Source organism: Plecotus auritus, assembly GCF_963455305.1.
Source record: "Plecotus auritus genome assembly, chromosome: 8".
Lineage (NCBI taxonomy): Eukaryota > Metazoa > Chordata > Mammalia > Chiroptera > Vespertilionidae > Plecotus > Plecotus auritus.
In genome coordinates this window covers 64,333,116-64,477,294 of record NC_137782.1, presented here as the reverse complement: position 1 = coordinate 64,477,294, position 144,179 = coordinate 64,333,116, and the positions used below count along the sequence as shown (strand labels likewise).

Genomic DNA, 144,179 nt, shown 5'->3' with positions numbered 1-144,179 from the left:
AGAAGGGAGAGGGATAGAGAGTTAGAAACATCAATGAGAGAGAAACATCGATCAGCTGCCTCCTGCACACCTCCCACTGATGATGTGCCTGCAACCAAGGTACATGCCCTTGACCGGAATCGAACCTGGGACCTTTCAGTCCGCAGGCTGATGCTCTATCCACTGAGCCAAACCGGTTTCGGCCCGGATAGACTTTTGATTCCAATAATTACAGGCTGTTGTTGTTCCTTGTGATTAAGCCCCTATGAATCTCTTAAAGCCCAGCCTCAGAACTAGCACACAGAACCAGCACTACATTCTACTGGCCAAAGCAAGTGTCATGGTGTTCCGTGACCGTTGGTACAAACCACCCCAAAACTACAGGCATAAAACAACCATTACATTATGCCTACCAATTCTATAGGTCAGGAATTCAGGCAGAGCATGATGGGAACTGCTTGCTTCTGCTCTAGAATGTCTGGAGCCTCAGATGGAAATGCTCAAAGACTGTGGCCACAATCTTCTGGAGGTGTTCTAATTCACACATCTGGTGGTTGATGCTGGCTGTCAGCTGGGACCTCATTTGGGGCTGTCAACCAGAACACCTCTTTGTAGCATCCTCAGGTGGTCTTTCTGTGCAGGCTAGTTGGGCTCCCTCAAAGCATGGTGGGTTGGTTCCAAGAGAGCAAGAGGGAAGTGTATTGCATTTTTTATGACATAGCCTTAGAAGACACGGAGCGTCACTTCAGCTAAACTCTGTTGGTCAAGGCACTCACAGAGTTCCACTCAGATGCAAGAGGGAGAGCACAGAGACCTCTCCACTTGATGGGAAAACATCCAGGTCACAATATAAGATGTGAGATGCTTATGACATGGATGTATTTCAGTGATCTTTGGAAAATATAGGCTGCCACCCACAGGCAAGCCCAACATCGATGGGCAAAAAAATGTCCTCCATCCAAGTGTAAATGGAGAGTGTGGGGAGGAAGGCAGAATGATCAGCAAAGAATACAACCTACCACAGAGGTATAGAAATAACCAACACAAAATCAAGTTGGCAGAAACTAAAACTGACCATGTTAAATTGGAAATGGACTAAAATTCAAACAGAATAAAAATTTGACATTTAGATAATCAAATGTGACCTGAAAAAAATTGGACCAATTGAAGATAATGAACAGAGTAGACGACACACAATGGCAGGAAACTGGTGAAATCAGCTGTGAACTAAAAATGACTGAGGAAAAAATGAGATAGTCCTGGTAGCACTTACTCCATGAAACCATGTGATTGTCATGAAAAAAATCATTTGGTAAGATGAAATTTAAAATAGAAAACATTAGAAAGATTTTAACTTTGGCATAAAATAATTGATCAAAGAAATTGTCTTCATGCAGCTTGCTCAAGAAAAATCTGTCTTGATGTATTAGAATAGTGTAATTCTGATAAAAATTACTGGGTTCAAAACCCAGTCAAAATAGTCTTTTGGTAAACACAACTAAGAGGTCAAAACATTTGGGTCAAAATATCTTGAATATTAGAATTTTCTGTAAAAAGAAGAGGAAGAAATTCCAAAGACAAATGAGGAACTCAAAGGTATTTATATGTATGAGAGATAAAGGTTGATTTCCCTAATATGTTTATAAAAAACAACAAACCCCATCTGACAAATCAGTAAGAAAACAAACAAACAAACAAACAGGAATGCAGTCCAGCGGGCATGGCTCAATGGTTGAGCGTTGACCTTTGAACCAGGAGGTCATGGTTTGATTCCTGGTCAGGACTCATGCCCTGGTTGCAGGCTCAATCCCCATTGTGGGGGGTGCAGGAGACAGCCAATCAATTATTCTCTCTCATCATTGATGTTTCTATCTCTCTCCCCCTCTCCCTTCCTCTCTGAAATCAAATTTTAAAAAAACATGCCCAGGAATGAAGTAGAAAATGAGCAAAAGTCATGATCAGGGAAATTACAGAAAAAACACTAACAAACAAACAAACAAAAACCAAATGACCTAGATTTTTTAAATAAAAAGTTCAAATATACAGAAAATAATTGTTTAACAAACCTCTATGTTCCTCCCCAGTGTCCACAATTATCTGCTCATGGCCCACTCATTTTTCTACCCTCACCCCTGAATTATTTAAATAAATCCCAGGTATCAATCATTTCATCTATAAATATTGTCTCTAAATAATAAGGACTATTTAAATACATAAACAAAATATTATAAATATACATAAAAAGTCTTAATCTTTCCTTAATATCAAATATCCAGTCAGTTTTATAAATTTCCCTAATTGCCTCATAAAAGTTTCATTTATTTGAGTTTGCTTGGAATGAGGATCTAAAGATTGCAGTTGGCTCGTCTGAATCTTTGTCTAGTTTTGATATTAGGGTAATTCCCTTTCTTCCTCTTCTATTTTCTGGAAGAGATTAGGTAGAAATAGTGTTAATTGGTCTTTATTTGGTAGAATTCTCCAGTGAAATAATCTGGGGCTGGAGAGTGTTTTGGGTGAGAGTTTTTAAATTACAAATTCAATTTCCTTAATTGTTGTAAAGCTATTTAAATGATCTATTTATTTCACATTGGGTGAATATGGTAGCTTGTGTCTTTCAAGTAATTGATCCATCTATGTTGTATTTACTGCTAAAAATTTCCCTCTGAGCACTGCTTTTACTGAATCCCATAAGTTTTGGTATGCTGTGTTTTCATTTGTCTCTAAGAATTTTCTAATTTCCTTTGTGATTTCTTCATTGACTAATTGATTATTTAACAGTGTGTTGTTCGATTTCTACATATTTGTGCATTTCCCAGTTTTCCTTTTGTCATTGATTTCTAGCTTTATTCCATGGTGATAAAGAAGATACATTACATGATTTCAACCTTCTAAATTTATCGAGACTTGTTTTGTAGTCTACCATACAGTCTATGCTGGAGAAAATTTCATATGCACTAGACAATGTGTATTTTGTTGCTGGTGATGGACAGTCTATATCTGTCTGTCAGTTCTAATTGGTTTATAATATTGCTTAAGTCTGCTATTTCTTCTCACTTCTTTTGTGCATACTTTAAAGATATTTTCTTAATAGTCATCATGGGGATTACAGTTAACACCTGAAATTTATAACAACCTAATTTGAATTTATGCCAATTTAGCTTCAGTAATATACAAAATCTGCTATACAGCTTCATACCTCCCTCTTTGTATTCTCTTTGTCACAAATTATATCTTCATACATTGTGTGGCCATTACCATAGATTTAAACATTTTTTTAAACATCTTTTATTGATTTTAGAGATGAAGGGAGAGGGACAGCCGAAACCGGTTTGGCTCAGTGGATAGAGCGTCGGCCTGCGGACTGAAAGGTCCTGGGTTCGATTCCGGTCAAGGGCATGTACCTTGGTTGTGGGCACATCCCCAGTGGGAGGTGTGCAGGAGGCAGCTGATCGATGTTTCTCTCTCATTGATGTTTCTAGCTCTCTATCCCTCTCCCTTCCTCTCTGTGAAATATCAATAAAATATATTAAAAAAAAAAAAAAAAGAAGGGAGAGGGACAGAGAGATAGAAACATCAATGATGAGAACGAATCATTGATCGGCTGCCTCCTGCACACCCCACACTGGGGATTGAGCCCACAACCTGGTCATATGCCCTGACTTGGAATTGAACTGTGACCTCCTGGTTCATAGGTCAATGCTCGACCATTGAACCATGCCAGCCTGGCAGATTTGTAACATTTTTTATGCATTTGTATTTTAAATCATGTAGGGAATAAAGAGAGTTACAAACTGAAAATACAGTAATACTCCTTTTATAGTTACCTATGCAGTTACCTTAATCAGAGTTCTTTATTACTTCATATGTCTCCAAATTTCACTGATTTCTTTTCTTATCTTTACAACTGTCTTCATTCTGCTTGCTTTGAGCTTACTTTGCTTTGCTCCCCCCCCGCCCCAGCCCCCTCATAGGTCTTTTTTTTTTTTTAAATATATTTTATTGATTTTTTACAGAGAGGAAGGGAGAGGGGTAGAGAGTCAGAAACATCGATGAGAGAGACACATCGATCAGCTGCCTCCTGCACACCCCCTACTGGGGATGTGCCCGCGTCCAGGGTACATGCCCTTGACTGGAATTGAACCCGGGACCCTTCAGTCCGAAGGCTGACGCTCTATCCACTGAGCCAAACCGGTTAGGGGCCCCCCATAGGTCTTGAGATGGAAGCTTATGCTATTTTTTTTTTAAAATATATTTTATTGATTTTTCACAGAGAGGAAGGGAGAGGGATAGAGAGTTAGAAACATCGATGAGAGAGAAACATCGAGCAGCTGCCTCCTGCACACCCCCTACTGGGGACGTGCCTGCAACCAAGGTACATGCCCTTGACCAGAATCGAACCTGGGACCCTTCAGTCCGCAGGCCGACGCTCTATCCACTGAGCCAAACCGGTTTCGGCTATGCTATTGTTTTAAGGCTTTTATTCTTTTGTGATGTACACATTTCTTGCATAAATTTCCCTCTCAGCACTACTTTAATCATGTCCCACAATATTTGATATGTTGTATTCTAATGTTATTCAATTCAATGCATTTTTTAAAATTTCCCTTAGGACTTCCTTTTTGACCCATGAATTATTTAGAAATGTGTTGTTTAGTTTCCTAGTGTTTGGAGATTTTTCGTTATATTTCTGTTATTAATTTCTAGTTTGATTCCATTGTGGTCAGAGGACATACTTTGTATGATTTAAATCCTTTTAAATTTATTGAGTTTTGCCGAAACCGGTTTGGCTCAGTGAATAGAGCGTCGGCCTGCGAACTGAAGGGTCCCGGGTTCGATTCCGGTCAAGGGCATGTACCTTGGTTGCGGGCACATCCCCAGTGGGAGGTGTGCAGGAGGCAGCTGATCAATGTTTCTCTCTCATTGATGTTTCTAGCTCTCTATCCCTCTCCCTTCCTCTCTGTACAAAATCAATAAAATATATTTAAAAAATAAAAATAAATAAATAAATAAATAAATAAATAAATTTATTGAGTTTTCTTTTACAGCCCAGAATATGATCCATCTTGGTATACACTTAGTGGGCATTTGGAAAGAATGTGTTGAATGTTTGATAAATGTTAATTGGATCCTGTTTGTTGATGGTGTTTTGAGTTCTATATTGTTGGTGATTTTTCTGTCTAACTGTCCTATTAAGTGTTGAGAGAGCAGTATTAATTGTAGATTTGCCTGTTTCTCTTTTTAGTTTCATCAGTTTTTGCTGCTTTCCTTTGATTGGTGATTGCATGATATATCTTTTCTTATCCTTTTTCTTTCAATTTGCCTATATATTTAAATTAAGTTTCTTATAGATGGCATATAGTTAGTTTTAAAAAATCATTCTACCAATATTTGTCTTTTAATACACATATTTATACCATTATATTTAATATAATTATTGATAGGTTAAGACATATCTCCCAATTTTTTAAAAAATATATTTTTATTGATTTCAGAGAGGAAGGGAGAGGGAAAGAAAAATAGAAACATCAATGATGAGAGAGAATCATTGATCAGCTGCCTCCTGCACACCCCACACTAGAGACTGAGCCTGCAACCCGGGCATGTGTCCTGACTGGGAATTGAACCTTGACCACCTGGTTCAACCACTGAGCCACACTGGCTGGGCTCCCAATTTTTTTGGTTGGTTTTCTGTGTGTTCTCTCTGTTATTCATTTCACTGTCTTTCTTTTTTTCTGCCTTCCTGAGGATTATTTGATATTTATTTTTTATTTTTATTTTTAATATATTTTATTGATTTTTTATAGAGAGGAAGGGAGAGGGATAGAGAGTTAGAAACATCAATGAGAGAGAAACATTGATCAGCTGCCTCCTGCAGACCCCCTACTGGGGATGTGCCCGCAACCAAGGTACATGCCCTTGATGGGAACCAAACCTGGGACCCCTCAGTCCACAGGCTGATGCTCTATCCACTGAGCCAAACCGGTTAGGGCTTGATATTTATTTTTTAGAATTCAAAATGATCTACAGTGTTATTTTTTTAAATAAAGATTTAAAATGGATTTTTAGAGAGAGAAGAAGGGAGAGGGAGAGAGAGAAACATTAATGTGAAAATGAAACATCGATCGGCTGCTTCTTGCATGCACCCCACCAGGGATCGAGCTGGCAACCCAGTCAAATGCCCTGACTAGGAATGGAACCAACAACCCTTTGATGCATGGGACTATGCCCAAACAACTGAGCCACACTGACCTGGGCAATAGTGGTTTTTTCTAGTGTCTCTGTACAGCTTTTGTAGTGGTTGCTGTAGCTGTTATATTACATATATATATAACTTACCACAGTCTACTGGTGTCATCAGTTTCCTAATTTGAGTGAAACGTAGAAATCTTGTCTTCCTTTATGTTTCTTTATCCACTTTTGTATTGCCAGGTAGGGGTGGAATTCCAGGCTCCCAATGTGGTTTCTACTGACATTGTGGGGAGTGGGTGTGGCAGGGTAGGGCTCATTAATGGCCAGCAGAGATGAAAGCTTTGGCCTTCTCTCACAACACCCTACATTGGTGGGGTAGTTGAATACTTTGACCCAGGAGGCTGGAAATCTAGGCTCCCCACTTGACCGTTGCTGATGTGGATGGGGCCATAGTTTCAGTGGTATTTGGCTGAAGTAGAGCTGTTACTGTCTAAAAAATTTCTGTCTTGCTAGGTTGTTCCTTTCCTAATCCTTTGCCTACAGAGAATGGGCTTTTGTTGGGGCTGTTTTTTCTTTTCTGTGCACATTTGCTTTTTGGACAGCCAGCTCCAGTTTCTTCAGCTCCAAGTCTGGGATCTCTGAGGCAGAAAAAAACCCACTTGTCCAAGGGCACCCAGCTACCCCAGGCAGTCTAGTTGCAGAGTCTTGTTCTAACCCCTACACTCGCCTGTTGCTCCTCTGTCCCCAGCTGCTCTACCAAGAGAAGCTGAGCACCACCAAGGTTGGGCTCTTCCCTCCTGGACATCTCCTGCAGCGGTCAACCGCAGAGCACATGGCCACTCCCCTGGGAAGGCCACACGCGCTCCACAAAGTCCATGCAGCCACTGGAGCAGTTTGTTTTCCAGGGGCCTAGGGGGCTTAGCACAAAGCCTAGGCGTGATTGATGTGCCTAAAAGGGTTGGCCAAGCAGCTGCAGTGGGATGTTCCACCACATACATGGTTTGCCAATAAGGGCCTTGACATTATTTTTATTTATTGTTACTATTTTTACAATGTGATAGGACAGGGCACAGTTTTTTCCTAGGCCACTACATTATATTTATATTCTTTCTTCATTTTATTTTCAGAAGACTTTTTTCTTACTTTATGTCCATTTTCTCAATACCTTAGTGTTTCGTTTTTTATTTTTATTTATTTATTTTTTAAACATTTTTTTTTTTTAATAAAGCCTTCAAGACTCTATTTTTTTTTAAATATATTTTATTGATATTTTACAGAGAGGAAGGGAGAGGGACAGAGTGCCAGAAACATCAATGAGAGAGAAACATCGATCAGCTGCCTCCTGCACACCTCCCACTGGGGATGTGCCCGCAACCAAGGTACATGCCCTTGACCGGAATCGAACCCGGGACCCCTCAGTCCGCAGGCCGACGCTCTATCCACTGAGCCAAACCGGTTTCGGCTATTTTTTAAACATTTTATTGATTTTTTTACAGAGAGGAAGGGAGAGGAAAAGAGAGTTAGAAACATCGGTGAGACAGAAACATCAATCATCTGCCTCCTGCACACCCCCTACTTGGGATGTGCCCGCAACCCTTGACCAGAATCGAACCTGGGACCCTTGAGTCTGCAGGCTGATGCTCTATCCACTGGGCCAAACCGGTTAGGGCTGTTTTTTGTTTTTTATTTTTATTTTTAAAATATATTTTATTGATTTTTTACAGAGAGGAAGGGAGAGGGATAGAGAGTTAGAAACATCGATGAGAGAGAAACATCGATCAGCTGCCTCCTGCACATTCCCCACCGGGGATGTGCCCACAACCAAGGTACATGCCCTTGACCGGAATCGAACCCGGGACCCTTGAGTCCGCAGGCCGACGCTCTATCCACTGAGCCACACCGGTCAGGGCTGTTTTTTGTTTTTAATTAAATCTTTATTATTGAAAGTATTACAAATGTCCCTCTTTTTCCCCCATTGACTCCTTCTAGCCCGACCCTGTCGCCAGGTCTTCACTACCCTATTGTCTGTGTCCATGGGTTATGCATATATGCATACAAGTTCTTTGGTTGATTTCTTCCCTCTCACCCCTTCCTTCAGTACTTTAATGTTTTAATAATTGCTTCCCCAAAATTTAAGATTGACTTTATAGTAAGACCATTTAAATCTCATAAGAATTCATAAGGCTCTTTCTCATGGAATTATTCAAGCTACTTATTCATGTGTGAACCTACTGAAATGGAATGGTTTAAATAATTAAGGAGGGAATTGATACTCTATATGCCCAAAATTCTAACATTAGTGCATGGATAGTTATTAAAAATAAAAGAAGACAAATTTATAGAGATCATATGAGTTAATTTCGCCGAAACTGGTTTGGCTCAGTGGATAGAGCGTTGGCCTGTGGACTGAAGGGTCCCGGGTTCAATTCCGGTCAAGGGCATGTACCTTGGTTGCGGGCACATCCCCAGTGGGAGGTGTGCAGGAGGCAGCTGATCGATGTTTCTCTCTCATTGATGTTTCTAGCTCTCTATCCCTCTCCCTTCCTCTCTGTAAAATATCAATAAAATATATTTAAAAAAATATGAGTTAATTTCTATCTTCTTTATATTAAGAAAAAGTTCTTTTTTATTTTTGCCTCATGACAAAGGCTGTGGTGGTAGAGAGAGAAAAATGCAGAGCAGGACATTATGTAATGAATTTGATCATGATATAAGACCTGATTTTTCTGCATGACTTGTTAATTTTTAAAAATTGCACAGAAATGCATACAATCATTATTTAAAACTTTTATAGGATTTAGAAGCATGCAAAGAAGTCAAAGTTAACTTTCAACCCTTGCCTTGCTAAAAGATATTTTAAAAAACCATTTATAGCCCTAGCTGGTTTGGCTCAGTGGATAGAGCATCGGCCTGTAAACTGAAGAGTCCCTGGTTCAATTCCGGTCAAGGGCATGTACCTCGTGCAGGAGGCGGCCAATCGATTTGTTTCTCTCACATCGATATTTCTCTGTCTTTCCCTCTCCCACTCTCTCTAAAAATCAATGGAAAAATATCCTCGGGTGAGGATTAAAAAAAAAAAAAAGGCACAGTCTGTTACCTTTTGTATTAAAAAAAAAAAAAATCAAACTGTATTGATATCTATGTATTTGCCTGTGTGAGAAAAGAGTTTCTGGAAGGATATCAAGAATCCGGGGAGGGAACTTGAGTGGCTAGGTTAAGGGCCAGGGACACTTCGTATACGTAGAGGTGGGTGGGAAGCTGGAGGCTTTGGTCTTGAACTAAGAATGGTGATTCTGAGCTCCGGGAGAACCTCTGAATTCGGAACCCAAGGGTTGGAAGTGCAGACGTCCTTCTGGTGAGCAGGAAGAACTGACACCAGAGGAAGCTGGCCAGGCAGGAGACAGGCCTGCAGGGAGGCCTCGTCTTGGGGTGGGATCGGCTTTCAGGCCGTATTCCCCGGCCACCAGGGGGCAATCAAGCCCGCTCCTGTAAGCGGTGGGTCGGAGCGCCTGAGGCAGGTCCCGCCTCCAGGCCCGCCCGGCAGATGGAGCGCCCGCCCGCTTTCCCAGACCTCTCCCCGACCCGATCTCGAGTCTCAGCCACGTGGAATTTCATAAGGTGCACCTCCTCCCTCCTCCTGGGCAAGTCCGCCTATTAGCGGGGTCATCGCTGCAGCCCCCTTCAACATCCAGTCCTCTGTTGGGGTTATCTCATTCAATCTTGGCCACCATCGCCTAAGGAGTACTGCCATCATACCCATTTCATAGACCCACAGGCTGAGAACCGCTAGCAGGGTCACCTAAGACCATCGGAAAACAGATATTTACGTTACGATTCATAACAGTAGCAAAATTACAGTTACGAAGTAGCAACGAAAGTAATTTTATGGTTGGGGGTCACCACAACATGAGGAACTGTATTAAAGGGTCGCGGCATTAGAAAGGTTGAGAACCACTGCGCTAGAGCTCTCTCTAAAACAGCTGATCTTGTGATATCTACCTTTAATATGTTACCTCAAGTCTGACCCCTTCTTATCTCCTTCCCCACTAGGTCCGCCTGGCCATGCTTCCTCATGGTCATTTCCACCTCTGCAACAGCTGTCTTTGTATCTGTCTGTCGCCCTGACTAGAAGGAAAGCTCCATAAAGTCAAGGACTTTGTTCACTACAGAATCCCCAGTGTCTAAGACTGTGCCTGTGGCGATCTGTTTCTCCCACTAGAACGTCAGCTCCTGGGGGCAGGAACTGCCCCCATACAACCCCAGTGCCCAGCACACAGCAAGTGCTCAATAAAACCCATCAATATACAGGTGGAGAAACTCAGGTCCAGGGGGAGAAAGCAGCTTGTCCAAGGTCCTCCCCTGAGGGCAGCACAGCCAGCACCAGTACCCAGCTCTCCTCCCGCCTGTCAGGCAAGCAGTCCCTTCTTTCCCAACCCAGAACACACAAGAGCCCAGGCCCTTTTGTTCAATGATCAACACAGTTTATTACTCCACTTTCACCTTCACACAGACTATTTGAAAGAGCTGGAACAAGTGTGGGGTGGGGGTTGGGGGAGGAATAGGTGCCTCTCAGGAGCCAGGACCCCCGGTTGGCTTCCTTGGACCAGGGCAGGGAGGGAGCATCAGGCTGTTCAATCTCTGGGCACCAGCTCTCCACGTGCACACGCACAGCAAGCCAGCAGCTCCTCACACATAAATACAGACACGCTTAACAAAAATAGTATATCATCTGCACAAGGAATAAAAACTAGTCTCGAATATGTACAGCAGAGAGCCCGGGGGGTGTGGGGGTGTGGGGGCAGGGCTGCTAGGCCAGGACCCCCAGGGATGAGACAGACTATGGGTAGAGCAGAGGAGAAAGGGAGGCCTGAAGGGCTCCTGGCCAGGCCATTCTGACCTGGCAGCCCGGCTGCCTAGACTGAATGGGGGTGGAGCACAAATCTGTTTGGCCACGCAGGACTGGCCCCTCCAGGCAGCCCTACATCCACCCTGCACACCAGGCTCTCCTTCCTGCCCTTCCTGCCTGAGGTAGGGAAGACCCTAGGGCTCCCATAGCTACTGCCTGTAGCTCCCCTTCACCTCTGGGCTGAGGCCCCTGAACCCCATGGGCAGCAATCCAAAGCAAAGATGCCACAAGGCTGATCTCCTTGCAGGAAGTGAGGCAGCTGAGGCCATAAACAGCTCTGGGGCACCTGTCTTGGGCGCAGTTGGTCCCTCAGTCACGGTCATGGGAGCCAGGGGAGGGGAAGAGAAGGGAAGCTGGGGTAGTGCTAAACTGCAAGGGACACCCAGGCTTTGGTATGGGGTGCTTCCTGCAGCTACAGCCCCCTCCTCCTGGGTTAGGCTGGCCTTCAGCCAGACACCTCTAGAGGACATTGGGGCTGGGGTGGGAGGGGGAGACTTTGGTCAGGTCAGAGTTGGGAAGGGGGTCCTGGTCCTTGTTTCTTTATCCCAAGCAGCCTGAATCCCTAACTAGTCAGAATTGGCCCCTAAGTAGCCACTGGAAGGTGGGAATGAATGAATGGGGAGCCCAGGTCCTAGAGGGTGGGGTGGGGATAAGAAATGATCAATTCTGAGGCCACAAACATGAAAACGAAGGCAATCTAGTCTTTCTAGGAAAAAGGGTCAGAAAACTTTCTAGCTCCCTGGCAGGAAAGCATTCTAGGGGAGGCTAAGAGATAAGGAGGTTCCACCAATCAGGTAGGGTCCTTCCAGCCGTCAGCCATGAACTCCCACATGCCTGCCAGCTTCCATGGGGCAGATGTTGGGGAAACTTTGTGGGTTTTGAGGCCAGGAGAACTGAGGTGTGGGGGAAGGCAGCTCTCAGAGAAGCATAGTAAATTCTAGAAAACTAATTGTGGGGGACCAGATCTAGGCCCAACCCTGTGATGTGTAGAGTGGCCATGGGCTGTATGTAGTGGTTCTCCTGGTGGCAATGGTGGCTGAAAGGAGGGATGTGGTGGGGGAAGGACGGGTGTGGGAGGGTGAGTGGGTGGTCAGTGTCTGGTCATTTCCGACTGAAGAGTGAGCCCAGCAGAACCACGCCAGCCACAGTCATGCCCGTCAGGAACCAGCGATTGAAGCGTTCCTGGCCCTTCCGGCTCTCGGCTGCTGCATTGTTCCCGTAGAGTTCCACAAAAGTGTCCTGCAGGGAGAGAGAAGAGAAGGAAAGGTGCTATTTGCATTCTTAAACAGTAATGTGGGTGGGTAGGAGAAGGGGGCCATCTTCATGCGATGGCCTTAATTTGAAAAACTGCTGTCATCCTTGCCTGCTCTGGGCCTGATAAAGGGTTAAGAACTGCCCTCCTTCTTGACCTCCAGTTGGAAATGACCAACCCATTTTATTACTGAGAAAGTGGATGTGAAGTAGGAAAAGAGCTTTGTTCCAGGTCAGACAGCTAGGAAATGGTACTCTAGAACCTGAGGTGGGAAAGAGATGGGCAGGGGCAGGGAATGACTGGAGGCCAATAGCTGGAGCAGAGTGCAGAAGGAAGGGATAGGAGAGATGAGGGTGCAGGGTGAGTGAGAGCTGGACCACGTGTGATCTGGAAGCCCCAGAGAAGCTGGAGTAGAGTCTGAGTGAGGGCAGGGTGGAGCCATACGCTTCCCACTGGTGTGATGGAGAGAGGGAGAGAAAAGGGAAGGTGAATTCCCAGGGGGATTCCTGGCAGAGGATGTCTGGGCTTTACCAGAGGCTCCCTCTTCCTCTGCCCAGGGAGGCTGAGCAGGGCAACGCAGAGACAACCACACAGGCCTGGGGTTGTCTATGAGCTCCAGCCCTGTTCCCACCCCTGGGGGGCATGACTCTGCCTCCAGGAGGAGGTGAGCAACAACTCTGGGCTCTGAAGCTAGTCAGGAGGGAAGCACATGATATGGGAGGGAGGGGCTTCGGGTTAAATTACCCAGCCTAGGGTGGAGCCGGCCTGTGGGGCAGGGAAAGGGAATCTTAAGAGTACCCTTTAATGAGAAGCTTCCCACCCCATTTGTCCTTTAATCCTCCCAACAATGCATCTAGCACATAGTTGGTAGCTGATAAATACATGAGTAGAACAAAAAGGCAGGCTGTCTCTCCCCATTTACAGAACAGGAAATTGGCCTCTGAGGGCCGAGGGACTTGATTTGGTCACCCAGCTTTGTCAGTGGTGGAACCAAAACCCAAGCCTAGTGTCTGGCACCTAGAAATCAATGCACTGTGTGGGTCTAGGGAGGGAATGAAATGAATTACTGGCTGGTTCCAGAGCCAGTGTTCTTGCCTCCACCAAGAGCTCACCCCTTGGGCCACATTTCCACCTGGTCCCAACTGAGTGGTGTCTGCTCCTCAGACAGGGCCTACCATCCCAGGTCCCACCCAGCCAGTTTGCTCTGATACTGACTGGCCCCACCGCTGGTCTTGATAACTCCCCTCAGTCCATGTTCCACGCAAATATTTTTAAAAACATAGATCATAGTACGCCTGTGCTTAAAGTCCTCTAACAGCTTCTCTCTGCACTCAGAAAGCCATTGTCTGTCTGTTCCTATCCCTGGTATACTAGCAAGTGCCATGTGCACTGAGCTGCCAACTGGACTCAAAGAAGCCTCAACATTTATTCAGTCAGTCATTAGGAAGGTAGCAATGACACATAAGCCATAGCCCTTACCAGAAAGCTTACCCTTCTGCTGGGAAAAGCCCCATTCAGACCACATCACTACAAGCTCTTAACCTTTCAAGACTTCCAAATTGTACCTGGAATTTAGTCCTTACCACAACCAGCAAGGTTTAGCAGGGCCTCTCCCCACTGCACACTCCACACGTAGCACAGCCTCCTTGCTGTTCCGGAGTAGCAGCTGAGCTCCGGAGCTCGTTGCTCTTGCTGCCTGGAGCACTTGACCCGAGAGCATCACCTGCCTCACTTCCTCATGGCACTCCTGACTCTGCTCAAATGTCACCTCCTCAGAGGCCTTCCCTGGCCACCGTGTCTAACATGGTATCCACCCCCATCTCTCCTATCTATCTCCTTACCTTGCTTTATTTTTCTTCTCAGCACTTTTCATAACCAGATTCTACACTTTGTTTTTGTTTGATTTATCTCCTGCACTAGATGTGGCTTGATGAGGCAGAGATTTTGTCGTTTCTATACACCCAGAACACTATCTAGCACATAGTTGGTAGTCGATAAATACATGAGTAGAACAAAAATACTGCATGTCTGCTAAGTGCCAGGCACTATTATCTCATTGCACCTTCATCATAATTCCCAGACTAGCGATTTGAAACTTATTTCACAGATGAGACAACTGGTTTACAATAGGGAAGGCCTTGCTAAAAGGTGGCAAAGCCAGGATCAGAAGTCAGGACTGCCCAGCTCTAAAGGGAGCGCTGCTACATTCCCGTGCGGGGCACTGGGGGGACCTGTCCTGTCACTAGTGCTGAATGGATTCCATTTAAAAGGATGTGGGGTGGGGTGGGGTGGAGGTGTCTTGGGCCTGGGGAGAAGGTACAGCAGCGCCAGCCTCTTAACTCTTGGCCTTGTTGCTGCCAGGCATGGCAGGTGTGGATATGCTTCCCTGTCTCTGCATCTTCATCCTGGCTAGCCTCCATTTTTGTTGGCAAAAAAAATTTTTATAGGAGTTTTAATTTTTCTGATCCGAAGCAAAGCAGGCCCAGGTGAATTCACAAAAAAGATAGACCTGTGATGGGGGGAGTCCTGGGCTGTGGGGAGGCATGGGAGAAGTGAGGTCCATGGTTATCCCAAGGGGCCAAATGTCCCATAAGAAGCCAGGGACATTGGGGTTGTAGCCAAAGTGGGAGAGGCCTGGCTCCCTCAGTGGGAACTTTCCTGAAGTAGAGGGCTGGCAGCCACAGGACATTTTCGGCTCTGGGGCTGGGTTGGAGTAAACAGGCTCTGTCCCTGCAAAGGCACAAAGCACTCACTGTCCAGGAACAGTCATTCCAGGGTGGAGGGAACATTCTCATTTCGGTGCCGTCAAGAACAAGGCTCTGACCTGCCCAGCCCCCACAAGCACATTCCTGGCCAGAATAACACTTCATCTCCACTTCAAGGAGCGCCTTCTCTTGGGGAGGAGGGAGCAGGATTTCCAAGGCTGTGGATTCTGCGAATTGCTTTTGTAGACAGAGCACCAGCAGAATGGGGCGTGCTGTTCCAGGGCGGGTGCCGGGAGGCAGTGGTGTGGGTATATTTAGCCCATGGTTCACACGACACACTTGGAAACAAACACAGCCATTTTCTCAGTGGGCGGCTGCTCTGGATAAATAAACAGGATTGCAAAGCAGCCCAGTCTGGAAAAGCAGAGATAAGCCCCCACTGCTCCTCAATGGCTCCCACTGGTTTTAGCCAGAGCTGGCATGGTGGGCAGAGAGGTGAAAGGTAAGGGTGAGTTGCAGGGAAGTCTCTGATGTCACAGAGGCTTTAGGAGACCCAGGCCTGAGAGACTCTGCATCCTCAGCGTGGGTTACAGCAAATGGAGGAAGTGTCTCTTTGCAGCTGTGACTGCTACCACAGGAATCCACGTGGGAGTTTTCAGGGCCACTGGGGAGAGGCAGTGGCTAATGACCCCCATGGGAGAATCATGGGCTACTAGCCAGGCAGACCCCACAAGTCAGTAAGGCCAACACACCTGCCTATTCTAGTGTCACACAGCCAGTTTGTGGTAGAACTTGGATAGAAATTGGGGTCTCCCAACTTGGCACTGGGGCCCTTCAGAATGGTGAGGCAAGAACCAGGGTCCACAGAAGTCAAGGCTGGGCCCACTTTCAAGGCCCTGACTCCCACAGTCCTGGCCACACACGAGGACTGGGCCTACCCCACACGCTCCTGAGTGCTTCCTGCCCCTGTGCCTTTGCCAACACTGTGTCCCTCTAACTGGTCACCCTTCTTGCACCTCTCTTCCTCGGTTAGCCAACCCCACATTAAAGTCCTGTCTTTCTAGAATCCTTCCCTACTAGTCCCTTCTCCAACTCTGGGACAAATGTCTCTTTTGTGCTTCCAGGGTTTATGGACTTTCATTCACACCATAAATATTTACCAAACACCTTCCATGCACCAAGCTCAGCTCTGGAGACACAGCAGTGAGCAATACAAACAAAGTTCTTGCTTTCCTGAAGCTTGTGTTGTAGTCTATGCATGCTCAACTGGGGTGATATCAACTCCAATGGAGCAAAATGAAAAATTCCTGGATTTTACAGTGGTTTGTGGCTCTCTGCAGTACCACAGCACATACCTATAGAGACACACAGTACAGCTGTGGTATTCAAATGTAATGGGAGGGCAATTAGGACAAAAATGTCTAAAAAGACTCCTTGGGGGGTGGTAATAAGGGAAAAAAAAGGTTGAGAAACACTGTCATAGTGGGAAGCAGAGAAGATAAGAAACAAGACAATTTCAGAGGTGATTGGGTTTTGAACACAGTAAGTTATGGGGAGGTGACAATGCCTGGGGGACTGATGTAGGTGGTAGAATGCTCGGAGATCTTTCTGGAGAAGTGAGGTTTGAGCTGGGATCTGAATGAGGAGGTGGAGGGGGCCAAGGATCAATAATCTTAGGTAAAAAGAGCATGTTCCAGCAGAAGCAAGTGCAAAGGCCCTGAGGCAGGAAGGAAAGGCAGGGCATCCCTACACCGAGGCCCTCTATCTGTGTGTCCAGTCTCTCCCATCAGTCACGGTGCCTCAGTGTAGCAGGAATCAATCTGATCCATGTCTGAAGCCAGGGGCCTATCCAAACCATCATGACTAACGTCAGCTAGATCTCTGCCCAGAAGCAGCCAACTGAATAATGCAATCCACCTGCAACCCTGCAGAAGCCAGGAAAAAGTCTGGTACAAGGATGTACCTACCCTTTCAGGGCAACAATACAGTTCCTGCTTGAACCTGATCAGCTCTCCAATTCCCATTCTTCTCCTCTCTCACATCCCATGTTTCCACACTTCTTCCTAACAGTATGACTGAGGTTACTTCACCTCTCTGGCTCCTAGTGTCCTCACTTCTCAAATAACAATAAAATAGTAACTGCTTCTATGGTGGCTACCTTTTACTACACATTTAAATGCTTTACCTGTGCCAGTCACTGAGCTAAAGCAATTTACCCTGACTGGGCCATATCCCTGATTACATGTACAATTATGGTCACTTGAGTGATTATTTTTTGTCCTGTTCCCCCCCCAGACAGTGTGTGGTTTTGTCACTACTATCTCCAAAACCTGGTACTGTGCCTAGAACACAGCAGGTGCCATTCTAAATGAATCTGGTGACCTGGCTGGGTTGCCACACCAATAGTCTGGCTCCAGTGTCTTTGCTTCTAACCTTGTACATCTCTCTGTCCACTTACAAAAGGATCATACTTCTTTTTTTTTTTTAATATATTTTATTGATCTTTTACAGAGAGGAAGGGAGAGGGATAGAGAGCTAGAAACATCGATCAGCTGCCTCCTGCACACCCCCCACTGGGGATGTGCCCGCAACCAAGGCACATGCCCTTGACCGGAATCGAACCCGGGACCCTTCAGTCCGCAGGCCGACACTCTATCCACTGAGCCAAACTGGTTTCGGCAGGATCATACTTCTTGAGGTCCCATTGTGGGCCAGGTGCATATACTTCTGTGACTGAAGGAGGTCCTCATTCTAAACCCAGGTAAACTGTGAGGCTCAGAGACACTGAGACCTGCGCTAAGTGAGTGGGAAAGCCAGTTTCAAGCCCAGCACATGCAGCAGCAAACCCCACTTTCTGGGCCAGGGCTATAGTCCTGAGTCCCTCTAGGAAGGGGAAGGTGGCCTGAGGCCACTAGCTGAATGAATGAGCTCTGGCCCCTGCCAGCTGAGGGGGAACTGGGTACCACAGGAAAAGGATGTGACGAAGACCAGGAGGGAAAGTGAAACCCTTCCGTCCTGGCTTCAGTGGGGAACAAGTGCCTGTGCCAGACGAGCCCTTCCTTCCTCTAGGGTGACCCAGGCCCCCTGCTTCCTTCCTGTGTGGTTATTTCAGGAAAGAAGTAGGTAGAGAAGAGGAAGGGGCTCCTAGTAACCCAGAGAAAGTGCCAGGGACACCAGGACTGTATCTTGCCCTGGCCTCGCAAAGCCCTGCATGGGCAGGCTGTGAGTCACTCCCAGTCACTTTCTGCTCCCAGCCACTTTCTGCTCCCAGCCTCAGTGTCCCTGGGAGAGAGGTTGATAAATGCCTGCTGATAGACCAATGAGGCCTTGTTAGGAGGTCCCTAGGAGATGGCAGGAAGGGTGGGTGGGGCAAATGGAGAGGCTTTATCACTCTCTTGGCAGGGTGTTGCAGGCGGAGAGTGGGAAGAAGTGAGGTTTGTGGTTGAAATCCACTTCCCCTGACTTACCCAGGGGACATGGGCCTGGATGTGGGCAACTCAGAGGGGCGGCTTAGTGGGGCAGGGACAAAGAGATGGGTGGCCAAACTCTGCTGGGCCTGACACTTCACTCTAGCCAGCCCAGCTGTGGGTGACATAGCAAGTCTCTCTACTTCTGAGCCTCAGTTTCTCCGGCTTTGACCCCACCCACAGGCGGCAGTGGTAAGATCAGGGGACGAAGGCACTTGGTAAAACAAGGTGACTTTGGTATTACTGGCTGAAGAGGATGTCATACGGGGCCCAAGCCATCTGGGCTTTAGGGGATATTTGAAGGCACCCGCACGGCAAACTTTGTTTTAATCTTTCTCCAACTCTGCCCTGTCAGCTGCCAGCCTCTTCTCTCCCTCCTCCTCCTCCTCCCCATTAGTTCTAAGAAGCTAAGCCTGACAGATGTGCTCATTTCTCAGAAAAGGAAGTGGTTGTGCCGGGAGGAGATAACACCTCAGCTGGGGAATTGAGAAAGCTATCTGGCCCAGCAGTGCGAGCGTGGGCTCTCCACCTCCTTCCTCAGCTCAGAAACAGGGTGCTAGCCTTGGAGGCAGAGATAATTCAGAATAGTATTTACTGGGGGGCACAGATGCTCATTTAGGGGCTCACAACATTCTTTCCTGGGAGTGATTGCTGATATTTACTGAGCACTTACCATGGTACTAAGAGCTTCACTGTGTATACAAATACACTTAATCCTCACAATAACCCCTTGAAGAAAGTGCTACTAATACTCTCCATGTTGCCCTAGCCGGTTTGGCTCAGTGGATAGAACGCCAGCCTGCAGACTGAAGGGTCCCAGGTTCGATTCCGGTCAAGGGCACATGCCTGGGTTGTGGGCTTGATCCCCAGTAGGAAGCATACAGAAGGCAGCTGATCCATGGTTTTCTCTCATCATTGATGTTTCTATCTACCTCTCCCTTCCTCTCTCTGAAATCAATAAAAATATATTTTTTAAAATACTCTCCATGTTACAGAAGAGGAATCAGGCTCAGAGTTCAAGCGATCCTCCCATGGTCATATAGTTCATAAATGGCAGAGTTCGGATTTGAGTCCAGGGAGTCTGGATCCAGAGCCTAAGCACTTAATGGCTCCTGACTGGCCCCTGCATGCTCATATGCAACAATTCCTGGAATTCCAAGGCCTGCCTCATCTCAACTCTCTTTCATCTCACCCTGGTGACTCCCTATTCTTTCATGAGTAGATAGATGATCACAGCCTTTCACTCTTCTCCCAGTATCTAGGGTGAGAAGGACCAAGGCACGCCCTTGACACAGAGACTCAAAAGTGACCTAACAACATACCCATCCACTTTCCATGGAATGCGCAAGCTCACCCCTAACATCTTCACTGCCCAGATGGGGTTCAGAAAGGTGGAGCACCCAGGTCACATGGTGGGGGTCTGCTTCACTCCAGATGGCCCATATCTGTGGGAGTTCACAATCCTCTCTAGGGCATTCTCTGCTTACACACTTGTCATAAGGGGCTCCTTCCCTCCCTATAGAACATTTAATTTTTGGACAGATCTATTGGAAAACTTTTCCCTTTGTTAGCTCTACTGGAAATCCTTGCCTCTTTCCTTCTATTTCTTCCCACTCCCGCCCCCACTGTCTGGGCCTTAGTTCGGCTCCTCTCTCCTCTGTTGCTCTTGTCCAACTCTGTCCCAGGGGCTGCCCAAGAAGGCAACACAAGCTGACAGAGGAAACTTTGGTGGCCTTGCTCTGGGCCCTAGACCAGGTTCTGCTCCTCTCTGAGTATCAGTTTCCTCATTTGTAAAATGGCGGCACTATTGGGTGAAACCAAGGCGGGTGACAAATTAAGTTCTATTTCTCTACCAAGCTGGACTGCCAGAGCAAAGAGTGGGCAGGTACCCAAAATAGACGAAGGTGTTTAGTTGTGGTTCTCATCTGTAAAATGGGGATTAAAAATCCCCATTGTACTTATTTTACAAAAACACTGTGAGGATTCAAAACATGTAAAGCTCTTAGAACTGCACAGCACATGGTAGATTTTGAGTAAATGGTAGCTATGTCACTGAGGCTCAATTTGAGTCTTAGAGCCTTCTCCATGGTCTGCAAGACTCTGCCAGGTTTCCTCAGCTTTGTCTAGGCCAGGCTGCTTCATTGCTCACATGCCATGTTCTGTTCAGCCTCAGGACCTTTGTCCATGCTGGTCCCTCTGCCTAGCTCTCTCCTACTCATCTCTTAGGTCTTAACCTACAGGTCACTTCTTCAAGGAGGCCTCCTGCTCTCTGTCTCCCAGTCTTCTTGAGCTCTCTCACCCGTTTGTTGAGTTGCTCATTTTTAAAAAAATACATTTTTATTGATTTTTTACAGAGAGGGAGGGAGAGGACTAGAGTTAGAAACATCAATCAGCCGCCTCCTGCACACCCCCCACTGGGGATGTGCCCACTACCAAGGTACATGCCCCTGACCAGAATTGAACCTGGGACCCTTCAGTCCGCAGGCCAACGCTCTATCCACTGAGCCAAACCGGTCAGGGCGAGTTGCTCATTTTTTTACCATTAGCTCTGTTCCCCCAGCCAAGCCCAGTCAGTGCTGGGCCCAGAGAAGGTACTAATGAGTGCGGCTGACTGGTAGACAGTGAGGAGGGAAGGGAAGAAAGGCCAGTTTTCTCTTTCTCTCCATCCCCATCATTGTCTGGCAAAAGTAGGAGGAGGACCTGAGACACCAGGTGATTGATTGGGTAGGGTGCCCAGGACTCCCCAGATACCAAGTTCTCCCAGGCTCAGGAAGAAGGACAGAACACTATTGGAAGGTTGTGGAAAAGGCATCTTTTGCATTGTGTTGAGGCAAAAGGCAGGAGGGACTGTGGTAACAACCTACAAAGAACAGACACTTGGGTTTCTGGGGCCAACCCCTTCCCTAAAACTGCTTCATTCTGGGATTTATGCTTCCAAATACTGTATTCCATAGTCTAAAGCAGCCACTCCCTCCTTCCTGCCCAATGTTGCATGCCATAAAGAAAACAGCACCGGGCTGAGAGTCAGCAGATGCAGGGTGCAGGTCCCAGTTCTATCACTTACTTGCTTGGGATGCTCAGAAAGCCCAAGACTTTTGGTATCTGTAAAGTGAAGGGGATCATCTCAAAGGGCTCCTACTAGTGCTCCAGCGTGAGGCGGATGAAAGTAACACACACACACACACACACAGATGAATGAGTGACACCTGGGTTCTCTCTCAGGGGTATCTAGAAGATGAAGTAATTAGTGTGGAAGGTGAGAGGTAACATTTTGGAGTAGAAGGACTTGTTGCCACAAAAGAGTCTGATCCTCCTCCACCTCTGCTGAGCCTTGCCCTGAAACCTGCAGGATTCTAAGGGAAAAGAACAATGGGTACATGTGACCCTGGACAAGTTTCTCAGATGGGCCAGACCTTGCCGGTCTCTGTCCCTGTGGCCTCAACCTCCTCACCCCAGCACCGCCTCCAACTAGTCCAGACAAGTCCATGGTATTTTCAGCCACCTTTATCTGATTGGAAATGTTTGGAATTCCAAACAGAAGGGAGTGGGAGCAAATCCGTGCACCACCCTTCCCTCCCCCTGTACATGTGCGAGCTCACACACATTCGGGGAACCAAAGCTCAGCTGAAGGTTCCTATGGGGCTTCATTTCCTACATTTCTGTCCCTTCTATCCTTTTCCTCAATTCATCTCCACCCCAGTCCACCAGCCCCCTTAAGGTTTAGAACAGCAAGATGCCTGAGATGGTGCCAGGAGAGCTGAAGTACTCTTCTGCAGCGGGAGATGTTGAGCCAGGGGCCACCTGGAGGTTTGTTATTCACAGTCAACACTCAGAGCACCAAGAAACTTCAGATGACCACCACCATCATGACCACTAGGAGACCCAGAAATCATGTGTCATAATCTGTGGTTCACAGAGATGTGAACTGAGATCCAGAAAAGCTGATGGGACTCCCCCAAAAGGCCTCCTGACCCCTGGAGTCTGATAGTGTTGGTTCCAACCTCAGCACTGTGACTGCCTAATTGTGGGACTTGAGGCAAAACTCTACCTCTTTAAGCCCGGTGTCCTGTCTATAAGCAAGAACACTGTACTCCACAGGCTTGGCAGTAAGAATTAAATGGTTCATGGAAAGTACTCAATAAATGTTCGCTGGTGTTTTTTTTAATAGCTAAAAATGAGTTGGCACCATTGGTGTATCTCACTATTTGTAGCTACAAATAAAAAAGTAACACCTAATATTTACTAAGCCCCTGCTTGATTCTCAAAATCTCGTAAGAAAAGTTGTCCCCATTTTACCAATGAGAAAACTAAGATCAGAGAGGTGATAAAACTTTGCCTGAGATCACTGGTTACGGAGTAAGAGTGTGTGACTCCAAAGCACATTAAATTTAGCCAGTGCAATAGGATAGACGCAGGAGGATGTTACTAAACTCCCCTTGGCTTCCCCATTTCACCCACCCACCGCCCACTAATTACTGAGGTTCGGCTACTCTTGAGCCCTGGAAGTCAGAAATTACTTTAAGGACAGGGAAGAGATATGCCCCCTGGATCCCTGAGGGTTGGGAAAGGGAGAGATGTGCTGATGGCTGCTCTATGCTTCTCCCAACCCCCAATCCAGCCCTTGCAAGGCCACCAGTCCTTGCAGAGAGGGTCCCTCTCACTACCTGGTCATTATCTTGGAAATAAAAGTGATGCCAAGTAGCTTTGGTAAAGCTGTTAGCTTTGTTTTCTAAGGCAGACCATAACCCCTTTGTGGGTTGACTGTGGGGTTGCAGGAAGGACCACACAAGCTGCCCTGCTTAAGCTCTGAACTCTCATTCATTCCATAAATCTTTATTATTAAGTGCCCACTAAATGCCAGGCACTATGCTAAGTGCTACGGATAAAGCAGTGACTAAGTCAGATGAAAATTCTTACCTGCATGAGTTTACAATTTAATGGAAAAGACAGGCAATAAATGTGTCAGATGGCAATAAAGGAAAAATAAACGAGAAAAGAGGTTAGAGAGAAATATGGAAGAGGGCAGGATTAGAACCCATGGTCAGGGAAAGTTTCTTGAGGAGGTAACATTTAATCAGAGCCCTGAATGAAGTAAGGAAAAAGGCACTGTAAGGATCTGAGGAAAGGCAGAGGGAATAGCAAGTGCAAAGGTCCTGAGGTAGGTTTATACTTGAGGTGTTCTAGGAACGGAAAAGACACCAGTGTACAGTAGCTGAGGCCGAGTGAATCAAGGGTAATGGGGTGTGGCAATAGTTGAAGGCCAGATTGTTCAGGGCCTGAAGGCCATGGGCTTGTCCTTTGAGTGACAAGGGAACACTGCAGGGTTTTGAGCAGTGGAGGGTCATAATCTGATTTTTTTAAAAAAAATACAACTTTATTGATTTCAAAAAGGCAGGGAGGAAGGAGAGAGAGAGACAGAAACATCAATGATGAGAGACAAGAATCATTGATTGGCTGCCTCCTACATGCCCCCTACCGGTGATCGAGCCCAGCAACTTGGTCATGTGCCCTGACTGGGAATTGAATCATGACCTCCTGGTTCATAGGCCGATGCTCGCTCAACCACTGAGACACATCAGCTGGTCCTGACTTTGATTTTAACAGGATCTCTCTGGCTGCTGGGTGGAGACCTCCAGGGGCAAGGGTGGAAGTAAAAGGTCTGGTGAAGAGCTGATCAGTCATCCAGGAGAAATATGATGGTGGCTTAGCCAGGATAGTGACAGGGAAGCTGGTGAGAAGCAGACAGACCCAGAATTTATTTTTAAAAGTAGAACTGTGCTGCCCTAACCGGTTTGGCTCAGTGGATAGAGCGTTGGCCTGCGGATTCAAGGGTCCCAGGTTCGATTCTGGTCGAGGGCATGTACCTTGGTTGTGAGCACATACCGAGTAGGGAGTGGGCAGGAGGCAGCTGATCGATGTTTCTCTCCCATCAATCTTTCTAACTCTCTATTCCTCTCTGTAAAAAATCAATAAAATATATATTAAAAAAAAAAAAAGTAGAACTGTACTGATAGGATGTGGACTGTGGGAGCTGCTTGTCACTCTGGCCTTGTTTCTCATTTACAAAAAGCTGAGGAAGAGCCTTTGAGCATTTTTTCCCAGCTTGATAACTATGAGAACCCTACGGAATGAAGTAAGACAAAACCATTTCCACTCTCATTGAGGCAAAGCCAATTGCTCCCAGGCCCCAAAGGGTAAATGACAATAGGAAAAGAAGGGAGGGGCTGGATAGAGACAAAGGGAGGGCAGGGTCTGTCTGGGCTATGACTGCCCACTTTTAGCAAACATCACTGGAGTTCCAGGTACCTGCGGGACCATGAAGAAGCCAGGCCTGGGATGAGGGTGGAGGCAGAGATAGCTTGCTCTATATTAGGAATGAGAGGACATCAGAACGTGTTGTCTCCAGGGCCTACTAAGCAGAAGGTGCTCAGTGACTGAGTGAGTGAGTGAATGAGGCAATGCCAGGAGGCCAGGATGTGAGCAAGAACTTCCCAAGTCCTTCCAAATTAACAAGAGGTAAGCCTGGAGCAAGGGATTCCTTTCCTGTCATTCCTTTTCCATCTATTACATTCTAGGCTGAGTCTCAAGTTCCCATTCTGACTACAAGGTCTGAAATAACCAAAGCCGAATTTAAAGCTAGAAGGGAGGACTGACACATCTAGTCCATCCTATCCACAATTTCAGCCATCACTGTGTTGGCCTTATTAATATATCACTATTATTATTAAATTTTTTTCTACCAATTAACCCACTTTTTAAAAATTGACTCGAGGGGGAGGGAGGGGAGAGAGAGAGAAACATTGATGCAAGAAATATTGATTGGTTCCCTGCTCTACGCACCCCGACTGGGGACCGACCCACAATCCAGGCAGCTATCTTGCGGTGCATGGGATGATGCTCAACCAAATGAGCCACAATGACCAGGGCTCAATTGACCCACTTTTAAAAAATGTAAATAAATGTACTGAAAATTCTTAACTCCCCCTCCCCCCAAACTTTTCTTTCTGTATCTTTTTTTTTAAAAATATATTTTATTGATTTTTTACAGAGAGGAAGGAAGAGGGATAGAGAGTTAGAAACATCGATGAGAGAGAAACACACCTCCTACTGGGGATGTGCCTGCAACCAAGTTACGTGCCCTTGACCGGAATCGAACCTGGGACCCTTCAGTCCGCAGGCTAACGCTCTATCCACTGAGCCAAACCGGTTTTGGCTCTTTCTGTATCTTTACCCTTTTTAGCAAATGGTAGTAGTTTCATCATTCTAGGTGCTAAAGCCTGGAACACCTTGAAGTCATCCTTAAAACCGCTCTAGCTTTGAAATGTCAGCAAATTCCATTGGATCTCTATTAAAAACTGATCCAGAATCTACCACTTATCATCATCTTTATCACCATCATTTGGTCCAAGTCAACATCATTTTCTGCCTAAATTGTAATAGCTTCCTTATTGGTCTCCCAGCTTTTTACCTCCTGCTATGGTTCTTCACCAAATAGCAGCCAAAAAGTGTCCTTCTAAAAGCAATCAGATCCTGTCTGGTCAAAACACTCCACTGCCTTCCCATCTCACTCAGAGTATCTCTCCTTGGCTCACACAAATCTTCACCTTCTACCGCTTTCTCCTCTGCTCACTCTGTTCTAGACACACATCTCCTCTGCTCTTCCTCAAACATGCCAAGCACACCTTTCTCACCTTGGGGGTCTCTGTACCTGTTCCGAAGGGTCTGGAATGTTCTTACCACAGAGTGTTACATGGTTTACTCCCTCAGGTTATGCAGATCTCTCCACCCATGACTCCTCCTCAGAGAAGCCTCTCCCTTTTACTCTTTATTAAAAAAACAAATACTTGCCCTGGCCTGGTAGCTCAGTGGGTTAGAGTATCGTCCTGATACACCAAGGTTTCAGGTTTGATCCCAGGACAGGGCACATACAAGAATCAACCAATGGCCCTGGCTGGATGGCTCAGTTAGTTGGAGCATGGTCCTGAACACAAAAAAGGTTGTGGGTTCCATTCCCGATCAGGGCACATACCTAAGTTATGGGGCATGTACAGGAAGCAACCAATCAATGTTTATCTCTCACAATGATGTTTCTCTTTCTCTCTCTCCCTTCCTCTCTTAAAAAAAAAAAAAAATCAATAAAAAACCTATCTATCCTCAAGTGAGGATTATAAATTTTTTAAAAAAAGAGTCAACCAATGAATGCATAAATAAGTAGAACAATAAATCAATGGTTGTTTTTTTTCCTCTCTCTCTCCCTTCCTCCCTTTCTCTCTCTAAAATCAATAAGTAACAAAAAATTTTTAAAAAGAAAAGAAAAAACAAATACCAAGAGCTGCCTAGTCACCCTCCACCCCCACCATCATTCTCAGTCTTTTTATAATGTAATCTCCATGAAGACAGATATCCCTAGTGGCTAGAATAGTGCTAGCCACTATTCTAGGTAGACACTGAGTATTTGTTAAATAAATACATAAAATGAAAAGGAAACTTATATTACTACCATAAGTAGAAAACCAGTATCATTTGCCACAGATGAAAATCAACATAAAATAAAACATTGACTATTAAAATAAAAATATGTCCATTTGCATATCAACTATACATTATCTTGAAGACCAGTGGTTCATAAACCAATCTTGGTCCCATGTTTTTATTGGTCCTTTACAAAGGAGATAAGTGAGCCCTGGGGCAGGAGAAAGCTCAGAACAGAATAGCCAGCCAATTGGAGGTCAGTCTAGAGCAGCCACACAGGCACCCCTCTTGTGCCTTAGAACCATAGCCCTGCCCACTGGGGGGTGCAGACAAAGGGAAGAATGCAGCTAGGTTGAACCAAGAGAGCTTATCTGAAGGGCCAGGAAAGCTCTCACCTGGGCCAGGCACAGAACTGGCAGCTCTGCTGAAGAGAACAAAGGCCAAAGAGGAGAGTGCTAGGCTGGAAGAGCCTCATGGGGCTGCAACGTAGGGGACAGGCACACAGAAACCTGTAGGTGAGGCCCATGGAGACCAGACAGCTGAGAACAGAAATGAAAACAGATTAGGTCCCAAAGGGTCCAAAAGGGTGGTAGCATTAATCCCGTAAACACCAGACAGGCATTGGGGTTCAGGTGCAGGCCTGGGGGCACAGCTGAGCTAAGGGGGAGGATGGGACCTTTCCAATCAGCTCCATCTGTGATGATGACTCTAAGCTGAGCTGAATCAGACATTAAGAGGGAAAGAGACAGAGCAACCCTCTTAGTCCCCACATTGTAGATGACCTCTTCTAGCACACTCCTAAGTCCCAGCTAGCTTTGCCTACATGGACTCTTGAAGATTCGATCCGTTTGGAGGGGAACATCCTTTTCCCATCCCCATGAGGCTCAGCAAACATGGCTGCAGGTGCAGGAGGTAAAGCTAGAGCTGTTGTAACTGCCAGGCCAATAATGTCTAACCTAAATCTCCATGGTTGGTTGCATGCAAAGAAAAATACCAGGGATTTCCGTTGTTGTTCACCAGATACAGCTGCCAAGGGAAAGCTGGGCCTTCTGAAGGCCTATTGTGAGAGGGGAGAACAAGTGCTGAGCTAGCTGGAATAGGCGAGGGGCTGGTCTATACTTTGTCTTTGAGGACCTCCCTAGATTTTAGAGACTATCCAATTTTTATCTTTTTTCTACCAAGACCTTCCACTGAAGCCCTACCCACTTCTAGTATATTATCCTTACTAAGAAATGAGAGAGAGAGAGAGAGAGAGAGAGAGAAGAAGAAGAAGAAGGAGGAGGAGGAGGAGGAGGAGGAGGAAGAAGGGGGAGGGGGAGGGGGAGGGGGAGGGGGAGGGGGAGGGGGAGGGGGAGGGGGAGGAGGAGGGGGAGGAGGAGGGGGAGGAGGAGGAGGAGGAGGAGGAGGAGGAGGAGGAGGAGGAGGAGGAGGAGGAGGAGGAGGAGGAGGAGGAGGAGAAGAGGAGAGAATGAATGAGATTGTATTTGGGGGGAAAATTCCCCCAAACCAGTTGTTCTGTTACTGGCATTTGGAGTGAGGATTTAGATTTGCATAGAAAAAAGGTAATTTGGAAGTTTTGCCTGGTAGTGTAAAAAGACCAGTGGGCTTACACGTGCTCTGTGGTAGCTCCATCTGGTAATGGACATGTAAATTAAGCATCCTGGGCCTCACTTTTCTCATATGTCAAGTATGGAGGATGGACTAGATGATGGATCTCTAAGGCCCTCTCTCTAGCTAGAAAGTGCACTGATCAATCCCTAGGCTTTTACCCCATGCCATCTCAGGGAGCAATGCTGTGTAAGGAAAAACTAGCAAGCTCTCTTAGGAGACCAGAGACCCGAGTTCTAATCCCAGTGTTGCCGGTTATTAACTCACTGTGTGATCTTGGGCAAGTCACTTCATCCCTGGGGGCACTGCACTTTCTTCATACCTAGAATTTTGACGTTATTATGCCTCCCTTATGCTGTCCACTCCTTAGCATATGCTTGCCTCCCAAAAGTCCTGTTCTTTACCTGGAATCACCCAACTTGCACACCTTAAGATCTTAGAGAGATGGAGGAGGTGGGGTTCAAACCCAGGTGTGTCTGATTGCAGAGCCTGTGCTCTCCCACTATAGAAATGTGAAGAGAGCATGGATGAGACTTAAAATCAAAAGACCTCAGTTCCGTCCATGGTAAGGGGATGACCTCCTCTACCTCCTAGCATAGTCGGAGGCTAAATGAAATAATGTATTAACACAAAGAAGCACAGGACAAACCTTAGTTAATAATCATGTGCTATGACTTTGTGGCCTAAGCCTGTTTTTCCCCTCATCTGAAAGGAGAACAGAAGGCACAAGTTGTAATACCTTAGGGATATTATGGCTCCACTTCTTAGACTTTTGTCCTACAACATCTCAGCCTCTCCCTTCTTGACCATATCTGATCTATCCTTCCAGACTCTTTACCTAGAGCTTCCAGGCCACCCAACACAGAGCCCAAAGTGCTCTCCCTTGAGAAGCTGTGGAGGGGGGTTCAGAGTCCTAACTCTGACACTTATCTGCTGTGCAACCCTGGGCTGATCATGTAAACTCTGAGTCTCAGGGTCCACATTTATAAAAAGGGCATAAGACTGACCGACCCTATAGTTCTCCAAAAATGTTTGCTACTATTATGATTGTCATGCTTCCTCTCTTCTCTGAACACTTCTAACCCTTAGTCTTTTCATTTACTTTAGTATTTGCAGTCTCATGATCTAAGTTGTTGTGCTAAGCCTGTACTTTATACTTCTCTCCCACTGGAGTGTAAACACATGACAAGTGTTCAAAGAGAACCTGTTATATGATTGGGAGATTGGGCCTTTCTGAGGCAGTATCAGTGAGGGTCATCACCAATGATCACCCACCAAGCCTCAGGCATCATGTAGCAGCCCACTCTGGCTCCTCTGTGCAAATTAGTGGGGTGGAGGATATGGGGTAAATGGAAGCTACAGGTCCTCTCCTTTAAAGCAGTCAACGTGAGGTAGAGAAGCCAGATTCACACTCTGGAGAAGCCAGACTCACAAAAGAAAAAAAATAGAAGCCTGGCCAGTGTGGCTCAGTGGTTGAGCATTGACCCATGAACCAGCAGGTCATAGTTCGATTCTGGATCAGGGCAATGCCGGGGTTGCAGGCTCGATCCCCAATAGGGGGTGTGCAAGAGGCAGCTGATTGATGATTCTCCCTCATTACTGATGTTTCTCTCTCTCTCTCCCTCTCCCTTCCTCTCTGTGAAATCAATAAAAACATATTTAAAAAAAAAAAAGAAGAAGAGACAGAGAAAGCCCAGGAAAATCCATGGAACCAGAGTGAGTGAAAAAGGGCTTCTGAGTCTAACAGATTTGGATTCTATCCTTATTAGAATTTGACCTTGGAACTATTATTTAACTAGTTATACTCTCAGTTTTCTAATCAGGACAATAATGTTTCCCAAGCAGGATTATTGTGAGCGTTAAAAAATATAGCACATGGTTAAAAAATATAGCACATGTGAGGGTTAAAAAATATAGCACTTTTTACAGCATCTTCCACATGGTAGGACTCAATCAATGGCAGCAACTATATTGTCATTAGTATATTAATCATAGATAGGTTATGTCTATGGGCCCTCTGATGCCAATAGATGAATACCAAGAACCAGTGACATGGCTCTCTATAGCAACTGGAGTTCTGGATGGAGAAAGTTCTCTTGATGGAATCCTACTTAGATTTGGAAACTCTATGGAAGGAAAAGAGGTAACTTTATCTAGATCATAGGCCTCAGATCAAACACATGTAGGTTTCCCCCCCTGGAGACTACACTCCATAGCTTTCTGGATGTGTGTTCTTTTGGCCAGTTATTCTCAGAGAGCCTGATTTCTCATCTGTGCTAGACTCTAAGTCCATATGTTATTTCTCTTGAGAAGCAGTCTCAAGACTGCTCTTTAAGAGCATAGGTGCTAGAGGCTTCAAACCTGGGTTTAAATCCCATCTATGCCACCTAGCCAATTTGGCTCAGTGGATAGGATGTCAGCCTGCAGATCTAAGGGACTCAGATTCGATTCCAGTCAAGGGCACATGCCTGGGTTGTGGACTTGATCCCTAGTGGGGGGCATTAAGGAGGCAGCCAATAAATGTTCTCTCTCATCATTGATGTGTTTGTCTCTCCCTCTATCTTCCTCTCTGAAATCAATAATATACATATGGAATCTTAAAGAGGAAAAAAATACACATAACTATTATACCATTATCCTAAGATTTGAAAAATCCAACAGAAATCTTGGAAGGGTTTTAAATGTGATCATAACACTTTCCCAAAGAGGGCACCTTTGTTCAATATGAAATATTAATGTGGTATATATAATAAGCTCTAGGTACAACTCAACTTATAAATAATTCAGATGTGTAGACATTTAAAACCTACTGAAATAACGTTTATTCCACCAAGAAAAATACTAAGGTAACATGAGAGTCAATTCCAGATCTATTAAAAACTTAAATATGAAAGACAAAACTCTAAAACTTTTAGAATATAAACAAATGTATTTAGGATCACAGGTTAAGAAAGGATTTCTTCAACAAAATATAAAAGGTGTGAATCATAGAAGACAACACTCAACTACATTAAAATTAAGAAATTCTAGTCATCAAAAGACACTACTATATAAAAAGGGAAAAGACAAACTACAAACTGAGAGCCTATATTTGTAACATGTGTAGACAAAAGATTAGTATTTAGAATACATAAAGAATGCCTACAAATCCATAAGAAAAAAAAATCAAAAGAAAACAGAGCAATGACTTGAACAGGTATTTTACAAAAGAGGAAACATGAATGGTCAATAGATGTAAGAAAAGATTCTCAATCCCACTTGTACTCTTGAGAAATGCAAAACCAAAACAACAAGATACCATCTCACATCTACCAGTTCTATAAAAAATTTAAAGTGTGACCATATCAAGTATTAAAGATATAAAGCAATGAAAACTCATGTGCTGCTGGTGGCAGCATATATTCTTAAAAACACATAGAAAAACAATCAAGCATTACCTTCCAGCAAGCAATGTGTGACTCCTGGGTATATACCTTACAGCAATGACTCTCAAAGTGTGGTCACAGGACCTGCAACTCATCACCTGGGAACTCTCTACAAATGCAAACTCTCAGGGCCTCAACCCAGACATACAGAATCTAACACCATGGGGGGTGGAGCCCAGCAAAGTGTGGTTTAACAAGCCCTCTGGGTAATTCTAATGGGTAGCTTAAGTCTTTGAAACCACTGCCCTGGAGAAACTCTTAAATATGTGCATGTGCAGGAGATACCAGCAAAATGTTCAAAACCACATTGTTTGAAGTAGCGAAAACAGGGGAAGGACCCAAATAACCACTGACAGTAGAATGGATACACAACTTGAGACACATCATACAAAGGGATATGAAAATGAATGAACTACAGGTGTACACAAAGCATCAATGGATCTCACAATGTTGAATGAAAAAAGCAAACTGAAATGTATACACGAAGTATAATACTTAATGAAGTTTAAAAGCATGCAGAATGAATATATATGTAGCAAAACTATTTTTTAAAATTTATTTTTTAAATTTATTTCAGAGAGGAAGGGAGAGGGAGAGATAGAAACATCAATGATGAGAGAGAATCATTGATCGGCTGCCTCCTGCACACCCCTACTGGGGATTGAGCCCACAACCCGGGCATGTGTCCTTAACTGTAATCAAACAGAGGACCCTTCAGTCTGAAGGCCGTAGCTCTATCCGCTGAGCCAAACCAGCTAGAGCGCAAAACTATTTTTTGAAAAAGGCAAAGAAATGATAAACACGAATCTCAGGAGAACAGGTAGGGGTGGCTGTGTTTGGAGAGGGACACACAGGGGGCTCTAAGGTATTCATAAATGTTTGATTTTTTAAAACTGGGTATTGAATTTACAGGTGATCCTTTTCCTATTTTTGAAACTTTACATATGCATTAGATATTCCCTATTGTATATATGATAAATTTCTTTTTTTTTTTTTTAAGTGTGCTGGAACAGTGCAATACTCAGAGCTAGAAATGCAACCACAAACTCTGGCTACCTGTATGGTGTCCAAAGGGTTAAGCCTGTTCCTCTGCCTGTGGGTGGGAGGGCAGGCAGCAGCTGGGGCACAGTGGGAGTCCCTGGCTCCAGCTGGCTTTAGCCAGGATCTGCCAGGATCAAGCACCACGCCCAGGAACTGGCACCTGGGGGAGGGGGGGGGGAGGAGGCTATAGACAGGTGGCACCTGAAGCCCTTGGTGACCTGATACATATGATGGCCTGGGCCCAGTCAGATGGATGGTGGCCTCCTCCTGTTGGAACACCTCTATCTGGTTAAGGAAGTGTCCTAGTGGCAGCTTGGAGCTGGTGAGAAGGGGAAGAGAGTCTGGGACTCAGGGTAGGGGTGGGGAAGAACTGGGTGGGCTGGGCTCAGATACCAAGGGAGGCTGCTGGGATTAGCACCTGCTGAGAATGAGATTAGGTTTCCTGGGAAGAGCTCATCTATTTAATGTCCCCCAAAAGCTGTCTCCCTGTGGCTTTTCTCTGCTGGACAGATGGTGTCTGAGCTGCATCGTGGAGGGTGGGATCCTTGAGGGAGTGGTTGAGGTGGGGGTGGGACTTGCTGCCTGCTTGGTCATGGGATTCCCTGCTTTCCACAATAATGATCAGAGCTAACTCTTTTTTACTATATGCTTGGCACTACATCCTAAATTCTTCACACAAATTATCCCCATTTAGTTTTCAGCACCCAACTGCCTATAGTCTAGACCAGGGGTGGGCAAACTTTTTGACTCGAGGGCCACAATGGGTTCTTAAACTGGACCGGAGGGCCGGAACAAAAGCATGGATGGAGTGTTTGTGTGAACTAATATAAATTCAAAGTAAAGGAGCAGAGGGGAGAGCAAGAGAACCGGATAGAACAGCCGGATCCGGCCCGCGGGCCGTAGTTTGCCCACGGCTGGTCTAGACAGATTTACATTTGAGTAAACTGAGGCTTGATAAAGTTAAAATCTTACCCAAAGTCAAACAGACCTGCATGCAGACAGTCGACTTCACAGCCCTCTCAGGAAACCATGACTGGCCATAACATCTTCCCCTTCTCATTAAATGGCAGCAAGCTCCTTCCAGTTGTTCAAGCCAAAAACCTGGACTCCTCTTTTTTTTTCTATCTCATACCCCTTATCAAATCATCAGCAAATCCAGTTGGCCTGACCTTCAAATTATATCGAAGTTCTGATCACTGCTCACTACTTCTACCATACCTCCACCCTCATACAAACCACCATCACCAGCCCAGCTTCTTGTCTCTTGGCTCCGCCCTTGCTTGCATAGTGAAAACAGGGACTTTGGTTTGTTCACAATGTATGCCCAACCTATAGCTCAGTGCCTAACACATGGCAGGCATTTAATAAATATCTGTTAATGAACAAATGAATGAATGACCAACATCTCTCTCAGGAAATGACTCAGATTCAAAGGGGAAGAAGATCTGCCTTAGCTTTCACAGCACTCATGACTTTCGGTAGCTGCAAGGCAGTGTAGTCAATGTCCTTTACTATTATGAACTGTCCTGGGTGTATACATATGCCATCATCACTGAGTCATCCACTTGTGCCTACACACACACACACACACACACACACACACACACACACCCCGATATGGAGCTGGAACAGGGCTGCTTCTGAGAAAAATGAGCCTAGGGCACTAATTTTTAGGGAACTGTCCTCCGCCTGTCCCTGCACTGTATTCACTTTGGTTTTATTCTCATGAATAAAGAGTCACTGGAGGGTTCTGAACTGAAGAATGACGGGCTCTGACTTCTATTTTAGAAGGATCACTGGTTGCTATGTGAAGTTGAAGGGGGCAAGGACTGGGCTAGTTCCCCTGACAAATAAGAAAGAGTAATGGTACATACTGAGGACTTTACTCAGCAGTTTCCATTGTCAATATAGCACCTCTATAACTCCCTCAACAGTCCTGTGAGATGGGTTCTAGCAATAGCCACACTTTACAGAGAAGAAAACCCGTGAGGCTCTGAGCAGTAAAGTCATTTTTCAAAGATTACATAGCAGAATGTCAGCATCCAAAGTCTGTCCTCTTCACACTTGAATAGGCTGCTCCAGCCAGCATCCATCCATAACCTATCGAGGCTCCAAAACCCAGGTCCAAGTTCACCTTTTCCAGGAAGCCTTCCCCAACCTTCCCCAATGGGCTGTCCCCTCTTTTGAGAACCTATCTACAGGGCCCACCATTCACTGAGTGTTCTCTGGGTGCTGAGCACACTGCTGAATGCTTTATATGTGTAATATTCCAATAACCTAAGGAGCCAAATACCCTGATAATATCCATTCTTCACATGAACAGTGGAGCTGAGAGAAGCAAAATCACAGAGCAAATAAGCTGTCTGCTGTTCTACTCACCTGGCACTGAGCCATCTTTTTATTACTTTCTTTTGATTTTCTTTCTTTTTCTTTTTTAATGTATTTCACTTTTTTAAAAACATATTTTTATTGATTTCAGAGAGGAAGGGAGAGGGAGAGGGAGAGAGAGATAGAAACATCAATGATAAGAGAGAATCATTGACCAGCTGCCTCCTGCACGTCCCCAACTGGGGATCGAGCCCACAACCTGAGCATGTGCCCTTGACCGGAATCGAACCTGGGAACCTTCAGTCGGCAGTCCGGCGCTCTATCCACTGAGCCAAACCAGCTAGGGCATATTTCACTTTTTTTTCTTTTTTTCTTTTCAGTCATTGGGTCAATGGGGATATTCACTAGAATCATGGTGTGGTGGCTGCTCTGCTCTGAAATCTGTCTTTTTGTCCTCTTGACCAGACTTTAAATGCCTTAACATCAAAGTCCACGTAACATTTTGTTTGCTCATTCTACAGTGTTGGGCCTGAGCCTTGAACTTAAGGCATATGAAATCAGAAGGATCAGGAGTTCTCGCTGATGTGGAGGAGAGGGATGGGGGCCCTCCTGTGAACCCACCTATTCCTCAAGTCTTGAGGACAGCTTTCTCCAGGAAAATGCACCTTCTAGCTCTTTAAGAGCAGAAGCACTGTTCCAACTAAGACCCTGTGGAGAGGTGAAATACCCGCACCCCAGCCTTGTTCCAAAGAGATGTGCAGAGTGGGAAGGAAGGGGCAATGACTTTCAGTTCCCGTTAATGTGTCTAGAAGCAGCAGCTGATTCAGCTAGATGATGTCACCTTCCCAAACCTCCTGACCAGCAGCTGAGATGGTAAAAGCAGGAAACGGGGATACTCAGCTGGCTAAGTCCAAACATGCCTCTGGCAAAGGCCAACAGTAATCCCAGCTCTGGAGTATCCTCCTGCAGACAAGCAAAAAGTCCTCAATTGGGAGGACTGTAGGTGTCCTTTAAGACTCACATTCCAAAATGTGTTCCCAACTCTCCTTTTGCTAAGTAGCTTTCTGCATGTCCTGAGCTAACAATGCTTCATTTATTCCGAGGGCGGAGCTGTGGAAAAAGCCTAGGTTTGGAGCCAGACCAATCTGGGTCTGAATCCAGATTCCACCATGGACCCTGAGCATGGAACTTCATCTCTCTGAACCTGTTTCCTCATTGGAAAAGAAACTGGGCCAACAGACCACTTACCATATAGACCGGGTGGGAGAAATTAAATGAGAAAATTCATATAGAGTGCTTGACATGGGATATGTCAGGCACTCTATATGAAATGATAGTCACCATTATTCCCTTTGGATCTCTGTGAGGGAGGTGTGAAAGATCATCTTCATCCATAACACAAAGGGACACAAAGGCCCAGACCGGGACCACGAGCATCAGTTGAGTATCTGTGTGGGTCCAAAGCTCAGATGAGCCAAGTTCAGTCTTGCCTTGCTTTTCTGTTTGTAAAATCTTTGCTTCAAATCTTCCCAGGCTGGCTCTTTCTCATTAATCTATTCTCAGGTCAAATGTCATCTCCTCAGAGAGGCGTTCCTTGACCTCCCTGTATAAAGTTGCTTCCCTAGACACCCATCACTGTTTCATTTTCTTGATATCATTTAACCTTCTATCTGAAATCATCTTATTAGTTTGTTTCTCAGGCTAGCTGTCTCCCCCAGTAATATAAGAGTTCTATGAAAGTAGTGTCCTTAACTGTCTTATTCTTCACAGCAACCCTGACACTCAGCATAGGACCTGGCATGTAGTATATTGGGAATCCATGTACATGGAGGGCCAACTTAAGTTATACATGGATTTTTTACTGCAAGGAGGTCAGAGCCCCTAATCCCCTCATTGTTCAAGGATCAACTGTAGCTGGTGCTCAATAAACATCTGCTAAATCACCAAATGAATGCACATGGGATGGCCAAAGGCTAAACTGACAATGACCCCCATACTTACTCCTCTGCTCACTGTCAGTTCAAGGTCCTGGCTCCCATTTCAGGTGCTGGCACTGCTATCTGGGAATCAGTGGACCGACAGGTGGCCAGGATGGGCATCCATACCTGGCAATGACTCATCTATTGGGATACCAGGACTCCCAAGGAAGGCCTTGGAATCTTTCCCTGGCATTCGAGGCTCCCACAAATCTGCTCCAGCTGACTTTTCTGGTTTTATTATCTAATAAGAGAGACCCTTCCACACATGCCTCATACTGACCTGCCACTGCTTATGGTTTCTTCTTGAGAGTCCATCCCAGCCTGTACATCTTAGCTCTTGCAGACCTCCCCTCCCCCAGCTTGCGGGGAGCACCAGCCCCTCTTTACCCTGTCTCTGTGATTAAGTCCCAGCACAAATCTTACCTCTTCTATTAAATACTTCTCTTATTTGGCATTTAGCATTTATTGTTACCTTTCACAAAATCTCTTTTTATGTGTATTATCTTTTCTAATTCAATTGGAAGTGTCTTGAGCGCAGAACTGGATCTTCAATGGTGATCTCTCAGTTAATCTTCAGGGGAAAAGGCACTCTTTTAAAAAAGTTGGCTGGGTTCAGAGAGGGTTGGAGAGAGGGCCAGGCTCCTCCTTGCTGGACTGGCCCCTCCCTTTGGTAGACAAAGAGGAAGAGGAGATCAGACTGTCTCAGTCCAGGAGCCCAGCTGATGAGGCAGTAAGGGAGCCAACAAATCTAGCATTATCACATGCAGCCTGGGACAATCCCCAGGTCATGTGTGTGACTGGGTTTTTGAGAAACCATCACTTTCAAGAATCTGGGCATAATTTAGTTATCAATCATAAAGAATAGTAGAAAGACTTTGCTCAGTTCAAGGGGACTTGTGTGGTATCCATTTTTGTAAACTAATCTTAGTTCTGGTTCCTGTCCTCTTACCATACTCTCCTTTCACTTGACGCCCCCTAGATATTTTATCCTCTTGGTTCTATACTTTGGTTTATTCTATCACTAGAGGCCCGGTGCACGAAATTCATGCATGGGGGCGGGGGGTGTCCCTCAGCGCAGCCTACACCCTCACCAATCTGGGACCCCTTGAGGGATGTCTGACTGCACATTTAAGCCTGATCCCAACTGCTCGCCTGCCTGCCTTCCTGATTGCCCCTAACCGCTTCTGCCTGCCAGCCTGATCACCCCCTAACCACTCCCCTGCCAGCCTAATTGATGCCTAACTGCTCCCCTGCCAGCCTGTTTTCCCCTAACTGCCCTCCCCTGCAGGCCTGGTCACCCCTAACTGCCATCCCCTGCAGGCCTGGTCACCCCTAATTGCCCTCCCCTGCAGGCCTGGTCCCCTGCCACTGCTCTCCCCTGCAGGCCTGGGTCCCCCCAACTGCCCTCCCCTGCAGGCCTGGTCCCCCCCAACTGCTCTCCCCTGCAGGCCTGAGTCCCTCCCAACTGCCTTTCCCTACAGACCTGGTCGCCCCCAACTTCCCTCCTCTGCCGGCTTGGTCACCCCTAACTGCCCTCCCCTGAAGACTTGATCACCCCCAACTGCCCTCCCTTGCAGGCCTGGTCCCTCCCAACTGCCCTCCCTTGCTGGCCATCGTGTGTCCACATGGGGGCAGGATCTTTGACCACATGGGGGCAGCCATCTTGTGTGTTGGAGTGATGGTCAATCTGCATATTACTCTTTTATTAGATAGGATTCTGGAACTTTTCTAAGTTGCCTCCAACTCTTTGTAAACAGAGTGAGGTTCCAATAAAAAATAACAGTTGGTCCAGTTTTCTTTAAAATGTTACAATGGTGTACAAAAAATTATTTTCCAAATGACTCTATAACAATTAAAGGTAAATGACAAAAGTAATACATGTAAATCATTCAGTATAGTGCTTGGCATTCAAGAATAAGGCAAAAAAACACTGTCAATTCTTATTAGCGTCTCTTCTCTGGGCCTCAGTTTTCTCATGTGTAAATGAAAACCATGTCTTAGGTTTGTTCATTCATTCATTCCAAAATCATTCACTGAATGTTTACTATCTGCAAGGAACAGTTCTAAGCATTAAAGATGAAATAATGAACAAACTTAAAGACCTTAATATCATGGAGTGTATATCCTATTAGAAGAGACAAACAAAAACCAATTAAACAAAAAGAAAATTTTAGACAGAGGTAGTGCTATGACAAAAATACAAGAAGGTTAAAGACTAGAGAGTGATTTAGAAGTGCAGCTACTTCAGACCAAAGGCCAAAGAGAACCTCTTAGAGGAAGTGACCTGTGAGCTAAGTCAACTAAAAGAACCAACAAGGCAAACACCAAGGGCAGAGCATTCCTGGCAGAGGAACAGCAACTACAAAGTCCCTCAGGCAGGGACAAGTATGCCAGGAACCAGAAACAGCAGGAGATCCCCGAGGCTTGAGTGCAGAAATGGAGGGGTAGAGGGATAGAGGATGAAGAGGCTGCCAGTATCAGATCATGCAGGCCTGAGAAGCTTTGGTAAGAACTCTGGGTTTTATTCCAAATGGGTGGAGGATAGTAAGCAAGTTGTGATAAGTTCTGAACTTGGTTTTTAAAAGATCACTTTGGCTGCAGTATCGGGGTAGAAGTGATTTTTAAAGATTCTTTCCCCACTCCAAACTTCTTTTTCTCTGTCAATCTACACTCCCTGGAATTGGGTGCCTGAGCAAGAAAGATGATGCAGCCTCTTCACGAGAGGGAACCAAGGAGTAGTTTCTGCTCTGGGCAGGATTAGGGAATGTGAGTCACCTGGTTCTGCTAGGGATGGAGGGAGTGGCCCAATCAGGGAGGGGTGGGAATCCCAGTTTGGAAAACATCCCTAAGCCACCTGTATTGTCTCTGCCTCTGGTGTGGAAGTTTCTGCCAATGACACAGTGCTCTGGAATGCCCTCCCTTCCCCTCCACAAACACACCCAATCTTCCGGTTACAGAGACATAGTTGTACTTTAAATTCCTCCCAGGATTTAGCTCAAATCTAGCCTATAGGAAATGGTCGATAAAGAACTACTGATTGGTTAATGAAGAGAGGGAACATTCTCAGCCATTGAGCAAATATTAATGAGTACTATGCGTACTATGTTAGTCTCTGGGGATGCAAGCTGATTAAGATGGGTTTATTGACTTCACTGAGCTCAGAATTCAGCAGACAGACCAAAAACCACAGGCAGTGACAATGCTGGATACCAGAGTAACAGCAACAACATCTACAAGGCCCTCCTTATCCTGAGGTAGAACATGTGGGCGTTGGAGCCCAGACTGCCTGGGTTCAAATCACAACTTTTTTTTAAATTATATATTTCTTGTTTATTTACTTCCCTCTTTTCTATTTTGGGTTGGTTATCTTTTTCTCCCAAATCACAACTTCACCATTTACTAGCTGTGCATCTTTGGATAACTTCCTTACACCTCACTATTCTCCTCTGTAAAATGATAATAATGAGTACCTACCTCAATGGTACTATTTTGAGAATTCAATGAATTAACACATATGAAACACTTAAGTGTTAAGTGCTCAATAAACACTATTATTAAAATTATATAACATCTGCGCTAAGCTTGACATATATGATCTTACTTCATCCTTACAAAAACCCTATGAGGCAGGTATTATTACCTCCATTTTTCAGATAGGGGAACTGAGGCTCAGAAAGGGACAGTGATGTGCCATAATCAAACAGCTGCTACATGATGGAGCTTAGATTCAAACTCAGCTGACTTCAGAGCCCATAATTCCAATAATGAAATGATCCCATTCTCTTAAAAAGTCTCCAGTATGGTACAGGGGGCCCCATAAAGGGAGATGTGGTTATTATTCCATTACTCCTGAAGATCTTCCAATAGTAGGTGCTGTGAAGCCCAGAGGAAAGGCCTCTTTTACCCTGACAGAGACTGAGAAGAGTTCAAACGTACTAAACATACTGACCTGGGTGCCAACCACAAGGCTTTGCTCTGGAGTTCCACGGCTTCCCATCACTGAGATTTGGAGTACTAATTTGGAACCACAACCAAGTAAATCAGACTCAGAAACTGCCCCCAGGTGCCCAGACAGCTGCATGGATAGGCAGGCTGTTTCCTCAGAGTTGACTTCTTGTCTGGCCCTACATATCTCTCAGTTTCATTACTTAGCCACCAGCCTCATACCTGCACCTGCTGCTTGACCTAGTCCCAGGAGACCTCAAGTCTTAGACTTGGGCCCCCTCCTTGGACCCTACCCCAAAGGGCCATTTCTGAGTGATTCCCTGGGGACTTCCTTGATATAGTAACCCCTAGGGTTCCATATGAATGTGGGTACTTTGAGCAAAGAGAAAATCTTCTCCCTGAGTAGCAAATTGAGAGCAGGTAGAACAAGGGGTGGGTGTTTTTGTTCTGAATCAGTGGTAAGTGCAGGGTGAGGCCCGCTGTGCCTCCGTTTTATATTTAAGTAGCACTGATCCTTGCCAGGTTAGACCTCACACTCAGCAGTATATCCTAGATCAGTGGTTCTCAACCTTTCTAATGCCGCGACCCTTTAATACAGTTCCTCATGTTGTGGTGACCCCCAACCATAAAATTATTTTCATTGCTGCTTCATAACTGTAATTTTGCTACTGTTATGAATCGTAATGTAAATACATGTGTTTTCCGATGGTCTTAGGCTCTCAACCTGTTAGGCGACCCTGCAGCGGCTCTCAACCTGTTATGCGACCCTGCTAGCGGTTCTCAACAGGTTGAGAGCTGCTGCTGTAGAGCCTAAGACCATCGGAAAACACAGATATTTACATTACGATTCATTAACAGTAGCAAAATTACAGTTATGAAGCAGCAACGAAAATAATTTTATGGTTGGGGGTCACCACAACATGAGGAACTGTATTAAAGGGTCGCGGCATTAGAAAGGTGGAGAACCACTGCCCTAGATGGATAAGAACATCCAGGGGTTAGAAATTAATGCTCATTTCTACTTACCGTTTGAGTCACACTCAGAAGCCTGGCCTTGCCTGGTAATCTCCCCACAGAAGGCAACTGATGGCTGAATCAATGAATGACCAAACTTCATAGTGAGAGGAAAGGAAAGACCCAGCATTTGGTAAGCTTTTACTCTACATCAGGCACTGTGCACACACCATTCATCATTATGAATGTTGGTTCACTCAGTCACTAAACACTTAGCCACCAAGTGCTAGGCTTAATAACTGGTAACAGTAAGTGAGAGTTTCCATCCTCAATAAGCTCAGAGCACCTTGCTTAGTCTTTCTTCCAACAATCCTGTGAAATAAATATTATTTCCCATTCATAGACGTCCAGGCTTAGAGAAGTAAAGTTACTTGTCCAAACTCATGAAGCCAGATAAGTGAGAGAGCTAGGATATTACTTCCACTCAAAAAATGCTTGTTGGCCCTCGCTGGTTTGGCTCCGTGAATAGAGCATTGGCCTGTAGACCAAAGGGTCCTGGGTTTGATTCCAGTCAAGGGCATGTACCTCGGTTGCAGGCTCCTCCCCAGCCTGGGCCCTGGTCAGGGTACGTACAAGAAGCAACCAATTGATTGTTTCTCTCATATCAATATTTCTCTCTGTCTTTCCCTCTCTCCTCCACTCTCTCAAAAAATCAATGGAAAAATATCATTGGGCCAAAACCGGTTTGGCTCAGTGGACAGAGCGTCGGCCTGCGGACTGAAGGGTCCCGGGTTCGATTCCGGTCAAGGGCATGTACCTGGGTTGTGGGCACATCCCCAGTAGGGGGTGTGCAGGAGGCAGCTGATTGATGTTTCTCTCTCATCGATGTTTCTAGCTATCTATCCCTCTCCCTTCCTCTCTGTAAAAACTCAATAAAATATATTTAAAAAAAAAATCATTGGGTGAGGATTAAAAAAAAAAAAAAAAAGCTTGTTGGTTGAATGAATGAATGACAGAGCTATGGCTATGATCTCAGTCAAGGAGCAGCAATAAGACCAAACATTTATAGTTCTCAAAGTGCTTTTTCATCTATCATCTCCTTGGGCTTCACAGCTCACTCATAAGGGAGGCAAGTCGGGTGTTATCTTTCTTCAACAGATGAGGCAACAGGCAGAGCTTGGGCAAGAGCCTTAGGGCCACACAGTAAACAAGGACTGGGGCCATCCTGGAAAAACTCCAGAGTCCCCAAAACACCTTGTTTAATCAAACACAGGTCAAGCACCTACTGTGTGCTAAGCATGCTCCTACACCCTTTAAATACTCAATCCACTCAGTCAACAAATATGATTGAGCACCTTCTATATTCCAGGTTCTGTGGCAGGATCTAGAGATATAGCAGTGGATAAAGCAGAGGAAGAGTTCCCTGTTTATTGAAGGTACTTGGCAAAGATAAAAGGAAATATGCTGCCCCATGCTGCCAAATGCCTACTCTGCAACATTGGCCAAACCCTACAGTGTACAAAACATGACCTGGGACCTTGTGGAGAAGGTTGAGTCCGTCCTGAGCTTCAGGAATCTTAAGATCTCCAAGCTCTTAGTTCAAAAGATAATCCACATACTTTATCAGCCTAAAAGTTTGCTTTTTAAAAAAATTTACTTATTTGAATGAGAGAAAGAGAGCGAGAGAGAAAGAGAGAGAGAGAGAGAGAAATACTCGTTTGTTGTTCCACATATTTATGCACTCATTGGTTGATTTTTGCATATGCCCTGACTGGGGATTTAACACACAACCTTATGGTATCTTGTTGATGCTCTAATCAGCTGAGCTACCTGGCCAGTTTGCTCTTAAAAAGTAGCTCTAATAGCAATGACAGCAACTTGATCAACTGTGAAGGCAATATGATAAAAAACAATAATAGTAGGGCCATACTGAGTAGTAATTATTATATGCCAGCCTACATCTTAACAGTGATGGATTTCTCCCAGGGAGACAATGGAGAGGTAGGCATCAGGAATACCAGGAGCAGCTGCTGCCTGGAGGGCTGGTGCCTCCAGATCCCCCAACAGATTCTTCCTCAATCCACTGAGATGAGAAGGTAAGGTGGAAATTGTTAGGTATGCTAAAGCTATCCCTAGGGCAATAGGAGTGTCTCCCATTCTGCTGAACCTCCAGGGAAGAAGTTAGTGACCTCTAGTTGCCATCTACCAAGCTCTGAGGGAGAGACAGAAGGGAGGCTGTTGCAGAATAGTCCTTCCTCCCTGGGATGGGGTGGGGGAGCATACTAGAGAAGAAGCCTGATTGGTTCTTTACTCTCTTGGGCAAGAAGCCTATACATGTGATATGGTGCATGTCCTTCACATGGAACCCCTTTGGGGGAATGTCAGGGCACCTTTTGGACTCAAGTAGCCTCAGAAAGGAGAGACTGGCACAACCCTGAACTGCAAGCTAAGCTAACAATTTCTAAGCATTGTAACTAGGTCATCAGGTTCCTGAAGAAGCCAGCTGTGGCTGGGGGTTGGGGAGGGAAATTTTTCAGCCTACCAAGATCCCTACTTCCCTTCAGGCCCCACCCTCCCCGAAATCTGCACCTGCTCCCAAGTGGACCCCTCCCCCCAGCTGGGCCCAGCTGTCAACGGCTCCCAATGCCCCGCCCCAGACTTCCACAGGCCAAAACCCCAGAAGGGGGGAGGTTGCTGTTGGGCAGGAGGCATCTTATTGCCACCTGAACGCTTCAGAAGGGAGCCATGGGAAGGAGTGGCCTCTCTTGGGGGCTATTTCTTGCTCTATTACGACAACAAGAAAGCTGGCCCACTTTGGGCCGCCTAGGGTACCTTCCTGGCATTGTTGCCACAGGTGGCAAGAGACAGGTGATGTTTACCCGGCTGAGATCAGAATTGCCAAAAGGCTTCAATCAAGCTTTTGAATCTGCACCTGGCCCAGAGCCCCAAAATAACAACCAGGGCAGCCTACCTGATCTGCAGGTCGAAGGTGCCTCTGTCTGCTGAGCCCCGGCTGGCAAGGGATTCTCTTTCCCAGGGGTTACTGGAGACCTAGTTGCATCCCTCTGGTGATGGGCCTCTCCCCATTGGATCCACCTCTACCATCAACCATCCCCATCCCTCTTCTTCCCAGAGGCCTCCATCAGTCATTGCTCCCTTTTTCATGACCAGGTGTACTGACAATCTACACCCTTTTCAGCCAGTCTGTCTCCTCACTGTCTCCCAAATGCTTCATACACAATCCACATTCCAGATCTGTCTGGGTGGTTCTTACCTATTGAGCCCACCCTTGCCACATTCTTTTCACCTACTGAAAGTCTTCATAGCCCATCTTCTTAACAGATAATAATGATGCCTTACATTGCTGAGCTTACTATACTATATGTCAGGCACTGTGCTAGGTGGGCTACAGAGTCACTCACTCACTCATTCAACAAATATGTGTTGAGTGTCTCCTATATGTCAAGCACTCTGCTAGTTGCTGGGGATGAGGGTAAAAATGAGACAAAGCCCCTTCACTCTGGGAGTTTAGGTTTTACTGGAGGAGATAGACAGTAGACATGTAAACATGGGTAGCTTCTGAAGAGGTGATATTTGAGTTGAGACCTAAATGATAAGAACACAACCTTAATTAGAGCTAGGGGAGGAGTAATCTAGGCAGAAGAAACACAGCAGCCTATGAGAAAGAGATTACTGCCATTATCTTCATTTTATAGATGAGGAAACTGAGGACACAGTGTGAATTACACAAAACCACACTGCTGAGAAAACTATTATTCAAGTCCCTAGTGACCTTTCCCCTTTCTGACATTCCACAACTGGCACAGAAGAGGGTCTGGGTTGGTGATGCAGTTGGCGAGGGAGAGGGTGCACACTGATTATGCAGACTGAGGGTGGAGGCCTCTAGGCCAAGTCATCAGCTGAGCAGCTTATGGTGGAAACAGGTTGGTTTGGCAGGGATCCAGGGCACCTGTAGGACGCAGCCAGTGGGTCTGTCCTCTTCTGCTTTGGAGTCCACACCACAGATTTGGCACAGTTTGCCTGAAACCATTCATCGAGTGTTTTGGGTCTACTCCTACTGCTTCAAATGAGTTTGCTTCCCTAGAGACAGAGACATTTTTTATAGCCTAACCTGCATCTAATAACAACAACCCTTCATGTTCATTGAGACCTGGCTGAGTCCTTGCCCAACCCCAGGCCCTGTGCCAAATACTCAAAATGAAATAAGCCAGTCTGGGCCTGCAAAAAAGCTTTGACGCAGTGGCTTTAGCACCAGATATATCTCAGTACAAGATGTACAAGGTGTGTTACTGTGGACACATTATAGAGCTTCTTGAAGCTCTGGATTCTCCATCTTCACATTAGAACAGTTGTGAGGACCAAACAAGACGATTATGTCAAGGGCATAAACATAGCACCTGCCACAGAGCCAGCAGTCAACATAGACTCTGTTATTATTACTAAAAAACACTTTTGTGTTTCACTTTCTGGCTTAAGCCTCACTTACTCTGGTAGGTTGATATTACTAAGATTTATGAATGAAAATTTGAAGCTGATTTGCCTGGTGTTACGCCACCAGCAAGAAATCAAGCTAAATTTCAAATCGGAGTTGAATTTTATCTATGGGTATGTTGAAGGTGATCAATACACACTAACTAGACGAAACCTTGCCTGGCATGTCCGGGAACTAAAATTGGTAATGTATACAGCCTGATGACAGAAGGACACCAGCCAGGCCCAAGGTGTGGGGCATAAAAACATACCATTGAGGCATGCTGCTCACTGCAGTATCCAGTGTCCCTAGCATTCAGCACATATAAAGCATTCATCAGTATTGGCTGATTTAACAAATGCAAAACTCTGAAGACATTTCTGAGCAATTAACTAGCCTTAGGGGGAAGTAGGCAACATCGATAATACCTACCTGCCTTACAAACGAGAACTCGGATTCTAAATCTGGCTCTGCCATTTACTGTGGAACAAACCCGTGCCTTAGTTTCCTCCCTGAACTGGGACTGACTACCTAACCTACCTCACTGTAAAATGGTGTATACAAAGAAGTCTGGTAAATTATAAGGTATTATCATGCATATAAAACGCAATTATCACAGACAATAAGGCGGTAAAGTATGAAGTCAAACACCTGGAGTTTGAATCCCAGGTCCTCCTGGTACTAGCCTATGAGGCCCTGAGCATGTCACTGTTCACTAAGCCTCAGTTTTCACAACCATAAAATGAAGATAACACCACCTACCTTGTTGGTTTTTTAAGAATCAGAGATAACATAGGCTTTGGAGTAAGACAGAATTGGTTTCAAAGACAGACTCTGCCTCCTGCTAACTGAGTCCTTCCAAATCTGTGTCCTATAATGATAAGATTTTGAGATAATATCACAGAGATGTTGTTGGTAAAGGCCTGCCACACCATGAGCACCGGATAAATGTCAATGATCATCTTGACACTGGTATAGTTCGGGTAGGGGGCACAGTACAGTGTTTAAAAGTGGGAGTTTGGAAGCTATCCTCCCAGGCTTTGCCACTTACTAACTGTGCTACCTTGCATAAGCTGCTTAACCTGTCTGTACCTCAGTTTTCTCATTTGTAAATGGGGATAATAATAGTACCAACTTCAGGGTGTTGTCTTGCGAATGGAATAAATTAATACATGTAAAGCACTTGAACAATGCTTGGCATAGAGTAAGCACTTGATAAATGTTAGGTGCTATTAATAGTGATGTTAACAATAATATTAATCACCAAACAGAATAAGAGGGTGAGACTGGGACATAAGCATCCCATGGAATACTTTGAGGCAAGTTCTTAACCTCTGAGAGAAAAGCTTCTATGGAAAGCACCTGAGGCTGGAGGCTCCTGAGCAAAAAATCCCTGTCCCACTGACCAGGAGGCCAGCCTCTGGCGAGGCAAGTCAGGCTCCTTGGAAGGGACACTGTGTTCCCAGCCGCCTGACTCAGGGGAACAAAGGCACGTGTGTGGCCAGGGAGGAGGGAGGGCAATGTTTCCCTTTCAAGAGCAGAACAAAGGATCTGAGGCATAGTTGAGTGTGTTCCAATCCCCTCCCAAGCTATATCCCCCAGCCTCAGATGACTGTCCAACAAGGTTTTCAACCTAGCTTCCTGAAAGGTGCTGGGGAGGGGGGTGGAGTGGGGCAGGGGTGGGGGGCAGGCTCCACTTCACTCTACCCTCTGTCATCAATCTCCAAGAGGCAAGATTTATATGTGACAAACCTCTAAGATCTCTCTTAGGAGTCTCCATCCTGTGCAAGGGGCAGGGAGGAGGGGGGCACCTGGGGGAACTCAGGGTTAATGGATGACATGAGCCACTGCAAGTGACAGGCTAAATGTCCCTCTAGGGGAAGTCCAAGATTGGAACTGCTACTGAGTGAAGGAGCCACGGAGAGAACCCAGGAGTTCTGACCAATCCCCCAGTGTGGGGCTGGGAGAAAGGTCTGATAGTACTAAGTAGAATTGCATTTTCTAAATCTTTAAAGAATGATCAGAGGCTGGAGAGAGAAGCTGGGTGAAGGGTGAAGGAGAGGAAGCAAAGAAAGTAACTGACAAGAGGAAAGGGAGGGACACATCCAAAAAAAGTAGTTTGTGGAGTGGGGGGAGCCTTTAGGGACATTACTTTCCAGTTTCCATACTCTCGCCAGCAGGAATCTGGCTGCTGGGTTGAGACAGGAAGCAGTCCATGGAAGTCATGGCAATGGCATTTCCTGAAGAGCAAGAGAAAAACCTCTAGTTCCGAGGGGAGCTCTGGAGTCTGCCCAAAAAGCCGTGTAGCTTAGAGCTAGCTGTAAGGCTCCAGCTTGCCCTGAGAGTCTCATCAGGGATGAAACCAAGTAGCAACGGTTCCAAAGGTAGTTTCTTTCCACACACAAAAAAAATTATTTGCAAAAATCAATGGGAAGCCAAATGATGTGATTGAGGAAGCCCTAGGATGCAGCTGCTGTTTGCTGCTGGCTGATCCTAATAGTCACTACTCTGAGAGCCTTAAGACTTGAACTAACTCACTGCATCTTCAGAAAAAGGCACTACTATAGCCATTTACAAGTTAAAAGATTTGCTCAAGGTCACATAGCAAGCAAGTGGTCAAGTCCTGATTTGAAAGGCCCAACCCTGCATCTTCCTCCTGATGTAACTTCCGGCAAGCTGCTTCATCTTTCTCAGTCAAATTTCCCTCTGGCTCACCACCCTGGGTGGCCATGAACATCAAAAAGACAAGGTGGAGCCAAAACCGGTTTGGCTCAGTGGTTAGAGCGTCGGCCTGCGGACTGAAGGGTCCCGGGTTCGATTCCGGTCAAGGGCATGTACCTTGGTTGCGGGCACATCCCCAGTGGGAGGTGTGCAGGAGGCAGCTGATCGATGTTTCTCTCTCATCGATGTTTCTAGCTCTCTATCCCTCTCCCTTCCTCTCTGGAAAGTATCAATAAAATATATTAAAAAAAAAAAAAAAAAAAAAGACAAGGTGGATATGAAAGTGCTAAGCAGTAAAGTGCTACATAAATCTGGAGTATTATTAGGGTGGGGTCAGTGATAAATTTCCCTAGATTGATACTGAGATTAGTTAACTTTTGCAGTTAAAGCACTGCAGCTTCTAACAGAAAAGAGCCATCCTAAAACATAACTAACGTGAAATATAATACCGGAGGAATCTGCCACAGGCCTAAAGCCAGTGAGAACCAGGATTCCTAGACTATCTACTTCAACCCTCCATCTTACAGATGAGGATAAAAATGAGACAAAGCTCCTACACTTGGGGCTGAAGTGACTTGGCCAAGGTGAGATAGTGAGTTGGAGCAGATTGAGAGTACAATTGGGATCCTGACTCTAGACCAGGGCTTGTACTACATGGCACAGGAACCCTATGGTGCTCCTGTTCTGACAGGAACACTGTAAGGCATGTCTGCCCTGAGGGTCACTATTGCATCCAAAAAAAGGGAGGCTGGATACTGAAGATTCTGTGAATAGGTCTCTGACATGAGTTCTGTGGCAAAGAATAACTACAACACCAACATGTGCCAGGATCTATGCATCTTAGGCACACCTCATTAGGTCTTTGCCATGACCTTTTGAGGCAGGTATTATTTGTCCCAAGGCTCAGGAAATTCAAGGAGCTAGCCCAAGGTCACACAGTTAGGTGTGGGTGAGCCAGACCTGCATCCAGACATGTGACAGTTATTCAGACAGAAATATTGTAGCAATGGAGGACGACGATTCAGGATACCACAATTGAAGAGAATGATCCCTAAAGAACATCTAACTCATTTAGTCCTCATTCTGTGATCTCTAAGTGGTTGAAAAATGTGGACCCATCAATATGCTATGTGTAAGCCTGGTCTTATTTTTCAGTCCCTTTTCACCACTTCCACCTCTCCCTTCTGATCCAAGCCACTATTTTTTCACCTGACAGTTGCACCAGCCTCTTCACTGGGCTCCCAGCGGCCACCCTTGAAGAATTCAGATCATTTCACCGCTGCTCCAAACCTCCTGGCCTCTCTCATTTAACCAAAGCTAAGTCCTCATCAAAGCCTGTAATGTCCCATGTGATCTGACCTCTGACTACCTCTCCCCCCTCAATCTCAACCACTCTCCACTGTCACCTCTTACCACCCGTCCCTGTTTCTTCTCTAGCTGCATTGACCTTCTTGCTTAACCTTGAACATGCCAAGCATACACACTCCTGAGCCCATTTTCTCTCCTTAGAACACTCTTTATGCAGGTACCCACATCGTCCACTACTTCATCTTCTTCAGGTCTTGGCTCAAATACTAACTTTTGGGATGCCTTCCCTGACCACTCTTAAAATTGCAGCCCCACCTCCCTTGCTAGGTATGCCCTATGCCTCAACCTGTTTTATTTTCTTCCTAGCACTTACTAACACCTAATATATGATATATATATACTAACACCTAATATATGATATATATATATGTAATTACATGTTTATTGTCTGTCTCTCCCCACTTGAATGTGAGCTCCACAAGGACAGAAAATTTGTTTTATTTAATGCTGTACCTCTGGTACCTAGGACAGCCTGGCATACAGTAGGAGTTTGATAAATACTGTTTGAATCAATGAATAAATGACCAGGTAAAGGGCAGTTTCCATTACTATTATTCTGGTTTAATACATATCTGTTTCTTCAGAAATTTAGTGGGCATCTCTTTCAGCCTAAGACCTCTGTTCAGTGCTGAGGAAATAAGTATGGAAAAACAAGTATTGACTAGGACACTCAAGAAGCTTCTAAACCTTATTAGGTTTAGATATGGTAAGTTTTAGAAATGTCTTCTTTACACTAAATTCTACCACTGTTATTTTCCTCTCATTAATGCAAGTTCTGCTGGGTACTATACTGATTTAAAAAAAAGGCTTAGCCCCTCTTCCTTCAGATATTTGAAACTGGTGATCATATTCTCCTGGGTCTTCTCTTCCCCAGGCTAAACAAAAAGACCCAGTGGGATTGTGTGACTTGAGTCTGCCAACTGAGAATGGGGAAGGCAGACTGCGGCTGGAGGAACAGAAAAGAAGCAGATCCAGGAGCAGCGTGACTTCTTCAAAGAAAAGAGATGGAGTCCTTAGGGAAGACCCCATGGAATTAGGTTGGAGGTTGGGGCTAGGCACAAGACCCTGCTAATTAATGTAGTAGGAGATTATGTTGCCGTAGAAGAGCAGCTCACCGGGAATTACTCCTAAACTAACCATGCTAAACCCAGAAAAAAACAGTTACTGAAAGAAAGCCCATAAAGAAAGGCTGAGGTGCTGGAAAAGCCAAGGCTGCTGGGCATAGAAGAGGACACTCAAGCCCACTGGCCTCAGGACAGATACCTGTTTGGGAAGAGACAGCTAACAACTGCTTCTTCCTGTAGCCCAAACAAATCAGGTGACGGGGTGACGGCCCACACAAAAGTCAAGAAAACCCTCTGGGTTCCGTTGGGGCTCCCTGAAAAAATACCTGGGTATTTTTACACCAGAAGTTGAAGGGCTCCATAGGGCTAGTGGGGAAATTTGTGCTAGGAAGTCTAGAGAACCCTGTGATGGTGACAGAGTTTTAATAGCAACCTCAAATGTACATCCAGAAGAACTGGGTGCTTTGAGGGGGAGCCCCTGAAGCACTTCTATCTCACTTTGGGACCTGAATGAGATTACTAAAAATTTCCACGTTTGGGGTTTCTAATGGGGTTTCCCCAAAACCACAGAGCTGCAACAGCTGCTGAGATCTGCAAAGGTCGCTGAGGTGTCTGAGCAGACATCTATCTATACAGAAGAAGCCAGACTAGGCAAGAAGAAACATACAGAAAGTAGAAGACCACAGAGCCATGCAGACTGGAAAAGACAAAATTATGTATTCTCCCCCACACACTTCACTGCTCTCAACAATGGTGTTTCCATCTAGCTGTGGGGTTTCCCAGGGACAGCAATTCCAAAATGTCTTAGCCCACCAGGGTCCTCACACCATAACTGTCCACATTCCCACTGGAAAGCCCCAGAAACACTCTGTCCTTCTAGGGAAGGTCACATTACATATAGCATCTTGGGTGAACATCTCAGGGGCTGACTTTGTTTCCTCAGAAACTCTGGGGGCAAAGTTCAGTCTTCTGAGGCAGGTAGTCTATTCAAAAGGGGTGCTCCCACCATACAATTAAGGCCCAGGAAGGGCCTTTGTTCTAGATCCTTTACTAGAGTCAAGCTATGGTAGGTGGCTATCATTATTCCATTTTACAGGGAGAGATGGATGAACAAGAGACAAACAGGTTCAGCATCTTGCTAGGTGACCCTAAGCAAGCAAGCAGTGGTATGGCTATGAGTCTGGAATTCCAGTCCTTGGAGCATCTCCCACAATTAAGTAGACATACCCGGAGCAGGCCCTTCTTCCCACATGCACAATTCTTATCTATTGTAGGGCCTTAGAGGGTCTTAACAATGAAAAAATTAACAAGAAGCCCACTCTGACTGGGCAAACTCCTGATACCCACTTGAGTTTACCAGTGCAAGAATCTGAGTCTACATACTTGCCTTTGGGAACCAGCTACTGCCAATAAAGGCACTGTTCTTCCCGCAGCTACCTAAACAATGCCAAGATCACAGACCAGAGTGAGCACCTCCACAGGCATGTTTTACTCAGCCCAACAGCATCTGGCTTTCTGTGCTAGTCACTTTATTATTCCTTGGAGAACCTGATATGGATGGAAAGAGTTTTAGACTTTGGAATCAGGCCAACCTATGTGTAACTTCTCATTCAGTCACTTAACTGGCTGTGGGACACCTGGGGCCAGTCACTTAGCTTCACAGGTAAACTGGGAATAAACCTACCTACCTTAAAGGTTATTGTGTGGAATATATAAAATAGGATGTCATTTCCATGAGGAAAGGTACCATGTCTGGCTTATGGCCAGCATCTAAGACAGTGTATGTTTCATAGTAGATGCTCAATAAATTATAGCTGCACAAGTAAAAGACCTAAGACAATGCCTTGAACGTAAGATATACTCCATAAAGGCTCATTTCCTTTCCTTTTCCTGTAGGGATGTTAAATTTAGAGAGTACCCAAGGATGAAACAACCCATAACTCCTATACTCATGGATCCCCCCAGCCACATCCTCCTGGAAGGTTATGAGATGCCACTGTAGCAGCCAGTCTGTGCAGCTCAAACCAAATGGTACCTGAGAGGAAAGTGGGCAGGTACCTTCTACCCAGAAGATCCTGAGTCACCCTAGCCACTTTGGCTCAGTGGATAGAGCATCAACCTGTGAACTGAAGGGTCCTGGGTTCGATTCCGGTCAAGGGCACATGCCTGAATTGTGGGCTCAATCCCCAGGAAGCAGCTGATCAATGATTCTTTCTCATCATTGATGTTTCTATCTCTCTTTCCCTCTCTCTTGCTCTCTGAAATCAATAAAAATATATATTAAAAAAAAAAGAAAAAAAAGATCCTGAGTCAATACCTTCTGGCCTCAGGGAAAATGCATGCCCAGAAATAGTTCTGACATAACTGGCTCGTCTGCACACATCCCCTCTGTTCACCAAGAGGAAGAAGTATATGGTATGTTGTCCAACGGGCTCTGATAATTCTTGAGCAGTGAGAGAAAAAGGAATTTCAATCCAGTGACTGTCTAATGAACTTGCCCAGTGCTGCTGTGTCTAAAACATCTTTTCACATGCAACACTGATGACTGGCATCTCTGGCCCAGGTAGCCCTCTGCAGAGGCTGGCTGGTAGACCAGGCAACTCTCCCAGATTGCCTTTTGTTAATAGCTGGCAACAACCCACCTGTTATTAGGACCACTGGCCAAAGACAACAGTCATGCAAAGTAGGCAAATGGCCCAAGTCTACCTAAGAGATGCCTCAGAAGGTGTGTCTGAATGAAGCTTTGGAATCCTGTCCCTCCTGTAATCAGCTGAACAAATATTTGCCCCCAAAGAGAATCAAAGCAGGAGGGAATGAGAGGTCATTGAAAAAACCAACAGGAACTATTTAATCATTTATCCCCCCAGGGAGTTCATTTACAGAATGGCTTTCAAGTCTGGTCAGCCTTAGCTCAAGAGAGCCCTCTTCTTTACCTCCCCCAATCCCACCCCAATCATCTGACCTCATTGACTTATCTCTTTGCCTTGTACAACTATTGGCAGTGGGAAGAGTTGATGAAGTTGCAAAGAAATGGGAAATAAGACAGGGGGTGGGGTTCCAGAGCAAACTCAGAGGTCTCTGCTCATTTGTAAACTGAAGTGCCTGCCACGCCCTAGGCCCAGCCTATGGATAATTGCATTCTTGACATTCCTGAGTCCATGGTGCATGGCCCCTTCCATCTTAGTTTCTTCAATAGATGACTTATTTTGCACAGCCTGCTCAATTTTAGGGGTATTCTGAAGGGACAGAATACCTCTCATAAGCCCTCACCTCCCATAGGCAGGGAGATAGCAAGAAAATATGACTGAGGTCACTGTAGAATAGCAAAAATTGCCTACAATGACCACTAATACAGAATCTCTCACCACTGTCTCATCCTGACTTGGTGACAAGCAAAAGAATTCTCTCTCCTGGGAAAGCAATGAGGCATGACTCCTGGTCCCAACTACTACAGCAAACATGTTGGTGTCAGTCACTGTGCTCATATTAGCTCCAAGATTACAATACCCTGCAAAGCAAGGAGGGCTTGCCACATTTTTTAGTGGAAGAAACTGAAGCTCAAGGTAAACTGGTCTGTCCTTTGTCACATAGCTAGTTAAGTGACAGTGCTGGGACTCACACCCATGTCAGTTTGATTCTGAAGTCAGTCACTGAATCTTGATGTCCCATAAGCCCCACAGACTCAGTTCTTGCTTTGCCAGGAAACAGTGCTCGGTGAAGAGGCCCCAGGGCCCTGGCCGGAAAGCAATAGGCAGAACAGCTGGAGCTCCCCAACCGACCCTAGGTAGTGAAGTACAAAGTTCAGGCTTAATGTGTGACACAGCAAGAGCTCAGGAAACAGGCCAACCATGTAGAAAGTTGCACACTATAGAGCAAATGAACACAGGGGTGCAGCACAAACACAACTGGCCACTGCCCTAAAATCAGGCAATCCTCAGCCATCCAAGCCAGTGGGAACTCTGCCTGGCCTTGCCTTTTTCTGAGAGAATATCAGGTATGCAAACTTTAAAAGAACAAGAATTTGATGTGGGGGAGGGAAGCCCAGAATAGACTGACATCCCTGAGGGAGGTAAGAATGGAGGGGCTTATGGGTCACTGATACTATCTTCTCTAGACCTTATACTCATCACCTCTTTGGGTGGTGAGCCATTATGTCAGGGTGAGGGGAACACTGGACTAACTTCCCACTCTCAAATGAATAGGCTATGATTTCCTCCACCGAGAAACTGGGACACAGGTATGAAAGAGTGGTCATGAGGGTGACCAGGATGAAAAATGCCTGGTCCTTCAAGAACTAGGTCATTTGTTTTTTAGAACTGATAACCTTTTGCAGTGCAGAGGCCAGTTCATGTCTCCTTAACAACATGTCCAGTAACCATCCAGCACAACAGGAAGAGATATGGGGAAAGGCTGATGAGATCTCTCTGAGCAGAGGCCAAGGAAAAGGGACACACAAGGGGCGTGGTCCTTACCCAGCCTCCGTTCTCCTGGATCCAAGGCTCTAGGTGGTCATTCAGGTAAGTGGCCATCCAAGTTGCAATCCGACTCACCAATACCTGCATCTCCTTGTCCACACTTTCCACGCACAGTGCCCCACCGAACGAGAAAAAGGCCACAATGCGACCCCAGTTCACCCCATCCCGGAAGAGTTCATTCACTACTTGCTCAAAGCTCTGATATGCTGTCCCTGGGGTGATGTGGAGCTGGGATGTCAGGTCACTGAACGCCCGCCGGTACCTCAGTTCAAACTCATCGCCCGCCTCCCTCAGCGCTTGCTTCACCGCTGCCATGGGAATCACCTCCCGGGCATCCAAGCTACTGCTGTGGCCAGTGGCTCCATTCACCGCAGGGCTGTCCACCAGGTGCCAGGATGGGTTGCCATTGATGGCACTGGGGGTCTCCACCTCTGATTCAGTCCCTTCTGGGGCCTCAGTTCTGTTCTCTTCCACATCACTAAACTGACTCCAGCTGTATCCTTTCTGGGAAAGCTTGTAGGAGAGAAAGTCAACCACCAGTTCCCGGTTGCTCTGAGACATTTTTATAATAGGGATGGGCTCGACCAGTCCATTGTCCAAAACACCTGCTCACTCACTGAGTCTGGTCTCTAGTTAGTGGTTGCCTTCTGAGATCCAAAGCCAAGATAAGGTTCTGAAGGGAGAGAAAGAGCTTCAGGGGAAAAAAAAAAATTAATATGCAAGCCATTTAACCTACAACATCGCATTCCACCTCCAGATACCAGAACTGGTTTCTTTGTGGTTCTTATGAAGGTCTGAGACTAGCTTCTCAAAGACTTCAATCAAGTCAAATTGAAAGCACCAGTAGTCTCTGAACCATCACACCGGCCTTTTTTCCTCCCCACCCGGCCACCTCCTTTTCCCCGAAGCTGTCGGCCCCCCATCCCCACCCCCGCTCCACCTACATTCAAATACGTCTCAGGCAAAAGGCAGGCAGGTGCAGTCCCCGGACGATCTTTTGTACCATAGGTCCGGAGCGGAGGTGGCTGCCGGGATGCCGGTAACTCAACCGGCCTCACCGGCGGCTAGCAAAAAATACCGGCTGCGGCTGGAGGGATCATGCGACCCTGCCGGTCGGGTGTCCAGAGGGCGACACAGGAATTACGAAGCTCAGGAACCGGCCACCTCGCTTGCTTCCTCCTCCATCGCCCAGAATGAGGGCGGCCTCCTGCCACCGGCAGTCCAGCCCCCTCGCTCTAGCACGCTCCTTCGCTCTCTGCCTCCTACTGGGAGCCAGGAGAATTCTCCCAAAGGTGGCTGGTGTAGGCTTTAGGGTTTTTTGTTGTTGTTGTTTCTATTTAAATACCGACCCCGGGTGAGGCTTCCGAAACCCTGAAAGGACTTCTCAGTGGGGCTCAAGGTTTCGATGAGGGACAGAGGAAAGGGAAAACTGCCTCGCATCTGAGGTCTGACTTCGGAAATGCCATCCCGGGGCCTTTCCGGGAGGCTGAAGGCCGGGGACCCCCCAGAAACGCCGCTGGTATTCTCTGAATTCCCCAAAGGCCCTGGACGCGGCGGTGGCGGTAGGGGATTGCCGGGTCCTCCATTTCCCGCACGGACACAATGGCCGCCGGCGCCCCGCACAAAGACCGGGTGAGGGTGAGGGTGAGGCGCCGGGCCTCTCCGGTCAGGGAGAAGGGTCGAGGCCTGCTCGAGGACCCTACAGCTGAGACCACGTTTTCCCGGAGCCAGGCTCCCGGCGGCTTCCTGGCGCCCCCGGGAGGGGTTGGGGGCTGGGGGCTGCACCTCTCCGGAGCCAAGGTGGGTGGGCTGCGGCCTCGCGGCTCCTCCAGCGCCCGGGGCCGGGTACCCGCGGGGCCACCGCCCAGTTGCTAGGCAACCGCTCTCCCTCAGGGGCGCCCCCTAGACCTTTCTGGGAGAAGGGGTCTCGTCCCCGGCGGCCCGCCCCTATAACCAATCAGAGAGCCCAGTCGGCACGGAAGCGGGACGGCGAGGGCTCCCATTGGGCGCAGCGCCTGCCACACACAGGGGAGGCGGTGCTCTCACCTGTGAGCCCCGCGAGCCGTGGGGGGCCACATTCCCCCTTCGTCGGCCAGGTCGTTTCCAGATGCGAGGGCTCCTGGCGGCCGAGTTCCGCGCCGCTGACCCGGGCGGGCCTACCTGGCTGATGGCTCCCTCTGTCTCTTCCGAACGAGCCGGCCTCAGTTTCCCCTGAAGAGACCGGGAGAACTTGCAAGCTCAGTCACTTCCGGTGCCGCGGCAGCGCGCGCGAGCCCGAGACGCAAAGGGAGTGCACGCCTTGAGGACTGGCGTCAAGACCTGGGAGAGAGCGCCCCCTTGCCGTAGATCTCGGGAACCAAGGACGGAAAAAAAACTCAACGTTTGCATTCATATTTCCATTCGTTCATTCATTTAGTCAGTCATTTTCATCTATCTGTCCGCTTATATATCGAAAAAGCATTTCGTGTGGCTAAGAACATTGTGTTTAGGATTCCAACTCCAGTTAGTCAAGTTACTCAACAACCCTGTGCCTCAATTTTCTTAACTGTAAAATGGGTGAAAATCAACCTCCATCACTGAGTTACTGTGAGGATTAAAATAATTGATATTTGGCCCTAATCGGTTTGGCTCAGTGGACAGAGTGTCTGCCTGTGGACTGAGGTGTCCCGGGTTCGATTCCGGTCAAGGGCATGTACCTTGGTTGCAGGCACATCCCCAGTAGGGGGCGTGCAGGAGGCAGCTGATTGATGTTGCTCATGGATGTTTCTAACTCTCTATCCCTCTCCCTTCCTCTCTGTAAAAAATCAATAAAATATATTTTTTAAAAATAATAATTGATATTTGCCCTGTCTCTCCCCCCCACACACACATCGGTAGTTTAGTTGGTTAGATCATCGTCCTGATGCACCAAGTTTGGGAGTTGGCTGAAAGGTCAGAGCACATTCAAGGATCAATCAATGAATGCATAAGTTAGTGGAACAATAAATTGATGTGTTCTCTCTCTCTCTCTAATTAATAAATAAAAATAACAAATAAGAGTTATTATTTGTCAAGTCTGTAGAACAGTGTATGGTCCAGAGTATATGCTGCATGAATTCATTCATCAAATGTAGTATTGTTTGGGTTGCTAAAGACAAAATTGGGAACAAGACAAGACACATCCCTGACCTTTTAAACCCTTTAGATAGAGAGAGACAGTAAACAACTAAGAAAATATACAAACGGGTAATTTCAAATAATGATTAGGGCTAAGAAGAAAGTAAATCAGGGTATTGTAATGAAGGGGGTGAAGGGAGAGTTGCTACCTTAGACTGGGTGTTCAAGAATATAAGCACTGCCAAAACCGGTTTGGCTCAGTGGATAGAGCGTCGGCCTGCGGACTCAAGGGTCCCAGGTTCGATTCCGGTCAAGGGCATGTACCTTGGTTGCGGGCACATCCCCAGTAGGGGGCATGCAAGAGGCAGCTGATCGATGTTTCTCTCTCATCGATGTTTCTAACTCTCTATCCCTCTCCCTTCCTCTCTTCCTCTCTGTAAAAAATCAATAAAATATATTTAAAAAAATATATATAAGCACTGCCCAGTGAGGGAGAGAAGCATTTATTCAACAACTGTTTATGTAGGGTGACTAGGGATGTCCTCTAGTGTAAATTTAATTGATTAAAAATTAGGTATACAGGAAAATGTAATGTTAAAAATATACCAAAAAGCATAGATTAAAAAGCAAGTCCTCTTCTCACCCTACTTTCCAATCTCCAGTTCCCCTTATAGAGGTTCACTCTTATCTCTGTAATCTTTCAGAGATGGTCACTGTATTCACAAGCAAATCCTATATAATGAAGAGGTAATATGCAAATTGACCCTCACGCCCTCACAAGATGGCTGCCCACAACCAGGCCAGCAGGGGGGTTAGTGAGGGATGACCAAACGACTGAACAAGCAGGCTGCGTGGGGTGACCAGGCTGGCAGGGGGGCAGTTGGGGGCAACCAGGCCAGCAGGGGGGGCAGTGAAGGGCAACTAGGCCAGCAGGGGGGGCAGTTGGGGGCAACCAGGTTGGCAGGGGGGGTAGTTAGGGGTGACCAGGCCGGTGGGGGAGGGGCAGTTAGGAGCAACCAGGCTGGCGGGGGGGGGGGGGGGAGGCAGTTAGGGGTGATCAGGCCGGCATGCAGGTGAGCAATTAGGAGCCAGCGGTCCAGGATTGTGAGAGGGATGTCCGACTGCCGGTTTAGGCCCAATCCCCTGAGGGGTCCAGTATTGGAGAGGGTGCAGGCTGGGCTGAGGGGACCCCCTCCCCGGTACACAAATTTCGTGCACCAGGCCTCTAGTTTATATGTATAAATGTTTTACACAAATACTTGCACATCTTGATTTTTTCACTGAGCTCTACATTTTGGATCTACCTCAATTTTTTAAAGTTAACAACTTTATAAAGACGTCATAATTTACTTGCTCAATCCCCTATTTGGGAACACTTAGGTAGTTTCCAATCTCTTTCTTCCCAAATAATGTTATAATTTGTCCATTTGTTATTTTGCATACATGAGAGTTTATCTGTTAGGTAAATTCCTGGAAATGGAATTATCAGCAAATGAGTATATGGATTTGTTTTTGCTTTGTTTTAATCGATATTGGCAAGGTGATCTCCACAGCAGTGGTACCAGTTTGTCCTACCATCAATGAATGTGCCGATTTCCTCACATCCTGAACTACACAATGTGTTATGAAACCTTTTTATCCTTGCCAATAAGATAGATTAAAAACTGCCCTAGCCGGTTTGGTTTAGTGGATAGAGTGTCGGCCTGCGGACTGAAAGGTCCCTGGTTCAATTCTGGTCAAGGGCACATGCCCAGGTTGCAGGCTTGATCCCCAGTAGGGGGTGTGCAGGAGGCAGTGGATCAATGATTCTCTCTCATCATTGATGTTTCTATCTCTCTCTCCCTCTTCCTTCCTCTCTGAAATCAATAAAAATATATTTAAAAAGATAAAAACCAAGATGCGCTTTTATTTTTTATTTCTTTTTAGTAAGAGTGAAATTGACTCATATTTATGAGTCTTTTTTTAGGGGGTCTTGTTCTGGTGAATTCTTTGTTTATTCCATTTGCCCTTTCTTCAGTTGGTCTTTCTGTTGAACTTTTTTTCTCAGTGATTTATAGAAATTTTTATCCTTTCTACATATAAGTTTTAAATATTTTTCTAATTTATTATTTACTAGGGGCCCAGTGCATGAATTTGTGCACCTTGAAAGAAACTGTCAGTTGCGAGGCTGCAGTGGGCACAGGGGTGTGTCTTGGCCCATCCTCCACGCCCCCGCCTGGCTCCTCCTACCATGGGCCAGGCCCCGATCCCCTATCTGCTGGCAGCCCTGCTCCTGCCATGGCCACTCCCACGCACTGACGGTGCCTGCCCTGCTCACACCTGCTGACAGCCTGGAGCAATTGGGGCTGGTGCCAGCAGCAGGGGCGAGTGGTGCCTGCTGCCCCAATAACCCCCCAAGAGCAGGGGGGGGTGGAGAAGCCCTCAGGGGCGATCGGGGCTGGCAGCTGCCACTCACCCCTGCTGACAGTGCCGAGCAGTTGGGACTGGCGCTGGGCACCGGCAGCGGGTGCGAGAGGCGGCTCCGGTGCCACCTGCAGATGCGAGTGGGGCCGGGTGCCATCAGCGGGGGCAAGCGGTGGCTGCTGCCCTGATTGCCCCTCAGGAGCAGGGGGAGGTGGAGAAGTCCTGAGGGGCGATAGGGCCAACAGCCACGCTCGCCCCCCCGACAGCACCGGAAGTGTGTGCAAGCGGGGCTGGTACCGGCAGCAGGTGTGAGTGTCCAGCAGGACCACAGCCCCCGGGAGCAAAGAATTTTCAGTAACTACCAGAGGCTCATCCCAATGACAGCTGGTGCCCCACCTTGGTCTGGCGCCCCCACTCACCTGCTTCACCATTCAACCATGTTCCACACTCTGCCACCTGCTGCCGATGCCACCATGTTATGCGTGTGCCCCCTGGTGGTCAGCACAGGTCATAGTGACCGGTTGTTCGGTTGTTCCACCATTCGGTCTATTTGCATATTTAGGGGTTTTTTTAAAAATATATTTTATTGATTTTTTTACTGAGAGGAAGGGAGAGGGCCAGAGAGTTAGAAACGTCGATCAGCTGCCTCCTGCCCACCCCCCACTGGGGATGTGCCCGCAATCAAGGTACATGGCCTTGAATGCAATCGAACCTGGGACCCTCCAGTCCGCAGGCTGATGCTCTATCCACTGAGCCAAACCGGTCAGGGCTGCATATTAGGGTTTAATATATATAGATTACCAAGGAGAAATTTTTTATTTTATGTGTATTTTAATTTATTGGTCTTTTCCTTTGTGGCTTTCAGGCTCTATATCATTCTTAGAAAGACCTTCACTAGTTTGATATTATAAAAATAATTCTGGAAGGAGAAAAGTCAGGACCTTGAGTGGATGCAATGCAATGTGCTTGGGAATTTCTGAAGCCCAGCTGCTCAGCCCTGCCTAACTCCGTCAGCTCCACTCAGGTGGCTCAGTTGGTTGGAGCATTGTCCTGTACACCAAAAGGTTGCTGGTTCAATTCCTGGTTGGGGTCCTTTAAAGTTTTTTTCTGGAGGAGAAACCAAGATGGCAGCATAGGTAAACACATAAACTGCTGCCTCACACAACAATATCAAAACTAAAACTAAAAGACAAAATAGACACCATCCAGAACCACAGGAAAGCTGGCTGAGTGGAAATTCTATAACTAGAAGAAGAGGAAAGCACATTGAGACTCAGAGGAGCTGCAAAAGGCTGAGATACGGAGACTCGCACGCGGAGAGGATGGGCGGTTGTGTGCATGGGCGGCTGAGTGCACGGCTGGCTTTCTAAAGTGGGAGGGAGAAGGAAGCTCCCGACTGCACTGAATTCCAGTCCCAGGCAAGTTTCTGGGAACCCAGACTCATTTGGGGAGAAACTGGACTGTCTGGCAGTGGGCAAAACTCGAGGGCGGCTTTCTCTCAGAGGTGCTTGCAGCGATTACCGAGGGACACTGAGACACAGGGGCCTCATAGGGCAGGGCTGACGGGAAACCAAGGCTGTCTGCTCTGCCCTGAAACTCCGCCACATCCAAGCTGAGCACAGAGGCTTTGGCAATTTTGCAAGTCTTGTCTCATAAGAGTGTCTCCAGCACCGAACTTCTCCCATCATAGGCACAGCTGATCCTCACAGCCAATTGGCCTGGAGGTCAATTCCTCCCAGTGATACCAACAACAATCAAGACTTAACTACAACAAGGCTGAGCACACAGTCCACAAAGGGATGCATCAAGAGTGTCCACCTCAGCCGAAACCGGTTTGGCTCAGTGGATAGAGCGTCGGCCTGCGGACTGAAGGGTCCCGGGTTCGATTCCGGTCAAGGGCATGTACCTTGGTTGCGGGCACATCCCCTGTGGGGGGTGTGCAGGAGGCAGCTGATCGATGTTTCTCTCTCATCGATGTTTCTAGCTCTCTATCCCTCTCCCTTCCTTTCTGTAAAATATCAATAAAATATATTAAAAAAAAAAAAAAAAAAGAGTGTCCACCTCAGGTAACTGAGAAGGCTGAGCCACTGTGCCCTAGAGGATACCTACCACACAAAGCTACTCTACCAATGCAGGGAAGCAGCGAAAATGCAGAGACAAAGAAACAGATCACAAATGAAAGAAATGAAGGAAAACAAATGACTGGATATAGAGTTCAAAACCATGGTTATAAAATTTTTCAAGAATTTCCTAGAAAAGGCCAATAAATTTAGCGAGACCCTCGAGGATATGAAAAAGGACCAACTAGAAATTAAACATACACTGACTGAAATAAAAAATATTATACAGAGACCCAACAGCAGACTAGAGGACTTCAAGAATCAAGTCAAAGATTTGAAATACAAAGAAGCAAAAAACACTCAGCAGGAAAAGCAAAAAGCAAAAAGAATCCAAAAATTTGAAGATAGTGTAAGGAGCCTCTGGGACAACCTCAAACATACTAACATCGGAATTATGGGGGTGCCAGAAGAAGAGAGAGAGCAAGATACTGAAAACCTATTTGAAGAAATAATGACTGAAAACTTCCCCTACCTGGTGAAAGAAATAGACTTACAAGTCCAGGAAGTGCACAGAACCCCAAACAAAAGGAATCCAAAGAGGACCACACCAAGACACATCATAATTAAAATGCCCAGAGCAAAAGACAAAGAGAGAATATTAAAAGCAGCAAGAGAAAAACAGTTAATTACCTACAAGGAGCACCCATACGAATGTCAGCTGATTTCTCAACAGAAACTATGCAGGCCAGACAGGAGTGGCAAGAAATATTCAAAGTGATGAATAGCAAGAACCTACAACCAAGATTACTCTACCCAGCAAAGCTATCATTCAGAATTGAAGGGCAGATAAAGAGCTTCACAGATAAGAAAAAGCTAAAGGATTTCATCACTTCCAAACTAGTATTATATGAAATGCTGAAAGGTATTCTTTAAGAAGAGAAGAAGAAGAAAAAGGTAAAGATAAAAATTATGAACAGCAAATACATGTCTATCAACAAGTGAATCTAAAAATCAAGTGAATAAAAAATCTGATGAACAGAATAAACTGGTGTATATAATAGAATCAGGGGCATAGAAAGGGAGTGGACTGACAATTCTCGGGGGAAAGGGGTGGGGAGTATGGGGAGAGACTAGACAAAAATCGTACACCTATGGCCCTAACTGGTTTGGCTCAGTGGATAGAGCGTCGGCCTGCGGACTGAAGGGTCCCGGGTTTGATTCCAGTCAAGGGCATGTACCTTGGTTGCGGGCACATCCCCAGTAGGCGGTGTGCAGGAGGCAGCTGATCGATGTTTCTCTCCCATCGATGTTTCTAAGTCTCTATCCCTCTCCCTTCCTCTCTGTAAAAAATCAATAAAAAATATATTTTTAAAAAATAGTACACCTATGGATGAGGGCACTGGGAGGGATGTAAGGGCAGAGGGTGGGGTGGGAACAGGGTGGAGGGGAGCTATGGGGGGAAAAAAGAGGAACAATTGTAATAATCTGAACAATAAAGATTTATTAAATTTAAAAAAATAAAAATAATTCTGTTTTCTTCTAGTTTTTATATTTTACATTTAAATCCTTGTTCCACCATAAATTCACTTTGGTGTATGGTGTGAGGCCAGCATCCAAAATGTTTTTGCAAATAACTACCCTGTTATACTAATATTACCATATTTTCCCAATCATTTGAAATGTCTCCCTTATAATACATTACCAAGTTTATTTGGATCAATTTCTGAACTTTCTATTATGTTCCATGGGAAGTTTTTAAACTGGGGTAGGACATGATCTGCTTTTTTTTGAAAGGGTGGGGGGTTGGAGAGAGAGAGATAGAGAGAGAAAGAGAGGGAAACATTGATGTGAGAGAGACACGTTGATTGGTTGCCTCCTGCACAAGCCCCAACCAGGGCTGAGGATCAAACTTGCAATTCAGGTATGAGCCCTTGACTGCAAATCAAAACCATTTAGCCATACTGGCCAGAGCTCTGCTATTTTTTAAAAAATATATTTTTAGCCGAAACCGGTTTGGCTCAGTGGATGGAGCGTCGGCCTGCGGACTGAGGGGTCCCGGGTTCGATTCCGGTCGGGGGCATGTGCCTTGGTTGCGGGCACATCCCCAGTGGGGGGTGTGCAGGAGGCAGCTGATCGATGCTTCTCTCTCATCGATGTTTCTGGCTCTCTGTCCCTCTCCCTTCCTCTCTGTGGAATATCAATAAAATATATTTAAAAATATATATATATATATATTTTTTAATTTATTTCAGAGAGGAAGGGAGAGGGAGAGATAGAAACACCAGTGATGAAGAGAGAATAATTGATCTGCTGCCTCCTGCACACCCTCTACTGGGGATCAAGCCTGCAACCCGGGCATGTGACCTTGATCGGAATTGAACACGGGACCCTTCAGTACACAGGCTGATGCTCTATCCACTGAGCAAAACCGGGGTTTGGTCTCTACAGCTGGTTTTCTTGGGTTCAGATCCTGGCTGTGTCACATACAGTGTGTGACTATGGAGATGTTGTCTACCCTTTCTGGGCTTCAATTTCCTCCAACTATGAAATGGGAATGATAACATTTTCTACCCTAGGGTTATTGTGAATATGGAATGAATTAATATGTGTAAAGTACTTCAAACAGTGCCTGGCATATAATAAATGCCAGATGTTATTACTTATATGGACCCATGGGAAAAGTGGGGCATTGTTTTGCGTATTTTTAAAAACATAATGGTTTCACACTGCATTTATATCAGCAATTTTCAACTGGTGTGTCACAAGAATTTTTAAGACAATACTTAACTATTTATTCAGGGGCCCTGACCTCTTTTCCCTAAGATTGTCAAATAAAAAAATGACAACAGCAACACAACAATAGTCAGCCAGTGTGTGAATAAATCAAAATTATACCTATTTTTTTGTCAAAAATATATTTTTGGTGTGCCACAGAATTTTAGTAATTAGTGTCTGCGTGCCATGAGATGAAGAAGGTTGAAAATTGCTGATTTATATCAATGATTAATTTGTTTTTTTATTTTAATTTTTTTATTGATTTCAGAGAGAAAGGGAGAGAGAGAGAGATAGAAACATCAGTGATGAGAGAGAATCATTGATTGGCTGCCTCCTGCATACCCCATACTGAGGATCGAGCCCGCAACCTGGGCATGTGCCCTTGACTGGAATCAAACCTGGGACCCTTCAGTCTGCAAGCTGATGCTCTGAGCCAAATCAGCTAGGGCAGTAATTTGTTTTTTAACTCAAAAATGTATCTCAAAGAAAACTCCTTGTTAGTCCAGATCTATGGAACTCTTTTTGAACAGATGCTTAGCTAAGTATTCCATTCTATAGTCAGGTTATTGAAATAACCCCCTGTATATGGACATTTAGGTGGTTTCCAATTTCTCACAACTACTATGCAACAAGCTACTAATTGATTTCCCTATTTCCAATCTTGTTCCCCTTCCTTCTGTTTTCACTACAGCAACTAGAGTTATTTCATTAAAAGCAGAGTGTAAATCAATGCTCGAAACCCTCCCAGGACTCCCAGGTCATTCAGAGTAAAAATTAAAGTCCTTATAATGGCCTATAATATATATATATATATATTTCCCACTCTGTTGACTAATGAGTTTGCCGACCACTGACCTAGACTCTCGATTCCAACAATTACAGGCTGTTGTTGTTCCTTGTGATTAAGCCCCTATCCCAGTGGTCGGCAAACTCATTAGTCAACAGAGCGGCAAAACGCGGCTCGCGAGCTGCAGTTTCCCGACCACTGGCCTAGATGGTCTGCATCCTGCTCCAGAATGTCTCTGGTCAAATTTCCTGATAGTCTCCTCCTTGTCCATTTGAACCAGCCACCCTGATTTCCTAACTACTTCTAAAACATGCCTGCTATGCTCCTGCCTTTGCACTTGCTGTGTCCTGTGCCTGGAACACTCCCCCTTCCGTTATCTGCATGACTCACTTATTCATCTTCTTCAGGTTTTTGCCCAAATGTCCCTGCCCTGCCCTTTGAAAATTACAAAACTCTTTTACAGAGATAATGTCAACACAGTCATGGCTGAATAGGGTGGACCAGATGTGTCTATGCTTCCTTCAGCTCTAAAATTCTGCTTTGGTGATTTCAGACCTCGAAGTCTCCCCATTCACGAAGAATGGGAACTTGAGACTCAGCCTAGTATGTAATCGATGCAGAAGCAATGACAAAAGAGGAATCCCTTGCTCCAGGCTTACCTCTTGTTAATTTGGAAGGACTTGGGAAGTTCTTGCTCACATCCTGGCCTCCTGGCATTGCCTCATTCACTCACTGACTGAGTCACTGAGCACCTTCTGCCTAGTAGGCCCTGGAGACAACACAGGTCTGATGACCCCTCATCAATGTAAAGCAAGCTATCTCTGCCTCCACCCTCATCCCAGGCCTGGCTTCTCCGTGGTTCTAGAGGTCCGGTGATATTTGCTAAAAGTGGCAGTTAACAGCCCAAGCAGACCCTGCCCTCCCTTTGTCTGATCAGTCCCTCCTTCCTTCTCTTATTGTCATCCACCCTTCAGGGCCTGGGAGCAAATGACTTTGCATTTATCACCTCCCAAGACTACATCATTTATTTATTTACCTTATTTAGGATTTGTCTTCTTCACCTGAGTTCCCTCAGGTCAGTGATTGATTTTTCTGTCTTTTCAGTGCTGCATCCCCACACTTAGCAGAGGGACTGACCCAGGGTAGGCCCTCAATTGCTGGAGTGACTGTGCCTCTGTGTGAAAGTGGGTAAGTATATCTCTTGGAACTAAACCTAGAAATCCTAGGTCACAGGGCATACATGTTTTGTCTTTTAATTTTTAAAAAATGCTTTGTAATAATAATATATTTTTTAATTTAATAAATCTTTATTGTTCAGATTATTACAATTGTTTCTCTTTTTCCCCCCCATAGCTCCCCTCCACCCGGTTCCCACCCCACCCTCTGCCCTTACATCCCTCCCAGTGTCCTCATCCATAGGTGTACGATTTTTGTCCAGTCTCTCCCCATACCCCCCACACCCCTTTCCCCTGAGAATTGTCAGTCCACTCCCTTTCTATGCCCCTGATTCTATTATATACACCAGTTTATTCTGTTCATCAGATTTTTTATTCACTTGATTTTTAGATTCACTTGTTGATAGACATGTATTTGTTGTTCATAATTTTTATCTTTACCTTTTTCTTCTTCTTCCTCTTTTTAAAGAATACCTTTCAGCATTTCATATAATACTAGTTTGGTGGTGATGAACTCCTTTAGCTTTTCCTTATCTGTGAAGCTCTTTATCTGCCCTTCAATTCTGAATGATAGCTTTGCTGGGTAGAGTAATCTTGGTTGTAGGTTCTTGCTATTCATCACTTTGAATATTTCTTGCCACTCCTGTCTGGCCTGCATAGTTTCTGTTGAGAAATCAGCTGACAGTTGTATGGGTGCTCCCTTGTAAGTAATTAACTGTTTTTCTCTTGCTGCTTTTAATATTCTCTCTTTGTCTTTTGCTCTGGGCATTTTAATTATGATGTGTCTTGGTGTGGTCCTCTTTGGATTCCTTTTGTTTGGGGTTCTGTGCACTTCCTGGACTTGTAAGTCTATTTCTTTCACCAGGTAGGGGAAGTTTTCAGTCATTATTTCTTCAAATAAGTTTTCAGTATCTTGCTCTCTCTCTTCTTCTGGCACCCCCATAATTCCGATGTTGGTACGCTTGAGGTTGTCCCAGAGGCTTCTTACACTATCTTCAAATTTTTGGATTCTTTTTTCTTTTTGCTTTCCCGGTTGAGTGTTTTTTGCTTCTTTGTATTTCAAATCTTTGACTTGATTCTTGCGGTCCTCTAGTCTGCTGTTAGGTCTCTGTATAATATTTTTTATTTCAGTCAGTGTATGTTTAATTTCTAATTGGTCCTTTTTCATATCCTCGAGGGTCTCGCTAAATTTATCTGCCTTTTCTAGGAAATTCTTGAAAAACCTTATAACCATGGTTTTGAACTCTATATCCAGTCGTTTGTTTTCCTCCATTTCTTTTGTTTGTGATCTGTTTCTTTATCTCCGCATTTTCGTTGCTTCCCTGAGTTGGTAGGGTGGCTTTGTGTGCTAGGTGTCCTATATGGGCCAGTGGGTCGGCCTCCCAGTTACCTGAGGTGGACACTCTTGGTGCACCCCTTTGTGGACTGTGTGTACAGCCTTGTTGTACTTAAGTCTTGATTGTTGTTGGTGTCACTGGGAGGAATTGACCTCCAGGCCAATTGGCTGTGAGGACCCGCTGTGTCTATAATGGAAGAACTGCTGCGCTGGAGACACGCTTAGGGGGCAGGACTTGCTTCAGTGGGGCTTTGGTGCTCACTGAGTCTGCCTCTTGAATGTGTCACTTATGGATGTGAGTAGTTGAAATCTGGTGTCGTCTCACACTGACCACTAGATACAGTAGCTTCTGGATCTCCAATGGGGTGCTGGTCAGCTACTGTCTGAGGCCACCCAGCGAGAACTACAGTTTTTTCCTCTTTGCTTGGGGTTTGGAGGTTTTGGAGCTGTCTGACCAGAGCTGCAGTTTGTTTGGTTAAGCTGCGATAGGGCAGGCCATCTATATGCAAAAGTCGCTGCGTGGAGCTTGGGTGGGTTTGTAGATTGTGTGGGGCAGGGTCTCAGGGAGTCACTAGGCTAGGGGGTGGCAAACAGCAATGGCTGCCAGTCAGCCATCTCTGCGTTTCCTTGTTTCCAAGTCCCGGCATCTCGCGCCCCAGCGCAGTAAACAATGATTGCTGGGTGCACCTCTTCAAGAAAGTCACCCTCACTTTCCGACCCGATGGCAGAGAGTCCAGCTTCTCCCCATAGGAGTTTGGGTCCCCAGTGTCTCCCCAGAAACTGGAGTTCAGAGTAACCTGGAGCTTGTCTCCCTTCGGGTTGAAAGAAGCAGTGCACCCAGACACCCGCTGCCAGCCCGATTCAGCGCTTATGCACGTCTCAATGCTCTTTTCTCTTTCCTTCTAGTTGTAGAACTTCCACTCAGCCAGCTTTCCCATGGTTCTGGGTGATAGACGTTTTGTCTTTTAGTTGTAGTTTTGAAATTGTTGTGCGAGGCAGCAGTTTAGGTGTTTACCTATGCCGCCATCTTGGTTTCTCATGTTTTGTCTTTTTAATAGATGTTGTCAAGTTTCCCTCCAGAGCAGGGGAACCCATCCATTCTCTCACCTGCTGAGTTACCTTTCAAATCCTTGATACTTTCCCACTTTAAACTTTGGTCAATCTGATGGGTGAAAAATAGTACCTCTTTGTTTAAACTTCCCATACTAGTGAGGCCAAGCACCTTTTCCTGTCTTTAATGGCCAGTTTTGTTTCTTCTTCTAAGAATTGGCTATTTTTCCAAAATTTTTCCTATTAAATTTTGTTTTGATTCTTGTCTCAGGAGATTCAAAGGAGACTTTTTGTTTGTTTGCATTCTGGGTTCTAATCCTTTGTTACATGTGTTGGAAGTATTCCTCCCCTAGTCTTGTTTGTTTGTTTTTCTTTTGTCAAACAGAATTTTAAAATTTTGGTTTGGTTGGTCTTTTCTTTTGTCTTAATTTTTCCTATGCCTTACTTAAGATTTTCCTACCCTAATGCCATCAACATATTCTTTTAAACTGTAAATTTTTTAATTTTTAAATATCCTTAGGGTTTTAATTCATTTGAAATTTGTTTTTGTAACTGGTACAGAATAAAAATCTAACATAATATTTTCCCCAAATGAAAAGCAAATGTCCCACCTCCATTATTTGTTTGTCTCTATCTGATTTCAATTCTACGCAGCATTTACTAAATTCTGATATACATGGGTCTTTTTCTATACTCTTAAACTCTACTGATTAACAAATTTCTCTATGGCAATCCCCTACTTAAAAAAAACACTTTTGTATAAAAAAAAAAAAGAAAAAAAACTTTTGCAAGCTGGACCAGTGTGGCTCAGTGGTTGAGTATCAACCTATGAACCAAGAGGTCACAGTTCCATTCCCGGTCAGGGCATATACCCGGGTTGTGGGCTTTATCCCCCGTAGGGGGCGTGCAGGAGGCAGCTGATCCATGATTTTCTATCATCATTGATGTTTCTATCTCTCTCTTCCTTCCTCTCTGAAATCAATTAAATAGTTTATATATATATATATATATATATATATATATATATAAAAGACTTTTGTGGAAAATTTCAAACACATATCTGTATATGAGTATGTGTATGCATATATGTCACTCAGGTTCAACAATTATCAATTTGTGGCTAATCTTGTTTCATTTATATTCCCACCTACTTTCCTCCCCTACATACTTTCAACTATTATTATTAATCCTCACATGAGGATATTTTTCCATTAATTTTTTTAGAGAGAGAGAGAGAGAGAGAGAGAGAGAGAGAGAGAGGAAGGGAGGAGGAGTTTGAGAGAAAGACATACTTCCATTGGTTGCCTCCCGCACGTGCCCCAACTGGGGTTGGGGATTGAGCCTGCTACTGAGGTATGTGCCCTTGACCAGAATTGAACCTGAGACCCTTCAGTTGTCGGCCAACACTATCCACTAAGCCAATCCAGCTAGGGCACTCCCAATTATTTTGAAGTAAATTCAAGAGTCATTTTATCCTTTCCTTTTCTATATGTATCTCTAAATATAAGAAGTACTAAAAAAACAACAACAAACCAAATTGAAACAAACAAAAAACCTTGCAGTTTATTTTCTTGGAGAAACTAGATCTTTTGTACTCATCTGGATTTGTTGTTCTTGTTTATTTTTGTTTATCCTCACGCGAGGATATTTTTTCCATTGATTTTTTAGAGAGTGGAAGGGAGGGAGGGAGGAGGGGGAGAGAGAGAGAAACATTGGTGTGAGAGAGATAAACCCATTGGTGGCTTCCAGCACCAGCCAACCTGGATGGGGATGGAATCTGCAACCCAGGTACCTGCCCTTAAAAAAAAAAAAATTATATATATATTCCAGAGAGGAAGGGAGAGGAAGAGAGAGATAGAAACATCAATGATGAGAATCATTGATCGGCTGCCTCCTGCGCCCCACACTGGGGATGGAGCAGGCAACCCCGGCAGGTCCCTGACCGGAATCCAGAATCGAACCCTGACCTACTGGTTCATAAGTGGACACTCAACAACTGATACACGCTGGCAGCGCTTGGTTCTTTCTTTAAATAGATTTTTTTTTAGAGAGAGGAAGGGAGAGGGAGAGAGAAACAGAGACGTGTAACCAAGTGAGCCACACCAGTAGGGCCAGACATTTTTAATTCAAATCCTATCTCCTCCACTTATTACGTGATTAGACAAGTGTACTCAAGTTCTTTGAGTTCTTGTGGTGTTTCCTACAATACAAGGATAACAACACTCGAGATGTAGTTGGAATTAAAACTGAAAAAACGAGGAACCCCACAAACCGCTGTTTAAACCAGTAATATCAGGGCGTGGACTGTATTAAGAATTTGAGGGTCTCCTTCATTGGCAGAGAAGCTGAGGGTGAGTCTATGTTGCAGGCAGGGGATTCTATATTAAAATGAAGTGAATTCCTACGAATATCAGGCACAATGCACAATTACAAGGAGAATAATAAAATTATAATTTCCTTCCGTAAAAGTTTTGGGGAGGTCCAGGATGGGTGCTGTTTTGTTACCTAAATCGACTCCCCGTCTTTTCAGTTGGTTCCACCTTCCCCAAAGAGTTTGAAGCTGAGCATTCTGGGCTTTGTAGTAAATCCTTATTAGAGCTGTTCCAATGGGCTCACGAAATCTCCTGAGACTACATTTCCCAGGAGCCTTCCGGGCAGGTGGTTGCTCTTCCCTTATCCTGACTTCCGGCATCAAGCGATTTGTAGGACCAATCGGGAGGCTGGGATTGCCAAGTTCCGGCAGTCTGATTGGTGCATTCGGCTGGAGAGCCTGGGTTCAAATTTTCAACGGCATTGAATAAATCCGCGGCGGTTCTTGCGGGCGCTTCGCCGTTACAGCTGAGAGGAGGTGAGCCTTAGGGAGAAAAGGGAAGCAGCTGGGGCGCGGGGGTGCCTTTTCCTGATTTTCGAACGGCTGGAGGTTGCCTCCAAGCCCCCAGTTCGGTCCGCGTTGCCAGGCCCGGGCTTCTGGAGGCTTTTGTTGTGGGGCGCCGTCCAGGCAGGGGCGAAGTGGGAGCGGGTCTTCCGGCCACCCTTCTCTTCCTTACAGACTTTCCGGTAAGTCTGTCTGGCTGAGTCTAGTGGGCTGTCTCTGGAAGTAGAGATGGAGACCGACCGTGAGAAATAGGGGAAGAAGGATTTGTGAGAGGCTGTAGGCTAGTAGTAGTGGTAACAATTATTGTTATTACATATGTGAAATAAGCATTTACTGGGCTAAGCACTCTGCGTGCGCTTTCTCTTTTAATTTCCACATCAAGCCAAAGAAGTAAGTGCTATTCTTTGCTCCACCTTGTAGAGGAGGAAACTGACGCCCACAGTCTAGACAAACTTAGAGAAATGGGTGAAACAGTAGCCCCGATCTCAAGAAGGGTGGCTTTTGGTGGAGGAAAATAGTTGTGGTCACAGACAACTACATTTCAAAACTAGATAATTGAGGTGGTGTGAGAACATACTTGAGGGAGAGTTTAATTCCACTTGGAGTTGTGTTTCTATTTGGGATTTTAAATTAATTCTGTTCTATCTATATTTGCCCAGCCCTCCCCTTTGGATCTAACAACTAGGTATTATTGCCTTTCTAATTTCTTGTCCTAACCTAGGACATTTATAAGTAGGCGAGGAAAGAAGTGTGAACCAGGCTATAATATCATAGGATTGGTTTGCCCAATCCTTTTTCTTTTTCTTTTTTTCCAATCCTTTTTCTTGATAATATGGTTTCTTTTTATCACATACCGTTTTCGAAATTAAGTACCAAGGATTCCCCGCTCCCCCCCGCCCCCATCAGTCCTGCTTAGGACAGTACAGCATCTGAGTGCTGTACTGTTTTGTATTGTAAGTGCCCTGGCAATTTAGAGGTGAGGGAGATCAATGAAGCTTAAAAATGGACAAGGGTGGCTTTGTGAAGCAGGTGGGACATAAACTGGCTCTTGATAAGCAAAGTTTGTGAGACAGGAACTAGAACAGTCTTGGTGCATAGAAATCACCCACTTAATATCTATTGAACTGAATAGGCAGATGGGCATTATCTAAATTGACTATAAAATTGCAGGTATGAAAAAGTGGACTTAATCGATTAGGTTGGTAAATTTGTTTAAACTTTCAAATTATATAAATAAAGTAGAGCCACTTTGGCCAGCCTTATGCGTAAGTCTTTATTCTAACCTGAAAGTTAATTTACTCTACAGTTGCAATTAAGCTTCTGCAGGAAAGGGGATTATGTGGGAAGGCCCATCATTTCTTGTGTAGGAACCCAGAGAAGTCCAGAGTTCTTCTATATCCTCCATATATATATATATATTTTTTTTTTCTCCAGCCTTTTCTGGGTCTCTTCCCTAATTCTTTTTTAATTGCTGAGGAGGAGAGATTCAAGTGCCCCTTGGCAGACTTAATTTTCTTTGTCATGGGTAAAGGTAGGAAGCAGAATTGATGACAGGGAGCAAATTTATGAATAGATCTGTGTTTGCGACAGGGACATAGAGATCTGCAGCCCAAGGTACTTTGTGAAAAAGGTGTAGATAACTGCTTTTGTCTGTTTTGGTAGATAAACTTGATTAGGAGGACATTAAAGATTAGTGAGAAAGGTATAAAGTTGTATGTAGAAGCTTACTTTGGAAAATTTAAAAAAATTCTAGTTCTACTTAAAAAAAAACCTAGTAAAAGTGTTTTTCATATATATTTTTAAAAATATATTTTATTGATTTTTTACAGAGAGGAAGAGAGAGGGATAGTCAGAAACATCGATGAGAGAGAAACATTGATCAGCTACCTCCCGGGGATGTGCTCGCAACCAAGGTACATGCCCTTGACCGGAATCAAACCTGGGACCCTTGAGTCCGCAGGCCGGCGCTCTATCTACTGAGCCAAACTGGTTAGGGCGTGTTTTTCATATTTTAAGTGTGCCTGCTATTTGTCCTATTTGAATAGCATAGAAGTGCACACTACTACCCCTTGATGTCAGTGTTCCTAAATTGCAGGTTTTAGAAAGGTTGCTTTAAAGTGGGAGTAGGGCCCTGACTGGTTTGGCTCAGTGGATAGAGCGTCAGCCTGCGGACTGAAGGGTCCCGGGTTCGATTCCGGTCAGGGGCATGTACCTTGGTTGCGGGCACATCCCCAGTGGGGGGTGTGCAGGAGGCAGCTGATCTATGTTTCTCTCTCATAGATGTTTCTGGCTCTCTATCCCTCTCCTTTCCTCTCTGTAAAAAATCAATAAAAATATATTTAAAAAAAAAAATAAAGTGGGAGTAGGTGTAGATAATATGAAAGACACCAGGAGACAGCAAATATACCCCCCCAAAATTTAAGAATACTTTTACACTGATGGAACAACAGTCTGTTACGAAGTTTGGTGTTTGGAGGTTCCATGCTATGGACTTTGGCTCTCAGAGAACTCTGTGGTTTTGAGAGTGGGCATCCTTGATCTTAGAGCTCCTTCTTGTTCTGTTAACCTTTTACTACAAAGAACTTGAACCTTTTTCTTCATCTTTCTGTTTCTCCCAGGTTCTTGTTTCTTTTTCTTTATTATTATTATTTCTCTCTCAGGTTCTTGAATAAGAAGTACTTGCTAGACTTCAAGATATCAGAAGAGAGGTGAAAGTATATTGCAACTTTGATTGGACTTACAGATTAAACCACAGGTACGGTTGTGTCCACAGTGAATTACATTAAAAAAAATAAGGGGAGCATTAGTATATTAGCTTCAAAAGTATTTAAGTAAGTTTAATGTATCTTTATAAAATAACATGTTTTGGAAGAAAATTTATTTAATATTGGGAAAGCAAAAGAAAACAATATAACCCATTGTCCCATCTCATTAACTGTGGCTAACATTTTGATTGATTTCTTTCCAGTGTTTTTTGTGCTTATACTTGGTTTTAAAAAATTATTCACTGAAAACCTTTATTCCCCCCACCCCCCAATAGGTTATGAACATTTTTTTATGCCATTAAAATTTTGTAGAACATATTTAATGGTTATATGTTATTCCTTTGGTACATAACACAAAATTGCCTCATAGGAAAATTGTGCTGATTCACATACCCAGTGACAGTATATATTCATACAGGCACAAATTTATATTTTAAAAATATGTAATACATTTGCATTGTGCAAAAATCAAAATAATGTAAAAAGATTTATAGTATTTAAAAATCTTCCGATCCTATCACTGTCGACCTCACTTCCTGTCACCTCATAGATGATCACTTTTTTAGGTTCTGCTTCCCAAACCTTTTGAAGGATATAACTCTCTACAAGATGGAGTGATTGAGAATTGATGAGGATTACAACCTGCAGCCCCACTGTAAATCCTTACAAACTTTCAGCTTCTTACTCTTGGAATATCAGAACACTAACATTTTACAAAGATTTGTGTCATTATTTGGCCTAGAGGTAAATGGCATTGAATTCTATCCAGGTTCTATTAGTCATTTAAGAGTGGATTATAGTTTATAGAATCTATGGATAAATAAAGCAGACCTGAGTGTAATTCTTCAAAGAGAGTGATCTGAAATACAAGTTTGGGAGAGAAATGATAGAAAAACATTTGTTTGAGGTTTCTGGGCAGTGATGAATTAGAACAAGTGTCCCTGTGTCCTGTGCTGACTTTAGAGTGCTTGGACAGTGAGGGATTGCCATTGGATTTTAAATTGACCCAATTTTGGAAGCTTCATAGATCTGTTTCCGTAAACAGATCCAATTTCAACACAGAAATTAGCAAACATAAATGTGGAAACACAAAGTCCATTAACTTCCTTCAGACTTAGTTTGTGTCTTATATTAACAGTTAAAATTGCACGCTGGATTATGTTGCCATTTACTGACTCCTGCTGATCTCTTATGTACAAAAAAAATGTAGGTGTTTTCTCCCTGGGTAAGATGAAAATAACTCAACTCTATTTAACTTGTGGTATGTAATAGGATATATTATCCCTTGTGAAAGAAGGAGAGGGTGTCCCTGGGGAAATGGCACTGCTTGGGATGGGACCATCTTAACTAACTACACTCTGATGAAGTCTTGGTTTACTCTATGATATTTCCATTTGTTTAACTCATGATTTTTCCTGCAATAGAAATAGGCAAGACACAGCTGGAAAGCTGGATATTGAGGTTCTCAATAGAGAACATCTATCACACCAAAGTGTTTGTTTTACTTAGGAACTGCCAGTTCACTATTTCAGCCTTGCTTAGAATGCACCCTTTTGACACTCCCTTCCACTCACTTCTGAACCTGCACCTTTTGATTTATAGAGCTTGTCAAGACTAGTTATTTTTGGTTTAGAGTGAAGAAAGGTAGACGGGAGGTAATAGAGGTTAATATCAGATGCCTGGAAAAAGGTAGCATTGCTTCTTTTGCAGTCTTCCTCAATTGTATAAACCCCCCCTCCCCACTTGTTTCCTCTTTCCATTTATCTCTTCCCCTAGAAAAAGTCGACATTTATCTTTACCTGGTAGAACTGTATTTTTTAGGTATTACTTTCACCAGGAAGCTTGCTCTGACCCTTCCTCTTCTTCTTTTTTTAAAAAAATAAATATTTTTATTGATTTCAGAGAGGAAGGGAGAGGGAAAAAGAGAAACATCATTGATGAGAGAGAATAATTGATTGGTTGCCTTCTGCATGCTCCACACTGGGGATCGAGCCGTGACCTCCTGGTTCATAGGTCGACGCTTAAACACTGAGCCACACCGGCTGGGCTCTGATTCTTCTTTACTCTGTTATGCCTCTCTGCACTTCTGCAGTTTATCCTTAGTTGCCCTTGCTTTATCCCCTATTATAGCAAGGATCACACTGTGTTATAATTGTATTCTCCACTCAGCTGTGAGTTTCTTAAGGGAGGGAATTAAGTATATCCTTTTTGTCTTTGTTTTTTGGAAACAAAAATAAGGTATATGATATGATGGATGGCACTTAGTAGGCAGTTTTTATTTATTTATTTTTTAAAATATTTTTATTGATTTCAGAGAGGAAGGGAGAGGGAGAGAGAAAGATAGAAACATCAGTGATGAGAGAATCATTGATTGGCTGCCCCCTGCATGCCTCCCACTGGCATTTGAGCCCGCAACCCGGGCATGTGCCCTTGACCGGAATTGAACCTGTGACCCTTCAGTCCACAGGCTGATGCTCTATCCACTGAGCCAAACCAGCTAGGGCAATAGGCAGTTTTTGAAAGGAAACTAGTTCATAACATACTGGAGAGGCTTTTTTCTCTATTGTAGGAGTTATTGGTCAGAAAGAGCTATTTTTTTCACTTACAATATTCCTAAGTTTGCAGGAGTCTGAAGGTATGGTGGATTTAGATAATTTTGAAATGTGATGCTGATTCTTTTGCTTGGCAGCTTAATTTGTTTGGGGGAATATGATTGACGCATGTGCCCTTCCCCCCCAGTGAGAAGTGTTGACAGAAATTCAATCTTGATTAAGGGGCAAAGGAAGGCATCCAGTTCCCACCATGTATGCGGCTCTCTCATTTAAACAGTTGGCTTTAGCCCTCGCCTGCTCCATTTCCCTCTAGGCTTTGTGCTCTTCAATTTTTGAAGGTTTTACATTCTAATATTTATTATTTATGGGAGAGGCAGTGCGGTGAAACTGGCATAACCCTTAGTTACTTTTGGCTTTGTTCATGTACTTGTGCTATCAACCTTTGTTGAGGAGAGTCAGACTTCTCAATGAATGTGCATTTGCTTTTAAAATTTCACCCAAATAAAGATCGGCTGCTTCCTGCACACCCCCTATTGGGGATCAAGCCCACAACCCTACATGTGCCCTGACAGGGAATGGAACTGTGACCTCCTGGTTCATGGGTTGACGCTCAACCACTGAACCACACTAGCTGGCCCCTTTGCCCCTTTTTATTTTATTTTATTTTTATTTTTATTTTTTTATTTATTTATTTATTTTTAAATATATTTTATTGATATTTTACAGAGAGGAAGGGAGAGGGATAGAGAGTTAGAAACATCGATCAGCTGCCTCCTGCACACTCCTCACTGGGGATGTGCCCGCAACCAAGGCACATGCCCTTGACCGGAACCGAACCCGGGACCCTTGAGTCCGCAGGCCGACGCTCTATCCGCTGAGCCAAACCGGTCAGGGCATATTTTATTTTATTTTATTTTATTTTATTTTTTTTTTTAATACTTTTTTTATTTTTTATTTTATTGATTTTTCACAGAGAGGAAGGGAGAGGGATAGAGAGTTAGAAACATCAATGAGTGCCAAAACCGGTTTGGCTCAGTGGATAGAGCATCAGCCTTCGGACTGAAAGGTCCCAGGTTCGATTCCGGTCAAGGGCATGTACCTTGGTTGCGGGCACATCCCCAGTAGGGGGTGTGCAGGAGGCAGCTGATCGATGTTTCTCTCTCATCAATGTTTCTAGCTCTCTATCCCTCTCCCTTCCTCTCTGTAAAAAATCAATAAAATATATTAAAAAAAAAAAAAAGAAACATCAATGAGAGAGAGACATTGATCAGCTGCCTCCTGCACACCCCCCACTGGGGATGTGCCCGCAACCAAGGTACATGCCCTTGACTGGAATCGAACCTGGGACCGCTCAGTCCCCAGGCTGATGCTCTAGCCACTGAGCCAAACTGGTTAGGGCCCTTTGCCCCTTTTTAAATTGGATTGTGGTTGGTTTGTTTTTTGGTGTTGAGGTTTATAAGTTCTTTATAAATTTGGTATATTAAGCCCTTATCAGAACAGAATATGTTCTCTCATTCAGTGGATTGTCTTTTCATTTTGTTGATGGTTTCCTTTGCTGTGCAAAACCTTTTTAGTTTGATGTAGTCCCATTTTATTTTTTCTTTTGTTTCACTTGCCCAAGGAGATATATCAGAAAAAATATTGTTACACGAAATGTCTGAAATTTTACTGCCTGTGTTTTCTTCTAGGATTTTTATGGTTTTGAGTCTAACATTTGAGTCTTTAATCTATTTTGAGTTTATTCTTGTGTATAGTATAAGAAGGTGGTCTAGTTTCATTTTTTTGCATATATCTGTCCAGTTTTCCCAGCACCATTTATTGAATAGACTCTCTTTAGTCCATTGTATGCTTTTGCCTCCTTTGTCAAATATTAATTGACTATAAAGATGTGGGTTTATTTTTGGGCACTCTATTCTGTTCCGTTGATCTATATGTCTGTTTTTATGCCAGTATCATGCTGTTTTAATTACTAAGTTCTTGTATAGTTTGATATTTGGTAGCATGATACCTCCATCTTTTTTCTTCTTTCTCAAAATTGTTTTTTGTGTGGTTCCATATGAAATTTTGGAATATTCTAGTTCTGTGAAATATGCCGTTGGTATCTTGATAGGAATTGTGTTGATCCTGTAGATTGCTTAGTATGGACATTTTAATTATGTTAATTCTTCAGTGTCTTATAATTTTCTGAGTATAGATCTTTTACCTCCTCGGTTAAATTTATTCCTAGGTATTTTGTTTTGAAGCAATTATGAATAGGATTGTTTTCTTAGTTTTCCTTTCTGATATTTCATTATTGGTGTATAAAAATGCAACTGATTGCCCTGGCTGGCATTGCCCAGTGATTAGAGTATCAGCCTGTGCATTGAAGGGTGTTGAGTTCCATTCATGGTCAAGAGCATGTACCTGGGTTGCATGTTCGATCCCCCCGCCCTGGTTGGGGTAAGTGCAGGAGGCAACCAATCGATATGTCTCTCTCACCTCTCTCTCTCTCTCTCTCTCTCTCTCTCTCTCTCTCTCTCTCTCTCTCCCCCTCCCTCCCTCCCTCCCTCTCCCCCCTCCCTTCCATTCTCGCTGAAAATCAATGGAAAAATATATCCTTGGGTAAAGATTAAAAAAAAAAAAGCAACTGATTTCTAGATATTTATTTTGTATCCTGCTACTTCACTGAATTCATTTATCAGTTCTAGTAGTTTTTGTGTGGAATCTTTAAGGCTCTCTGTACACAGTATCATGTCATCTGTAAATAATGACAGTTTTACTTCTTCCTTCCAGTTTGGATGACTTTTATCTCTTCTTGTATGATTGCTGTGGCTAGGACTTTGGTACTGTGTTGAATAAGAATAGTGAAAGCAGACATCCCTGTCTTGGTTCCAATTTTGAGGGAAACTCTTGTAGTTTTTGCCCATTGAGTATGATGTTGGCTGTGGGTTTATCATATATGGCCGTCATTACTTTGAGGTATGTTTCCTCTATTCCCACTTTGCTGAGAGTTTTTATCATAAATGGATGTTGGATTTTATCAATTTTGCATCTATTGATAGGATATTGTGGTTTTAATTCTTCATTTTGTTTATGTGGTATATCACATTAATTGATTTGTGGATAGTGTACCAACCTTGCATCCCTGGAATAAATCCCACTTGATCATGATATCTGATCTTTTTAATGTACTGCTGGGTTTGGTTTGCTAATATTTTGTTAAAGACTACCTCATTTTTGAAGAAATATTTATAGGAAAACCTTGCATGTTATAATAATTCCAGATTTGGAATCCTGTGGACCTGGTCTTAAAACTCAACACTGCTACCCTGGTTGGTAATTGGAGTAACTTAATTTCTCTGAGCCAGTTTCCTTATTTGTAAAATGTTGATGATGATGATATGTACTTTCTAGATTGTTAATTCATTTAAATGAGATGATTTATATGAAGTGCCTGATAAGGTGCTTGGCCTGTAGTAGACAGCAGTATTTGAAATATATTATTACTTATAAATGGTTTTGTCTCTTGCTCCTTGACATTTGATATTGATCTATACAGATATCTATTTTAAAATAAATATGAAAGGTAGTGGGTGGTGCAGTAGATAAAGACATACCCTTTAGAGCCTGTCTGGATTCAAATTATGGTTCTACCACTTCTTAGCTGTTTTGTGACCATGAATAAGTAGTAAATATCTTTGCCTCAGTTTCCACTTCCATAAAATGAAGGTAATAGCAGTATCTACTTCATAGGGTAATTGTGAGGATTTAGTGACTTAATGTAAAACACTGCCAACAGTGCCTGGCATATCATAAATACTCAGTAATTAATAGCTATTATTATTTTTAGCTTTTTTCAAGTTTGCATACCTTTTTATTAAGTCAATGTCCAGGACCAATTTAACTTTTATACAGAAACATTGCTAAAGAAAGAGAATATGTAACATTTGTATATGTGAAAGTTAGTAGCCAATTTATAGACCATGTAAATGGGAAGCATTATTTCAAAAAAATCAAGAGTTTGAACAGTTATTGCTGGATTTAAAAATGATTAATAAAAATTCCAGAAAACCCTAGAAACATAGATTTAGGGGGAGATAAATACTGCTTAACTAGTTTTTTAAACTGAAAAGGTATGCATTTATATAATAAAACCTATTCAGAGAGTATAAAAGTTCATATAATAGAAAGTCTTCTCCTGACCCCGAACTCCCAGCTCTCTTCCCAGACCCAAATAGTACTGTTAACATTTTTGAGTCTCCTTCCACAACAATTTGTCTATGCACAAAGGTATAAATGAGTATATATTACCCTTTTCTCTCTTTTTGACATGAATGGGGGCATGCATTTCTGCATTTTGCTTTTCTCATTCAATAGCTCTTGGAGCTTATTCTGCACATATAATCACATATAAAGTTACCTAATATATACATTTGTGCCATAGTTTATACAACAAATCTCTTATTGGTGGAATTTGAGTTTTCAATTTTTTGGCTTTTATGCACAATTCTATAGTGAATATTCTTATACTTACATATATGCATAAATACATACCTGTAAGATAAATTTTTATGTTTGGCAAGATGCAAATTGCCCTCCAAAGAGGTTAGCAATGTAGCTTCATAAGAAAAAAGAAAAAGAAAAAGGGGTGTTAGGGGTTAAACTTGAATACTTTCCAGGCGGTTTTCAGCAGCGTGCTTTAGTGGAATCATGGTTTTTAGAAGGGTAAGTGGGGTTGCTGCAAAATTACATTCCTGCCTCTTCCCTCCCCCAACTTTAGTTGTCTTCATTACATTCCTGCCTGGGAAGTGTTCCCAGTGACCTGGGTTAGGCATTAAGATCATGGGAATCCAACATTTTCCCATGTCTTCAGCATGTTTGTTCACAAGAACAGGAAAACTTTCTCCTTGTAGAAGGGGAATTTTAACCAGTGTCAGTCACAGGAATCTTTCAGTAAGGGTCCTTTGAATAGAAACCAAAGAGAAGAAAGTTATCAGTAGGTCAAAGGCAGTGATAATGTTATGGTAATATATTTCATAGCACTGGAAATACCTTTTCATTTGTTTATGGGAAGTAGGTAGGCAGAAAGGTAGATGAGTTGCCCGATGGCTATATACTTCTAGTAAATGCCAAAGATGGCTAGATTTCTGTACTTGTATGTTACTTGGTATTACTTTTGTCTGTTTGTGACAGAAAGTGTAATTCTAATGGCTTATACAAAAACATATTACTGACTGAGAGGAAGGGAGTGGGAGAGAGAGATAGAAACATCCAATGATGAAAGAATCATTGACTGGCCGCCTCCTGCACACCTCCCGCTGGGGATCGAGCCCCCAACCCGGGCATGTGCCCTGACCAGGGATCGAACTGTGACCTCCTTGCTCATAGGTCATTGCTCAACCATTGAGCCACACCGGCTGGGCGGTTGCTGATATTTAATCATCAATGATCAATAGTTCAGTGATATCAGAGCAAATGTCAGTTATACTCTCAGCCATCCACTCATGTATACATGATGGGTGTTATAGCTCTAACCATTTATATCTGCTTTGAAGGCAAAAAGGAGGGTGAAAGAAAAGGGCAGGACCAGGGGCTGTAGCTGTATCAGGAAAAATAAGAGTTTTCTTATGAATCTGTCAGCAGATTCTGACTTTTTTCTCATTGGCCAGAACTGTCCCTTGGCTACTCCAAGCTCGGAAGGTGGCAGTCTAGGTCAGCGGTCGCCAACCTTTCGGACCTCCGGGACCACCAGTGGTCCATGGACCTTCGGTTTGCGACTGCTGCTCCAAAGGTTTCCTTAAACCAGTGGTCGCCAACCTTTTGGACCTCACAGACCACCAGTGGTCCGCAGACTACCGGTTGGTGACCGCTGGTCTAAGTGACTACCATTATATTGTGCTTCCTGCCGTTTTGATGATGTTCAGTTAAAAATACTTAACAATTGCCAAAACTGGTTTGGCTCAGTGGATAGAGCGTCGGCCTGCGGACTCAAGGGTCCCAGGTTCGATTCTGGTTAAGGGCACGTAACTTGGTTGCGGGCACATCCCCAGTAGGAGGTGTGCAGGAGGCAGCTGATCCATGTTTCTCTCTCATCGATGTTTCTAACTCTCTATCCCTCTTCCTTCCTCTCTGTAAAAAAATCAATAAAATATATTTAAAAAAAAATACTTAACAATGGCTTAAGTTATGTTAATCTCTAATTCTCTTTATATTTATAGTTCATACTATATAATTTAAATATTGTATACTGTCTTATTTTTTGAGAGTATAGGACTTCAGTTACTATCTAGATTTTTAAATTCCTTTGTGTTTGAGACTAGATCTATTTTTTTTTGTATATTTTTGAGAAAGGAGCTTCGATATCACCAAAACCCACATCTTAAGAACTACTAAGAAATAGCTTATTGAGTTAAATTGAATACTGAAAGTAGAAATGAGTGAGAGTGAAAAAGTTAGAATGGGGGTAATGAAGAATCTATTTAGGGCAAAAAAAAAACTATGGAGAATGGATCTACTTAGAAATAAATATAGTACTACTTTTTATAAAAATATAAACCTTACTTACATTAACATGCTTCTCTAATTCACAGGGTGAGAGGGAAGAATGATATGGAAAGAACATTTTACTGAAGTCAGGGACCTCAGTTGTAGATCTAAATCTGCTTTACATAACTGCGCTATTGGGCAAGTTATTTAATTTAAACTCTTTTACCTTCAGCTTCCTCTTCTGGGACCAGGATAATAATTGCTGCTTTACAGATTGTTGACAGTATTAGGAATAGTACATATTTAGTACTTAATGGCACCTGGCATGTATAAGCACCTTTGGTAACTATTTTTAACATGATCATTAGTATTAATTGTTGGGTGATTTTTAAGGGCCCCTTTTTGCATCAATTAATTCTTATCTATAAACTGCAAAAGTTAGATTCACAGCTTTTTTATCCACTTGTCTACTGATGGGCACTTGGGCTGGTTCCAGATCTTAGCTATTGTGGTCTAAGATGCCTCCCAATTAAAAAATACCATGTTTCTAAACTAAGTCCTTCAACTGAGGCATTATTATAAAGGTTATCTGTGGAGATCTGAGTTCATATGAGACTATGGGAAGATGAAGTTTTCTACTGTATGGATTGATGTCAACATATAAACCAGATGTGTCAGAACAAATGTTTCTGAGGCACTGAAATACCTTCTGAATTATCCCAGGCCACTGAGAGAAACTAATGAAATGCTGACCAAACCACTGAGCAGCAGTGAAATTGGGTGAAACTAATCTTATGATTTCTCTCAGAGTATACCTATAGTGGTATAATATAGAGAAAAGTGACAGTTTGGGGGACTAGCACACCTCTCTGATAATGTAAGTGGGTATTACTTCTGAGGAACATTTCACAGTATGTAGCAAAAGGCAGCAATTCCATTTTTAAGCATTTATCTTAAGGGAGCAATTATGGATGTGTACAGAAATTTAGTTCCAAGGATATAGTACTATCTTTAAAATGAAAATACTGGGAAAAGCCTAAAAATAAGGAATAAGTAAATTATGGTATAGCCATCATTTGATTATATATCGATATTTATCGACATGGAAAATATGTCTGTGAAACATGCAAAATGTCAATGATCCCATTTTTACTTTTATTTATTTTTTAAAATATATTTTTATTGATTTCAGAGAGAAAGGGAATGGGAGAGAGCGCTAGAAGCATCAATGATGAGAATCATTGACGGATTGCCTCCTGCATCCCCCACACCTGGGATTGAGCCTGCAACCTGGGTATGTGCCCAGACCGGGGATCCAATTGTGACCTCCTGGTTCATAGGTTGACGCTCAACCACTGACTCACGCCAGCTGGCCGAGCTGATCTCATTTTTAAAAGTTAATATGTATGTATGTGATAGCAGAGAGAAGCTGGAATAGTTTTGCATTTTAGATTTTTTTAAAAAATAAAAGCTTTTTTTGTGTTCTAATTTTTATTTTTATTTTTTTTTTGTTGTGTTCTAATTTTTATTAAAAAAAAAAAATCTTTATTGTTGAGCCCTAGCCAGTTAGGTTCAGTGAATAGAGCATCGGCCTGCAGACCAAAGGGTCCCGGGTTTGATTGGTTGCAGGCTCCTCCCCTGCCCAAGCCCTGGTCAAGGCAGGAGGCAACCAATCGATGTGTTTCTCTTACATTGATGTTTCTCTCTGTCTTTCCCTTTCTCTCCCACTCTCCCTAAAAATCAATGGAAAAATATCCTTGGGTGAGGATTAACAACACCCCCCCCCCAAAACAAACAAACAAAAAAAACTTTACATACATATATTACATATGTCTCATTTTTCCCCCCCATTGACCCCCTCCAGCCCTTCCTATTTTCCACCTCAGCCCTTCACCACCCTATTGTCTGTGTCCATGGGTTATGCGTATATTCATACAAGTTCTTGGGTTGATCTCTTCCCACCCACCCTCCCCCGCCTTTCCTCTGAGATTCTGCACTCTGTTCCATGCTTCCATGTTTCTGGATCTACTCTGTTCATCAGTTTATTTTGTTAGATTCCACATATGAGTGAGAGCATGTGATACTTGTCTTTCTCTGGCTTATTTTACTTAGCACAAATATTCTCTAGGTCCTTCCATGCTGTCTCAAAGGGTAAGAGATTCTTCTTTTTTTACTGCTGCATAATATTCCATGGCATAAATGTACCGCAGCTTTTTTATCTACTTGTTTACTGATGGGCACTTGGGCTGTTTCCAGATCTTAGCTATTGAAAATTGTGCAGCTATGGACATAGGGGTGCATCCATTCTTTCTGATTGGTTGATTTCTAATTTCATTCCATTGTGATCTGAGAAGATGCTTGATATGATTTCAATCTTCTTGAACTTGTAGAGACTTGTTTTATGTCTTAACATGTGGTCTATCTTTGTGAATGACCCATTGCACTTGAGAAGAATGTATATTCTGCAGCTTTGGGGTGAAATGTTCTATTAATGTCAATTAAACCCCTCTGATCCAGTGTGTCATTTAGAGTCCCTGTTTTCTTGTTAATTTTTTTGTCTGGAAGATCTATCCAGTGAATTCAGTGGGGTGTTAAAGTCCCCTACTATGACTATGTTGTTGTTGATCTTTTCATTAAAGCCCTCTAGATGATTTTTTATATATTTAGGTGCTCCTATATTGGGTGTACATATGTTTACCAGGGTTATATCCCCTTGTTGGATCTATCCCTTTAGTATTAAGTAGTGATCTTTGTTGTCTCTTATTATGGCCTTCATTTTTTAAAATAATTCTTTATTGTAGTAAGTATTACATATGTCCTCCTTTTTCTCCCATTGACCCCCTTCAGCCCGCCCTCTCTTCAGCATGATGACCTTCATTTTGAAGTCTACTTTGTCAGATATGAGTATTGCTACCCCAGCTTTTTTTATTTTCCATTTTTATTTGAATGGAAAATCTTTTTTTCATCCCTTCACTCTCATCCTATGTGAATCTTTTGTTCTAAGGTGGGTCTCTTGTAGACAGCATATAATTGGGTCATGTTTTTGTTTTCATTCAGCTACCCTGATTTTTGATTGGAGCATTTAATCTATTTACATTTAAGATTACTATAGGTACTTATTTATTGCCATTTTCATTCTGTATGTTTCTCTCTGTATTCTTCTCATTACTGTAGTCCCTTTGGCATTTCTTGCAGTGCTGGTTTGGTGGTGAAAAATTCCTTTAGTTTTATTTGTCTGGGAAACTATTTTACCATCTATCCTTTTCATAAGCTTGAATACTTCATGCCATTCCCTTCTGGCTTGTAGAGTTTCTGATGAGAAATTAGTTGACAGCCTTATGGGAGCGCCTTTAAATTGTTTTTCTCTTGCTGCCTTTAAGATTCTCTCTTTGTCATTAATTTTTGGCATTTTAATTATGATGTGTCTGGGCATGAGCCTTTTTGGGTACTTTTTGCTTGGGACTCTGTGCCTCCTGTACTTGAGTGACTTTTTCCTTCATGAGGTTAGGGAAGTCTGCCATTATTTCTTCAAACATGTCCTCTATTCCTTGCTCACTTTCTTCTTAGGCACACTTATTACATTTCATGTTGTCCCATAGCTCCCTTAAGCTGTCCTCCTGTTTTTAAATTGTTTTCTTCTTTTTGGTTCTCTGATTGAGTGATTTTTTTTCCCTACCCTGTCTTCTAATTCAGTGATCCAATCCTCAGCTTTCCCTAATACATCTGTGTTCTTTATTAGTGCTATGTCATTCTTTAGAGTTATCTTTTCTCATGCTGTTGAGCATCTTTGCCATCATAGAGTTATTCTGAACTCTATGTCTCATAAATTTATTATCTCCATTTCATTTAGCTCTTCTTTTGGAGAATTCTGTTCTTTCATTTCAGGCTTTTTTTTTTTTTTTTTTTGTCTCCCCATTTTGGCTGCCTGTTTGGGTTTGTGACTGTGTATTAGGTAGATCTGCTAGCCCTCCCAGTCTCTAGTGGAGGACAGGGTTAAATGATGTTTCTGATTAATTAGATCAGGCAAAGACTCAAAGCCTCCAAAAACCTGCCTCTGCCTGCAGACTGATTGGATTCAGTCTTGAGTAGCCTCAGGAAATCATCCACAGGTAGGGTGAGAGGTTTTCCAACATAGTGGGGCAATTGATTCTGCCTGGAAACTAATTTCTGTTCTCAGTCTCTTAATGGCCTCAGAAACTCCACAGGGTGGGGCAGGGGGTTTTCCAATAGGATGGGGCAACTGCCACCCCTCCAGGCAAAAACTGCCTGGATAGCAAAGGTCTGCCCGGAAAAGATGTCCTTCACAGTGTGAGGGAATGACACAGCACAGGAACCCGGGGTGTCTGCCTTCTGAGCTCTAATCCCAGAGCCCCCAACCCTGGCTTCTGCTCACACAGCTCCAGTCTACTCTGCCCTCCCTCAGCCGGAGCCCAAGGTAAATTGTGCGTTGGCCTTTTAAGAGGGTGCCTGCATTTCTAGCCATCTGTCCCTGGCAGAAAGCAGCCCTTTTCACAGCCAGATGTTATGCCAGCACCTTTCTTAGTTTTGGTGCTCTTTGCTGGGGGGTCCAGCGTGGTGTTTAGATCCCAGAAGCTATTTTAGTTGTAATTCCAGTTTGGTCCTGGGAGTGTGTCAGTGTTACTTCACCACCATTTTTAATCTCCTATATGTTTTTAAATCCCCACTCGAGGATTTGTTTATTGATTTTAGGGAGGAAAGGAGAGAGACAGAGAAACATCACTGGGAGAGGGAAACAAACATCAGCCTGTTGCCTGTTGTACAGGCCCTGACTGGGGATCGAACCGGCAACCTAGGTATGTGCCCTGACCAGGAATTGAACCTGCAACCTTTTATTGGATGATGCTTCAACCACCTGAACCACCTGGCCAAGGGTTATATATTTTTAAGTCTTTTTCTTCATGCCCAGGAACAATATTTTTATGAAAATAAGGAAAGAAAACCTAAACTTGGCAAAACTGTATTGAGTTCTTACTATGTTTAAGATACTGTTCTAAGCACCTTGATGGATGAGGCATACACAAATGAGTAAAATCCATCCTTGTCTTTAGGAACTTATAGTCTACTAGGAGAGACATTTGTGTAGGTTATTAATATAAAATTGGATGGTAAACAAAGCACTATAGCATTGGAGAAGCAACAATTATGTACAATGGGTAGAAATTGGGAAATAATTTGTAGAGAATTGAAATGGACTTTGAATGATGAGGAACATTTTGGTTAGTAGGTATTTAATTTAATCTGTGCATTTCAGAAATTGGGTTGTGTGGGACAGAGAGAGAAAATTGGATTGGGTTATTCAGGGCAGAGAGTAAATTGGGTGAGAAGATGGTAGATTGAGGGGAAAATAAAATAATGAATGTGAAGCAACTAGCACAATGGATGGCATGTTGTAGGTACTCAAACTTGGCCATTTTCTAATTCTACCATATTTACCTCAAGGAGTATTTTCAAGTTACCAAAAATGACTTGATTTGATGTGAAAAATAAGACATGTGCAGTCAAGTTTTTGGAATTTTCTTTACTTATAAGTTGACCTGTTGAGAAAAGTGACACTAATATTGGAAAAACCTGCTCTTCTGTGCCAAGGTGGGGACAATGTCTTACTCCTATGATGCTCCCACGGACTTCATCAATTTTACATCTTTGAATGAGGAGGAAGACCCCCAAAACATAGATTCTTGGTTTGGTAAGTGTCTGCTTTCTCTGCCATTTTAAGGGTTAGTGGCTTGCTTTGTTCTGAGGATCTTAAAAAAAGAAGGGGTTGAAAGAAAATAACTAAAATGTAAATTCCTGTCTGCATCAAGATACTTTGTCATCCATGATATGAGAAATAATTGAAGTGCCCTGTATTTTGGGAATGAACTATCAGTATAAGACAATGTTATTATGCAGTTAAGAATGACAATTTAAACCTTAGGGATATATGGGAAAACCAAGAAATCCATATTTTGATATTTTACAGAGAGGAAGGAAGAGGGATAGAGAGCTAGAAACATCGATGAGAGAGAAACATCGATCAGCTGCCTCCTGCACACCTCCCACTGGGGATGTGCCCGCAACCAAGGTACATGCCCTTGACCGGATTCGAACCCGGGACCCTTCAGTCCACAGGCCGACGCTCTATCCACTGAGCCAAACCGGTTTCGGCAAGAAATCCATATTTTCTTAAAATACGATGAAGCAAAGTTGAGTGAAACTCTAGAACTCAAAACCATGTCTATAGTGATGGCAGCCATGTAAAAATTTGCTCTACTTGTCACTGGGCATCCTATCTAATAAAAGAGTAATATGCAAATTGACTGTACCTCTGCTACACAAGCCAGGCCACCAGCCAATCAGGAGCGAGTATGCAAATTAACCCAACCAAGATGGCTGCGGCCACAGAGCAAGCAGGAGGCTTGGGTTTCCACCGCAATGGAGGAAGCCAAGCTTTCCGCCTGCCCTGGCCTTTGCTCAAGGCTACAAAGTTTCAATTATAGAAGATAAAAAAATCCCAACAAAAATGGCTGCAGCCACAGAGTGAACAGGAGGCTTGGGTTTCCCCGGCGATGGAGGAAGCCAAGTTCCTGGCCTGCCCTGGCCTCTGCTGAAGGCTACAAAGATTCAATTATAGAAGATAAATAAATCCCAGATACAAGGGCCTTTGCTTGGGTCACTGGGCGGCGTGGCCAGCCTGCAAACCACAACAGGCCCCTCGCCCAGCCGCCCCACGCCCCAAGGGAACCCCCACCCTGATCCAGGACACCCTTCAGGGCAAACCAGCTGGACCCCACCCATGCACCAGGCCTCTATCCTATCTAATAAAAGAGTAATATACAGATTGCCTGTCACTCCAACACACAAGATGGCTGCCCCCATGTGGACAAAAGATGGCCGCCACAAGATGGCCAGCAGGGGAGGGCAGTTGGGAGGGATCAGGCCAGCAGGGAGGGCAGTTGGGGGCGATCAAGCCTGCAGGGGAGGGCAGTTAGGGGTGACCAGGCTGGCAGAGGAGGGAAGTTGGGGGCGACTGGGCCTGCAGGGAAGGGCAATTGGGGGGGGACCTCGGCCTACAGGGGAGAGCAGTTGGGGGGGACCAGGCCTGCAGCAGAGGGTAGTTAGGGGTGACCAGGCCTGCAGAGGAGGGCAGTTATGGGCAAACAGGCTGGCAGGGGAGGGCAGTTAAGGTCAATCAGGCTGGCAGGGGAGCAGTTAGGCATCAATCAGGCTGGCAGGGGAGTGGTTAGGGGTTGATCAGGCTGGCAGGAAGAAGTGGTTAGGGGCAATCAGGAAGGCAGGCAGGCGAGCAGTTGGGAGCCAGCAGTCCTGGATTGTGAGAGGGATTTCCGACTGCCCATTTAGGCCCGATCCTACCGAGATTGGGCCTAAACGGGCAGTCAGACATCCCTTGAGGGGTCCCAGATTGGAAAGGGTGCAGGCTTGGCTGAGGGACACACACCCCCATGCATGAATTTCGTGCACCGGGCCTCTAGTAGAGTATAATATTACAACTAGGATATTGACATTGATACAATCCACAATCTTGTTCAGATTTCCCATTTCACTTATACTCACTTTTGTTTATGTGTATTAAGTTTTATGCAGTTTTATCACTTGTGTAGGTTCATGGATCTACCACCACAGTCAAGATATTGAACAGTTGTAACATCACAAGGAGCCTTGTGATGCCCTTTTATAACTATACTAGTTGTGCATGGTGTGTGTGTGGGGGTGTTCCTCAGTCCAGCCTGCACCCTTGCCAATCTGGGACCCCTCGGGGGATGTCCGACTGCCGGTTTAGGCTGGATCCCTGGGATCCGGCCTAAACCAGCAGTCGGACATCTCACTCGCAATCTGGGACCACTGGCTCCTAACCACTCACCTGCTTGCCAGCCTGATCACCCCTAACCATTCTGCCTGCCAGCCTGCTTGCCCCCAACTTCCCCTCCTGCCAGCCTGATCGCCCCCAACTGCTCCCCTCCCCCGCCAGCCTTCTTGCCCCCAACTGCTCCCCCGCCAGCCTGCTCGCCCCCAACTGTCCCCCCTGCCAGCCTGCTTGCCCCCAACTGGCCCCCCCTGCCAGCCTACTCGTCCCCAGCTGCCCCCCTCCCTGCTGCTGGCCTGATCACCTCCAAATGCCCTCTCCTCCTGGCCTGATCACCCCTAACCGCCTCTGTCTCGGCCCTGCCACCATGGCTTTGTCCGGAAGGTCTCCCAATCTAATTAGCATATTACCATTTTATTAGTATAGATCCGTTTCCCTCTTGCTAACCCTCCCCAATTTGTTTTTAAATGGGAGGGATTATGCTACTCAGAACCCAGTCCCTAAACAGATGTTGGGTCATGTGATGTGGCACAAACCCTGAACCAGGCCAACAAAAAATAAGGATGAATATATATATATATATATATATATATATATATATATATATGTATGTGTGTATATATATATATATATATATATATATATATATATTTTTTTTTTTTTTTTTTTAAATATATTTTATTGAGTTTTACAGAGAGGAAGAGAGAGGGATAGAGAGTTAGAAACATCGATGAGAAAGAAACATTGATCAGCTGCCTCCTGCACACTCCCCACTGGGGATGTGCCCGCAACCAAGGTACATGCCCTTGACCGGAATCAAACCCGGGACCCTTCAGTCCGCAGGCCGACGCTCTATCCACTGAGCCAAACCAGTTAGGGCAAAGATGATTATATTTTTATATTACTTTGGAGTAATATATGAGACCAGTGATGTGTCGGGGTAGTGGTTGCTGGGGCCCCTTCATTTTATTCTTTCACATGTCCTTTTTACTCCTTATTAAGAGAAATCAATATTGATAGGAAAATGAATCCATTGAAGCTGTACTTGGCAGTGATAATGCAGAGTCCAAATGTAAGGGCATAAGCCATTCTCCTGAGAAAGGACTTTAATGGTGTCTAATCCAGATCCCAAGAGGAGAGGTTTCTTGGAAGTGGTATGGGAAGAAAGATAGACAAGAGCGCCAACTGCCCAACAGGGGTCTTTCCATGCCCTTGCTCTATGGAAATTCTGAGGAAATGGTTGGGTTGTCTGTTATCTCTTTTTCACAGTTTTTCTTTAAATCCAAAAAAGGAAATACTAGTATAACAATACTATTACATACTAGGTGCCCAGTGCACGAAATTTGTGCACTCGCGGGGGAGGGGGGGCTCCTCAGCCCGGCCTGCACCCTCTCGCAGTCTGGGAGCCCTTGGGGGATGTCCTAAGCCATCAGTCGGACATTCTTAGTGCTGCCATGGAAGTGGGAAAGGCCCCCGCCACCGCCGCTGCGCTCCTCCTGTGGGAGTGCATTGACCACCAGGGGCACTCCTGTGTTGAGCATCTGCCCCCTGGTGGTCAGTGTGCATCATAGCGACCGGTCGTTCTGCTGTTTGGTCGATTTGCATATTAGCCTTTTATTATATAGGATAGTTGGAAAGAAAATAATCCCACTGTTTTTTCAAAAACTTAGTTCTAATATATTGCTTTCTAATTTCTTCCAAGTAATCACATCTTTCTTCCATGTAAACAGTTGCAATCAGTTTACATGCACCATGTTTTTTCCTGGGGCTTACCACAATCTTTTTTAAAAATTGTTTTTAAAATAGACTTTTATTGATTTCAGAGAGGAAGGGAAAGGGAGAGAGAGATAGAAACATCAATGATGAGAGAGAATCATTGATTGGCTGCTTTCTGCACACCCCCTCCTGGGGATTGAGTCCACAACCTGGGCATGTGCCCTTGATTGGAATCCAACCTGGGATCCTTCAGTCTGCAGGCCGGCACTCTCTCCACTCAGCCAAACTGGCTAGGGCATTCTCACCACAATCTTGATACTTTTGTCAGTAAGCTGGGGTAGAACAGGCGTTTCACTGCTTTGTGCTGACTTTTAGGCACAGCAGAACATAAGACAAAATTACTGCATAAAGCCTAGTTCTCTTCCTTTCTCACATACCCTATACTCCCCTCTCACTATCCTAGTTGAGGAATAACCTCAACTCGGACTATGAGATGTCCCTTGTGAACCCTGCAGAGCTTGGTGGCTACAGTTTTCTTTAGAAGGAACATAATGTATTTAGGTGGTAGATAAGGCCAGTTCATGCTTGTATGATCCTAACTGTGAATCAAGCAAAGACAAGGAGCTGTTCTCAGTGTAGTCTGTACTTCTTTTCTAAAATACATTGTTCAATGTTGCCAGTGTTTTAGTGATAGTTTTCACAGTCTCTATCTCTGATGTATAATGTGTACTCATTTTTTTTTTAATCACTAGAATTTTGCTTGTACTTGTCAAATGAGTTAGAAGAGTACTGGTTGGGGGCTTTAGGCCCCATTTTAAGTGCATGGCACTGACTTATTTTGCTTGTGTAGATAATGACATTCTTATCATTTCACAGAAGAGAAGGCCAATTTGGAGAATAGGTTTCCTGACATGACTCCTATGAGAAAAGCAAATCTTCCACAAGCTATTGTGACACCTTTGAGACCAGGTAAGAGAAAATATTACAAAAGAGCTTCTTTGCAGAATGGTGGTACAGTGTATTAGGAGCCTGAGGGTCCTGGAGGAATTACCTAAATGCTGTATATCCCTTGGTTTATTTTTGGTGAAATGGGCTAATTTATTTCATGGTGAATGTGAAATTAATGATGTGCTACACTTTTATTTTTTTAAAGATCTTTAATAAATCTTTATTGTTCAGATTATTACAGTTGTTCCTCTTTTTTCCCCCCATAGCTCCCCTCCACCCGGTTCCCACCCCACCCTCTGCCCTTACCCCCCCCCCCCCCCACACTGTCCTCATCCATAGGTGTACTATTTTTGTCCAATCTCTTCCTGCACCTCCCATACCCTTTTCCCCCCGAGAATTGTCAGTCCACTCCCTTTCTATGCCCCTGATTCTATTACTCACCAGTTTATTCTGTTAATCAGATTTTTTATTCACTTGATTTTTAGATTCACTTGTTGATAGATATGTATTTGTTGTTCATAATTTTTATCTTTACCTTTTTCTAATTCTTCCTCTTCTTAAAGAATACCTTTCAGCATCCTATCTAATAAAAGAGTAATATGCAGATTGACCATCACTCTAACACACAAGATGGCTGCCCCCATGTGGACACAAGATGGCCACCACAAGATGGCCAGTAGGGGAGGACAGTTGGGAGGGACCAGGACTGCAAGGGAGGGCAGTTGTGAGCGATCAGGCCAGCAGGGCAGGGTAGTTGGGTGCGATCAAGCCTGTAGGGGAGGGCAGTTAGGGGTGACCAGGCCAGCAGAGGAGGGAAGTTGGGGGCGACTGGGCCTGCAGGGAAGGGCAGTTGTGGGGGACCTAGGCCTGCAGGGGAGAGCAGTTGGGGGAACCAGGCCTGCAGGGGAGGGCAGTTAGGGGCAAACAGGCTGGCAGGGGAGCAGTTAGGCATCAATCAGGCTCGCAGGCAGAAGCGGTTAGGGGCAATCAGGATGGCAGGCAGGCGAGCAGTTGGGAGCCAGCAGTCCTGGATTGTGAGAGGGATTTCCGACTGCCTGTTTAGGTCCGCTTCTACTGGGATCGGGCCTAAACGGCAGTGGGACATCCCTCGAGGGGTCCCAGAATGGAGAGGGTGCAGGCTGGGCTGAGGGACACATACCCCCATGCACAAATTTCGTGCACTGGGCCTCTATTTTCATATAATACTGATTTGGTGGTGATGAACTCCTTTAGCTTTTTCTTATCTGTGAAGCTCTTTATCTGCCCTTCAATTCTGAATGATAGCTTTGCTGGGTAGAGTAATCTTGGTTGTAGGTTCTTGCTATTCATCACTTTGAATATTTCTTGCCACTCCCATCTGGCCTGCATAGTTTCTGTTGAGAAATCAGCTGACATTCGTATGGGTGCTCCCTTGTAGGTAACTAACTGTTTTTCTCTTGCTGCTTTCAATATTCTCTCTTCGTCTTTTGCTTTTGGCATTTCAATTATGATGTGTCTTGGTGTGGTCCTCTTTGGATTCCTTTTGTTTGGGGTTCTGTGCGCTTCCTGGACTTGTAAGTCTCTTTCTTTCACCAGGTGGGGGAAGTTTTCGGTCATTATTTCTTCAAATAGGTTTTCAGTATCTTGCTCTCTCTCTTCTTCTGGCACCCCCATAATTCTGATGTTGGTACACTTGAAGTTGTCCCACAGGCTCCTTACATTATCTTCATATTTTTGGATTCTTTTTTCTTTTTTCTCTTCTGGTTGGGTGTTTTTTGCTTCTTTGTATTTCAAATCTTTGACTTGATTCTTGCGATACTCTAGTCTGCTGTTGGATCTCTGTATATTATTTTTAATTTCAGTCAGTGCATGCTTAATTTCTAGTTGGTCCTTTTTCATATCCTCGAGTGCAGGGGTCCTCAAACTTTTTAAACAGGGGGCCAGTTCACTGTCCCTCAGACCGTTGGAGGGCCGGACTATAGTTTAAAAAAAAAGCTATGAACAAATTCCTATGTGCACTGCGGGCCCGGGACGAGTTGGCTGCTAAGCAGGACAGACAGCGGCACCCGGCGGGCCGCATGTGGCCCGCGGGCCGTAGTTTGAGGACGCCTGCTCGAGGGTCTCGCTAAATTTATCGGCTTCTTCTAGGAAATTCTTGAAAAACCTTATAACCATGGTTTTGAACTCTATATCCAGTAGTTTGCTTTCCTCCATTTCTGTCATTTGAGACCTGTTTCTTTGTCTTCGCATTTTGGCTGTTTCCCTGAGTTGATACAGTGGCTTTGTGTGCTAGGTGTCCTATTGGGCCCAGTGGCTCAGACTCCCCAGTTACCTGAGGTGGACACTCTTGATGCACCCCTTTGTGGGCTGTGTGCACAGTCTTGTTGTAGTTAAGCCTTGATTGTTGTTGATATCACTGGGAGGAATTGACCTTCAGGCCAATTGGCTGTGAGGATCAGGTGTGTCTACGCTGGGAGAACTTCTGTATTGGAGACACCCTTATGAGACAAGACTTGCTTCAGTGGGGCTTTGGTGCTTACTGAGTCTGCTCCCTGAGTGTGTCCCTTATGGATCTGAGGAGTTGTAATCTGAATGGTCCCACTCTGACTATTGGGTACATTGGCTCTTGGATCTCCAAGGAGGTGCAAATTTAGCCTCTGCCTGAGGCCACCCAGCAGGAGCTATGGAGAGATCTGCAGATTCCTCTTCTTTGTTTGGGTTTTGGAGGTGCCCAGGTGAGGCCCAGCTGTGAAGCAATGCAAGCTGTTGTGGGGCCTTGGGCCTTCTTTTAGATGTTCTGGGTCTCACTGACTCAGCTGCAGTTTGTTAGGTAAGTTTAGAATTCAAAGGACCAGGCCATTTATATGCAAAAGCCTCTGCACTCAGCTTGGATGGGGCAGAGTCTCAGGGCGGAGCAAACAGCAATGGCTCCCGTCAGCCCTGCCCTAAGAGGCCAGTGGGTCTCAGTGTCCTGCGGTAATTGCTGCAAGCACCCCTGAGAGAAAGCCGCCCTGGAGTTCCACTTGCTGCCAGACAGTCCAGTTTCTCCCCATATGAGTCTGGGTCCCCAGAGTCTTGCCCGGAACTGGAGTTCAGAGCAGTCGGGAGCTTTTGTCTCCCTCCCGATTGAGAAAGCCAGCCACGTACTCAGTTGCCAGCCCTCTGCGCGCGTGCCTCCGTACCTCTGCCTTCCGCAGCTGCTGTGAGTCTCAGTGTGCTTTTCTCTTCCCTTCTAGTTGTAGAATTTCCACTCAGCCAGCCTACCTGTGGTTCTGGATGATGTCTGTTTTGTCTTTTAGTTGTAGTTTTGAAATTGTTGTGCAAGCCAGCAGTTCAGGTGTTTACCTATGCCGCCATCTTGGTTTCTTTCTCCATTGTTTTTTTTCTCATGTGCTACACTTTTAAAAAAATAATCTCTTGGAACTTAGGCTAACATAGAATTTTTTTGTCCCACTAGAATTTGATTGCCATATATATAACTATCTTCTTTTTATGACAGTGTTTAATGTAACATATGCGTCTGGCTGATAAATAAACCAGTAGGAGAGAAGAATGTACTGCTCCATATTATACAAGAATTCTTTGAGTTGTCTGTCTGATTTTAAAAGATGATTGACATTTAAACTGGTGGTTACTAAATCTGTAGAATATAGTCTATTTGATCAGAACAAAAGAGGAATTCTTTAAGAGCTCACAAATCCGTGGGCAGTGCTTTAGAGCCTGCCCACCGTCTACATCCTGGAGGCTGTATTAATTCCCCTCAATTTACAATAAAGTCTTGTGCTCATGTATACACTTCAAAAAAAAAAAAAAGTCAAATCCTTGAAAATGACCTTTTTTTGAAGTTATAGCTATATTTAGATATAATTCACACATAGAATTCACCTACTTAGAGTTTACATTTCCTGTTTTTTGAGAGGAAGGAAGAGGGAGAGAGAGATAGAAACATCAATGATGAGAGAGTATCATTGATTGACTGCCTCCTGCACGCCTCACACTTGCGATCAAGCCCGCAACTCAGCCATGTGCCCTGACCGGGAATTGAACTGTGACCTCCAGGTTCTTAGGTTGACGCTCAACCACTGAGCTGGGCTGTGTCGTTTTTTTATAGTATGTTCATAGAGTAGTGTGCAACCATCACTATAATTAATTTGTCATTGATTTTTTTTTCCTATTTTTCTGTTTTCTATTTTATAGATTTCCATTCTGATCTTTAATATTTTCCTTCTACTTACTTTGGACTCACTATGCTCTTTTTGTTTTATTAAAAAAAACTTAAAAAAACTACAAACTGATTTCAGAGAGGAAGGTAAAGGGATAAAAACATCAGTGATGAGAGAGAATCGTTGATTGGCTACCTCCTGCATGCCTCCTACTTGGGATGCAGCCCTGACCCAGAATCAAACCGTGACCTGGTTTATAGGTCGATGCTCATCCACTGAGCCACATGGGGTGGGCTTTTTTGTTTTTAGTTTCTTAAGGTGGCAACTGAAGTCATTGATTTGAGATCTTTTTTCTTTTTTACTGTGTTTACTGCTATAAATTTCCCCCTAAGTACTGCTTTAGTGCAGCAATTTTCAACCTTTTTTATCTCATGGCACACATAAAATAATTACTAAAATTCTGCAACACACTAAAAAGTATATTTTTTGCCAGTCTCACAAAATAGGGTAGAATTTTGATTGGTTTACAAAAAAAAAAAAGTAATTATCTAACATTTTTGTTCCAAAGTGACTTTTTAAGAAATCAGGTTCCTATCTATATATATAAAAGTCTAGGTGACAGATCGACTGGCTGACCAGCTGACCGGCCAGTAGCTGTGACGTTCAATAACTACCAGGGGGCAGATGCTCAATGCACAGGCATGGAAACATAGAACAGACTGAATCTCAGAGGGAAGGGGCCGGGAGGGGGGCTGGAAGAGATTAACCAAAGATCTTATATGCATGCTAGAGGCTTGGTGCATGTATTCGTGCACTGGTGGGGTCCCTTGGCCTGGCCTGTGCCCTATTGCAATCCAGGACCCCTTGGGGGGCTGTCGGGGAGCCACTTGTGGCCCGATTTCCGCAGGCCAGGCCAAGGGACCCCAGTGGTGCATGAATCCGTGCACCAGGCCTCTAGTATCCTCCTATATAATAAAGAGGTAATATGCAAATTGACCGTCATGTCCTCACAAGATGGCTGTCTACGACCAGGCCGGCAGGGGGCTTGGTGAGGGGCAACCAAACGACTGAACTGCAGACTGCATGAGGTTACCAGGCTGGCAGTGGGGTTAGTGAGGGACGACCAAACGATTGAACAAGCAGGCTGCATGGGGTGACCAGGCTGTCAGGGGGGTTAGTGAGGGACGATCAAACGACTGAACAGGTTTCATGGGGCGATCAGGCTTGGTGGGGGGGGGGGCGCGGGTTAGTGAGGGACGACCAAACGACTGAACAGCAGGATGCGTGGGGCGACCAGGCTGGCAGGGGGCCCCTCCATCCTTCCTTCCACTCTAAAAATATTAATGGGAAAAAATATCTTTGGGTGGAATTAACAAAAAATAAAAATAAATAAGATGTCATGAGGATGTGTTTGGAATTTTTTTTCTGAGATGGTGCCTAAGGCTAGCAAATAGGCAGGACCCTGGATACTTTATTTTTGCTTCAACCAAAGTAGCTTTATAAATTGGTCTTCTGTGCTTAGGAGGGCTATATGTATACACACACATAAAATTTTCAATCCAGAATTCTGTTTTAAGTCAGAATTTTCTGGGAAAAGTGGGTTTACAGTTGTGAGAATGCAAAACACAGTTTATTCTTGAATTATTAATTATTGTATTGTTTTCCATATGAACAACTATAAACCTACTTTTGCCCCACTGTGTATATATATATATATATTTTTTAAATATATTTTATTGATATTTTACAGAGAGGAAGGGGGAGGGATAGAGAGTTAGAAACATCGATGAGAGAGAAGCATCAATCAGCTGCCTCCTGCACACCCCCTACTGGGGATGTGCCCGCAACCAAGGTACGTGCTCTTGACCGGAATCGAACCTGGGACCCTTGAGTCCGCAGGCCAACGCTCTATCCACTGATCCAAACGGTTAGGGCAGTATATCTTATTTTTAACTTATTTTCTTGAGATTTGAGTACTGACTAGTTTTGTTTGTTTTATTTTAACTTATTATTTTTTTAAAATATATTTTATTGATTTTTTTTTTTTCCAGAGAGGAAGGGAGAGGGATAGAGAGTTAAGAAACATCGATGAGAGAGAAACATCCATCAGCTGCCTCCTGCACACCCCCTACTGGGGATGTGCCCGCATCCAAGGTACATGCCCTTGACCGGAATGGAACCTGGGACCTTTAAGTCCGCAGGCCGATGCTCTTTCTATTGAGCCAGACCGGTTAGGGCAGTGGTTGGCAAACTCATTAGTCAACAGAGCCAAATATCAACAGTACAATGATTGAAATTTTTTTTTGAGAGCCAAATTTTTTAAACTTAAACTTCTTCTAATGCCACTTCTTCAAAATAGACTCGCCAGGCCGTGGTATTTTGCGGAAGAGCCACACTCAAGGGGCCAAAGAGCCGCATGTGGCTCGTGAGCCGCAGTTTGCCGACCACTGGTTTAGGGCTTAACTTATTTTTTTAGAGAGAGAGAGAAACATCCATGTCAGAGAGAAATATCGCTTAGTTGTTTCTCGCATGTGCTCCAACCAGACTGTGGATTGAACCCACAACCTGGGTATGTGCCTTGACTGGGAATCAAACCTGCCACCTTTTGGTGTACAGGAGAACACTCCAACCAACTGAGCCACACTGACCAGGGCTGAGTGATGACTAGTTTTTACTCTCCTGCAGTTGACAACACTTACTACAAAGAGTCAGAGAAAGAAAATCTGGTGCAACAGTCCATTCCCTCAAATGCTCATTCTGCCCTGGAAGTCAAGGGAACCACCTCAAGAAATAATCCATCTCTGCCTCAGAGGTAAGATTGTTTTTGGGTCAAAAGTGGTGGTTATATATATATTTTAAATAAATCTTTATTGTTCAGATTATTACAGTTGTTCCTCTTTTTCCCCCCATAGCTCCCCTGCACCTGGTTCCCACCCCACCCCACCCTCTGCCCTTACCCCCCCGCCCCCACTATCCTCATCCATAGGTGTACGATTTTTGTCCAGTTTCTTCCTGGACCCCTCACACTCCCTTCCCCCTAAGAATTGTCAGTCCACTCCCTTTCTATGCCCCTGATTCTTTTTTTTAAAATATATTTTATTGATTTTTCACAGAGAGGAAGGAAGAGGGATAGTCAGAAACATCGATGAGAGAGAAACATCGATCAGCTGCCTCCTGCACACCTCCTACTGGGGATGTGCCCGCAACCAAGTTACATGCCCTTGACCGGAATCGAACCTGGGACCTTTCAGTCCGCAGGCTGATGCTCTATCCACTGAGCAAACCGGTTTTGGCACCCCTGATTCTATTATATTCACCAGTTTATTCTGTTCATCAGATTTTTTTTTTTTTTAAATATATTTTATTGATTTTTTACAGAGAGGAAGGGAGAGGGATAGAGAGTTAGAAACATCGATGAGAGAGAAACATCGATCAGCTGCCTCTTGCACACCCCCTACTGGGGATGTGCCCGCAACCAAGGTACATGCCCTTGACCGGAATCGAACCTGGGACCCTTGAGTCCGCAGGCCGACGCTCTATCCACTGAGCCAAACCGGTTTTGGCTGTTCATCAGATTTTTAAAAAAATATATTTTATTGATTTCTTACAGAGAGGAAGGGAGAGGGAGAGAGAGTTAGAAACATTGATGAGAGAGAAACATCAACCAGCTGCCTCCTGCACACCCCCTACTGGGGATGTGTCCGCAACCAAGGTACATGCCCTTGACCGGAATCGAACCTGGGACCCTTGAGTCCGCAGGCCAACGCTCTATCCACTGAGCCAAACCGGTTAGGGCTGCTGTTCATCAGATTTTTTTTCACTTGATTTTTAGATTCACTTGTTGATAGATATGTATTTGTTGTTCATAATTTTTATCTTTACCTTTTTCTTCTTCTTCCTCTTCTTATAGAATACCCTTCAGCATTTCATATAATACTGGTTTGGCGGTGATGAACTCCTTTAGCTTTTTCTTATCTGTGAAGCTCTTTATCTGCCCTTCAGCTCTGAATGATAGCTTTGCTGGGTAGAGTAATCTTGGTTGTAGGTTTTTGCTATTCATTACTTTGAATATTTCTTGCCACTCCTGTCTGGCCTGCATAGTTTCTGTTGAGAAATCAGCTGACAGACGTATGGTTACTCCCTTGTAGGTAACTAACTGTTTTTCTCTTGCTGCTTTTAAGATTCTCTCTTTGTCTTTTGCTCTTGGCATTTTAATTATTATGTGTCTTAGTGTGATCCTCTTTCGATTCCTTTTGTTTGGGGTTCTCTGTGCTTCCTGGACTTGATAGTCTATTTCTTTCACCAGGTGGGGGAAGTTTTCTGTCATTATTTCTTCAGATAGGTTTTTAATATCTTGCTCTCTCTCTTCTTCTGGCACCCCCATAATTCGGATGTTGGTATGCTTGAGGTTGTTCCAGAGGCTCCTTACACTATCTTCATATTTTTGGATTCTTTTTTCTTTTTTCTTTTCTGGTTGGGTGTTTTTTGCTTCTTTGTATTTCAAATCTTTGACTTAATTCTTGCAATCCTCTAGTCTGCTGTTGGATCTCTTTATATTATTCTTTATTTCAGTCAGTGTATGCTTAATTTCTAGTTGGTCCTTTTTCATATCCTCGAGGGACTCACTAAATTTATCAGCGGTTTCTAGAAAATTCTTGAAAAACCTTATAACCGTGGTTTTGAACTCTATATCCAGTTGTTTGTTTTCCTCCATTTTTTTCATTTGTGATCTGTTTGTCTCCGCATTTTCACTGCTTCCCTGCGTTGGTAGAGTAGCTTTGTGTGGTAGGTGTTTTCTAGGGCACAGTGGCTAAGCCTCCCCAGTTACCTGAGATGGACACTCTTGATGCACCCCTTTGTGAACTGTGTGCTCAGCCTTGTTGTAGTTAAGTCTTGATTGTTGTTGGTATCACTGGGAGGAATTGACCTCCAGGCCAATTGGCTGTGAGGATCAGCTGTGTCTGTGATGGGAGAACTTCTGTGCTGGAGACACCCTTATTGGGCAGGACTGGCTTCAGTGGGGCTTTGGTGCTCATTGTATCTCTTATGGATCTGATGAGTTATAATCTGGATGGTCCCACTCTGATTACTGGGTACACTGGCTCCTGGATCTCCAAGGAGGTGCAAATTTAGCTCTGCCTGAGGCAACCCAACAGGAGCTATGGAGAGATCTGCAGATTCCTCTTCTTTGTCTGTGGTTTGGAGGTGCCCAGGTGAGGCCCAGCTGTGAAGCAATGCAAGCTGCTGTGGCGCCTTGGAAGTTCTGGGGCTCTCTGACCCAGCTGCAGTTTGTTAGGTAATTTTAGATTGCAAAGGGTCAGGCCATTCATATGCAAAAGCCTCTGTGCTCAGCTGGCGTGGGGTTGTAAATTGGTTGGGGCGGGGTCTCAGGGAATCAGCAGGGCGGAGCAAACAGCAGTCACTGACCTTCAGCCTTGCCTTAAGAGGCCCCCGGGTCTCAGTGTCCCGTGGTAATCGCTGCAAGCACCTCTGAGAGAAAGCTGCCCTTGAGTTCCGGCCTGATGCCAGACAGTCCAGTTTCTCCCCATATGAGTCTGGGTCCCCAGAGTCTCGCCCGGAACTGGAGTTCAGAGCAGTCGGGAGCTTTTGTCTCCCTCCCGATTGAGAAAGCCAGCCACGTACTCAGTTGCCAGCCCTCTCTGCGCGCGCGCCTCCGTACCTCTGCCTTCTGCAGCTGCTGTGAGACTCAGTGTGCTTTTCTCTTCCCTTCTAGTTGTAGAATTTTCACTCAGCCAGCCTTTCTGTGGTTCTGGATGATGTCAGTTTTGTCTTTTAGTTGTTGTTTTGAAGTGATTGTATGAGGCAGCAAGTTCAGGTGTTTACCTATGCCACCATCTTGGTTTCTCTCCAAAAGTGGTGGTTATATTAATGATGTTCAAAGAATAGTTTCCTGGACAGAGCATCTACTAGGTGTGCCATACTTTATTAGACTCTTTATGTTACTTTATTTAATCTTCATAACATTTATGAGATGTAGGTAATATGTTTCATTTGTGATAATGGCTCAGAGGTTACTAAGTTATTTGTCTATGGTAACTTTATTTCAGAGCTAGGATTCAAACTGATCAGTTTGGTTCCAAAGCCCTTGCTCTTTTCACCACCAACATGAGTTGCAATTTTAGATTTATTTTTATGGCTATTTGACAGAATTCTTTTTTTTTTTTACACCCCATTGTAAGTAAACTTTCTAAGGGCAACTATAATTTATCTCTATTTCTTAACAGTGTCTGGCTGGAACAGAAGCTCAATAAATACTTGAATGAATGAATGAATGAATGAATGAATGGATGGGTAGGTAGATTAAACTGCAATCTTTACTAGCAATCTCAGAGCTTTCACCATCTAAAGTTATCCACCCCCGCAGAGTTTAAATTGCAGGACTATTAATTGCTTTATACTTTGGCGTCACCTAGAATATCTCAAAAAGAATGGTAGAGTATTTATAATATTATGCTCAGAAATAATGAAATTACCTTTTGCAAAGCCTTATGCTGGCATAAGGGTATCACTTTTGAGGATATCACGAGCTTATACTAATCTTCTCTTGTAAAGAAGCCATTTTAATCAGAGAATTCTATGAAATCTCAACCAGGTATATATATATCACAGGCTGAAGAGATTGCTATTGGTTGATTCAGTGGTTTCTGTTCCATGTTTAGATTGTGAAGTAGGACTATGGAAAAGAGACCCAGTGTCCTACAGATTCCTTCAGAATCCAAGAAACTGTTAGTGTCTTGGCTTTTCTGTTTTGTATATGTATACGATTACAAAAATTGTTTCTCATCCTGACTGAATTCTAGAATGCTTTTTGGAAATGATGGTATGATAGAAGATATCTTCTGTTAGAAGATCTGCCTGAATATTTTTTTTCCTTAGGGGCATGTACCCTCAGCTATTCAAAACCTTAGTTTATTGAGAATAAGGGAGCTAATTGTAAGAAAGGTCCAATAAGATAATATGTACTTTGTAAATGATACTGCGTTATGAAAATGCATAATAAGCCTTGCTGCTGTTGCTCAGTGGGTAGATTGTTGGCCCATACACCTGAGGGTCTCAGGCACATACCTGGGTTGCAGGCTCAATCCCCGGCCCCATTTGGGGAGTGTGTGGGACATGACCAATCGATGTGTCTCTCTCTTTGTCTCTTCCTCCCTTCACTCCTTCCCTTCCATTCTCTAAAAATCATTGGGAAAAATATCCTCAGGTGAGGATGATAAAAAAAGGAAATGCATAACAAGAGGTAAATTGTTAGTGCATTATTTCAGATCTTAGATTTATCTTAGTCAGAGATGTCCAATCTAGAAAGGAACAGCATATGAAATAGGATGGTGTAGACAATCATACAAATTCCCTACTATTTTATTTCACACTAGAGGCCCGGTGTACAAAATTTGTGCACGGGTAGGGTCCTAGGCCTGGCCAGCGAACAGTTCTGATCAGGGCCTTCCTTTCCCTGGCTGCCGGCTGCTGGCCACGGCCTTCCTTTGTTCCACACCGCCCCCTGGTGGTCAGCACATGTCATAGCGAGTGGTCGAACTCCCAGTTGGTCGAACTCCTGAGGGGAAAATTTGCATATTAGCCTTTTATTATATAGGATGGTTTAGATGGATAGGCTGAAAGATGGCCAAAACTATTTTGACACAGAAGTTAAGAATCAACAAGTCTGTAATAATAATTTTTCCATGGAGGTGTTACTTTACCAGTGAGACCAGTGAAATAAAATAGAAACTCAGTTTCCCATGTATGGGCATTGTATATGACAAAGATAATACTGCAGACCTGTGGGGAAAGTGGTTTGTTTTTTTCTTTTTTTAACTTCCCTTAATTAAATACTTGGACAATGGATATCTATGTAGAATAAAAATAAAGCTTAGTCTCTACTTCACTATTTAAAACGGTTAGTTCTAGATTATAGATCTAAATGTGGAAGCTAAAACTCATATAAGGCAATATAGGAGAATATAGTTATGAGCTTATATAAGGAAATATAGGAGAATATAGTTATGAGCTTAGAATAGGGATATTTTGAATAGGATACACATAGGAAAGCATTAACCATAATGGGGAAGGGGATTGATGTATTTTGAGCACTGTTAATCACATGATACTATATAAAGAGTAAAAAAGCCAGCCCCCATAGTGGGAAAAGATATTTGTAACATAAAATTTACAAAGGACTTATTTGTAGTATGCAAAGAGTCTCTACTAATCAATTAGGAAAGGATTAACAATCTACAGAAAGCAAGCAAGATACTTGAACTACTTAGCACTTTATGAAAAAGGATAACCAAGTGGCCAATAAACATGTGAAAAGTTGCTCAGTCCACTGGTAATGAAGGAAAAGCAAAATAAAACCACAGTGAAGGTCTACATATCATTTAATATGGCTATAATTAAATCATCTGATAATACCTAGTTCAGGAGGCAAAAAAGCTAGTGTTCAGGAGGATGTAGACTCTTATAAGCTTGCCAGTGTAAGCATAAATTGATTCAAGCACTTTGGAAAAATGACTTGAGTTGTTTTAACCTATGTCCTATGACCCAGAAATCTTACAACTTAAGATATCCAACAGCAGCATGTGTACGTCTGCACCAAGAACATGAGAATCAACAGTAGACTGGTACATTCCTGCAATGAATACATCATTGAAAACTGAATTAAAGCTACATGAATCAATGTGGTTGAATCTCACAAACATAATGATGAGTGGAATAAATGAGACAGAAAAAAAAAAACTTGCAGCAGTCTGATTACATTACATAAAGGTTTATTTTTTTTGTTTCTTTCCTTAATGTACCATGCTTATATGGTAACATGATAAAGAAAAAGTAATGATTACTATAAGACAAGTCAAGATAGCTGCTTCCAGTGTTCTGTTTCTTAGCTTAGGTCATGATTTCATTTTGTAATCTTTTAACTTTTGTTTTGTGCATTTTTTGGTGTGTGTTATATTTTAACGGTGTGGCTAAAAGTAAAAGGAGAAAATAAAGACTATGGTCAGTTTCCAGGAGCTCTGATCTCTAATTTCAATTCTGACAGCAGTTAGTTATGTAACAGGGTTGGTCAAGTCACCTCATCTTTTTTTTTTTTTTTTTTTTTTTTTTTTTACTTTTCTCACTTATGAAAGAAGGAATTCTGCTAGGTGATTGCCAGTGCCTTAAAAAAAATCTCAGCTTTATTGATGTCTAATTTACAAGTACCAATGCATTTAAGTACTAATATTTATCATGAAATTTTGAAAACTATCAGTAAAACAAGAGATTAGATGTTTAGAGTTGAAATAATACCACTAAACTTTTTATAGCCCTTTGTAGTTTGACATACTTTCACATTTCTGAAGAACATTTACATATCTGTAGGAGATATATTCATTTCAGATAAATTTTTGTCAATTCCTCTACCATAGAAGATCTGTTAGACTCTCTGCTCAGAAAGCTTTGGCACAGAAAGAAAAACACCATGTGAAAACGAAAGCCAAGAGATGTGCTACTCCTGTAATCGTCAGTGACACTCCATCCTCCAAAAGAATGAAAGTGTAAGTAGCCACAGTTTTTGACAGTTCGCATAGGTTTTACCTCTGTTTGCTCCTGAGGTTAATAGTAAGCAGAATATATGGTGTTCTTATTTTTATCAGTTAGGAATGCATTTTACCTGTTCAGCTAGCGTGGTTTACAGACTAGTTGCTTATTTGTTTCATAGAAGTTTACTGTTGGCTTTGGTTTGGTGGTTGAACAATGCTAGGGCATCATCTCTGTGAGCCAGCTTTTATTTCTTGCTTGTTCCTCAAGATGGCTGCTCTGTTTCTTAGCTTCTTCCTTGTGTTTGTTGCCTCGTTCCCACAAGATAGCTGCTATATCTCTAGGTATCAAGAGGAGAAGGAGGCAAAGGAAGAGGGGCTGCACCACCGTATCACAAAAGTAAAATATTTTCCAGAAACTCTTGTTATTATCTTAGTTGCCAATTGTGTCATGGATCCCTCCTAGTTGCAGTAGAGACTATTGATGCAAGCACAATACTTTTGCCTTTTTCCATTGTCGCCCCAAACAAAATTGGAGTTCTGTTAATAAAAAAGAGAATGGAATAGATATTGGAAAGGCAACCAGCTGTCTGGCATTTGTGCATTTGATGATGAACAGTTGGAATCCCTCTTATCCTCTTGAACCTTCACCAGACAACTCTTACCTTGACTTCTATTAGTATTCCTAAAGTTTACCTATTAGAGATGATCTAATAACCACTAGTTACCTACTAGTAGAAGAATCTTGTGGTTGAAGTATGCTTGTTGTCTCAGAGAGTGAAAATTAAAGTCATATGCGATAGATTTGGGGAGGAGGCTAGAGCAGGGTATAATTTCGGGAATTAAGAGTATATTTTTTATTCTTTTGAACTCAAGTTCTAATCAAAAGAAGTCAGAAGAAGAGGAAGATGGCATTGCTCCTCGTCAAGATACTTCTGGAAAGAATGAGTCTTCCCCAGAGAAAGCCAAGGACAGACGTACTATGCCTTGTATACCACCTATAAGGTATGCTTCTTTCCTAAATTTAAAACTGAGTCAATAGAGGAAAATTGCAAATGGGTACATCTGCAGTCTTATTTGTTGTACGTGGAGCTTGGGAAACTCCTGAGGCTATAACCATGGTGAGGTGAATTGTTTTATAACCCGGAGAGCACTCAAGTCTTAAACATTGGGAAAAATATATTATTAAAGCAAATTAAAAGAAATATAAAAGGAGAAAGTAAAGGTTCTTACTATCCAACTTGAATGTTTTTATTTCGCCAAGCTCCCTTCTGGTTTTATTCAAGTAAAATACATATTTTCCCAATCAGTATATAAACAACCTTTGGCTTTGCTTTATTCATTCACCATGAGACTTTTATTTATTTATTTTTCTGTACTACTATAAAATCTTCACATTTGTCCTCTTTTGGTAGATTGTTAATATTCTCATTATATTTAAACATTTTCTGTTGAAAATGCAGTTTCTAATTTTTTTATTATTATAAGTAGTGAACATCTTTATAGGCAGAGCTTTTTCTTTATTGTAATCTCAATTACTAGTTTTATGGCTATTAATATATATTGCCAATTTTATTTTAGAAAAGAATATATAAATTTACAGTGCCATTAGTTTTGAATATTATTTCCTTGTCTCATTTGCATTGAATGTTTTTACTTTAAAAAATGTTCCTGCCACCCTAACCAGTTTGGCTTAATGGATAGACCAGTGGTCGGCAAACTCATTAGTCAGCAGAGCCAAATATCAACGGTACAACAATTGAAATTTCTTTTGAGAGCCGAAAACAGACTTCTGCGCATGGCCCACAAAGTTTCAATTGCACTGTACGTGTGCGCCCGCACGTGGTATTTTCTGGAAAAGCCACACTCAAGGGGCCAAAGAGTTGCATGTGGCTCGCGAGTTGCATGTGGCTCGCGAGCCGCAGTTTGCCGACCACTGGGATAGACCATTGGCCTGCAGAGTGAGGGCTCCCAGGTTCGATTCCTTCTGGTCAAGGGCACATGTCCAGGTTGCGGGCTCAATCCTCAGTAGGAGGGGGTGTGCAGGAGGCAGCCGATCAGTGATTTTCTCTCATCATTGATGTTTCTATCTCTCTCTTCCTCTCTGAAATCAATAAAAATATATTTTAAAAAAATGTTCCTGCCCTGCCCTGTGTGCCTCAGTTGGTTTAGTGTCGTCCTGTGTACCAAAAGGTGCCTGTTCGATTCCCCGTCAAGGCGAACCCCCGTCATCAGGGTGCGTGTAGGAGGCAACAGATCGATGCTTCTCTCTCATATTGATATTTCTCTTTTGCTCTCTTTCTCTTCCTTTCACTCCCTGCTCTCTCTAAGATATCAATAAAAAATGTTTCACATTTAATTGCTATGTTGTTGATGGCATTTAATTATTTTATTTTGTATTTACCTGATTGCTGACAACATTGTATTACTGTTATTGTAACATCTTTTCCATATTTCCTCTTGGGTGAATTTTCTGTTTCCTTTTCTGTTTGTTACTAAGAATGGCTACTCTTAACTGGAATGTTTACTATGTGTCAGGTACTCAGAAACATTATCTTATTTAATAGTCACAAACATTCTGTGAAGATGAATATATTTCTTATTTTACAGTGGAGACACCTCAGACTCAGGTTAAGTCATTTTCTCAGGATCACATAGGCAGAAAATGAAATGACAGGGCTGAGATTTGAACTCTTTGGCTTTACTCCTAAGTCTATTCTCTCTATCACAGTATATGTTCTGTATATATTATTAACCTTTGGCCATATTTGTTGCAAAGATTTTCCCCATTCTAGTGGCGTTTTAATTTTAGCCTTTCTGGTGGCAAAAAGCTAATCACGACATAGTCCAATTTGTGGATCTTTTGGAACATCTTGTCTGTTTTAGCTAGTTTTTGAAAATTTGTTCAGTATTTAGGTATAAATTGTGCATCTGGATTATTTTTTCTTAAAACTTACCAAGTTTTTGTTTGGGTAATTATTGTATCACAGGTTTAAAATCTAATCTATATAATGCCTTTAGATTATTTTGAACCATTGAGCCTCTTTCTCCTCTCTTATCTCCTTTATTGATTTGCCCTTTAGACAGAAACTTCTAAAAAGTACTGAGGAGCAAGAGTTGGAGAAGAGCATGAAAATGCAGCAGGAGGTGATGGAGATGCGGAAAAAGAATGAAGAATTCAAGAAATTTGCTCTTGCTGGAGCAGGTCAGCTTGGCTTTGGTTGAGTCTGACTTATGAGGTGGTGCTTCTCATATTCTTGGTAGGGTTTTTTTTAAGTCTCTATAGCAGGCGTCCTCAAACCCCGCTGGGTGCCGCTGTCTGTCCTGCTTAGCAGCCGACTCGTCCTGGGCCCGCAGTGCGCATAGGAATTTGTTCATAGTTTTTTTTTTAAACTATAGTCCGGCCCTCCAATGGTCTGAGGGACAGTGAACTGGCCCCCTGTTTAAAAAGTTTGAGGACCCCTGCATAGCAAAAGAGTCTTTCTTAGTCAGTAGTTGGCATAAAATAATGTTTATTTAGAAGGCTGGACCATCCCAATGATCATTCCCTAGAACATTTTACATACATTGACTCTTTCTTAGAGCATACTGTTCCTTCTCTAACTCCAGAAGTCACACCAATCTTTTGAGACCTTTTCCCATGAGGACTTCCTTCATTTCTTCAAGTAGAATTGATTTCTCCCTCCTTTTTCCTCCTAATTTTTTTTATTTATAGTAGAAAAAGAGGGACTAGGATTAAGACAGGAGATAAAGCAATTGGGCAGGCCAGTTGTTTTCCCATTTTATCCGTGGTAGAGGAAGAGGAAGCGGAATGAATTCAGTTGTGGCTATGGAGGAAAAGTATGACTGAGGGAACTGAAGGATCAGAGCTCTGCTTTGCTCTTGCATGGTTATTGGTGGAGTTGAAACTATAAAGCCCTGCTTACTGGTTGAAGGAAGCACTCCTGGAGTTTATAATGTTTCCTTCTTAGAGATGTTAAGTGTGCCTTTTTAAAAAATATATTTTTATTGATTTTTAGGGAGAGAGAGGAACATTGACGAGAGAGAAACATTGATTGGCTGCCTTCTGCATGGCCCCCACCTCAGATCAAGCCAGTAGCCTGGGCACTTGCCCTGACTAGGAATCAACCAGTGACTTTGTGGTGCATGGGTAGCTGCTCAACCACTGGACCACACCGGCAGGGCTAGTTAAGTGTGATTTTTAAAGTCAATTGTGAGCTTTGCCTATCAAAAATATTCCAGCTACTCATTGTCTTCAGACCTGTGGCCACACCTGGGAGATGGGATTTTTCTCCGTCCTACCTCTTTAACAGTTCGCATCTGACCAAAGGACCTCAGCTCCAACAGTACTCAACTCAATGAATAAGGCACATATATTGGTGTCCTTAGTACTGTTTCAAATATTGGGTTATATGTAAAGAGTGAACTAAGTTAGATCCATGGCAATAGAAAGACCAAAAAGACTGGATAAAGGGAGATTTACTAATGTTCTCTGTTCTTAGTGTAACCTGAGTGTTTTGCACTGCTCCTCATTCAGGACAACCTGTGAAGAAAACAGTGAGCCAGGTAACCAAATCAGTCAACTTCCACTTTCGCACAGATGAGCGAATCAAACAACATCCTAAGAACCAGGAGGAGTATAAGGAAGTGAACTTTACATCAGAACTGCGAAAGCATCCTCCATCTCCTGTAAGTTGATGGACTAAGTGAATATTCCTCTTACCAATTTAGTGAGGATTTCAGCTGTAACATTTGTGGTCACCACTTACAATAATATAATTGAATTAAGATCTAAATTCTCACTTTGCCTCCTGTTAGCTCTGTGATCTTGGATAAATTACTGTCTCTCTGGGAACCATCTTGCTAAGTTGCTGTGCAAACTGAATTGAGAATATACACAAAACACATAGGATTATGGGTGGCAAATCATAAGCACAGGCTTGATACAGCTTGTGCTGTTACAAAATTCTTGAAAAAGTCTTGTTTGCAAAGCTGTGTACAAAATATAATATCATTTATGGGGAAAATGGCTTTGGGGTGACCACTCAAATCCTATGCAGTTTTGTTACTGGAGCACTAACAAAAACAGTAATAATCCTAAATAAAAATTCTAGTACTAAGAATCTCTACTTGCAATTTCAGTCATCATTATCATTTGTTAAAGTCAGTCTTTCAGTCTTAAACCCTGGGTGTGTTCTTTCTTTGAGATGTAGGTTCTGGAAAAGTGTTGTTTTTAGTCAGAGACCAATTTAATCAAAATCAGTGTTCCAAGGAGTAGGCTTTTTCACTCAGTTTTTGGGAAGGGTGTATAAGAGTTTGATTCAGACTTTTACACACTTGACCTGATCACTCCCAGAATCCTAATCAATTTTTTAAAAATGGATTAGGGATAGAGAACCTTTTAAGCTTTTTTGGTTCATCCTTATTCTAAAAAGATTTGCTCTTGATTGCTTTAAAACATTAACATACTTGTAAAAAATCACTTTATGTACTATTGTAAAACAATTTGCTAAGTGCTAGATTATTTCTTCCTTTTTTTTTTTTTTTCAAAGATGGGAATAGACTGGTTATAACCTGTACTCAAAGACTTAAGAGTAATAATCCTGGTTTTACACGAGCTCTTTTCCTTTTAATTCTCTGCTGAATGTGTGACTTGTGGTACATTTGAGCTTCTTCAACGTTTCATTTGGGGAACAACTTCTTTCTTTACAGGCCCGAGTGACTAAGGGATGCACCATTATAAAGCCTTTCAACCTGTCCCAAGGAAAGAAAAGAAAATTTGATGAAACAGCTTCTACATATGTACCTATTGCACAGCAGGTCCAAGCCTTCTATAAAGGAACCCCTAACAGATATCACTTGAGGAGCAAGAAGGATGATATTAGTAAGTTTCTTACCGATATCATAGCTGGCTGGAGTCTCCCCTAGAATTCCTTTTGCTGAATCTTAGACACAAATTTGCCTTTAGTTGATATCCTAGTTTTTGAACTAAAGTATGGTATGTATCTATATGCAGACAACTAATTTATTGTTGAGCATTTCCTCTAACCACCCAACTGTCTCTTCATTTATGCCTATCAGTCACCTTGATCCTTCTGGTCAGTAATGGGCCAAGGGGAATCAAAGATATTTTTGCTATATATCAAAGTATCATGGTGCATTTATTTATTCATTCAAGGTTGTTGTGTGCTTTTTGTTCAGTAACTCAAGTTTCTTTTACTACTACAAACCAAGTACTTTGTTGCGTGTTGAGGGTATAGAAGTGAACAAAATGGACTTGGTGCTACTCAACATCACGTTCTAATTCAGTGAGAGAGATGAATAAATAGATCATTACAAATTATTGTAAGTGCTATGAAAGTGAAAGGAGATGTCAGAGTTAAAAGATGTGGGAGATAGGTAGAGTGTGCCTGTATACTAAGAAGTTCCTGGCAGAGAAAGAAGTTGAAAATAGAGGAGAAAAAGAAGATAATCAATGGTTAAATCCCTGCACAGGCAGGTAAAGGAGGAATGCTTACCATAGCTCTCATTCTTTGAAAGGAGGATGGAAGAGTGAGAAGAATGAGTGCAAATGCTGGTGGGTGTATACTAGTAGATTTAGTGGTGAATTCTCATTTGAGAGAATTCTAATAGTTTCTATGTTTTATGAAAATAATTACTATAATAAGGAAGGTAAAAAAGTTTGAAAAATAGTAGTATAAAATAGTTATCCAGCGTATAAGGCTAGCATTATGGATAAAGCAGAATCTGGTCATTTTGCCTTTGAAGGTCTCAGTTTTTTCTGCCCTTATGTAGCCATTGTTTAGTGCTGTGTCAGGTAGCCAGACAAGCATAATACTGTTCATTTGTCAAATTTTATATTAATGAAAATAATAAAATATCTTTTTTTATCCTAATGGAAATTTAAATATTAAACATGACTTTTCAAATAATACATGACTTTTAGACTCAGGTATGTCCTGCTCTTAAAATCTCAGTCCTGACAAATTACAGAAAGTAATTTTTATTTAAAACCTTTTACAGTGATAGCTAAATAATGGTTATGTATATACTTAAAGGCTGGCTTCTTTATAAAAGAAATAGATTTGGTTTCTACCTTCTTATCTTATGTGATAAGATATAAATTAGAGAAATAATTTTACATAATAAAACTGACATGGTTGCCCCTGACTCAGCAAATCAGTATTTTCTATGAGTAGTAATAATTGTCTTTTTTAAAAAAATTTTTATTGAATTTATTGGGGGAACATTGGGCAATGGTCTTAATATTGATGCTTTGACATAGGTTTTTTTACTTTGTCCATTTAACTTTCTATGCGAGGTAGACTTGATACTTTGATATAGATGCTTTAGGGAGCTTATAAAATTGGGAATTATTACTTGGTCTTTAGAAAGGCCTTATTTTAAAAGCTGGAATAAGTAAAAATCTTACTTGTCATTAATAAGCGAAATAGTTGGCATTGCCGATAGAAAGGCAGTATAGGCCTGTGCAGTGATAAGGAATTCATCAGACATGGGTGGTTTTTAAGTTCAGAAGATAATAGTAGAGTTTACCAAAAGGCTACCGTCATCATATCCCTCAGTAAAGAGTGATAGGGAAGAAGGGACTGCATATTTGTCAGGTTGACTGATGTGAACTGAGCTGAATCTGGGCTGCCAAGATGAGTTAGCACCTACAGGTAAATGGGGTCTTGGGGAGCCAGGTGAATGTCTCTGATCTCGGTTTACAGCTCTGTTACCAACCAAATCTACTGTGGCCAAGATTGTCACAGAACCACAGACTCCTGTGTTGCAAACCAAACAGCGCACAAGGCCTGTGACCTGCAAAAGTGCAGCGGATCTGGAGGCCGAGGAGCTCGAGAAACTGCAACAGTAAGTACCACTGTCAGTGTTTGAGGAAGAGTTTAAGAAACTGCCTACTCGCTTTTCAGTTCTATAAGGGGACAGTTGCTATTTTTCATGCCATGGGAATTTACAGTATTTGAGTTATCAGCTCTGTAGGGCTGTGTCCCTGCCTCTATGACAGTCTTAAAAGTGGGAATATGGAGATGTCTTGGAGTGTAAACTGGTAGAAAGCTAATGCAGAGGTTGGGGTGGGAGAAATTATGATTCCAATTAGGGAGTGTCCTCTGGGGTGTAGGTAGATCCTACTCTTTCGTGGCTACCCAAGGGATTGTTCAAGGGAGGAAACTGGAGCTTAATGTGGTTAGCACTGGAGTTTGTCTCATATATCCTCTTCCCATTTCTTTTTGTACTTCTTTTGAGAATGGGGAGCTTCCCCTGTGAAGAGAAACCCCAATCATTAAAGTGGTGGGAATGTTAGGATTTTCTTATTCTTTGCTCTAGAGGTAGAAATAATGGCTATGGAGAGAAATTTTGCTCTGCATGATGACTAAGCTTAATGATTATTGTTTTTCTGTTTGGCCTACTTTGTTGTTTATGTATTTTTTTTTATTATTAAAATTTTTTGGGGGATGGCATTTAAATTCTCACCTTACAGATACAAATTCAAAGCAAGGGAACTTGATCCCAGAATTCTTGAAGGTGGGCCCATCTTGCCCAAGAAACCACCTGTGAAGCCACCCACTCAGCCTATTGGCTTTGATTTAGAAATTGAGAAAAGAATCCAGGAGCGCGAGTCAAAGAAGAAATCAGAGGATGAACACTTTGAATTTCATTCCAGACCTTGCCCAACTAAGATCTTGGAAGATGTTGTGGTAAGAATGGTTGAGGCCCTGCATGCTGACAGAATTGTCCTGCTTATGACCAAATATCCATCCACTTATACATATTTGAATATATACTATGATCAGGGCATCATATTAGGAGTTGTAGGTGATAGACATATCAGAGGTGGATTTTGTTCTCAGGAAACTTAAAGTCCAATAAGGGAGACAACATATGTGTAAGTAATATAAAATGAGATAGAAGTGTTCAAAGAGAGATGGCAGTTAGAAGAATTATAGGAATTCAAAGGAGATAATGATTTCTTCCAGATGGAAGGTTCAGGGAATGATTTTGGGAGGAGGAAGCATTTGACTTCATCCTTGACAATATGGAGTAATAGTCATCCTCATCATGTTGTCACTGTTGTAATAGCTGACACTCTCAGTATGTGCCAGGCATTGCCCTAAGCCCTTTTCATACATATATTAAGCCATTCATGTTGACCATGGCCCCTCCAGGTGGTTTAGTCTAATTATCTCCAGTTTGAGTTGAGGCAGTTGAGGCCCAGAGAGGTTAAGTAGCATTCCTAGGACACTTAGTTAATAAATGGTGGAGCAAGGATAATAATTCAGGCTCTTTGGCTCCAGAGTCCATGATCCTAAACTGTCATTATATTGCTAGAATTTGTACTTGTAGAAATGCTAATGAACTCAGGAGGCATTGCAGGCAGTGGGAGTGACAAAAAAAGCCTGAAGGTGGAAAACAGAGGACAGCTACTGGAAACTTAGTGGGTCAGTTAAGCTGGAAAAAGGAAGTCTATATATTAAGAGGAGCAACTGGAAACTAGATGTGAAAAGTGGGTTACTTTATTTTGATGGTGGGGAAGAGATGCCACAGTCCAAGAATAAGTAATGGAGTTCAGCACCGGCTTAAGTGCAAAGATGGTTTTTAGATGAATTTCCATGCAGATGAGCACCCTCTTCTTTTGGTTTGGATCTACTTATGTTCAGGTACTAAGAACATTGTTCCCCAGTCCTCCTTCTTGTTTATCCTTTAGCATCACCATGGTTTCAAATGAAACTGTTCACCAGTGTATATTACCTTCAGCTTTTGTTTATTCTGTTCTCTTAGTACTAAGTCAAAAGCAATTTGAAGTTATATTTTCCAGGCTTTAAAAAGCATGATAAAGCTTAGAAATGGTTCTTCCCCTCTTCCTATGCGATGTCTTTCAGTTGAGAACTTTCTGTATGAGACCTCTTTTCTATTCACAATGATTGTTATTTTCTTTTTCCTTTTTTTTTTTTTTTTTGGTATGATTCACATTTATTATAATGTCAAACTCTGTTACACAAACTTTATTTTATTTTACTTTAAAATAATTCTTTATTGTTGAAAGTATTACATGTGTCCCTTTTTCCCCCTCATTGACCCTCTCCAGACTGTCCCCACCCCCGCCCCCAGCCTTCACCACCCTATTGTCTGTGTTCTTGAGTTATGCATATATGCATGCAAGGTCTTTGGTTGATTACCTCCCACCCTCCCCCCGCCTTCCCTCTGAGATTCCACACTCTGTTCCATGCTTCCATGTCTCTGGATCCACTCCATTCATCAGTTTATTTTGTTACTTAGATTCCACATATGAGTGAGATCATGTGATACTTGTCTTTCTCTGACTGACTTATTTCACTTAGCATGATACTCTCCAGGTCCCTCCATGCTGTCTCAAAGGGTAAGAGATTTTTTCTTTCTTTCTTTTTTCTTTTTCTTTTTTTTTTACTGCTGCATAGTATTCCATGGTATAAATCTACCACAGTTTTTTTATCCACTCATCTACTGATGGGCATTTGGACTGTTTCCAGATCTTAGCTATTGTAAATTGTGCTGCTATGAACATAGATGTACACACATTCTTTCTGATTGGTGTTTTGGGTTTCTTAGGGTATATTCCTAGAAGTGGGATCACTGTGTCAAATGGCAGCTCCATATTTAACTTTTTGAGGAAGCTCCATACTGTTTTCTGTAATAGCTGCCCAGTCTGCATTCCTACCAGCAGTGTTTCACAAACTTTAAAGAAGGACTAGTCCGTAAGAGCTGTGCCACTGTGGTCATTAACTGCTGAGCAAACTGTTCTGAATAGAGCAGGGGAAATGCAGTCTTATATGCAGACTTTAGAATCTTAGCGCCAGATGGGCTTGCTCAGTGTTTTCATTCACACACTAGAAAACTGAAGCCCAGAGAAGAAAATGACTTTCTCAAGGCTTCTTTAACATTCATTTGGCACCTTGCTTTTAATAACATCTCCCAAGCACCTGGCTTTCCCCCCTGCTACAAGTTTTTGTTTTTTTATTTAATTCACATACCACCCTTTCAATTTTTGCTATATCCTTGTATCTCATACACCAGTGTTGACTTGATATATTCTTAAAATCAACTCATTTTTAAAGTGATTTTAAAGGAAACATTTAAATTATCATGTAAATGGAAAACCAGTACTTTTTGCCATGAATAGCAATAGTAGCTACTACTTATATACAGCTTATTATGTGCCATGTTTTATTTTAAACTCTTTATATAATACTTAATTCTTACAATAACTGTAAGTGGTATATATTATTGGTAGTATTATCCATCCATTTTATTGTTAGGAAATATAGAGGTTAAATAACTTGCCCTAGATAACAAACTAGTCAATGCCAGAGCTAGGTAGTATGATTCCAGGGTCCATACTCTTGGAGCATCTATATATATAAAACCCTAAGCAAACGGATGACCACTGGTCACTATAATGCGCACTGACCACCAGGGGGCAGATGCTCAATGCAGGAGCTGCCCCCTGGTGGTCAGTGTGCTCCCACAGTGGGAACACTGCTCAGCTGACAGATGGGTGCCAGAAGCCGGGCTCATGGATGGCGAGTGCAGCTGTGGCAGGTGAGTGCAGCGGTGGCGGGTGGGAGCCTCCTTTGCAGCAGTGCTACCTAACAGTGGAAGGCGGGGGGCAAGGTAGGGGTGGAGGGAGGGGGGGGGTGGGGGGAGGAGGGGCCCGGGGGCCAGGATAAGCTGGAGCTTCGGCCTGGGCTCAGGCTCCTCCTCCACTGCCTGCCGCTTTGCGCATTACTACATCCCTGTGGGGGGGACGGGGGGGATGTAGGACTGCTGGTTTCGGCAGTCTGACATCCCCCGAGGGGTCCCGGATTGTGAGAGGGCGCAGGCCAGGCTGAGGGACCCCACTGGTACTCAGATCCGTGAACCGGACCTCTAGTTTTTGAATAAAATAGAAGGTTCTTAAGAAAATATGTAATTATTAAAAATAAAAAAAAGACTATATCCCATCTAACATCCTCTTCCATATCACCAGTCATACCTGAACTCCACTTTTAGAAACATTGATTTAAGATATTGGCTTGGCAGTTTGTTGTGCTTTGGAAATAACTTGGGAGAAGTGTTAATTGGAGGAGAGTGACTCAAGTTCATTAGGAGTTAGTTGAGATCTTAGAGTAGTGTTGTACCAGGTATGCCTTGTTGAGAATTCTGGATAAACAAATCAGCAAAGCACTAGGTTAAATAAGTATGTAACTGAATTGAAGTGCTATGCTGCAGGGAAGTGTTTGCCAAATCCAGCTGGTTCTCAGAATCCTCTGGGGATCTTATTACGTAAACAGATTCCTGGGCCCCACCCCTGGAGCTTTTTATTTGTTAGGTGCAGCAAAGATTAGAGAGAGCCCAGTGAAGAATTTAGTGTCTGACACACTAAAGCAGTCACATTGTTAATAGTAATAACTGTTTTATTGCATGCATACATTGTACCAAGTGGTTTTTTTTTTTTCTGAGTGTTTTATTTAGATTATCTTATTTCTCATAACTCTTAAGAGGTAGGTTCCATTTTTATACCTATTTTTCAGATGAGGAAAGAGACACTCAGAGGTGTCTCGTATGCAGAACCAGAATTTGAACTGTCATCTTTTTAAAATATATATATTTTTATTGATTTCAGAGTGGAAGGGAGAGGGAGAAAGAGAGAGAAACATCAATGATGAGGGAGAATCATTGATTGGCTGCCTCCTGCACGCCCCCTATTAGGGCTTGAGCCCACAACCTGGGCATGTGCCTTTACCAGGAATTGAACTGTGACCTCCTGTTTCATAGGTCAACTGCTCAACCACTGAGCCACACCGGCTGGGCTGAACTCTTATCTTCTTAAGCACTATCATCCTATCCCACAATGCTGTTATCATTGTGAATTTTGGCAAACACAGTTTTTGAGTTTGATGCTAGCTGTTTTCAGCTCTCCCAAGTTTCCAGTGATTTCACTTCAACTGATGGTTTCTAGAGAAGCAAAGCATAGGAGACGTTAGAAGTATTCTCTTTCACTCTTTGTTTTTTAGAAAGGGAAGCTCTAGAAGAGGAATGTGGCTTGCCCATTTTTGAAAGTTGTTGGCAGAACTGAGATTAGGTTTCTTAATTCTAGTCTTGGACTTTTATAATAGCACAGAAGAGCCTGCCTTCCAGAGCCCAAATGCATCTTGTCTGTCTGCCACCATTGTTCCCCATTCATGTCCTCTGGGTGCTTAAGCTGCTTTCTCTGTCTCCTTCTGGTGTTTCTCAGGCTCTCCCACCTGTGGTTGATAGGTGGCAAGGAGACAGCGGGCTTGGGCAGCAGTGGGCCTTGAGGCAGAGATGAAATAACGGCTCTTGGGAGAGAGGTGGAGTGATGAAAGCCTTGAGCTCCAGGGTGTGAAATGGGAACTTGGTGCCGACATCTAGTGGGAGAGCTGGGGCACCACAGAGGTGGATATGGTGTCAGTGAGGCCAGTGAGTAATTTTAGCAGTGATATTTTAGGGATGACTTGGGGAGACCAGCACAATTTCACCCCTACCCCCTCTTATCCCTGAAATAACATTGCTTCAGAGTAATTTCCTAAATGCTCTGGGACAGGCCTGAGATCTTGTCCCAGGGCACTTGGGGGCATATCCTGCCTTACAGAGACATGCTTACCCCCATTACACTTTGGCTGCATTTCTGCTAGGTTTCTTTATATCACTTGTGAAAACCTGGAAATAATTGATTTATTACTTTTTCATTCTCTTTCTTCCACTAGAATGTGAGTTCCCTGAGAGCAGGGGCCATGAATATCTGCACTGTTCATTTCTGTATCTCTAGAACCTAGCATCACAGCATAGGCACTCCAGTATTGGATAACTGAGTGAGTGACAGTACAAGCTGAAATGCTCCAGCCTGTGTTTCTAGCCTGTGGTAGACACTGGGAATTCAGAGATAGAATGTGAAACAGCTCTAGTCCTGAAAGCTTTCAGTCTGGCTGGTAGAGCAGATTGACATATAAACAAATTAATCAACCTTGTGTTCATTGGACAATTACTTCTTGTAGGTTCCTTGGAGAATGCAATTGGCAACATCCCTGCCCTTAAGGAATTTATAACTAAAAACTTAAAATGGCAAAACAAGAAGCCTTTTTTGTTTATAAAAACCCAGTTTTCTTTTCTTTATTTCTGATTGAGCCCCCAGTTGGCTTTGATTGCAGTGAAGAATGGGGTGTGGGTGGATGGTTGCTGCAAAATTGATTTTCATAAATCGCCTTTCCCTCTCTCCAAACTAATTATGAGGATTTTTTTTTTAAATCTTTATTCAGATTATTACAATTGTTTCTCCTTTTTCCCCCCATAGCTCCCCTCCACCCGGTTCCCACCCACCTTCTGCCCTTACCTCCCCACCACTGTCCTTATCCATAGGTGTATGATTTTTGTCCAGTCTCTTCCTGAACACCCCCATATTCATTTTCCCCTGAGAATTATCAGTCCACTCCCTTTCTATGCCCCTGATTCTATTATATTCACCAGATTATTCTGTTCCTTAGGTTTTTAATTCACTTGATTTTTAGGTTCACTTGTTGGTAGATATGTATTTGTTGTTCATAATTTTTATCTTTACTTTTTTCTTCTTCCTCTTCTTTAAGAATACCTTTCAGCATTTCATTTAATACTGGTTTGGTGGTGATGAACTCCTTTAGCTTTTTCTTATCTGTGAAGCTCTTTATCTGGCCTTCAATTCTGAATGATAGCTTTGCTGGGTAGAGTAATCTTGGTTGTAGTTTCTTGTTATTCATCACTTTGAATGTTTCTTGCCACTCCTGTCTGGCCTGCATAGTTTCTGTTGAGAAATCAGCTGACAATCGTATGGGCGCTCCCTTGTAGGTAACTAACTGTTTTTCTCTTGCTGCTTTTAAGATTCTCTCTTTGTCTTTTGCTCTTGGCATTTTAATTATGATGTGTCTTGGTGTGGTCCTCTTTGGATTCCTTTTGTTTGGGGTTCTGTGCACTTCCTGGACTTGTAAGTCTATTTCTTTCACCAGGTGGGGGAAGTTTTCAGTCATTATTTCTTCAAATAGGTTTTCAGTATCTTGCTCTCTCTCTTCTTCTGGCACCCCCATAATTCTGATGTTGGTACACTTGAAGTTGTCCCAGAGGCTTCTTACACTATCTTCAACTTTTTGGATTTTTTTTTTTGCTTTTTGCTTTTTCGGTTGAGTGTTTTTTGCTTCTTTGTATTTCAATTCTTTGACTTGATTCTTGTGTTCCTCTAGTCTGTTGTTGGGTCTCTGTATAATATTTTTTATTTCAGTCAGTGTATGTTTAATTTCTAGTTGGTCCTTTTTCATATCTTCGAGGGTCTCATTATATTTATCGGCCTTTTCTAGGATATTCTTGAAAAGCTTTATAACCGCGGTTTTGAATTCTATATCCAATCGTTCGTTTTCCTCCATTTCTTTCGTTTGTGATCTGTTTCTTTGTCTCCGCATTTTCGTTGCTTCCCTGAGTTAGTAGGGTAGCTTTGTGTGCTGGGTTTCCTATATGGCCCAGTGGGTCGGCCTCCCCAGTTAACCTGAGGTGGATACTCTTGGTGCACCCCTTTGTGGCCTGTGTGTACAGCCTTGATGTAGTTTTAAGTCTTGATTGTTGTTGGTATCACTGGGAGGAATTGACCTCCAGGCCAGTTGGCTGTAAGGATCAGCTCTGTCTATGCTGGTAGAAGTTCGGTGCTGGAGCCAGCCTTATAGGATTAGACTTGCAAAATTGCAAAAGCCTCTGTGCTTAGCTTGGATGGGGTGGAGTCTCAGGGCGGAGCAGACAGTCTTGGCTTCCCGTCAGCCTTGCCCTTGTGCGCGCGCCTTCAGACCTCTGCCTTCCCCGGCTCCCGAGCCTCCGCCTGAGAGTTTAGATTCCCCCCCGTAAGAGCGTGGGTCCCCAGGGGCTCGCCTGGAACTGGGGTTCAGTGCAGTCAGAACTGGGGTTCAGTGCAATCAGGAGCTTCCGACTCCCTTCTGCTAGGGAAAGCCTGTGGCAACCTCCGTAGTCTTTGTGCACACTGGCGCGCACGCCTCCCGACCCCTGCCTGCCGGGGCTCCCCTGGGTCTTCCCCAGGTCTCCGAGTCTCCGGGTGCTTTTCTCTCTACCTGACAGTCCAGACTTTCCCTGTATGAGCCTGGGTCCACGGGGTTTCGCCCGGAACTGGGGTTCAGTGCAGTCAGAACTGGGGTTCAGTGCAATTGGGGGCTTCCTTCCCCCTCCCGCCAGAGAAAGTCAGCCAGGCTCTCAGCCGCCCTTCCTCTCTGCGTGCACAAAGACCCTTTGCCGTACCTCCAATTCTCTGTGAGCTTTTCTCTTTCCTTCTAGTTGTAGAATTTCCACTCAGCCAGCTTTCCTATGGTTCTGGATGGTGTCCGTTCTTTTAGTTGTAGTTTTGAAATTGTTGTGCGAGGCAGCAGTTTAGGTGCTTACCTATGCCGCCATCTTGGTTTCTCTCTCCCTAATTATGAGGATTGATCCCATTGGTAAACATATTTTTCATGGCTGACTTGTTAGAGGTTTCCATTGCTCTTCTTAAAAAGTTTTTTTTTTAATTTATTTTAGAGAGAGAGGGAGGGAGGGAGGGAGGGAGAGAGGGGGGTGAAGAGAGAGAGAGAGAGAGATTGATTTATTGTTCCACTTATTTATGCATTCATTTGTTGATTCTTGTATGTGTGCTGACCAGTAACCTTGACACATAGGGATGACGCTCCAACCCAGTGGTCGGCAAACTCAATAGTCAACAGAGCCAAATATCAACAGTACAATGAGTGAAATTTCTTTTTTGAGAGCCAAATTTTTTAAACTTAAACTTCTTCTAACGCCACTTCTTCAAAATAGACTCGCCCAGGCCATGGTATTTTGTGGAAGAGCCATACTCAAGGGGCCAAAGAGCCGCATGTGGCTCGCGAGCCGCAGTTTGCTGACCACGGGTATAGGCAATTGATGTGGCCTGTGGTAAGGTGGTGAAGAGTTTAGAGAGGAGGCAGAGTAGAGAGCTGATGGGCAACATTAGCATGTGAGAGGATTTTTAAAAATTGATCTGGTTATACACTTCATTCAAAACAACAGCCCAAGAGCTAACATTTTGTAGTTAGTTTTAATTGCCAGATTTGTGATAAGAGTATAAGTGCTTATGAAATGAACATTTAAAAACAAATTTGTTTTTGAGGGATTGGGATATAGAAAGGAAGAGAAACATCAGAACATTGGCATTAGTTTGTTTTCTGTTATCAGTAGTATTTTTCATAAATTCAAAAATAGGATTTTGATGAATTCTGTTTTTACTGAATATACAACTCAAACTATGTCCTTAGTATTTGCCTCTCTTCTATTGTGATATTCCACCTTTGGAGTGCTACTGCAGATCCGATATGCCTTTGTCTTAGTTGGGTAAATAACGACATACTGAAACACTAGCTTTTTTTTGATTCCTGGTTTTATGAACTTCCCTTTAAGACAAGGATTTAATCTTAACTAGTAGAGATTGTCCTGGGCTGTCTAATTGAGTTGTTTACTCCTTCCAGGGTGTTCCTGAAAAGAAACTACTTCCAATCACTGTCCCCAAATCACCGGCGTTTGCATTAAAGAACAGAATCCGAATGCCCATCAACGATGAGGTGATTCCCTGGGATGGGGATTTCTTCTTCCTTCTGCATAATCAATCTAAGCATTACTCTTTCTTAAAGCTTAATGGAACTCAAAGGCAGTCACTCTTGTCTGGAGTTGTCTTCAGCAGTGGGCATAAACATTTGATCATCTCTTTTGCTCCTCCTAGAGCAAAGTAATTGGCATGAATCTTCTGGCTTGCAGTGGTAATTCTTTGCAACTTATTGGAGGCCTATCTGTATAACATTGAAAATTAGCCTACCATTGTAACGTGGATTAAAAGTTGCTGATCCCTGTCCTCTATTTTGCCTGAGTTGTTGTCACCATTCAGTGAGGCACTTTTAAAAATGTTATTTATTTATTTTAAGAGAGAGATACTGATTGTTCCACTTATTTATGCATTCATTGGTTGCTTTTTGTATGTGCCCTAACTGGAGAGTGAACCTGCAACCTTGGTGTATTGGGACCGATGCTCTAACATACTGAGTTACCCTGTCAGGGCACTGAGGGACTTTAAAATTCACACCAGGCCTAGAGATTGGGGTATAGAAAGGAAGAGAAACACCAGGCTGTTAACATTCACCCTGTCCTATCTCCATTAATTCAAGGTGACTGTGTGATGATGCATCATGAAACTGGAATACATAAACTGTCATTGATCAGGCTAGTGCCCTGTTACATCTCCATCCTCCTATATAATAAAAGCCTAATATGCAAATTGACTGAACAGTGGAATGACCAGTCACTATGTCGCGCACTGACCACCAGGGTACAGATGCTCAATGCAGGAGCTGCCCCCTGGTGGTCAGTGCACTCCCACAGGGGACGTTCCCTGGGCTCACAGCTGGTGAATGCAGTGGCAGTGGTGGGAGCCTCTTCCGCCTCTGCTGCAGGTGGGCGGTAAGGAACGAGGGGTCTTAGACTGTAAGAGCCCCTGACTGTGAGAGGGATATCTGGCTGCTGGCTTAAACTGCCAAGCTGACATCCCCCGAGGGGTCCCGGACTGCGAGAGGGCGCAGGCTGGGCTGAGGGACACCCCCACCCCTATGCATGAATCTCGTGCACCGGGCCTCTAGTTTTATCCATAAATATCCAGAGTTGGGGTAATTTTATAGCAGATCTTAAGCATAAGCCATTTTATGTGGGTTCATTTGAAACTAAAATACACAGTAATCTCATGTTACCAGCTTGAACCCAAACAACTTGGTCCTATTCTGGGTTTGACGACCCATTAACTCGCAGTCACATGTTTTAGTGGAGTCTAGATGGAGGATGGGTCAAAGAGGAGGCCAAGGTGTGTGTACCTTTCTTCTGTTCTTCATTTTATTCACACTGATTGTGAAAGACTTTAGATCTTTAAGAGTAATTGTTTTAGACCTTTATAAAATACTTGCACATTGGTCTCACCCCAGTGAGTTGGTAGGTAACTTTGCTACACAGGAAACTAAGACACCTAAGAGATTGAGTGATTTGCCTTAAGTAATGACTTCTGTCATATAATGTCTTCTGACTCTCCATTCTGAGGAGGTAAGAGTGAGCAGTCTTGTTTCTAAATTGCGTTTTTTTCTTGTAGGAAGAGGAGCTGGTAGTGATAAGAAGAGCTCAACCTCGGGCACATTTGGGGGTACCTTTTAAGCCCCAAATCCCAGAGGCAAAGACTGTGGAAATATGCCCTTTCTCATTTGATTCTCGAGACAAAGAACGTCAGTTACAGAAGGAGAAGAAAATAAAAGAACTGCAGAAAATGGAGGTAGGTGTTTTCATTTCTGTGAGTAGCTTAACACAATTCTTTGATCCCTCAAAGATAATGTTTTATGTTGCACTTTTATAAAAATCACTGACTTCCTTTGATCTCTTTATGACAACCTTAGGAAACATAAAAAGGGCAAGTAATTTTAATAACCTTTCTGGCTCAAGGGTGTAAGTGACTTGTCCATGATTATGTTGCCATTGCAGGCAATACCAGTATTGGGAGGTAAATCTGGGTTCCATTACTCTTTTTAAAAAAAAAAATGTTTTTATTGATTTCAGAAAGAAGGAGAGAGAGATGGAAACATCCATGATGAGAGAGAATCATTGATTTGCTGCCTCCTGCACACCCCCTACTGGGGATCGAGCCCACAACCTGGGCATGTGCCCTTGACCAGAATCGAACCCGGGACCCTTCAGCCCGCAGGCTGATGCTCTGTCCACTGAGCCAAACCGGCTAGGGCCCTTTCCTCTTTTTTAGATTTAGATTCATCCAAATATTCTGGTGTAACTATTGCTTTTTGGCTAGAAAGGCCTTATCTTAAATCTTACGTTTTCTTTTATATCAGGTGCCCAAGTTCAAGGCACATCTTTTGCCTGATTTTGACACTGTTAACCTGCCAGAGAAGAAGGTGAAGAGTGTAACCCAGACTGAGCCTTTCTGCTTGGAGACTGACAAAAGAGGTGCTTTAAAGGCACAGACTTGGAAGCACCAGGTGAGGGATTGGAAGAACAGCTAGTATGTAAATGTTTGTTGGTTTGTTAGAATGGGTAGGCCCATGACATTGAAATTCATCTCAGAACTAACACACTGGATTATTTCAGAGTCTCTGCTCTAAGTCGGGTCAGCAAACTTTTTCTATTTAAAAAAAAAAAAAAGATTGTAAATACATATTTTAGGTTTTGTAGGCTGTATATGATCTGTCATATAGAGTGTGTGTGTGTGTGTGTGTGTGTGTTAACTCTTTAAAATTATAAAAACCATTCTTAGCTCAAAGAGGTTGTAAACTGGCTGAAGTTTGCTGATCCTGGCTCTAAGTGCTCATCTGGGGAATGTGAGAACTGATAGGCTTTCTTTGCATCTGGCGTTTCTTTATATATTAGACTTGTTTACATGTTCACTCGTTTCTGTTGGTGCTTTGATAAGAAATAGAATAGTGAGAATAGATTCTTAATATGGTATGCTCTTTTGTCAGCATAGTGTGCTCTTTGCGCTTTATAGATGACAGGTAGTTAAAAACAATTAATTGGTTGTTGGCTGATTTAATTGGAATCTAATTCTGCCCTATCTGGGAAGAAATTTTTCCTGAACCCCTACGTTTGTTGGTATTTTTATTTTATTTTATTTTTTTAAATAAATCTTTATTCAGATTATTACAATTGTTTCTCCTTTTTCCCCCCATAGCTCCCCTCCACCCGGTTCCCACCCCACCTTCTGCCCTTACCTCCCCGCCGCTGTCCTAATCCATAGGTGTATGATTTTTGTCCAGTCTCTTCCTGAACTCCCCCATACTCCTTTCTCCCTGAGAATTATCAGTCCACTCCCTTTCTATATCTCTGATTCTATTATATTCACCAGATTATTCTGTTCTCAGGTTTTTAATTCACTTGATTTTTAGGTTCACTTGTTGGTAGATATGTATTTGTTGTTCATAATTTTTATCTTTACTATTTTCTTCTTCCTCTTCTTTAAGAATACCTTTCAGCATTTCATTTAATACTGGTTTGGTGGTGATGAACTCCTTTAGCTTTTTCTTATCTGTGAAGCTCTTTATCTGGCCTTCAATTCTGAATGATAGCTTTGCTGGGTAGAGTAATCTTGGTTGTAGTTTCTTGTTATTCATCACTTTGAATGTTTCTTGCCACTCCTGTCTGGCCTGCATAGTTTCTGTTGAGAAATCAGCTGACAGTCGAATGGGCGCTCCCTTGTAGGTAACTAACTGTTTTTCTCTTGCTGCTTTTAATATTCTCTCTTTGTCTTTTGCTCTTGGCATTTTAATTATGATGTGTCTTGGTGTGGTCCTCTTTGGATTCCTTTTGTTCGGGGTTCTGTGCGCTTCCTGGACTTGTAAGTCTATTTCTTTCACCAGGTGGGGGAAGTTTTCAGTCATTATTTCTTCAAATAGGTTTTCAGTATCTTGCTCTCTCTCTTCTTCTGGCACCCCCATAATTCTGATGTTGGTACGCTTGAAGTTGTCCCAGAGGCTTCTTACACTATCTTCAACATTTTGGATTTTTTTTTTCTTTATGCTTTTTCGGTTGAGTGTTTTTTGCTTCTTTGTATTTCAATTCTTTGACTTGATTCTTGTGTTCCTCTAGTCTGTTGTTGGGTCTCTGTATAATATTTTTTATTTCAGTCAGTGTATATTTAATTTCTAGTTGGTCCTTTTTCATATCTTCGAGGGTCTCGTTATATTTATCGGCCTTTTCTAGGATATTCTTAAAAAGCTTTATAACCGCGGTTTTGAATTCTATATCCAGTCGTTTGTTTTCCTCCATTTCTTTCGTTTGTGACCTGTTTCTTTGATGCCGTATTTTCACTGCTTCCCTGAGTTGGTAGAATAGATTTGTGTGCTAGGTTTCTTATATGGCCCAGTGGGTCGGCCTCCCCAGTTAACCTGAGGTAGATACTCTTGGTGCACCCCTTTGTGGCCTGTGTGTACAGCCTTGATGTAGTTAAGTCTTGATTGTTGTTGGTATCACTGGGAGGAATTGACCTCCAGGCCAGTTGGCTGTAAAGATCCGCTCTGTCTATGCTGGTAGAAGTTCGGTGCTGGAGACAGCCTTATAGGATTAGACTTGCAAAATTGCAATAGCCTCTGTGCTTGGCTTGGATGGGGTGGAGTCTCAGGGCGGAGCAGACAGTCTTGGCTTCCCGTCAGCCTTGCCCTTGCGCGCGCGCCTTCAGACCTCTGCCTTCCCCGGCTCCCGAGTCTCCGCCCGAGAGTCCAGATTCCCCCCACAAGAGCGTGGGTCCCCAGGGGCTCGCCTGGAACTGGGATTCAGTGCAGTCAGAACTGGGGCTCAGTGCAGTCAGGAGCTTCTGACTCCCTTCCACTAGGGAAAGCCTGTGGCAACCTCCGCACCTTTGTTCACACTGGCACGCGTGCGCCTCCAGACCTCTGCCTTTCCCGGCTCCCGAGTCTCCACCCGAGAGTCCAGATTCCCCCCCATAAGAGCGTGGGTCCCCAGGGGCTCGCCTGGAACTGAGGTTCAGTGCAGTCAGAACTGGGGTTCAGTGCACTCAGGAGCTTCTGACTCCCTTCTGCTAGGGAAAGCCTGTGGCAACCTCCGCAGTCTTTGTGCACACTGGTGTGCGCGCTTCAAGACCCCTGCCTGCCGGGGCTCCTCCGGGTCTCCCCTGGCTCTCCGAGTCTCCGGGTGCCTTTCTCTCTAGCTGACAGTCCAGACTCCCCCTGTATGAACCTGGGTCCATGGGGTTTCCCCCGGAACTGGGGTTCAGTGCAGTCGGGGGCTTCCTTCCCCCTCCCGCCAGAGAAAGTCAGCCAGGCTCTCAGCCGCCCTTCCTCTCTGTGCGCACAAAGACCATTTGCCGTACCTCCAATTCTCTGAACTTTTCTCTTTCCTTCTAGTTGTAGAATTTCCACTCAGCCAGCTTTCCTGTGGTTCTGGATGGTGTCCGTTCTGTCTTTTAGTTGTAGTTTTGAAATTGTTGTGCGAGGCAGCAGTTTAGGTGCTTACCTATGCTGCCATCTTGGTTTCCCTTGTTGGTATTTTTATATTGTCACTTATCTTACACTCTGTCCAAAAGGAGCTCTGGGCTAATTTTTTATAGGAAGTCACCCTTCTTGAAACCCAAGAAATGTGACTGCTAACCTGACTGAGCAAGTGTAGGCCTCTTGTTGTTTTTTTCTAGGAAAAATTGAGATGGTTGCTTTGAAAGTACTAGTGAATCTCTCTTTCAAGGGCTGTGACACAGAATGTTTGTGGGGGTTATTTTCTTTTTTTTTTTTTTTTTAAATATATTTTATTGATATTTTACAGAGAGGAAGGGAGAGGGATAGAGAGCTAGAAACATTGATGGGAGAGTAACATCGATCAGCTGCCTCCTGCACACCTCCCACTGAGGATGTGCCCGCAACCAAGGTACATGCCCTTGACCGGAATCGAACCCGGGACCTTTCAGTCCGCAGGCCGACGCTCTATCCACTGAGCCACACCGGTTTCGGCGGGGTTATTTTCCATAATAAAATTTTTTTTCAAGTTTTTCAGACATATACAAAATAGAATAGTATAATGAACTTTCATTATAACCTGGTTCTATAGTGATCAAAACATAGAATATCTTACTTTATCCATGCTTCTATCTACTTATCTCTGCACTGGATACTGCTACCTACACAGGGTTACTTTGAAGCAAATCCTCATCTCATCTCATTTCATCCAAAATACTTCAGTGTGTATCATTAAAATATAAGGATTAAAAAAATATAATCACAATATTATTATTGTAGTAAAACATTAACAATAATTCCTTAATAGTGACAGGTAGTCAGCATTTATATACCCCCAAATCTCTGATAATTTTTTTTAAACGGTTGAATCGCTCAAATCAAGATTTATATAAGGTTCACTTATTATATTTGTTTAATAAATCCAAATGCCTTTTAATCTATAGGCTTGTCTACTTGCATTTTATTTGTTGAATAAACTGGATTATTTGTCCTATAGGTTTTCCATAATCTGGATTTTGGTCATTGCATTCTATGGTGTTGCTTAATATGTTCCTCTGTCTCCTGTATTTCCTGTTGATGAGTAGTTATATTAAGAGGCTTGATTAAACTCTGGTTAGGTTTTTTTTTTGTTTTTTTTTCCAGGGTGCTTGGGAGGGAGAATACAGATGATCACATCTGGGGGTATATAATGTCTATTTTGGGGGTAGGTGTTAAGATAAGGTCTTAAAAGTATAATTGATCCTTGAACAACACTAATTTATACTGCACAGGTCCACTTATGTGTGGATTTTGTCAATAAGTACTGTGAATGTATTTCCTCTTATTTTCTTAATAACTTTTTCTCTAGCTTAATTTATTGTAAGAATACAGTATTTAATACATATAACATACAGAATATGTTTTTTTTTTTAAACATATTTTATTGATATTTTACAGAGAGGAAGGGAGAGGGATAGAGAGCTAGAAACATCGATGAGAGAGAAACATCGATCAGCTGCCTCCTGCACACCCCCACTGGGGATGTGCCCGCAACCCAGGTACATGCCCTTGACCGGAATCGAACCCGGGACCCCTCAGTCCGCAGGCCGACACTCTATCCACTGAGCCAAACAGGTTTTGGCCAGAATATGTTTTAATTGACTATTTGTGTTAAGGTTTCCAGTCAAGAGTAGGCTATTACAGTAAGTACATTTGGGAGGAGTCAAAAGTTATATGAGGATTTTCAACTGTGTGGAGTGTTGGTGCCCTAATCTCCATGTTTTTCGAGGGTCAATTGTATCATAAAGATACTTTCTAATTCTCAGTGGATTTAGATGTTGTCAGTCTGATCTACTCATTGTAGATGAAATCATCTGCTGTCTTTATTGATGAAGCAGTTAGAAATACTAGTACTTGTGTCATGGAGGTGGAAGTCATGGCAAGTTGTCTGACAGGCTTTCTTTCTAATAGCTGGAAGAAGAACTGAAACAACAGAAAGAAGCAACTTGCTTCAAGGCTCGTCCAAACACCGTCATCTTCCAGGAGCCCTTTGTTCCCAAGAAAGAGAAAAAATCCATGACTGGTAGTATTATATGTACTCTTGGGTGATTGGGACAACATTGTCAGACTTCCCAGGGGGAATGCCTGGGACTCAATTGTGTCCGTATAATGCTGTGGGAACCAGAAGCATTTGCCTATAGAGGATCTAGTTTTTTCTCTCCTTGACCCAGTCTTTTGCCTTTTTTGAACACAGCAGCTATGTTGAGTTTCAGAATATGTTGGGGCCAGATTCATAGAGCAAGATCCTAGGCAGAGGCAGCTGGCATTTCAGTAATAGTTATAGGCTTTGCCCACCTAAAGAGTACCAGTAAGTGAGGGAGGGATAGCCAGGACCTCTTTCTGGAGTTAACCCTGAAGCAAGCCTTAGATACAAAACATTTGCTTCCTTAAGCACTGGGTAGGTTGTCAGAAAATTGGGGTTCTTCTACATCTATCTATCTTAAAATCACAATGTGGTTTTAAGCAAGCTACTTCACCTATTTGAGTCTTGCTTTTCTCCTAATTAGTTGATTTTCAGGGGCCCTTCCATGTCTTAAACCTCTAAGACTCCAATTTTCAGTAAGACTTCCTTAGTGCTCAGCCGTTCTGTTGACATGCATGTCTGTGCCTCTTGCTGGCTCTATGGGGTTCGGGTTTATGCAAGTCCTGCTTGAGTACCAATATTCTCTCTTTCTGTACTCAGAGAGCCTTTCACTAGTTCAAGAACCCTTTCAGCTGGCCACTGAGAAGAGAGCCAAAGAGCGGCAAGAGATGGAGAAGAAAATGGCTGAGGTAGAAGCCCAGAGAGTCCAGAAGTTGGAGGAAGTCAGGCAGCAGGAGGAAGAGCAGCAGAAGGAGGAGCTGGCCAGGCTACGGAAAGAACTGGTAACTGGGCAGCAGGAGTGCTGACTAACCCACGATTGTCTCTGTTTTGTTTTCTCTGTACCTTGTCTTGTTTCAGAAAGGACCTAAGGTGGCAACAAGGACGCATCAAAGACAGGGGAAGCGGGAAACCACACAAATCAAGGGTGGTGACAAAGTGGAGATGTGAATGAGGCTTAAGATCTGTACATTGTGATCCGTGTATCTGCTAAGTTTGAGTCATAATTTTGGCCCTTTTTAGGAACCAACCTGTCAGTTTCATAACTCACAATGTTCATGCGATAAAAGCAAGCTAGTTGTTAAAATAATACATTTATCCTTAGTATTGCACTCAGACAGTTTCTTCCAGGGGTTTTCATAAGGAGGAAATCATGGCATAATTGTTCACAGTGATCATTAACTTATTTTTATTATTTCTTAAGGCTTAAGAGAACCAATGTATTTTACAATTAGACAAGAATACATAGTTAGGGAAGGACATGAGAATTGGGCAGTAACTGTATTTTCCTTTCCCTTTTAATACTTGACTCAAATTCCATGGAGTTATAGTGCATATCAGTTCACATGAACTTCTGTGCTAACACTAGCATAATGATTTAAATATTAGTTATCCAAAAAGAAAGCTTAATTCACATTAAGGACCCTTTCACTAGGAGGGCAGCAAGCCACATTAACTGCATCAGTGAGGAAGAAGACAGTTTTAGATGAAGCTTCATACGATTAATAAAAATGACTATGGACATACATAAGTTGTTGAGGTTTTGTCTAAAAGTGCTAAGCCAACAGCTGATACAGTGGTTGGCAGAGGTGACTGTGGCTGCAGAAAGGGTCTAAGCACAAACTATTAAAGGGACTAGCTTCTTGGCAAAATTCAAGCTACCATTTTCTGACTGAATGAAAAAAACAATACATTCCCCACTCCAGATATACTCACAAAACCAACCCTTTTTTCATCCTCAGGCTTTTTGATTTTTTCTTCAACACTTGTTACCTTTTCTGCTTATGTTTGTCCCCATCATGGAACTGTTTCTTACAGCGAGTCTCAGTGTAGGCTGATAGCACAGTTCTGTCAGTGCTAGTTAACTATTAATCTGGCTTGATGTAGGATTGATTGTAGACGAAGCATGTCAGACTCATGGCCCACAACGAATATTTTTGCGGCCCAGCCAATATAACGGTATATAAAAAACATTTTAATAAAAACTTCGTGACTTAATTTTTACAATATCCTGTTATACATAATTATTAATAACGAACTACAATGTTCGCTAATGACTGATTACGATAACCACGTTGCATTAATTTCCCTTATGCGCCTTAAACGCAGGCGCACCATTTCTCTCCACTAATACTAGCAGCGAATATTTTAGCAGCCGATTGCCACGTCATTAGCCCTGTAGTGACTTGTTTGGTGTATGCAACAGGAAATATTTCTCTTTCAGAGAAGAAGAAAAATAGGTTTATTTGCGTTACGCTTATTAATTTGTGCAGTTATTCAGTGTCTGGTAAATTAATGTTCAAGGAAAAATATTAATTTTTATTAAAACATTCTATTACTTTATGTTAACAATTACTCATTTATTTCAGCCCTTTGTATTCAGCATGTCTCTATCGAAATAAACCTACGTTTCTATGAAAATTGAAGCTTTTGTTTTTTGCGGCCCACATAAACTTAAACCTTGTTTATTTGGCCTGTGTCAAACTTTGAGTTTGACATGATTGTTGTAGACTGCCCAAAGGATAATGGGACCAGGCATTCTTTCAGCAACCCTTCCTAGTTACTGTTTTTTGTCTATGCTTTTAGTGAATATTAGGACTCAGTAAGCTTAAGGCTGTACTTTAGCCAATTCTTAACATGTATCTCTTCTCTGCTACAATTGAGTACTGCCCCATCACATCCTAGTAATAAACACTCAAACTGGAGATAAGTTTGACATTCTTTAGTGTAAGCTGAGGGATGTAGCAAGATATGAATAGAAACCTACTTGGGCTCCAAAGCTCATGTGCTTCTCCATTATACTGTGTTTGCCTCCCTGCCCTCTCCCCCCCGCCCTTGGATTAGTGACTGGGATCTGTAAGACCATACAAACATTTTCTCAAGAAAAACAAAACAACTACAGTGTAGTTTTCTAACATCAGTATCAGTGATGACTTTATTTTCCTTACTTTGCAGGTGCACAAGGCAAACCCAATACGCAAATACCAGGGTGTGGAGATAAAGTCAAGTGACCAGCCTCTGACTGTGCCTGTATCTCCCAAGTTCTCCACTAGATTCCATTGCTGAACTCAACTGTGGCTGCAGACACTACCTGGAAACAGGAGCTGCTTTTTCCATCGAAGCTTTCTTTGTCACAGTGGTATGGAGAGGACGCATTTCTTCAGACTTTTACCTACCCATGCCAACAGAGCATACCTAACAAGTGTGGACTCTAATTTTGTTGAGAATTATTATCTTGCATTATTGAGGCTAATAATGAGACTCAACTCATATATATCTCGATCAGACTCCATGTAGTTATTTCCTTTGGACCATCAATTGACCTTTAAAATGGGTTTTAACTTGGACTAGAATTTAAAGTCTTGATATCAGCACTATGTAATTTCCATTGCCCATTCCGCCCCCCCCCTTTTTTTTCTTTTCTATTTTACCTCAGAAAATAAAGATAGTTAATTACTGAGATAGGATTTGAGTCATGGCTTCAGTGAGGAAGTCAGTATATCAGATTCCTCTTCTCTGCACAAAATGAATTTCAAGTTGAGCCCTTTGCTTCGAGTGGGAAGCCTCATTAACTGCACAACAAGGAGACGGTGTGGACTGCTGGGAGCCTCACATTAGCCATCAGCAAGCTTTGGGCAGAGCTGCTGCTACTAAGGCACATTCTTCCCTTATTGGTGCTGATAATAATGGTGATGCCATGCAGCCCATGTTTTAAGTTCTTCAGTAACCTGGACTGGAAGAAATATGTTTGTCTTTCCCTCCCTGGTTCCTTATAAGTGTCAGCTCAAGTAAAATTTTTAAAATAAATCCTTCCTTGATCATATGACCTCCTTAGATAAGGATGATCACTTATTTTTTAGTGCCTCCCAAACGTTTCTTGTGTATGTCTCTAGTACAGCAGTTACACCACTGAGTTACCTGTACTTGTTTATAAACTAGTAGAGACACAGGTATCTAAAATTACCTTAGTCATCTCTGTATTTCTTGTAGCTGGCACAGTATTTGCTAGGTCCATGTTAAATAGTATATTTTGTTTTAGACTTGACATTATTTATGAACTCTGCTCTATACCAATCATATCTGCTAGGCCAGTCCTAGGTACCATATTAAACCTATATTCCTTTCGTTTATTCATTCAGTGAGCATTGTGTACAAACCATTGTAGATTCAGCAAGATATGATTTGCAGGCCCACAAAATGATGCAAAATATGGTTCCTTTATTCACTTAGATGTATATGGTATACAGTTCCATAACTACTTATGCAGTTCATTTAACAATATTAATTTGGTACCAACTATATATAACTTGGCATCGTGCTAGTCTCTAGAAATATAGCAGTGACCAAATATAGAAGACCTTGCCTTCATGGAGCTTACCTTTTTTCGAGGGGAGACGGACAATAAACAAGTAACTGTTCTGTCAGGTGAGAAATGTTTCCCTGACTGACTGCTGTGTGGAGAATAGACTAGGGCGGGGAGCGGGGGCATATGAGAAGGAAACAGGAAAGTTGAGGTTCTTGATAAAGTCTAGGCGAGAGCTGATAGTGGCCCCCGGGCTTGCATGGTAGCAGTGGAGGTGGTGAGAAATGGTTGGATTCTGAGTGGATTTTGAAGCTGCAACTGATAAGACTTGCTAACAGATTGGACCTGGAGAGTAAGAGAAAGGGGAGTTAAGGAGGACATGCAAGTATCAGCCCCAACAGAGTTCTCCGTCTCTTGTGCCCCGAGAAATCCAATTCTACCCCAGTCCTCGTATCTCGTGGATTTTCTGGGGGCTTTATTATTATTATTTTTTCTAGTCACCTCTTGCTTTGGTTTTTAACTTCTGTTCATCTCTTGATCCCCTCTCTGTCCTGTGGAGCTTTTCTACCTACCTATACCAGCCTTTCCTTTCTAACAGTTCACTATCCTTCATATATTCCCATCTGGTATCATTTTTGTTGTTGTCCATTTCTTGTTTTTGGTTGTTTCATGGAGAATAAATCTGGCCCTGAAGTTGAGGGTTTGGGGAAGAGCATTATTGAGAATTATGGGCCTGTGGGATCCTTTTATCCCATTTACTTCATTCTGGATTACCTCCTCCAGAAACACCTGTGTCAGAGTGGAATGTGTTTTGGAAGCAAACAAATGGCTTGAAATTGAGACACAGATATCCATTGCCTCTTGCTTCCCAGAATTTCTCAATTTTCTAGTGGCTGTCTTTTCTCCTTAGCACTGCCTGTCTAGTATTGAGTCCTCTCTGAACTACCTCACATGACATTCATTTTTCTAGTACAGTCTCCCTGAAACTTTCCACTTTTTTTTTCTTCTCAGATATGCCTCAAGTTTATTAAAGATGCCCTATACACACATTTGCTGCTAAAAATTAAAATAGGACATCAAAAAATGTTACAACTCCAATAAGTACAATAAGATGTATATCTAAAATGGCTCCATGCCATAATTGTCAATAATACAATCAAGAGGACCTGGATGTAATAGGCAATGACTACAGCCACATTTAAATCCTGGTTTATTCAGATACAAGGTGTGATATTTAATAGCCTCCATCCTTCTTATCATCCTTAATCGAAGCCTTTCTCTCATCTCCTTCATTTCTTTTTTTATTTTTATTTTTTATTTTAATAAATCTTTATTCAGATTATTACAATTGTTTTTCCTTTTTCCCCCCATAGCTCCCCTCCACCCAGTTCCCACCCCACCTTCTGCCCTTACCTCCCCCACACTGTCCTCATCCATAGGTGTATGATTTTTGTCCAATCTCTTCATGAAACCCCCATACCCCTTTCCCCCTGAGAATTATCAGTCCACTCCCTTTCTATGCCCCTGATTCTATTATATTCACCAGATTATTCTGTTCCTCAGATTTTTAATTCACTTGATTTTTAGGTTCACTTGTTGATAGATACGTATTTGTTGTTCATAATTTTTCTCTTTACTTTTTTCTTCTTCCTCTTCTTTAAGAATACCTTTCAGTGTTTCATATAATACTGGTTTGGTGGTGATGAACTCCTTCAGCTTTTTCTTATCTGTGAAGCTCTTTATCTGCCCTTCAATTCTGAATGATAGCTTTGCTGGGTAGAGTAATCTTGGTTGTAGGTTCTTGCTATTCATCACATTGAATGCTTCTTGCCACTGCCGTCTGGCCTGCATAGTTTCTGTTGAGAAATCAGTTGACAGTCGTATGGGTGCTCCCTTGTAGGTAACTAACTGTTTTCCTCTTGCTGCTTTTAATATTCTCTCATTGTCTTTTGCTCTTGGCATTTTAATTATGATGTGTCTTGGTGTGGTCCTCTTTGGATTCCATTTGTTTGGGGTTCTGTGCGCTTCCTGGACTTGTAAGTCTATTTCTTTCACCAGGTGGGGGAAGTTTTCGGTCATTATTTCTTCAAATAGGTTTTCAGTATCTTGCTCTCTCTCTTCTTCTGGCACCCCCATAATTCTGATGTTGGTACACTTGAAGTTGTCCCAGAGGCTTCTTACACTATCTTCAACTTTTTGGATTTTTTTTTTCTTTTTGCTTTTTCGGTTGAGTGTTTTTTGCTTCTTTGTATTTCAATTCTTTGACTTGATTCTTGCGTTCCTCTAGTCTGTTTTTGTGTCCCTGTATAATATTTTTTATTTCAGTCAGTGTATGTTTAATTTCTAGTTGGTCCTTTTTCATATCTTCGAGGGTCTCGTTATATTTATCGGCCTTTTCTAGGATATTCTTGAAAAGCCTTATAACCGTGGTTTTGAATTCTATATCCAGTCATTTGTTTTCCTCCATTTCTTTCGTTTGTGATCTGTTTCTTTGTCTCCGCATTTTCACTGCTTCCCTGAGTTGGTAGGGTAAATTTGTGTGCTAGGTTTCTTATATGGCCCAGTGGGTCGGCCTCCCCAGTTAACCTGAGGTGGATACTCTTGGTGCACCCCTTTGTGGACTGTGTGTACAGCCTTGTTGTAGTTAAGTCTTGATTGTTGTTGGTATCACTGGGAGGAATTGACCTCCAGGCCAGCTGGCTGTAAGGATCAGCTGCGTCTATGCTGGGAGAAGTTCGGTGCTGGAGATAGCCTTATAGGATTAGACTTGCCAAATTGCAATAGCCTCTGTGCTCGGCTTGGATGGGGTGGAGTCTCAGGGCGGAGCAGACAGTCTTGGCTTCCCGTCAGCCTTGCCCTTGCGCGCGCGCCTTCAGACCTCTGCCTTCCCCGGCTCCCGAGTCTCCGCCCGAGAGTCCAGACTCCCCCCACAAGAGCGTGGGTCCCCAGGGGCTCGCCTGGAACTGGGGTCCAGTGCAGTCAGAACTGGGGCTCAGTGCAGTCAGGAGCCTCTGACTCCCTTCCACTAGGGAAAGCCTGTGGCAACCTCCGCAGCCTTTGTGCGCACTGGCACGCGTGCGCCTTCAGTCCTCCGCCTTCCCGGCTCCCGAGTCTCCGCCCGAGAGTCCAGACTCCCCTGTAAGAGCATGGGTCCCCAGAGGCTCGCCTGGAACTGGGGTTCAGTGCAGTCAGAACTGAGGTTCAGTGCGGTCGGGGATTTCCTTCCCCCTTCCACCAGAGAAAGTCAGCCAGGCTCTCAGCCGCCCTTCCTCTCTGTGCGCACAAAGACCCTTTGCCGTACCTCCAATTCTCTGTGAGCTTTTCTCTTTCCTTCTAGTTGTAGAATTTTCACTCAGCCAGCTTTCCTGTGGTTCTGGATGGTGTCCGTTCTGTCTTTTAGTTGTAGTTTTGAAATTGTTGTGCGAGGCATCAGTTTAGGTGCTTACCTATGCCGCCATCTTGGTTTCTCCTCTCCTTCATTTCTTTCTGAACACTTGCCACTGTCCTCGCTCCACATCTCGTGTAAAGCATGTCTTGATTCAGCCCCAGTCCTGACGCCTTCAAGTTGTTTCCTGTGTCCTGCTGTTGGGGTGAATGTTTTGGTGGAAGGGAAGGGAATTTGGTACTAGGGTTGAGAGTCAAGTTACTAAGGTTCTGTGCTAGTCCTTCTGAGACAGCTTGAGTGCCAGCTGAATATCCTTCACCAGGCATCTGAGAAAACTCCTGGGTCGAGGGTGTGTTACTCTTCGTTGGTGAGTCCGTTGGAAGTCTAGTCACAGCCTTAAGTTCATCCTAGATTTTGTCCAAAAAGAGCTCAAGCGGAAGGTAATGCTCAAAACTCTCAAATGGATACAAAGTCTCCACTTCCATTTTATAGAAAAATTCAGGTTCTTCATTCCTTCAGGCCATGTCTTAGAAGGAGCCTCTCAACACTCCGAAGTCACTGCAATTTTTCTAAACCAAGATCATGTCCTCTGATAGGAATTTACTGATTTCTGAGAAATCTGATGTCACACTTTGCTTGACAGTTTTGCAAAGTTACTAGCACCTATGCATTGTTGGAATTCCCACAATTTCTGGGACGAACTCTGTTTTCTATATTGTTTTGACTTGGTCATGGTTTCCTATTGCTAATAGTCCTGCGCTAAGTTTTACACACTTAGGAGATTATTGTTCACTCTTCAGTTGATCGTTTTGCTCTTGTGTAATTGCTTTGTTGCCATCTTGACTGCTATTTTGGTTCTTACTGGTTAATTTCCACAGAGTTTGTCCCTGGAAAGTGGAGTTTGAGTGGTAGGCAGGCTGCAGTCTCAGTTGCTCCATCATTTAATGGAGATGAGACCTGTACACGAGGCATTGTAACACCAGATAAGATGTGATTGAGCCATGTGAGATAGATGAAACAAATGCTGAGGGAGATTCTTATTGGGGGTGAGGTTGCAGGGGTTTTTTAAATTGTATTTTTAATTGATTTGAGAGAGAGAGAAACATTGATTTGTTGTTCACTCTTTCCTTGGTTGATTCTTATATATGCCCTGACCAGGGATCAAACCCTGACTTGGCGAATTGGAATGATGCTCTAGCCAACGGAGCTCCCTGGCCAGGGTGAGGTTGCAGTTCTTTTTTTTAAAAAAACACATTTTTATTGATTTTAGAGAGGAAGTGAGAGGGAGAGAGATTGAAACATCAATGATGAGAGAGAACCATTGATTGGCTGCTCCTCCACGCCCCCTACTGGGGATTAACCCCATAACCCAGGAATGTGCCCTGACTAGGAATTGACCCATGATCTCCTGGTTC

General features: G+C 43.4%; 2 protein-coding genes across 7 annotated transcripts; one reads left to right on the top strand and one right to left on the bottom strand.

Moving 5' to 3' along the window:
- Positions 1-10,627: 10,627 nt before the first annotated feature.
- BCL2L1 (BCL2 like 1) lies at positions 10,628-58,640 on the bottom strand. 4 transcript variants are annotated; one of them, XM_080683169.1, is made up of 3 exons: positions 58,417-58,640; positions 56,368-57,061; positions 10,628-12,313 (listed from the first exon to the last, which is right to left on the bottom strand). In XM_080683169.1, exons 2-3 carry the CDS (start codon positions 56,929-56,931, stop codon positions 12,176-12,178), a joined length of 702 nt encoding a protein of 233 aa, XP_080539295.1. In that variant the 5' UTR covers positions 56,932-57,061; positions 58,417-58,640; the 3' UTR covers positions 10,628-12,175. The 4 variants fall into 4 exon arrangements, with proteins under 4 accessions (XP_080539295.1, XP_080539297.1, XP_080539294.1 ...); XM_080683171.1 differs by having other exon boundaries at positions 56,368-57,043; positions 58,417-58,634; XM_080683168.1 differs by lacking the exon at positions 58,417-58,640 and adding an exon at positions 57,315-58,261.
- Positions 58,641-73,780: 15,140 nt separating this feature from the next.
- On the top strand, positions 73,781-138,919 carry TPX2 (TPX2 microtubule nucleation factor). 3 transcript variants are annotated; one of them, XM_080684842.1, is made up of 19 exons: positions 73,794-73,900; positions 76,588-76,682; positions 90,420-90,523; positions 91,317-91,416; positions 96,127-96,219; positions 103,026-103,152; positions 109,769-109,897; positions 110,756-110,884; positions 112,963-113,084; positions 114,417-114,568; positions 115,592-115,763; positions 117,610-117,751; positions 118,380-118,596; positions 127,432-127,524; positions 129,087-129,263; positions 129,832-129,978; positions 134,908-135,019; positions 135,680-135,861; positions 138,032-138,919. In XM_080684842.1, the coding sequence occupies exons 4-19, from the start codon at positions 91,326-91,328 to the stop codon at positions 138,140-138,142; spliced, it is 2,196 nt and encodes a 731-aa protein (XP_080540968.1). In that variant the 5' UTR covers positions 73,794-73,900; positions 76,588-76,682; positions 90,420-90,523; positions 91,317-91,325; the 3' UTR covers positions 138,143-138,919. The 3 variants fall into 3 exon arrangements, with proteins under 3 accessions (XP_080540967.1, XP_080540968.1, XP_080540966.1); XM_080684840.1 differs by lacking the exon at positions 90,420-90,523 and adding an exon at positions 86,902-87,003 and having other exon boundaries at positions 73,805-73,900; XM_080684841.1 differs by lacking the exon at positions 90,420-90,523 and having other exon boundaries at positions 73,781-73,900.
- Positions 138,920-144,179: the final 5,260 nt, after the last annotated feature.

Excerpts from the sequence above, each read along its gene's own strand:
- BCL2L1 (XM_080683169.1), bottom strand. The coding sequence starts at position 56,931 with ATGTCTCAGAGCAACCGGGAACTGGTGGTTGACTTTCTCTCCTACAAG. Across the intron at positions 12,314-56,367 it reads TCCAGGAGAACGGAGGCTGG|GACACTTTTGTGGAACTCTA; the intron begins GTAAGGACCACG and ends CTCTCCCTGCAG.
- TPX2 (XM_080684840.1), top strand. The coding sequence starts at position 86,938 with ATGATGAGAATCATTGACGGATTGCCTCCTGCATCCCCCACACCTGGG. Across the intron at positions 87,004-91,316 it reads GGATTGAGCCTGCAACCTGG|GTGGGGACAATGTCTTACTC; the intron begins GTATGTGCCCAG and ends TTCTGTGCCAAG. Across the intron at positions 135,862-138,031 it reads CCAGGCTACGGAAAGAACTG|GTGCACAAGGCAAACCCAAT; the intron begins GTAACTGGGCAG and ends CTTACTTTGCAG.